This window comes from Papio anubis, chromosome 15 (genome assembly GCF_008728515.1).
Source record: "Papio anubis isolate 15944 chromosome 15, Panubis1.0, whole genome shotgun sequence".
Taxonomy (NCBI): domain Eukaryota; kingdom Metazoa; phylum Chordata; class Mammalia; order Primates; family Cercopithecidae; genus Papio; species Papio anubis.
The window spans coordinates 29,833,455-29,955,350 of NC_044990.1; the positions used below are offsets into that span (position 1 = coordinate 29,833,455).

The 121,896-nt window shown below is 44.1% G+C and overlaps 1 protein-coding gene and 1 long non-coding RNA gene across 3 annotated transcripts; one reads left to right on the top strand and one right to left on the bottom strand.

The window, feature by feature from the left end:
• Positions 1 to 32,208: 32,208 nt before the first annotated feature.
• Positions 32,209 to 93,520, top strand: FAM124A (family with sequence similarity 124 member A). Its single transcript, XM_003913899.3, has 4 exons — positions 32,209 to 32,449; positions 41,275 to 41,306; positions 61,436 to 62,169; positions 89,710 to 93,520. The coding sequence occupies exons 1-4, from the start codon at positions 32,382 to 32,384 to the stop codon at positions 90,514 to 90,516; spliced, it is 1,641 nt and encodes a 546-aa protein (XP_003913948.1). The 5' UTR covers positions 32,209 to 32,381; the 3' UTR covers positions 90,517 to 93,520.
• Positions 65,293 to 113,252, bottom strand: LOC108582888. Of its 2 annotated transcripts, none has more exons than XR_002518373.2 (5): positions 112,439 to 113,252; positions 111,201 to 111,410; positions 107,413 to 107,509; positions 66,593 to 66,737; positions 65,293 to 66,504 (listed from the first exon to the last, which is right to left on the bottom strand). It is a non-coding gene; the product is annotated as an uncharacterized LOC108582888 (long non-coding RNA). The 2 variants fall into 2 exon arrangements; XR_002518372.2 differs by having other exon boundaries at positions 107,413 to 107,587.
• Positions 113,253 to 121,896: the final 8,644 nt, after the last annotated feature.

The following is a 121,896-nucleotide window of genomic DNA, read 5'->3' on the forward strand; positions in this document are numbered from 1 at the left end:
ATTGCTGTACCCCTTCAAAATAGTACCTGTGACTATTTCTTGCCTTTAAATAACTATAACTTATATTCATATCTGACAGCTCTTGATGCCTATATTATAAACTATCTTTTGTTTTTTTTAGAATAGCTACCATGTAATTCAAAGATTTGCTCCATCCCCTTACAAAAGAATGAATCATAGAAATACTGAGATTTGCTGACTCTCTTTTCGGACTCAGCCCGCCTGCACCCAGGTGATTAAAAAGCTTTATTGCTCACACAAAGCCTGTTTGGTGGTCTCTTCATACGGACACGCATGACATTTTGCTGCTGTGACTCGGATCGGGGGACCTCCCTTGGGAGATCAATCCCCTGTCCTTCTGCTCTTTGCTCCATGAGAAAGATCCACCTACGACCTCGGGTCCTCAGACCCACCAGCCCAAGGAACATCTCGCAAACATCTCACCAATTTTAAATTGGGTGAGCGGCCTGTTTTTACTCTCGTCAACCTCCCTCTCTCACTATCCCTCAACCTCTTTCTCCTCAAGAACTTAAAACCTCTTCAACTCACACCTGACCTAAAACCTAAATGCCTTATTTTCTTCTACAATGGCACTTGACCCCAATACAAACTCAACAGTAGTTCCAAATAGCCAGAAAACGGCACTTTCAATTTTTCCATCCTACAAGATCTAAAAATAATTGTCGTAAAACGGGCAAACGGTCTGAGGTGCCTGACGTCCAAGCATTCTTTTACACATCGGTCCCTCCCTAGTCTCTGTTCCCAATGCAACTCGTCCCAAATCTTCCTTCTTTCCCTCCTGCCTGTCCCCTCAGTCCCAACCCCAAGCGTCGCTGAGTCTTTCTAATCTTCCTTTTCTACAGACCCATCTGACCTTTCCCCTCCTCACCAGGCTGAGCTAGGTCCCAACTTTTCCTCAGACTCCGCTCCCCTACCCTGTAATCCTTTTATCACCTCCCCTCCTCACACCCGGTCTGGCTTACAGTTTCGTTCCTCGACTAGCCCTCCCCCACCTGCCCAGCAATTTCCTCTTTAAAAAGTGGCTAGAGAGCTAAAGGCATAGTCAAGGTTAATGCTCCTTTTTCTTTATCCAACCTCTCCCAAATCAGTTAGTGTTAAGGCTTTTTCATCAAATATGAAAAACCCAGCCCAGTTCATGGCCCATTTAGCAGCAACCCTGAGATACTTTACAGCCGTAGACCCTGAAAGGTCAGAAGGCCGTCTTATTCTCAATATGCATTGTATTTTATTACCCAATCTGCTCCCGACATTTAATAAAACCTCCAACAATTAAATTCCGGCCCTCAAACCCCACAACAGGACTTAATGAACCTCACCTTCAAGGTGTACAATAATAGAGTAGAGGCAGCCAAGTAGCAACTTATTTCTAAGTTGCAATTCCTTGCCTCCACTGTGAGACGAACCCCAGCCACATCTCCAGCACACAAGAACTTCCAAATGCCCGAACCACAGCTGCCAGGGGTTCCTCCAGAACCTCCTCCCCCAGGAGCTTGCTACAAGTGCCAGAAATCTGGCCACTGGGCCAAGGAATGCCCGCAGCCCGGGATTCCTCCTAAGCCATGTCCCATCTGTGCGGGACCCCACTGGAAACTGGACTGTCCAACTCGCCCACTCCCAGAACCCCTGGAGCTCTGGTCCAAGGCTCTCTGACTCCTTCCCAGACCTTCTCGGCTTAGCGGCTGAAGACTGATACTACCCCATTGCCTCAGAAGCTTCCCAGGCCATCACAGACGCTTTGGGTAACTCTTACAGTGGAGGGTAAGTCCGTCCCCTTCTTAATCAATACGGAGGCTACCCACTCCACATTACCTTCTTTTCAAGAGCCTGTTTCCCTTGCCGCCATAACTGTTGTAGGTCTTGACAGCCAGGCTTCTAAACCTCTTAAAACTCCCCAACGCTGGTGCCAATTTGGATGACATTCTTTTATACACTCCTTTTTAATTATCCCCACCTGCCCAGCTCCCTTATTAGGTCGAGACATTTTAACTAAATTATCTGCTTCCCTGACTATTCCTAGGCTACAGCCGCACCTCATTGCCACCTTTTCCCCATTTCAAAGCCTCCTTTGCATCTTCTTTTGATATTCCCCCACCTTAACCCACAAGTATGGGACATCTCTACTCCCTACCATCCCATTAAAACCTAATCACCCTTACCCCGATCAATGCCAATATCCCATCCCACAGCACGCTTTAAAAGGGTTAAAGCCTGTTATCACTCGCCTGCTACAGCATGGCCTTTTAAAGCCTGTAAACTCCCCTGACAATTCCCCCATTTTTACCTGTCCTAAAACCAGACAAGGCTTACAGGTTAGTTCAATATCTGCACCTCATCAACCAAATTGTTTGCCTATCCACCCTGTGGTGTCAAACCCATATCCTCTCCTATCCTCAATACCTCCCTCCACAACCCGTTATTCTGTTCTGGATCTCAAACATACTTTCTTTACTATTCCTTTGCACCCTTCATCCCAGCCTCTCTTCGCTTTCACTTGGACTGACCCTGACACCCATCAGGCTCAGCAAATTACCTGGACTCTACTGCCGCAAGGCTTCACAGACAGCCCCCATTATTTCAATCAAGCCCAAATTTTCTCCCCATCTGTTATCTATCTCGGCATAATTCTCATAAAAATACACGTGCTCTCCCTGCTGATCGTGTCCGGCTAATCTCCCAAACCCCAATCCCTTCTACAAAACAACAACTCCTTTCCTTCCTCGGCATGGTTAGTGCGGTCAGAATTCTTACACAAAAGCCAGGACTGCATCCTGTAGCCTTTCTGTCCGAACAACTTGACCTTACTCTTTTAGCCTAGCCCTCCTGTCTGCGTGCAGCAGCTGCCACTGCTTTAATACTGTTAGAGGCCCTAAAAATCGCAAATTATGCTCAACTCTCTACAGTTCTCATAACTTCCAAAATCTATATTCTTCCCCCAACCATCACTCAAGACAACGCTTATGCTGATAAGTTAGCGAAAAAAGCAGCTAGCGTTCCAACTTCTATCCCTCAACTTCTATCCCTCATGGCAGTTTTCCTCCTTCACATCGGCCACTCCCACCTACTCCCCCGCTGAAACTTTCACCTATCAATCTCTTCCCACACAAGGCAAATGGTTCTTCGACCAAGGAAAATATCTCCTTCCAGCCTCATAGGCCCATTCTATTCTGTCATCGTTTCATAACCTCTTCCATCTAGGTTACTTACAGGCTGCTAGCCCACCTCTTAGAACCTCTCATTTCCTTTCCATCATGGAAAACTATCCTCAAGATCACTTCTCAGTGTTCCATCTGCTATTCTACTATTCCTCAGGAATTTCTCAGGCCCCCTCCCTTCCCTACACATCAAACTCGAGGTTTTTGCCCCCACCCAGGATGGGCAAATTGACTTTACTCACATGCCTCCAGTCCGGAAACTAAAATACCTCTTGGTCTGGGTAGACACTTTCACTGGATAAGCAGAGGCCTTTCCCACAAGGTCTGAGAAGGCCACCATGGTCTTTTCTTCCCTGCTATCAGACATAATTCCTCGGTTTGGCCTTCCCACCTCTATACAGTCTGATAATGGACCAGCCTTTACTAGTCAAATCACCCAAGCAGTTTCTCAGGCTCTTGGTATTCAGTGAAATTTTTATATCCTTTACCGTCCTCAATCTTCAGGAAAGGTAGAACGGACTAATGGTCTTTTAAAAACACACCTCACCAAGCTCAGTCACCAACTTAAAAAGGACTGGACAATACTTTTACCACTTTCCCTTCTCAGAATTCGGGCCTGTCCTCAGAATGCTACAGGTTCCAGCCCATTTGAGCTCCTGCGTGGACACTCCTTTTTATTAGGTCCCAGTCTCATTCCAGACACCAGACCAACTTGGACTGCACCCCAAAAAACTTGTCATCCCTACTATCTTCTGTCTAGTCATACTCCTATTCACCGTTCTCAACTACTCATAAATGCCCTGCTCATGTTCACACTGCCGGTTTACACTGTTTCTCCAAGCCATCACAGCTCATATCTCCTGGTGCTATCCCAAACCGCCACTCTCAATTCCCTCTTAAAATAAATAAATAATCTTTGCTGGCAGGGCTATGCTGAACCTCCTTGGGCACTCTCTAATGAGATGTCCTAGGTCCTCCCAATTCTTAGTCCTTTAATACCTGTTTTTTCTCCTTCTTTTATTTGGACCTTGTATCTTCCATTTAGTTTCTCAATTCATCCAAAACCATATCCAGGCCATCACCAATCATTCTATACGACAAATGTTTCTTCTAACAACCCCACAATATCACCCCTTACCACAAGATCTCCCTTCAACTTAATCTCTCCCACTCTAGGTTCCCACACCACCCCTAATCCCGCTTGAAGCAGCCCTGAGAAACATCGCCCATTCTCTCTCCATGCCACCCCCCAAAAATGTTTACCGCCCCAGCACTTCACCACTATTTTGTTTTATTTTTCTTATTAATATAAGAAGGCAGGAATATCAGGCCTCTGAGCCCAAACCAAGCCATCACATCCCCTGTGACTTGCAGGTATACACCCAGATGGCCTGAAGTAACTGAAGAATCACAAAAGAAGTGAAAATGCTCTGCCCTGCCTTAACTGATGACATTCCACCACAAAAGAAGTGAAAATGGCCGGTCCTTGCCTTAAGTGATGACATTACCTTGTGAAAGTCCTTTTCCTGGCTCATCCTGGCTCAAAAACTCTCCCACTGAGCACCTTGTGACCCCCACTCCTGCCCACCAGAGAACAACCCCCCTTTGACTGTAATTTTCCTTTACCTACCCAAATCCTATAAAACAGCCCCACCCTTATCTCCCCTTCGCTGACTCTCTTTTCGGACTCAGCCCGCCTGCACCCAGGTGATTGAAAAGCTTTATTGCTCACAAAAAAAAAAAAAGAAATACTGAGATTTGCTTTACATTCTCCAAATTTTAGATAATGCCTAACTTTAGATAAATGTGTTTCAGTGACTATGAAATTCTTTTTTCGAGTTAAAGAAATACACTCTTGGCCGGGCGCGGTGGCTCAAGCCTGTAATCCCAGCACTTTGGGAGGCCGAGGCGGGTGGATCACGAGGTCAGGAGATCGAGACTATCCTGGCTAACATGGTGAAACCCCGTCTCTACTAAAAATACAAAAAACTAGCCGGGCGTGGTGGCGGGCGCCTGTAGTCTCAGCTACTTGGGAGGCTGAGGCGGGAGAATGGCGTGAACCCGGGAGGCGGAGCTTGCAGTGAGCCGAGATCACGCCACTGCACTCTCAGCCTGGGAGACACAGCGAGACTCCGTCTCAAAAAAAAAAAAAAAGAAATACACTCTTGCTCAATCACAATTATTGGTACAATAACAGTCTAAAAATTGACAGAAGACCTTTTTAGTAAATCATTCAGAAATAGCTGGATATCCGTAGGGAAAAAAATTAACTTGTCCCCACTTCACAAACATATACAAAAATCAATTTTATATCTAAATATGAAAATTAAACTATAGAACTCTAGTAGATAATACTAGATAATTTTTCCATGATCTCGGACATGTCAAGGAAAAAAATGGGTAAATTGGAGTCCATTGAAATTACAAGCTTCAGTTCATAGAAGACACCATGAAGAGAATGAAAAAGGAAGCTATAGAATAGGAGAAGAAATTTACAATAAAAATAATTGACATAGGGCTTATTTACAGGCTAAATAACTTCCACAAAGCAGTGAGAAAAAACAATCCAATAGAAGAAGGGCAAATGACTTAAACAGGTACTTCACAATATGGGAAATGCAAATACTAAATAAATATATATATGTAAAGCGTACAACCTTATTAATAATCAGGTAAATGCAAATCAGGCATTAGATTCTCATGAGGCACACGTAACCTAGATCCCTCACAAATTAATTAATGCAAATTAATGCAAATTAAAACAACACCAAAGGCCTGGCACACTGGCTCACACCTGTAATCCCAGCACTTTGGGAGGCCAAGATGGGTGGATCACAAGGTCAGGAGATCGAGACCATCCTGGCTAACACAGTGAAACCCCGTCTCTACTAAAAATACAAAAATGTAGCCAGGCATGGCAGTGTGCGCTTGTAGTCCCAGCTGCTGGGGAGGCTGAGGCAGGAGAATGGTGTGAACCCGGGAGGTGGAACTTGCAGTAAGCCAAGATCGTGCCACTGCACTCCAGCCTGGGTGACAGAGCGAGACACCATCTCAAAAAAAAAAAAAAACAAACAAAAAAAAAACCACACCAAAATATTACTATATGAGCACCAGAACACATAAAACGTAAAAGACTGACAATAACAACTGTTGGCAAAGATGTGAAACAACAGGATCTTTCATACATTGCTAGTGGGAATGTAGCCTGGACAGCCACTTTCAAAAATAGTTTCAGATTAGCTACTAAAGTTGAAAATACCCATATCACAGCCAGAAAGGTATATATCCTGATACAAACATACATGCATACATATATACACATACACACACACACACACATATCCAAATGTTATGTGTCCAAGAGTAATGTATATACCAATAGATATATAAAAGAATGTTCAGAGTAGCACTATTAGAAGCAGCTAAAAAATGGGGACAACCCCCAAATCCTCAATATGCACCTGTTTGAAATAATTTTGATCTATTCATGCAATTTTATATTGCACAAACATAACATTGAATACAAGAAGTCAAACATAAAATACATACTATATGACGTCATTTTCTTACAGCTCAAAAAAACGGGCAACAGCAAACTTTATGCATAGGTGTAAAAAAAATAAAAAGAAAAGCGAGACAGTGATTATTCTAAAAGTTAGGAGGGTGGTTACCCTTGGGGAACATGGTAGACTTTCTGAGGAGGTGAATGCTTGTGCTTTGACCTGGTAAGTACTCACACTTAGACCACGAGTTGCTACATTTCTGTTTACACTTTTCTGAATGTACCCTCTATTTCACGACACAAATGGATTGTGTTGGGTGTGGTGACTTAATGCCTATAATCTCAGCACTTTGGGAGGCTGAGGCGGGCGGATCACCTGAGGTTGGGAGTTTGAGACCAGCCTGACTAACATGGAAAACCCCGTATCTACTAAAAAATATATATATACACAAAAATTAGCCAGGCGTGGTGGCACATGACTGTAATCCCACGTACTGTGGAGGCTGAGGCAGGAGAATCACTTGAACCCAGGAGGCAGAGGTTGTGGTGAGCCAAGATTGCGCCATTGCACTCCAACCTGGGCAACAAGAGTGAAACTCCGTCTCCAAAAAAAAAAAAAAAAAAAAAAAGTCAAAGTTCAAAGTCCTTTTAAAAAGTCTTGTGTATATTATCTAACTTCTCTGAACTTCAGTTTCACTATCATCTTTAAAATAATATCTGTGGTATTATATACAATAATATAATATCTGTGGTATTATAAGAGCTAAAGATTCAGAATATCATGATACCTCAATACAAAGTTTCTTTGTTTCCCCCCAACATCCAAACAGCCGACTCTCCCACATGAGCAGTAGGGGTAGATTTCTTGAGGGGCTCACAAGAGCAAAAGATTTTGGGCACCATCTTTCCCCTACTTGCCTGGGCCCTGGTGACCATTGGTTGAAGGGAAGAATATTTTTTCTCTCTCTCTCAAGTAGAGACCTATGCCCACCTCTACTCCTGTTCTCTGAGGCCCTCAGGCATGTGGAGCTAGTTAGTGGCAGACTGAGAGAGTGTAGGAGAAGAAAACAAACAGAACAAATGCCCAAACCCTAAGTTCTTGAAACAAAGGAATGTTTCAGACAGAAAACATGGTAGACAGTGTGAGATGGAGCAGACAAGTCTCAGGCAGACTGCAAGAGCCAATTTACTCCCACGTGATGGAAGAAGCAACAAGTGAAGGAAGGGTCAGCAGGAGCATAGGAATGTTACTTACCCAGTGCACTGTTGTGTCTGGAGTTGGTTCCTTCCAGTGGGTTCATGGTCTCACTGACTTCAAGAATGAAGCCGCTGACCTTTGCAGTGAGTGTTACAGCTCTTAAAGGTGGTATGAACCCAAAAAGTGAGCAACAGCAAGATTTATTGTGAAGAGCCAAAGAACAAAGCTTCCACAGCATGGAAGGGAATCCGAGTGGGTTGCCACTGCTGGCTAGGGTGGCCAGCTTTTATTCCCATATTTGTCCCCGCCCATGTCCTGCTGATTGGTCCATTTTACAGAGCTCTGATTGGTCCATTTTACAAACCTCTAGCTAGCTACAGAGCGCTGATTGGTGCATTTTACAAACCTCTTGCTAGCCACAGAGTGCTGATTGGTGCGTTTTTACAGAGGCTGATTGGTGCATTTTACAATCCTCTTCTAAGACAGAAAAGTTCTCCAAGTCCCCACTCGACCCAGGAAGTCCAGCTGGCTTCACCTCTCAATCCCCGCTCTAAACAGTACACCCTAACTGCTCTTTGGAACTGGGCAATGACCACTCTAGTTACTTCCTGATGGATAGGGGTGAAGAAGGGGCCCTGCAGTGGTAGTGTCCTCCAGAGAGGAACTCTCTAGGCCAGCCAGAGGACCAGAGGATTGATCAAAGGGTCCTCGGTAGAAGTTGAGTGTTGAGCTCATTTGGGGTTCCATTTGTAAGACCATCTGTAGCTTGATGGCCTTGATCCTGGAGGAAACAAATTTGACAAGGAGCTTAAAAATTCAGATCCCAAAGGTGAGTAATAGCAAGATGGCTGTCACGGGACCTATAAAGGGGAAAAGCTATGTCGTCCAGCTCCAGAGGTTGGTATAAGAGTTTGAAAGGCACTGTCAGATTTCAGAAACCTTTTCCCATAAACGTCGGGTAGCATTTCATACTATCCCTGACTGGTTAGTGTAAAAATAACACTCTTCCCCTAAGAAGGTGTAAAGTCCTGCTTTTTCAGTAGTGAGGAGGTCTAGGCCTCAGAGGTTTTGGAGAGTCACTGCTGCCAAAGAGTCTATTTGGGACTGTAGAGTAAGGATAGATTTTGTTATTTCTTGCAAACTGTCTGAGAAATTATTTGACAGTGTGTGGTAGTAGGATAATGAAGTAGATAAACCTGCTATTCCGGTTCCTGTAGCAGTGGCCATTCCTAAACCTATAAGAAGAGGTATTAGTTGTATGGTCCTGAGCTGACTGGACTTGAGCTTTGAGGGGCACTGATAGGATCTGATTTCCATAAGATTAGAAGTTAGGATAATACATGTTACACTGTTAACTTTTAGCAAACTTTACTTTTGTTGAAAACCTTGTAAGTTTGGGATTTCAATTATTCTTTGCTCTTAATAAGACCCCGTTCAGTCCATATTAACTTAGAATTGGTAGAGATAGCTCCTTCCTGATTCTGTAAGTACTTTAAGGTTTAGCTAAGTGCAAACAGCTAGCAAGTTTGAGCAGACAAATTATTAGGCAATTTTCCTAACTCTGCTTCTGCAAGAGTTTGCTTATCACTTACTGAATACCCATTTTGTCTTTTTCCCTTAATCACCCAGGAGGAGCCATCTATAGTTCTGTCCTGAAGGGAATTCCTCCTAGGTCTGGTTGGACCTTTGTATGGTAATTAAGATTTAGATCCCCTGTTAGGAAACCTGCTGGGTTAAGGATTTTTGATAGGAAGTCGATGGGTTGCCAGTGGCCTCAGTGCTGGCTGCGCCCTTGTTTACACTGACAACAAGGTGGTATTGGAGTGTTGCAGGGTCACACGGAGAAGACCTTCAATTGTCAATTATAGGTTTTAAATTTACCCTGGATTTTAAAGAAATAGGGTACATTGTTTTTTCTTTACTACTTTTACCTCTCTCTCTCCTTCTCTCTTTCCTTCTCTCTTTGACTTTCTCTTTCTCTCTCTGACTGTCTCTCTGTCTCTTCCTCTCTGTCCTTCTCTCTGACTTTCTGTCTGTGTGACTCAGACAGAGGTTCTTGGTTCTCACCTCTGCCTCCACCAGAAGCCCCACCTGTAACAGGTAGGAGCAAAGGTTTACCCTCCCACCCCCAGAGGACCAACCTAAGAGAGAGGTACAAATGAACTCCAGTTCTATTATGGGTTAAGGGATCTCGTGGTAGAAACTAACTACTGTGTTTAACATGATTTATAAGGAAAATACTTTCCAACCTCCAAACATGCAGGACTAATTTGTAAATTCCTCTATGCACTTATTTATTTAAAATTAATATAATTTATGATTATGCCTTCTGAAAATATCTGGAGCTCTTAACTAAAACCCAAGTAAAGAGGTAAAGCATACTCATTAAAAACAACCAGAAAAACAATAATTTTAAGAGACTGTAGTAAAGGTTATCAGGCAACTAGGAAAAATTGATTACTGTCGTTGAGGACAAGATCTACTACCAAGACTCCTGGCAGTTCAGTGTGGTGAAACAAATGTCCTCTATGGTTTCCCTGCAGGACGGTGACCCAAGGACTGACTGGGAAGAGGGAGCTTGCTGCTAAAGAATCCAGGGCATATGCAGCTGCTTTAACATCGCTGGGCCTGTTTCTCTCCTCTGTAAAAATGATGGGATTCACCAGATGACATTTAAGGTCATTTTTAGTTCTAGAAAGTTGTGATTCATTCTTGATTCATTGATCAATATTTTTAAATGTCCCAGTTCATTCTGAGAAGCAATTTATTTTTCCTGGTATTAATTTGTAGGGGAAATGTGTCACAAGCGTTCTTGATATCAGGTGCACTGAATCACCCAACTAACAATGTGCTCACTACAGTTTTGCAAAGAATACAGAACTGCACATTTAGAAAGATTTTCTTGTATCTTCCCTTTTAAAACTTGAGGACAAAAAATATAGATGAGCTCAGTGCTTCCTAAAGTTTGTTCCATTGGTACTGCGAGACACAATTTGAAAATTTTAAATGAAAATAAGGAGCAAAATTCATAATGAGTATTAGCTTATCAAGGTGCATAAAGATAGGTAGGAAAGACTTTTTTAAACCCAAGGTTTCTCAAAACTTCATTTGCATTAAACCAATTTAATACCTAATATAGCTCACATTCTGAAGAACTCACTTTAGAAAATGTTAACATTCCATTTCTCTTTACTTGCTCCCAGCAAAAATGTTCAAGACATTTGACCAGGAATGTTGCCTCAAGCTCTTCCTCTCCCACTCCAATGGAGCTTTCCGTTTTTCCACTCTGGTGAAATGACTCTGAATAATGTCAATGAAAACCCTCATGCTCTCAATCCCATAGGCTCGTGCCTGTACCACCTTCCACAGCCCACTAGCTGAATTCAACTGATGGCTGCTCCTACATTCTAGAAGCAGTCTCTTCTCTTGGCATTTGTCTGGCTGTACGTTCTGTTTCCTCTTCCATCACTGCCCTCCTTCCCAGCCTCCTCTTTGAAGTCTGTTTGGCCAGACTTCAAAGTAGGGCTGTTCCTCCATGTGCTGGGTCTTCTCATTTCTGCCTCATCTATCTACACCCTTCCTCTGGGTCATCTTTTCCTTCCCTGCAATGTTAAATGCCATATTTGTGCTTACAGCTCCACAATTTGGTCTCCAGCCCAACCCTCTTTGTCATATTTTGTTCCCCCTTTCTCACTATGCCCCTAGAAGACGCGTTACAGTTTTCTGCGTTGGGGCTTCAGATGCTGTCTCCTGTTCCTGAGACACTCAGCTTGTGGCTTTTCCTGTTTCTTCTTTTGTCATCTTAAATGTCACTTTTTCAGAAAGGCTTTATCTCTGAGTTTTCCTTATCTAAAACAAGCACTCTGCCAATCATTCTCCATCACATATCCTATTTGTTTTCTTTTTAACATTTGTTCAAGCTATCAATGCTTTGTTTATTTGTGACTTTTTTGATTACTTGTCGAACAGGTTCCAAGAGTGCTGAACTATGTCTGTTTTCCCAAGTGCCTAGCACACTGCCAGATGCATTGTAGATCCCTGATAAATTTTTGTTGAATAACTAAATGAATATGGTTCTTCTGATTTCTTAAGCTAACAGAGTCCTCCTCATGCTGTTTTCTGGTGATGTAGGTATACAGCCTAAAACAGAGCGCTTAGATATCTCTCCAAAGTATCAAAGCTTCAAGGGAGGTGATATAGTTTGGATACTTGTCCCGTCCAAACCTCATGTGGAAAATCGATCCTCAGTGTTGGAGATAGGGCCTAGTAGGAGGCATTTGGGTCATGGGGGTGGATACCTCATGAATGACTTGGTGCCTTTTTTGCTGCAGTAATGAGTGACTTCTCACTCTACTACTTACAGTGAGAGCTGGTTGTTAAAAAAAGAGCCTCCAGGCCAGGCGTGGTGGCTCACGCCTGTAATCCCAGGACTTTGGTAGGCCGAGGTGGGTGGATCATGAGGTCAGGAGTTCAAGACCAGCCTGGCCAATATGGCGAAACCCTGTCTCTACTAAAAATACAAAAATTAGCAGCGCATGGTGGCAGGTGTCTGGAATCCCAGCTACTCAGGAGGCTGAGGCAGGAGAATTGCTTGAACCTGGGAGGTGGAGGTTGCAGTGAGCCAAGGTCGTGCCATTGCACTCCAGCCTGGGTGACAAGAGCAAGACTCCGTCTCAGGGAAAAAAAACAAAAAACAAAAAACAAAAACCTGCCTCCCCCTCTCTCTTTAGCTCCCTCTCTCACCATGTGCCATGCTTCTTGTACAGCCTGCAAAACCATGAGCAAAATACACCTCTTTTCTTTACAAATTACCCAGCCTCAGGTATTTCTTTATAGCAATGCAAAACAGACTAACACAAAAAGTTTGAGGAAGAGGTGGATGATAGACAATTCCTGGTCTACTTCTATGAAGAGTTCCCTAAATGCCAATTCTGGGACATTATATTTTCCTAAGATGGCCACAAACATGCCTCCCAGCCCACATAATCTTCTTTAAAATATGACTTTGACATTCCTCCTGTTGATTGGTAGGGTCTATATTCCTATATGGAATCTAGGCAAGTTTATAACTTTAGCAGAAATGATACTGTGTCTTTCAATTTCCCTTGAACAAAGACACAAACAAACAAGAAACAAGGCTACATCATAAAAGGCAATACAGCCTCCACCTGGTCCTCTAGGGATGCTTTCTCTTGAAACCTAGCTACCACCCCAGGAGAATGTCCAAGCTGCTACATGCAGAGGCCGTGTGTAGGTGTTCTGGACAATAGCCTCAGCTGTGGTTACAGATGAAAGCCAGTATCAATACCAGATATGTGAGTGAGGAAACCTTCTAGATGATCCCAGTCCCCCAGTTAGCAAGTAACCCCAGCCTTTGAGTGTCCTGGTTGGAGACTCTAACATGTAGCAGAAATAAGCCATCCTTAGACGTCCACTGTCCAAATTCCTGACCCACAAAATCCATGAGCATAAGACAGTTTTGGGGGGCCATTTTGTTTTGGGGTTTGTTGCAGCAGTAAATACCAATATACTTTGTTATTAGTTATAGAAAAATGTCTAACCTCCCAATATCAACTGGACAGCATTGAAAATTTGCAAGCAGGGACTGTGTTTGGAGAGATGAACAGTTCTTTCAGCTCTATATAAAAGTAACGTGCAGTGGTGCACTAGAGATAGCCCAGACTGGCATGTGAGAGCCAGTTGTGTGCAACTCTCCCCAGCTGGTCATGGTGGGAGTATTTACACCTTGAAAACTGGCATTCAGGGCTTTATTTTTTTCCCAGTGAATTGGTTTACCAGCATACCACTGGAAATTGCAGCTTCACTTCTTGATCTATTATTGAATGTCTGCTTTATTGCGAAACAAAACAAAAAGAAAAAATATTGGCTTTGTTGCCAGTTTTTCCACTAAGGCTGCTTTAAGGCTGGTCTGCAGTGTTCCAAGAGCTGCTCATGAGCCTAAGACTTGTAGGTTGGCTTCCTGTGTTCTAGTGTTCTCTGTAAGTGCTTCCACATGGGCTGTCCCATTCCTGCAGCATCCTTGACATACAGTGATAGGCAGAGGTAGAGCAGGCTCGAATGTTCTGGAATGGGCCAAATGGCCCCATGATTCCCTAGAAACAAGGGATTTTCCTCTCTTCACATAGTATGCGTCCATGAAAAGCTCTCCTGCTGGCCACAGCTAGGCTACCAAAGGCTTGGCCAGCAGGCTCAGCACAACTGCAGTTTTAGATGGTGAGGCATAGCAGGCAACTTCCATACTCCTCTCTGTTGTGGCTGAGGACCACATATGGGACTGAGATGTGCACAAAAAAATGAATCAGGCCGGCAGGGCACAGTAGCTCAAGCCTGTAATCCCAGCACCTTGGGAGGCTGAGACGGGAGGATCACCTGAGGTCAGGAGTTCGAAACCAGCCTGGCCAACATGGTGAAACCCAGTCTCTACTAAAAATACAAAAGAATTAGCCAGGCATGGTGGCAGGCACCTGTAGTCCCAGCTACTCGGGAGGCTGAGGCAGGAGAATTGCCTGAACCCAGGAGGTGGAGGTTGCAGTGAGTAGAGATCGTGCCATTGCACTCCAGCCTGGGCAACAAAAGTGAAACTCCATCTCAAAAAAAAAAAAAAAAAAAGAAAAAGAAAAGAAAAGAAAAAAGAAAGAAAGAATCAGGCCCACGAGTTGAGCCTTTAATAAAGGCTTAAGGAATTGAATTATTAAGTCAATCTCCCAGTGCATAAGTGGTACTTTCCGCTGCCACTTTAATAAATTACATCTCCAGTGTATTATTTGCATAGCTATTAAATATCTTCATTATTAGAATAGGAAATTGGGCAGCAAGAGATGAAGTATCAAGCCCTGTGTTAGTCTAACACAGTGGGAATACTAAGAGTGAAAACCAAGTTTTCCATTTATTCAAACTACAGTTTGAGGAAGAAATACTTTAAACTATTTTAAGCATTTCCATTAACAATTTATCTTACAAATGTATTTACACATGGACAAGTTAACAAAGAGGTATTATAAGGATGTTGATCAAGGCATTGTTTGAATTCATAGTAACTTACTAGTTTAAAACATGATACTCTATGCAATAAAATATAAAAGGAAAAACTTTTTCTTTTTTTTTTTTTTTTTTTTTTGAGACGGAGTCTCGCTCTGTCGCCCAGGCTGGAGTGCAGTAGCCGGATCTCAGCTCACTGCAAGCTCTGCCTCCCGGGTTCACGCCATTCTCCGGCCTCAGCCTCCCGAGTAGCTGGGACTACAGGCGCCCGCCACCTCGCCCGGCTAGTTTTTTGTATTTCTTAATAGAAACGGGGTTTCACCGTGTTAGCCAGGATGGTCTCGATCTCCTGACCTCGTGATCCGCCCGTCTCGGCCTCCCAAAGTGCTGGGATTACAGGCTTGAGCCACCGCGCCCGGCCGGAAAAACTTTTTCAAAAGGAGGTAGATGTGTATGTATTCATATAGGAACATCTCTAAAATATATTAAGTGAAAAAATAAAGTCAAAGCATAGTCTGTTTGTAATATTGCAAGTTGGTGAAAGATAATACATTCATATATGTGAGTACATGCATGGAAAATGTCTGGAAGGAAGCAGAAAAATCTTGGAGAGAATTAGGCAAATGGGACAAGACATTTTGGGTAGAAAATACCTTGTTTTTCACTGTGTTAGGCTTTATACTGTTTGAAATTTTTACCATTTGCACGTATTTTTAAGCTTAAGAAATCACATCCCTAACTCAATAATGACTTAGTATTTAATAGAGTAATTTTTGTTAAGATACTCGAAATATTCTATGGTTTGAATGTATTTCCCAAAAGTTCATGCGTTGGCTGAAAATTTTGTTCCCAATGCAGTAGTATTGAGAGTTGGAACATTTGGGAGCTGTTTGGGTCTTAAAGGTTCTGTCCTCATGAATGAGCTAATCCACTCATGAATTAATGGATTATCAAGGGAGTGGGTTAGTTATCACAAGAGTGGGCCTGTTATAAAAGCCAGTTTGGCCAACTCTCATGAGCCCCCTCACCACGTGATGACCTACGCCACCTCAACACTCTGCAGAGCGTCCCCACCAGCAAAAAGGCCCTCACCAGATACGGCCCCTAAATCTTGGATGTCCCAGCCTCCAGAACTAAAAGATACCAGTTATTTTCTTTGTAAAATTCCCAGTCTCAAGTACTCGGTTATAGCAAAAGGAAGCGGACTGAGATAAAATCCTTTTAGACAATTTTTTCCTCTTCATGTCTATTGTGTCTGAGACCCCTCAGTTTTCATCTTTGGTTACATGGACACACCCTTGGAAATTTGCTGCTACCTCAAGCAGCTCACAGAGGCATTTGTCTGCAAATACATTGTCTGTTTCGTTTATCACTGTATCTCCAGCACCTAGAACAGCACCTGGTGCACAGTAGGAGCAAATCATTAAAATAGATAGCATGTCGGATGGTGGCTAGTGCGATGAAGAAAATAAAGCAGAGCCGAGAAGGGTGAGGTATAATTTTTAAAAGCTGATCAGGGAAAGTTTCCTTGGTAAGTTGATAATTGAGTAAAGACTTAAAGAATTTCATAAAGCAAGGCACAAGGCTATCAGGTGGAAGAAATTTCGGGCAAAAGAGTACCAAGTGCAAAGGCCCTGAGGTGGGATATGCTTGATCAAACAGTAAGCTGAATTCTTTTAAACTTTACATTTCAAATACATACAGATCACTTGTGAACTTACAATGAGACATTAATACAGTAGATTTGGTCTACTTCATCATTTATTTTATTCCTAGGGTTAAAGACATTAACCAAGTAAACCATTTTACTATCTCAAGCAAATGGGGATTACTGCTTTAACTGCAGCCAACAGGCTGCAGCTACTAGCCCAAGAAAACAGAGGTGACTCTCCAAGAAAGCCAGGGTGATTCGTCTAAGAATCAAAGTTGCTTATTAACTAGTTATTTGGGGCAATTTTGCCAATGACCCTGAGCAAGAAGATGTGAGCTTCCTTCTGTAGACATCATCCCAATAAGGACGCCCCGTGCACTTCTGCCCAGTGGAGTTGCCTTTCAGCCGGTATACCTGGATTCAGGTTCATGTTGACTAATCCTCAGATCTGATTTGAATCTGCAACCACCTTGACTGGAATCAATAAACCTCTCTGTCACCCAATTCTCAGCATCTCTAACTAGGAGCCACAGCATCCCCAGTCATTGTGATGACATCTTGTTTCACTTTTCCAGCAAGCCTTTCTGACTCTCACTGACTTCTTAAATGGCGATGTACCCAAGGTCTGTTTTGACTTTTTTTCTCTCTCTCCCTCTGGCACTGGCTCCCACTTGCATGCTTATAACACCCTGTCTGTGCTGACCCACAAGGAGAAGCGAGACCATTTCCACCTTTACCCCATACCATCTATCACCATTGTAGCTTATAAATAATGTCACCTGCTGGGTTCTCAACAGAAACACAATGACATGGTAGATAATGTGAATCATATATAGAAGGAAGCAAAGAGAGTGTGCATAAATACAAAACATGCAATTCGTGTTAGCCCAAAGCCAGTCAAGCTAGCTTGCTGGTAGCTTCATCGTCGAGAGGCACAATTAGAGTGGAATTTTTAAATAAGAAAGCTGAAATCTGGCCGGGCGCGGTGGCTCAAGCCTGTAATCCCAGCACTTTGGGAGGCCGAGACGGGCGGATCACGAGGTCAGGAGATCGAGACCATCCTGGCGAACACGGTGAAACCCCGTCTCTACTAAAAAATACAAAAAAACTAGCCGGGCGAGGTGGCGGGCGCCTGTAGTCCCAGCTACTCCGGCGGCTGAGGCAGGAGAATGGCGTGAACCCGGGAGGCGGAGCTTGCAGTGAGCTGAGATCCGGCCACTGTACTCCAGCCTGGGCGACAGAGCCAGACTCCATCTCAAAAAAAAAAAAAAAAAAAAAAAGAAAGCTGAAATCTGAGCAATTGTATTTTGATCTTTTAGAAGAAAGATTTGAATGGAAGATTGTGGTCAGCAGGTAGCTAGGGAAAGAACCACAAGACAGTGCAACTCTGTCCAAGTGTCTATTGCACAGATCAGAGGAGAGGGAGTCCCTGTGGACTGACCCGAGAGCTCGTTTCCCCCGTGGTTTGCCTGAAGTAAGCAGTCTGGAGCCAGGGCACTTAAGAAAGCGAGGCATTTGGGGGGATTTATGTGAGTAAGGAAGAAAAAAACAGAAAAAGCACCAATGTCCCAGCCCAATCCCCAACCCAGGTCTTCTGTACCCTTCCATGGGTGCAGACATATGTCTCCTCAAGCGACTGTGGCTTACCACAGACATTGTGTTATTATCTCCTCCGGGACTATTGACCATTGACTTGGGTCATTTCCAGGGAGAGCAAAAGGAAGAGATCATGTTCTTGAGATGGTGAACTCAGGAATCGAATCACCTGGGTTGAATGTCTTGACTGTATGCTTTAGCAAGTTACCTGCCTCATTGTGCCCATTTTCTTATCTGCAAACTGGGTAAATATACCATCTAACTCACAGGGCTTGGAGAATGCAAAGAGTTAATATATTTAAAGGGTGAAGAATAGTGTCTGGCTCAGAGTCAAATTCTCAATATTATGCTAATGAGGACAGGAGGAATACCACAAAACTCAGCAGTTGTGAGCTTAGAACTTTTATTGCGCTTCTCCCAACTTCTGCTCATCAGAGCAGAGCTTGTGTCTCACTGATTCTTTTCCCCCAAGGCAATTATATCAGAAGCATGGTGCTTATCCTTCTTTAGTGATTTTTTCCTAAGACCTAAGCAGAAGAGAGAAATCAAATGACTATTTGCTAAACTGCTCTATCAGCCTCAAGGCAAAAAGTTTAATAAATTAAAACATGCTTCCAGCTGGTTCCTGTTGAGAGTGCAAAGTTACCCTTTGACTTATGATATATTTGGAACCAAAACGAGGACAGGAGGAATACCACAAAACTAGTATTTCTAAATACTAAACATTTTCATACCCTTGTGTTTTTCTTTTGTTAATTGTTTGCTGTCTTGTTCTGTTTTTATAAGGGACAAAAACCATTGTAGAAAAGAAATTTCTCATATATTTGTAAAAACTGCTTTACAGTTTTGTTTTTGTGTGTGTGTGCTGGTTTTTGTTTTTGTTTTCTGTTGTTTGTTGTTTGATACGGAGTCTGACTCCGTCGCCCACGCTGGAATGCGATGGCACAATCTCAGCTCACTGCAACCTCCACCTCCCAGGTTCAAGCAATTCTCCTGCTTCAACCTCCAAAGTAGCCGGGATTACAGGCACCCACCACTACACCCAGCTAATTTTTGTATTTTTAGTAGAGTTGGGATGCTTTACAGTTTTTGTCTCAATCTCAAATTTTGCTAAGCACAAACAACATTAAGACACAGTCTTGACAGGGGCTAGAACATGTACATAAATATGCTGGACCCACAATTCAATAAGAATAACTTCTCTCACTTCCCTAGCTTGGAGTCTATGCTCACCAAGAAGCCTTCTGATTATAATTTGTCTTACAATAATTTGTCTTTAGGCAGCAAATATATTGAGCCACTGTTTGTCTTCGGTAGTTGTATTTCTTACTATGAATTAATAAATTGACATGTTAATTGTACATCAATCTTTTGTGAGTTTTGTGTTATGAACAGACCCTAAAAGACTGGTTAATTCTGGAAGCTCTAGAAAGTGAGAGTGTCCTATTCTCTAAAGTCTCTGTAATACTGTAACTACAGCCAGGTATGATTGCCAATATGAGGTTATGACTTGGGGACCTCCTAGCTTACCTTTACAACATCTCTAGTTGGTTCTTAGTTACTACAACTACTGCATTTATATATCCTATGATAACCTCTATACGCAAATGCCCAGTGGACTTTAACTTAATGTCTACCTGAAGCTCAACATTTCTAAAACATAATTTGTAGTATTGCCCTGCAAGCCCATTCTTCCTGCTACTTCTAGAGGTGTCAGGAGACCAAAGAAAGAAAGGCCTTAAGCAGAATAGAAACAAGATCTGGTTTGCATTTCTGTAAGAGTTCTCTACCTGGTATAGAAAATAGATTGTCGGAGGGCAGAAGTGGATACAAGATGGCCAAGTAGGATACTGCAAGTTATCTATGTCTACAATGACATTGACCTGGACTGAGAAGGTGACACAGGAGATGAAAAGAATTGGACAATTCAAGAGACATTTATGAGGTGTATCTGTGATGGGTGGATATGAAAGGTGGCAGAGGCAGGGTGTGGTAACTCATGCCTGTAATCCCAGCATTTTGGGAGGCCGAGACAGGCAGATCACCTGAGGTAAGAAGTTCAAGACCAGCTTGGCCAACACAACGAAATCCTGTCTCTACTAAAAATACAAAAATTAGCCAGGTGTGGTGGTGGGTGCCTGTAATCCCAGTTACTGGGGAGACTGAGGCAGGAGAATTGCTTGAACCTGAGAGATGGAGGTTGCAGTGAGCCGAAATGGTGCCACTGCACTCCACTGTGGGGGACAGAGCGAGACTCCATCTCAAATAGAAAAAAAAAAAAAGGTCGAAGAGATAGAGGTATCAAAGATGGCTCCCTGATATCAGGTGGGTCATTTACTCAGAAACATGGAGGAAAAGCAGCAGGTTTGGGGAGGAAAACCATAGTCACTGTTTTGGACGTGCTGAATCTGGTATATCTCTGAGCCATCCAAGTAAAAATGCTATGTAGAGGATTAGACTTAGGGTTGAAGCTCAGCTGGGGGAAATGGGCCAAAGACATAAACTTAGAAGTCATCTGCATATTAATAGTGCTTATATTCATGAGAATGCACAGGATCTCCAAGGAAATGAGTGGAGAATGAGAAGACAAAGCGGAGTGCAATGGACTGGAATAGAGATTCCAATGCTCCAGTACTAGAAGCCAGACTGATCTCTAGGACCTAGCAAAGGAATCAGAGAACCAGTGTCCAGAGAGGTGGGAGATAAACCAGAAAGAGTGATGGCTTGGATGCCAAGGAGAGGAAGTGCTCCAGGGAACGGGCATGGCCGCCTGTGTGGGCTGTGGCTGAGACATCAAATTGAAGTTTCTACAATCTTTCTCCTAGGAAAAATCCTGTAATAGTATCAGAAAATGTTTATTGAAAAAAAACCCTCTGCATATGCAATGTAAATCCCAGTTCCGTTTAATAAAACAACTTTTCAAAAATTATTTATGTAGCACCAAATTAAAGAATTTTAGAAAATATATAATTGTTCATCCAGAAAGTTGTCATTGCAATGCCAGACATTTGAATGTTTTCAGATATCTCAGTGTTTGGCATCTTGTAAACCAAACGGGCAGATGTTCGGCAGTCTTTTTTCTCCCCATGAATCATCCTGATATTCAGCACCATGTATAAAACAACCCAAAACTTCCCACAGCTAGCTGACCCCACATTCCCACCTATCTCACTAAAATCCAGTGGCTGCACCTTGATCTCTTTGGTTTATGCACTACTGGCTTCTTAACTCACTTAGAACACCATTTGTCAGTATTCTCAGATTCACAGATAAAATATTACATGCATTCCCTCCCACCATGAAGTCAAATCCAGATAAATTTTGATTCAGTAGCATAAGCCCTCTGAGATCCCCATATAGGGCTTTGCTTGTTTCCAAGGTGACGAAACCCTGCAGCTAGTTACTATTCCAAAGCACACAGCCAGATTCCCATCACTATGCTATATTCCATTTTCTATTCAATTTCACCCCCAGGAGAAAACTCAGGGGTTATATGGAATTGCACATTTAGACTTGCCCTTCTGTCAAACATCAATAGAATCATGGAATCATAAGGCAGAGGGAGACCTGGGGAACTCATGGACTCAATCTCCTCCCCTCAGCAGGTGGATGTTTAACCTAACTCCAAGGAACTGAGGACCCTCCTATTTAAAAGATAGCCCCTTTATCCTCCAAAGGCAAAGATTCTACAACCTGCAACAAACAATTCCTAGTGCTTAGCAGCCTCTACCCTGTGAGTACCCTGAGGTAGCACAGCATCCACAGCTATCACAGTTGGGGATTGCCAGTCAAAGACAGACTGGGAAGAAAATGACCTACTGTACCTAGAGATGATTCACATAGAGTACTTTTAATTTTGGAAAACATTATGAAGAAGCAAAAGCATCAAAGCACAGCCAGTTCATAGTATAATGTTTTTCAGATTAGATTACTCAGCTTGGAAACGTCCAGAGGTCACCCACCATTCACTTGGGTTGCTTCTTGAGGGGTTGTGGGAATTAACCATTGTCACTCAGTGTACTCTGTTTTCATGCCTCTTCCAGTAAGTAAATCTCCCAGTGGGAGGAAACCTAGTTATGTGAACTGTGTCAGCTCTCCCACATATTCTGCTTTGCCCATGATGAACACTTGAATAAAATTTGAAGTCTTTTTTAGAAAGAGAGTGAACATCTTTGGAAATTCCTCTAGTTTCCTCTATGGGATTAGAAGAGGCATCAGAACATTCCCAGCCCATGTGCTCAGTCACTTTTTGGCGACATTTGCAGAATGCCTACTGTGTGCTAGGCTGGACGTTCAGTGCTAGGTATGGAAGCGTTTCTTGTAATAACACTTACCACGTGGCAGGCACTATGTTAGACGGTGAAGGTACAGTGATAAGCAGGATAGTCTGGTCTTCATGGAGCTTATAATTTAGAGGTGGGAAAGAGGAAATAAAGAATCACATGAAGAAATACAAAATGATTTTGTTAAGGTCCTCTGAATGCGTAAAAGAGGGGTGCCAATCTAGTCAGGAAGGAAATAATGACTGAAAGGTCATCTAATGACTAAATAGGAGTTAACCAGATGAAGATGGGCCAAGAAGAGTATTCCAGGTAGAGTACCTGGCATACGCAAAGACTCTGTGCCTGGACGTGGGAAGCCAGTCCTGTGAAGAGACTAATGTGTTAAGCTAGGCTAGAGAGAAAGGAAGAATGGAATTAAGATGGTAGCAACGAAATTGAAGACGAGGAAAAAATTTCAGGGCACTTCTAGCGGCAGAAATGACTAGGCTCAGTGGTGAACTGATAAGTAGTTAAGGCAAAGGGAATTTTCAAGGATGACAGCTAGAAAAAGGCTTGTATAGTAGAGAGATGATGGTACCACACACTGAGATAAGGAACAGGGAATCATGGCAGGGGCGACTGTGTGGGTGAGGGACTATGGGTGGTAATTATGAGTTTAGTTTTACATAACCATAATTGGAAGCACCCTCAAGACATGCAAGGAAAGATGTCAAGGACATAGTGGGATCAACAGGGCTGAGGCACAGAGGAGATGCTGGAGCTAAAGATTCACATTTGGAGTCATATGCACGTCAGATGAAATTATGGGCCCAGGGAGAAAGTGCTAATAAAAGCAGAGAGCTGAAGAACAAGCTTTGGGGACTACAGTCCATAAAGACTGAGTAGACGAGGTGGCATAGGAGGCAAACCAGACAGGACCAGAGGGGCAGGATGAAAACCAGGGGCCCTTGTACCTTACAAAACAGGAGAAGAGACCATTTCAAGAAGGAAGGAGGGATCGACGTGTCTAAGAACACTGCAACCTACCTGTAATGGAAGGGAAATGGAGATAACAAATATGGACAATGGTTTCAGACAATCTGCTGTGTGAAGGAGTAGCACATGCTGAAAGGGGATGCGGAGTTAATTTTTTTTTCTTTATTAACATGAAAAAGTTAAGTGTATGTAATGCTAACGGGAGAGACCGCATAGAAGGCTGAAGATGCTACAGAGAGAAGGAGCAAGCAATAGCGTAACATTTCTGAGAGGGGTGGAGAGGATCTAGGTGGATTGACTATTTGTAAAGTAGTCATTGTGAAAGGGATGACCCGGTCAGGTTCTCGGACTGTATTAAAAACAACCACACAACTAACTGCAGGAGCAAGCAGCATCATTGCCAGCACCAGGGAACCCCAAAGAAACTGTCAGTTGTGCTTCTTGTTGCCACCCTGAGGACAGCCAAGCTAGTCAGGCAGCTGCCTACTGGTCGACCCCCAGAGTGGTTGTCTGTGCCTGAGACTTTGCTCAAGCCCACCCAGTGAGGCAACCTCTTTCTTCATTCAGTGGCCCATGATACTTATGAAGCTACAACTCAGAAAAAGGGCTCTGGACCCACAGGCACGGTACTGCCAAAAAGCAAGCAAACGAGCTGAGTGCACCAACGGATATTGTGATAAAAGTTATGATAAAAGGTCCAGGGACCTATTATGGGGGGTAAAGAGGATTCCCTCAGCCTAACTTGGAATTTGAGAAAAATTATCACATTGTTTTCAAACTGTCAAGCTACTTTTCACCCCTGGAATATAGCTGGCAGCTGCTAGGGGCAAGGATTGTGCCCTTTTTATCTGTGTCCCCAGTGCCTAATGTGGTCCCTGAAACAGAGTAATCGATGAGCCAGGAGGACAGGGTCCATCACAAGGAAGGTAGAGAGAAATGGGGCTGAAAGATGAACCAAGGTGTATGCCTGTATTTGGTATTCTGTGAGATGGTAGCAATGAAAGTACTTTTCCTTTTCTTTTCTTTTCTTTTTTTTTTTTTTTTTTTGAGACAGGGTTATATTCTGCTGTCCAGGCTGGAGTGCAATGGTGTGATTCTAGCTCACTGCAGTCTCCAACTCCTGGGCTCAGGCAATCCTCCCACCTCAGCCTCCTGAGTAGCTGAGACTACAGGCATGTACCACTATGCCCAGCCAATTTTTAAAAAATTTTTGTAGAGACAGGGTCTTGAAATGCTGCCCAGGCTGGTTTTGAACTCCTGGGATCAAGTGATCCTCCCTCCTCAGTTTACCGTGGTGCTGGGATTATAGGTGTGAGCCACTGTGCCCAGTCACAATGAAAGTTCTTAAAGCTGTGCTGTAGGCCAACAAAGCAGTAGGTATGTCCAAAGACCTTTAGGGTAGCTCAATTGAGATACCTAAGTAGTTTTTATGAGGCTAAGGAATAGGTAGGAAGATAGAAATGAGGGTAGGAAGGACTAGAACAAGTGGTCATAAATTTGTATCTTGCAGTTTCAGATTGCAGGGTTAGAGCTGGTACAAAACAAAGATAAAAATTTAGGTAGACAGGATGATTCTGAGCCAAATGCCAAGGTCCTCACTGGGCCAGGGGGAGGTGCCAGGATGTCTGTAATAACAACACCAGCAGCCACGAGGAGTGGGGCTGGAGGAATGGTTTGTGCCCTTCTCCTCTTCGTCTCTTTGCTGAATTCTACTCTTTAAAACTCAACTTACAAGATCTATTCTCTGAAACCTGTGCTTATCACTTCCTCCCCTTTTCCTCTTTTCCCTGACCCCCTCCCTTTCCATTCTTCTGAGGATGTGTCATTTTCTCCCTTTCATGGGCTCTAACAGCATCTTGCACAGCTTTCTTTCCTTTTTTTTTTTTTTTTTTTTGAGACAGGGTCTCCCTCTGTCACCCAGGCTGGAGTGCAGTGGTGCAATTTCAGCTCACTGAAATCTCCGCCTCCAGGTTCAAATAATTCTCTTGCCTCAGCCCCCCAAGTAGCTGGAATTACAGGCGACTGCCACCACATCCAGCTAATTTTTTTTTTTTTTTTCTGAGACGGAGTCTCGCTCTGTCGCCCAGGCTGGAGTGCAGCGGCATGATCTCAGCTCACTGCAAGCTCCGCCTCCCGGGTTCATGCCATTCTCCTGCCTCAGCCTTCCGAGTAGCTGGGACTACAGGCACTTGCCACCAGGCCGGCTAATTTTTTGTATTTTTAGTAGAGATGAGGTTTCACCGTGTTAGCCAGGATGGTCTTGATCTCCTGACCTCGTGAGCCGCCCGCCTCGGCCTCCCAAAGTGCTGGGATTACAGGCATGCCATTGTGCCCAGCCTAATTTTTTTTTTTTTAGTAGAGATGGCATTTCACCATTGCACAGCTTTCTGAACTGAATTGCATATGCCACTGTCATAGCATTAATTACATTGTATTGAGATTTGAGATTTACTTGCTTGGATCTCCCACTAATGATTGTCAGGGTCCAAGGGCAGGATCTCTATCTTATTTGGACCAGATCCAAAAGGATAGTCGGGTTAGTATAATTTGGAAGAGTGAGTGCACGAATGCATGACATTCCTGTGGACAGGGACAAGAGCACTGGGACAGTCAGAAGCAGAACCAGAAAGAGGTCATGAAGAAAGATTTAGATATGGAAGCTGACCGCAGAGTAAAATGATAATACCAAATACTTCCTATGTGCCAGGCATTATCTCAGCACTCTCTGTGTGACAACATCTCTGTCCTCATAAAGACCTTAGTAGCCTGTGATACAAACAACTGAGTCCCGGCAAGGTTAAGTAACTTGCCCCAGTTCACAAGCCTAGCAGGTGATAGAGGGAGAGGGAAGACTTGGGCTTGTGCACTGCGGCTGGAGAGAAACTCAGTCTTACCCATGATAAGATCCTGCCTCCCACATGATACGGCTTCAAAGGCAGTGTTATGAGTCGAATTGTGTCCCCCAAAATTCATGTGGTAATATCCTAATCCCCAGTACCTCAGAAGGCAACTGTATTTGGAGACAGGGTCTTTAAAGAAGTGATTCAGGGCCGGGCGTGGTGGCTCATGCCTGTAATCCCAGCACTTTGGGAGACCAAGGTGGGCAGATCACAAGGTCAAGAGATCATGACCATCCTGGCCAACATGGTGAAACCCCATGTCTACTAAAAATACAAAAATTATCTGGGTGTGGTGGTGTGCACCTGTAGTCCTGGCTACTCGGGAGGCTGACACAGGAGAATTACTTGAACCTGGAAGGTGGAGGTTGCAGTGAGCCGAGATTGTGCCACTGCACTCCACCCTGGTGACAGAGTGAGACTCCGAGAAGAAAGAAAGAAGGAAAGAAGGAAAGAAAGAGAGAGAGAGAGAGAAAGGAAGGAAGGAAAGAAAGAAAGGAAAGAAAGGAAAGAAAGGAAGAAAGGAAGAAAGAAAGAAAGAAAGAAAGAAAGAAAGAAAGAAAGAAAGAAAGAAAGAAAGAAAGAAAAGAAAGAAAGAAAAGAAAGAAAAGAAAGAAAGAAAGGAAGGAAGGAAGGAAGGAAGGAAGGAAGGAAGGAAGGAAGGAAGGAAGGAAAGAAGGAAGGAAGGAAAGAAGGAAGGAAAGAAGAAAGGAAAGAAGGAAAGAAAGAAAGAGCTTCAGTTACAAAGAGGCCATTAGAGTTGGCCTTCATCTAATCTGATTGTTTTCTTTACAAGAAGAGGAAATTTGGACACACAAAGAGACCCAAGGATGCACACAGATAGAAGAAAGATACAGTGAGAAGGTGGCCATCTGCCAGCCAAGGAGAGGCCTCCAAAGAAACCCATCCCACTGACACCATGATCTTTCACTTCCAGCCTCCAGAACTGTGAGGAAATCAACTTCTATTGTTGAAGCCTTGCTGTCTGTGGTACTTTGTAATGGCAACCCAAGCCGACCAACAGGTCCTTGGAGCTGGGGAGGACTGAGTCCCTGAAGGAAAGTGTCAGGATGAAAGCAGATGGAAGGCCAAAGTTTTCCAAGCCTAGGTTATTAGTAGGACCATAAATGAGTGACTTAGCCACAGTTCCCAGGAGGCGTGTCTATCCTTACGGGGAACTGGAGGGCAATGCTCTGAGTCTAGGGTTCCCTTTGATTCTTAAATTTCCACAGCACGTTTCCAGAAGCCAGCCTTTCACATTCCCATCTCATTTTACGCCCACCCACCCACCAGTTGTTGGGAGTCACAGTGGGTGGGTGGTCTGATGTCTGGCTTGGACTCCAGATCCTGTCCGGGTATAAACTGCAGGCTGAGAATTCTTGGGAAGCCTCCAAGGCAGGACCACTATCTGTGCTCTCCCTTATCAAAGCGGAGTCATTTATATTTTAATGAGATTATTTCCCAACACAACAGTTTATCTTTCGTTTCATTTATCCCTTTGCCATCTGGTCCCCTTATGCTTGCATGTAGGGCTAGTGGCTTCCTTTGTCTAAGTAGATTTGTCAATAGTTTATAAATTTTCTTCTCATGATCATAATATTTATTTTTCACATTAGACAGACTCTTCTGGAGACTTGGAAGAAAGAGATTTCTTTTTTTAAATTTTAATGTCATTCCTTAACCTGTAATTTTTGTTTCTGGGAAATGTGTTTTCAAAAATTAATTAATTAAAGTGAATGAGCAAAAGTTTCCAGACCAATATATTTTCTGGTTCTGTTTGCTACTGTATAACCCAAACAAATATTTTACTTAAGGGACTAGATCAAGCTCGCCTAATAGCAAATGCTGCCGATGCAATGAAAGTGGCCTAGCTTCCCTCTAAATCGAAACCCACATCTGGGCAAATCCTATGTTCTGCAGATTTTTATTTTTATCTGTTTTCAGTCTCTTGCTTTAAAGTTCTTATCTTAAAGCTACTTAGCTCCTCTTTTTTTGGCCCCCTCCCAATTACTCTTGGCCTTCTTAATCACAAATCCAGCTCTTTCATCAGCATAGTTGATGGACTCTATTTACCATCCGATTAGCTTAAGTTTTTTCCTCCAAGACAGGGCTTTGGCATTGCAGTCCTATTCTAATGGCTGATGGCACTACATACCTCTCAGGTGCCTGGTGGGAAGGCCAGCCATGCCCATTGGCCATGGAACATGGTAAACTGCCCTCTCTTGACCCAAAAAGCTCCATTAGGCCAGAAAATAGCTCTGGCCTACTCCTCAACGTATTCTCTGCACCAGCCACTGCCTAGTACACACTGAGTGTTCAATAAATAAATGAATGAACTGCCTTGTTTTCTAACGCACCAACACATGCAATAATATAAACAGAGACTAAAACATGCTTTATAGGTGAAATACAACATAAGATTGATGTTCAGACCTTTCTGAGAAAAAGTGATTAAAACATCAGCAATATATTTTATTCATATACTTCATAGTTTCTAAGGGGCTTTGAATCTCCTGTGAGATTTATATCAACAACCCCATTTTAAGGACAAAGGAAACCTCACAAGGTTTTTGTGAGAATTAAATAAATCATGTATGTAAATCCTTATCACAATGCCTGACATGTAGTAGAAACTTTAGAAACAGTTGATGGGCTACCCTTTTTCTCTATCGAGAGTTTAAACCACTAGTACATGAAGGATTCCGATCCAGAAGTCAGGTTTCATGTTTCCTGGCCTGTTACACTTCCTGCGATACCTCAGTATTCCCCCAACGCTGTTCTCAGGCTCTGATAGGAATATCTTTAGGGCAGCATTCAAGATACCCTAAGCAGACCAGTGACACTTTTCTGAACCCATCTTAAAGGGGTGAAGAACGAGAGCATTGTACCCTCACAATTAGAGAGATTGACATTAAAAAGCTGGACTGTGGAGTGTGGGAACCATGTAATTTTAGGGGTTACATACCCTGCAGTGTTCACTTCAAGGTTCTTGTGCTGGTTACCTGCCAACAACTCTTATACCCACCCTCCCCCCTGCAAAAAAATTGGGCCAGGTGCAATGGCTCATGCCTATAATTCCAGCACTTTGAGAGGCCGAGGCAGGAGGATCACTTGAGGCCAGGAGTTTGAGACCAGCCTGGGCAACATATTTTTCTCTACAAAAAAATTAAAAATCAGCTGGGCATGGTGGTATGCCTGTAGTCCCAGCTACTCAGGAGGCTGGGAGGATTACTTGAATCAGGGAGGTTGAGGCTATAGTGAGCTGTGATTGTGCCACTGCACTCTAGCCTGGTCAACAGAGCAAGACCCCGTCTCAAAACAAACAAGCAAAAAATGAAGTGAGGCTATTAAAACCTGGCAACTGAAGCAGAAAGCCATGCATCACTGGAATACAGTGATACTGTTCAAGCTTCTCTTCCATATAATAAATGCATCACTGAGTTGCCATTAGACTGCTATGCCAATGATGAATGATAACACTGTATCCCCTGTGGGCAAGGGGAACCTGAATCAATGCATCATTTTGAGATGTGGCTCGAGGTTTTGGTCTGGCGTGCCCTTTCTCTGGATATTTAAGGCAGAAATCACTTAAATAGCATCTCATTTTCCAAAGCCCATCTTCTAAAAGTCATGCTGATTTCACCCTTTCTTCCCTGGCCTTTTTCTTAGTACCATCTTCCTGAAGATACAACTGGCCCACTCATCAGCCTTCTAGGTAAATGGCACGGGCTCCAGCCACCTTAAGTGGACTACCTGGCTTCCCTGCTCACTGATAGGGTGTCCTGGGACAAGGCACTGGAACTCAGTAGGGTTTAGTTTCCTTGACAGTAAAATAGAAAAGTAAGCCTATTTCACAGCACTTCCCTGAGGATCAAATGAGGTACAGTTTGAATTGTTCCCACATAGAGTAAACAAAGGTAGGTTCCCTCGTGGCTGCAAGAAAAAAAATGGCAGAATGTTCATTATACTTACCTACTTGGCCACTTGTATCACTCCTTTTAGTTTGGATTCATTGACAGTCTTTTTCTATTTTCCAAATACAGGTAATGATCTACTGGTGACTTCCCGGAGGTGTCACACTTAGGTCAAATGTCTTGCTACCTACCGTCTTTGCAATTTCACATAGCTCCAGTCACCCAACTTGCCATCACTTCCCCTCTAACTAAACGCTCAGTGCCACAACCTGCCTCACACTTGGAGGTCTCTCTTCCTGGAGCACCTCCTCACCTCACAACCTGCACTGGGCTGCTTCCCTGTCATTCACTCGACACACACGCATTGCTCCAGGGGCTGTTCCAGGTGCTGGGGACACACCAAGAACAAAAAACACTGTGTCCCTGCTCTCATGGAGCTGACCTTAGGGGTATGGGTAGGGAGGAAAGAGCAGCTGGCCAGTAAATAAATCTATTATCTGCCAGCTCCTAGTACAGTGCTAAGAAATAGAGTTGGGTAAGGGGATACTGTGATGTAGGATTAGTCAGTGAGGCCTCCGTTATGAGGGGCCATGTGAAGCCAGAACAGAAGGAAATGTGGGGGGAGTCTTGCAGAAAATCTGGGAGAAAATATCTCAAAAAGAAGGAACAGAAAGTGCAAACGCCCTGAGGCAGAAGAGGGCTCAGGTATCCCTCCCTGAGAGAGCTTTCCCTGCTCTCTCACAATTTGAATTATGTTCTCTCTTTCTTGTGCACACTATTCTTTTCCTTCATAGTGGTTTATCTCCATTTTGTTACACATATATAATAATAATATATATACACACACACACATACACACAGAATTTGTTTAATTGTCTCCCCTCTGGATTGTAAGTGCCATGAAGGCAAGGATCATACCTGTTGCTATTTTCTCTCATTTGTATATGCAGAGTTCACCCTCCTGTTTGGCATTTAGTTATTGAATGAATCAGTACATTAAAAATGATCATTAATGACATTGTGCAATGCATCACTCACAATGTTTCTCCCCCTACTTGAGAATTTTCTTTTAGAGATCAGTGCACAGGCAGGGGAATCTCCCCTGAAGAACTGGCACGCTCCTTTCTTTCAGCTAATGAGCACCAATATGTCCGTTGCTGCTTGGGGTGCAAGGAATTTTAGGCTCAGTAAGGACAATTCCTCCCAATGGTTTGGATAGGACTGTCAGAACTAAATTCAGGTTGTTCAGATTCTCCTTCCCACCGCCCTGCCAACTTGCCTCCCTCTTCACCCTCCTAATAGGAGGTGAGCCCCTCCAATAGTGATCATTAACTCACCCTGAGGTTATCCCCTTGCTGCAACAATCCGTGAATTGCAGGTTCATTCAATGCTCTAAATTATTTTTAAAGGCTTTTTTTTTTTTAAGTAGCAAAAGAATGCATGACACCTATTGTAAACTGGCAAGTTGGGGGGTGGGATGCCACTCAGATGTGTACTGAGAAAGGTGATAATGAATTTTGCGTCAGCAATTCTTCAGAAACTATAAGAAAACACCCAGGTATTCGCATTGTTCCCAAAAGGGAAACATCCTTCTCAGCTTTCACGATGCGCTGAGGTTGGTTTCCTCAGTGCTCCTCCCGGATCAGGAGCTGGGGAACCTCGTGGCAAGCCCTGGGGCTCGGGATTCCCGGACTGTGGGCCTGGGAGAGAGGGGCGGCTCTTCTGTGCACACCTCACCCCGCCCCCACAACACATACGCGGTCACGCACCACAGATGGGCACACGCGCTCAGCACAGCCACAGTCGCGTGCAACCAGGAGTGCACACGGCACCCACATCACACCGCATCCACAGACGCACGGGACCTCACACGCCTCGGCCACTCACGCGCACACGCCCCCCACGCGCTCACGCACTCGCTCGCGCGCACTCCCCGCGCACCGCCGCGCGCACACGCGGGTCCCGCCGGACGGCGAGGGGCGGGGCGGGCGCGGCCGCGGGTGCCCCGCCGGGCGCGGCCGGGAGAGGGCGCGGCGCGGGGTTCGCGGCTGGCGCTCGAGTTGTTTGCCGGCTCCAGGGCGGCCAGACGCTCGCGGGGAGCCCGGCCGGCTCGGACTGGAGGGAGCGGCCGGGAAGGAGCGCGTCCCGGGTCACGACGGCGCCCGCGAGCCGAGCGCGGCCGGGACGCGCATCATGGACCCGAAGGCGAGCGGCGGCGGCGAGGAGGACGACTGCGTGGACTCGGGCGCCGAGACCGGAGGGTGAGCCGCGCCGGGCCGGACCGCGGGCGGGGGGCGCTCTCCGAGTTGCGCGGCGGCTTCTCCCTGGCTGGGGACCCTCCTGATCCCCGCAATGGGACAGGGGCGCGGGGCTTCTCCTGCCGGATCCTCCGCTGCCTCCCAGGCGGGCCGAGCGATCCGTGGCTGCCCTCGGCAGGGCGGGCCCCACCCGGGGGAAGGAAAGTGGAAGGGCTCAAGGTTCAGTGCAAGCCCACCCATCCGGTGAGGCGATGCAGAGCGCCAGGCGGATGCAAAGACCCCTTGTCAGCATCGCTAGAGACAGGAGATGCTCTTGCACTTGTTTCCTCCTTCCTCGGGGACTTTCCTCCTGTAGCTCCGGAGCACCCTGGAGTCCGGCCCTGGAGATGGGGAGAGGAGGAAAAGCAGGGTGGGACACCCGCACCTAAAGTCTTTCCGAAGTCGGCTAGGAGGATGGCATTTCTCGTTATATGGCTTCATCGTGGGACTTTAATCTGTGCTGCGGAGTCCCCTTCCTCGACTCCTCCAGTCCCGCCGAACTTCGTCACCTCTAAGTGCACCTGTCCCAGCCGGAACCGTTGGCCTGTTGTACCGGCGGGATGGAGATGGTGTTAAGATTAGGATCTAGCCCTGCCTTTTTTTTTTTTTTTTTTTTTTTTTTAATATTCTCTTCGCTTCAGCGGACTCAAACAATGAGCTCAAGCCTTTGGAGACTAATTAGTTAGTCTCCAAACACTGTTTTCCTGAGCGGAACAAAAGACAAAATGCCTTTTAGGAGATGAATGTCATTATAAAGGCTTCCAGGCAGCCCCTATATCTAAAGGACTTTCCTGTGCAAAGTCAGCACCACATCCAGGCCACGGGTACTGACCCAGGAGGAAAGGATGTCTTTTCCTATCTGGAGTAATCCTGGGGGAGGGCGGGAGCTGCCCAGACTGCAGAAAGCCTCATTCCTGAAAGGTCGGAGAGGTTTTAGACTAATCTCAGGATTTGGCAACCCTTTGAGGGCAGGTAGAGAATCTAGGCCCACAATCGACCCAGAGTTCTAACCCAACCCCGGCAAAGCTCCCAACACAGCCCCTCCTGCCCCACCACTCCTAGCCCAAATGTGGGACTTTACTCCCTAGGGCATTCACCCAGCAATGGGCTTTCTCTGTTATCTAAACTCATTCATAGCTCTCTACAGCACCCAATTATAATCTGGTGGAGTAACCTGATGCTAAATGCTAAACTCCCTTTCTTCTTCCCACTCTTTGTATAAGTGGCATGTATCAACTTTAATTGAAGATTATTGGCTTTTTTTTTTTCTGCCACTAGTTAGCTGGACTATGAATAGAAGAAACAAAGCAAAATTAACCAGCTTATTTGTAGCTGCGTTAAATAAAGCGTTCACTAGTCTATTCATTTTCAATTTGCAGAGCTCACCTAAAACTGATGTTGTTTTCAAGGGCTCTGTCTTAGAGAAGGGAGAGGAAGTCCTGACCCAGGGGGTGATATCGCCCCAGGATCTGGACATCAGCATGACAGCTGCCAGGCCTCCTGGGAGGGGCTCGCCACTCCTGCTGACACCAGAGCTTCTGTTCTCAGCCTCTGTCACTAAAATGTGTAGTTGTAACAGGACAGAATTGTTTAAAGAATTCTTGGCCGGGCGCCATGGCTCACGCCTGTAATCCCAGCACATTGGAAGGCTGAGGTGGGCAGATCACCTGAGGTCGGGAGTTCGAGACCAGCCTGGCCAACATGGAGAACTCTCGTCTCTACTAAAAAAAAATACAGAATTAGTCGGGCGTGGTGGCACGTGCCTGTAATTCCAGCTATTCGGGAGGCTGAGGCAGGAGAATCGCTTGAACCCAGGAGGCAGAGGTTGCCATGAGCCGAGATCACACCATTGCACTCCAGCTTGGGCAACAAGAACGAAACTCCATCTCAAAAAAAACAGAAATTCTTACTGTATCACTAGCATCCTTAAACTAAAGGTAAAATAGCATGCGTTTCAATGTATGCTTATTAGTTTTGTGTTTTCCGTATATTCATAGAGCCCTTGAATTTCAGTTATCAAAAAGCTGTTCATCATTTCCCTACTTTTCTGGAGCTTGCCCCCACCCCTGACCCTATCCAGTTTTCACAGAGATTGTGTAGAAAGCACATAGAAAACAATAAGTGTTTGCTATCATTAGTATTTTTAAAATGCAAATCTGATCATGTCTCTCCTTTTCAAACTTTTATGGCTCTGTTATCTACAAATGCAAGGAATTTAACGTGGTCTATATGCCCTGGCTCCTGTTATGGAGTCCCTTCTTCCCTCCCTGGCCTTGTTTCTCAGCAGGTCCTTCTGTGCGCCTTGTATCTAGCCACATCTGACAGGTTTTTCTGTTTCCTCGCCTTTGTCAGGCTGCCCTCTTTGCCAGCTCTGCCCTTCCCACCTGACATGCCTGTCTGCCAGGTGAAACTCTACTCTTCTTTCAGGACTCAGCTCAAGTGACACATCAGCTAAGGCAGTGATCCTTAATTTGGGGTCCATGAATTGCTTCAAGTTGTATGCAAATGATGTGCTTCATGAATTTGTATGAGAAGAAACTTATTTTTTTAAATCAGATTCTCAAAGTAGCTGGTGATCTCTTCCAAACCAAGTTTGGGCAAGGTCTGAGACATTTCATTTTCAACACACTGTGTCTGAAGTGTTGCGAGACATCCAAGTAAAGATGATGAATCAGCAGTTGGGTATATCTGTCTGGAACTCAGTAGGGAGGTCCGCATGATGACGTTGCAGTTGGGAACTATTTACCTAAAAATGGCAGTGGAAGCCCTGGGAGAGACGAAATCAACTGAAGGTAACAGCAAGCACTTTCTTAGCATTTAGTATGTGCCACCTACAGTTCTAAGCCTTTATGTATTTCATGGACTCCTTGAATCCTTCAACAACTCTGTGCAGCAGCTGCTCTTTAAGACCAGCCTTGAGAAACTACATTTAAATGCCCAGTCAATGAGAATGAGCTGATAAAGGAGCCTGAGAAACAGTAGACATGAGGTCAAAGAAGGAAGAATATGAATCATTGAAGCCAAGGGAGGTTTGAGTTTTTGAGAAAGGAAGGAGAGATCAACTCTGCTACTGAGAAACTGATGAAGATGAGGAAAGCTAAATGTCTTTTTTAAATGGAGATGATGAAGTGAAGGAAGAATGGTATTTCACAGTGGGATGGTGGAGATAGGAGCCAGATTAGAGTGGCTCTAGAAGGTAGTAGAAGGTGAAGAAGAGGAGGCAGGTGAATTCCTTTGTCTGGAAAAAGGAGAAGCAAAAAGAGGCAGTATATAAAAGGGAGACTGGGGTGAAGAAAGATTTCCTAAACATAGGCGCTAATTGAGCAATCAGTGTGATAGAAAGGATTCTATAGAAAGGGAAAGGAGAAGGAGGAGAAAAGATGATCATCTGTAATGTTGGCTTGCTTGCTTGCTTTTTTTTTTTTTTTTTTTTTAACAGACAGGGTCTCTCTGTCACCAGGCTGGCGTGCATTGGTGGAATCATGGCTCACTGCAACCTCAAACTCCAAGGCTCAAGTGATCCTCCCGCCTCTGCCTCCTGAGTAGCTGGGATTACAGGCCTGCACCACTGACACCATGCCCAGCTAATTTTTTTTTTTTTAATTTTTATAAACACAAGGTCCTGCTATGTTGCTCAGAAACTGTCTTAAACTCCTGGCCTCAAGCAATCCTTCTACCTTGGCCTCCCAAAGCACTAAGATTATAGATGTGAGCCACTGCTTCTGGTCCTGTAGTGTCAGCATTCTGAAAAAGTGGAGGCAGATGGACTTCAGACCACAGGGGAATGGATGGCTTTAGGTAGGAGGCAGGACATCCCCTCCTGCAATTAAAAGGGCAGGCAAGATGGGGTTTCTCTTTGGTGTAAATACAGCCGTCCACCATCTGAGGAGAAAGGAGATTTGAATAGTTGTTTGGGGCAATGTTGAGCAGGTGCCCAGTTGAAATTTGCAATTACGTATTTATAGAGGTACAGGTTCCCCTAGTTATTTATTTTCTCGCAGCAATGCTCAACTACCTAGGGTCAGGCAGAGAGAGATAGTGGATAGTTAGGATCATCAAAATTTGGGGTAAGGGGGTGGGAACAAAACACAGAAACAAGAGCTGTCAGGGTATTGCTTAAGCTGATTATCCATCGTTTCAGCGGCATGATGGAAGAAACAGTTCTGAGAAACTTCATGCATCCCACTGCCAGTGGCTGTGTTGGCCACTTTGAAAGTTAGTCCCAAGAGCCAGCCTGCTCTTTCAAATTGTGGCTCCTCTACTTAGGGACTGTGAAACCTTGATCCAGTGACTTAACCTCTCTCTGCTCTCAGTTTCCTCTTCTGTACAATGGGGATGATGACAGTAGTACCTACCTCCTAGGGTTGGTGTGAGGATTAAATGAGCGTATATATTTAAAGCCCCTAGAACAGTGCCTGTTCAGTGCCTAGAATCCTAGTGCCTGTTCAGTGTCTAGAACCCTTAGGACATGATTATTTCTCATCATACTGTATTATTATTGTTATGAAGAACACTCCAAATTATAAACTTAGAGTTTTATATAATAAAAATGGTGAACTCAAGTCCATATGTTTTTCAAACTCATCACAATAGATCCTCTGTTGCTTTTAAATACCTTAAGTAATTTGATCATTCAGAACATCTGAGAGACTACAGGGCATGCCTCGGTATTCTAATAATTATATTTTACAGATGAGGAAATGGAGACTCAGAGGGCACATGGCTCGTTAGAGGCATGAATTGAAGTCTGGATCTCCAGTGCACTTCCCACCTAGTGAAGTTGCCTCTCCAGGAGCTGTTTGATCTGTAATTAATTCTTGTTTTCTGCTCAGACATTTTCTTTTGCTTGAAATGCTGCTGTTGCTGTCTCACCTACTTAATACAAGCCAAGACTAAAAGCAAACTAGTATTCTTCTGTAGCAATTGATGTCATTTTGAAACTCCCATTTTCCAAATCCACTTGAAAGAAGCCTTGTGCTCTTATGTACTTTTCGTTATAGCAAAAATTGGCAAGTCGACTGCTGATGGTGGTAAACTATCTTAAGAAACAGAATCCCTTAAATAGAAGGACAGCCAGTTCCTTGTAAACCCAAATAAAAGCCAATGCTTTATAATGACTGTTTCATTAGTGATGCCTTCAAGATTTGGCATGTAAGCCACTCTTTTGCATGTGATGGATTATTTTCATTCAATAGTTTGGTCTGGCATTAATGAACTTCCACTTCCATCTCAGCTGTTGCTGAGCTTCTGAACATGTAGGGCCATACCATGCCCTGTTTCTTTGGAGGACCTCCAACTGATACTTCGCTGTGACTTAAGACGTAACAAAAAATCAGGGGTCTAGACTTTAAATAGGTGGGTGGAAAAGAATAGGTGGGGTGAATTTTTAAATGGGACAGGTCTTTTAAAAAGATGAAAGGGGAAATGCTGTATAGAAGACCAGATCATTTGTTAGTACTTTGTTATCTTTGTATTTAAGGTAGAGCTAGTTAACACTAAATTTAATTCAGTGCAACGAGGGTTAACAGATGAGGTCCATGATGCGTTGAACTGATGTTTTACAGAAACATCAAGATCAATTTTACAGGAATGCCAAGATCAATTCTTATGCCATGATTTTCCGGAAAATAATTTAGGAAGGTATTCTATATGTATGTAGTATATCATTTGGTAGCTAGGCTGCTGTCTGATAGGGTAAACTGTTTTAAGTACAGAACCTCTATATAATCCCTACATGTAATAATGTAATTAATATAGTCAAGGGACTGCATCTAACTTTCTGTTCATTATTGGCACAAATACTAAATAACATTTGGAAATGTGTCTATATTTGTCAGGTGTGTGAATGTACATAATTCTTGTATTAGTCTGCTCTATATCGTGTATAAATTTTTCATTCTAAATTCACCTTTCATGCTTCATTCTGGCAGGGTTGAATGTCTTATGCATAGCCAGCTAACTAAATTCTTCTGATGTGAGACCAATAAACAGAAATCTCAAGGCAGGTACCCTACTGCTGTTCCTTCGTGCCTAAAAAAAACTGGGGGAGTACAGACTCGCCCAGAGAACCCTAATCAAATACCTGGTTATTCTCTGAAATGGTTTGAACCTATTTATTTTGTGCAAAATTGTTTCAAGCTTTGTAGTTTGTCTTTCCTGGCAGTATTTCTAGTAAATAAGCTTTTGAGGTTATTTGGAATATATTTTAAGAGCTATAAAAGTATTTTTACCTCAACTCAGTCTATATTTCCACCCATGATAATTTTTCTAAGGAAAAGAAAATAAATATAAAGCTATATTCATAAATACCTCATTACTGTGTGTTTTGTAAAGGTGAACAACCAGGAACGATCATTTAGCCAACAAAAGGGTTGAATAAATTATAGTATATTACTCAATTTAAAATGATAATTACAGGAAATGTGTAGCAGCATGTTATGATGGTATCAAGTGAAAAGAGCAATTCAAAATTGTGTCTCCGTCATTATGGCAACTGTGTACAAATTGCATATACTGAGGATCAGAGGCTGGAGAGCAGTGGGAGGCTGTAGGTGACTCTCTGTGTGTTTCTGTTGTGACAGTGGACTGGGGTGAAAGTTGGACTGCAGAGCCGGGCCATCCATCACAGAGAGAGGCGTTTGTGTTTTACACTAGTGAGCTTGAATTTCATCCAGAGAGAGACATGATCAGATTTATCCTTGGCAAAGATTGGCTGCTGTATGTGGAGGGAACTGGAGCAGGATCAGTGTGATTGTCAGAAGGCTGACCATTTGGCAGGCCCAACCCGGTGGTGCCCTTAGTCTAGAAATATGGAGGGACTCATAGAGGGGCATCAGTTATGCCAGCACCTGTCCTAAGACACTAAAATACTGTTGCACTTTAAGATTCTTGAACTATGTTTCAAGTGTAAATTTCATTCTACATACATATCCATCTGTATGCAGATCTTTAAAATGTATGCATATGTGAATCCCATCTGCTTCAAGAGAATTTGGAAAATCCTAGCTGAAAATACACATTTTAAAGAATAAAAGAAATAGAAATATCGCGCATTCTTATTGTGTGTTGTATTTGAATAGTCATGACATTTCTTTAAAGTCTGTCCATCTCAAGATGATTTTATTGTAATCGAGTTGCTTTTCTGTTGCATCTACCACAGTGGATGTTTGCTGAACAGTCACTCAGTTTATATATAATTACATTTCCAAGTATTGTTCAAAAGTTTATGCCCTGAATGGTTCCAGAAAGAATTTAATGCACCAGTACTGGGTTACAAATCCTGGGCTTCAGAACGTTGCTAATCCTTGACCCTCCCCTCTCTGTTGTCTCCCTTAGCCAGTATGTCACCATGTGCTAGCCAGTCAATCCATTCTGCCTTTGGACTCCTTCCTTTCCACCCACCCTGCACACTCACTTCAGTCACTAATCATTGCTCACCTCCTGGTCTCTGTACAGATAGTATCACTTTAATTTCCTAGTCAATAAAATAAAAAATTGAATTATATATCTCTCTCTCTATATATATATATATGAATGCAGTTTATAATATATAAAGGGATATGCAAATGTTGGTAGTTGTTATTCTTTCCAGTTTTAAAATTCATTGATTCCATGACTACTAAAGTATTTCATTTGCAAAAGTGAAAACCACATGTTGTTTTCTTCCATTTTGTTCCTCAACCAATAAATCAATGCAGCATTTTGAGTGATGTAGGTTATTTTAACCAGTAAGAGGCATGCTGCTTATGATTTTTAAAAAAAGTTTTGCATGTACTTTTTAAAATGTGGCAAGAAGTTCAGTGGAGTGAAAATTGGATGATTTAAGAAAGGCAACAGGAGACTAAGGAGATAAAAGAAATGTATATCTATAAAATTAAACATAATTAAGCAGTTTATTTGCATAACTACATCCCATAACTTCCATGGCAGAATAAATCCCTACGTGCTAAAGTGATTAATTTCCTACTGAGAATGACTTTGGGACACTAGGGGAAAAAAATAAATAGCTTCCATATCAAACTTGTTGCCAGAGAGGAAAGTCTTAACAGCTACAGAAGTAGGGCAGAAACTTACTAGAGATTAAGCAGATCCTTGGCTACAGCCTCACTGTTACAGAGGCTGAATGCCAGCAGCTGATTCCTCAGCGTAGAAACTGAAAGGGCGATTTCACTCCAGCCTTAGCCTGCCTTTTCCCTTTCCCTATCACAGCTCACATCCTGTTACTCTAATATCCAGCAGGCTTTCTTCTCAGATGGAACTGAAATCAGTGGAAATATCATTGTGCCTTTGTTTCCTGGTGGTCAGCCCCACCTTGAATGCGGAAACCTTCAAAGCTGAGGTTCCCTCTCTCCTCGCACTGGGATCCTCTGCTTAAGTCAACTAAGAACATTTCCCCATGGTGTGGTGCGAACATTTGAAGGGTGCTCATTTGCAGTAACCTTTTGAGGGAATCTGCGAGTGATGAGTCTGTTGAAAACTTTGGGACTTCTCCCCCGAAAAATAATCATTCAAAATTTTTGCTAAACCTTTAAATGGCTTCTTCTAAACCCCATCAGAGGAATTGGCAGAACTCATATGAGGGCCCCCAAAATTCTAAAGTTCCTTTAAAGTTTTGCTTTCAAATTCAAACATAACTTTGTTTTGCATAAAATGAGCCTTAGCACTACAGTTCTTAATTGGTGACGTTTCTTTACCAGTTAAATGCTACTTACCACTGACTGTTTAAAATTCTGGCTTGAATAAATCATTTGGATAAAGAATTCTACTAACACTGAGGTCTTGTGTTTCAGGTCCGACTACAGCCACCTGTCCTCCACCAGCAGTAAGTATCGTTTAAACATCCTTCAGCATTGTCTAACAGTCCCTGGAGAGGTCAGTACCATAGAGGCCATGTGTGTACATGGTTTTATAGTAGGTATGAATAACCAAAGGCATCCTTGCCAAAGAATGTGGTACAGAATGCTGTAACTCTGGAAGCGGAGGCTTTTCCCGGAGAATCTGATCATACAGAAATTCAGCCTTGAGGATGTAACCTGGGCTTTATCAGCTACTTGTGGATGCTTCTAGGAACATCATCTCTGAAGAATCTGAGGTAGCACTTTCATTGAACAAACATCTATCAGATACCTGCTACCCTCAGGCAAACAGAAAGCTCAGAGCACAATTCCTGGATCCCTGCGGTTGCTCCAGCTCATCTCTTGCAAAATCTCTTCCCTTGCATGTCTGCATCTGCAGGCAAATACCCTTCCCTCTCCAATGGAGGGAACATCTATCTCTGGCAAAATCCTGCAAAGTGTGTTAACAGTTGGAACAGTTATAGCTAAAGTGGAAAAGTGATAGCTAAATTCCCTAATTATAACGTACATTAGTTATACATGCCAATACATATGTACATCGATATACATATATATCAGTGTGTGTAACCGATGTAGGTTATAATTAGGGAATTTAGCTATCACTTTTCCACTTAAATGTGGCTAAAAGGAATACGGACATTTTTATTAATCCATCATCCTGTATTTGTAATTCCTGGCTTATAGGTGGTTATTATATGCGGCACAAAATGATCAGGAATATGTTTACAAAGACACTCTAGTTATTTAAAAGGTGCTTATATTTAATATTAAAGTCCAGGTAAATGTGCTGTGAGAAATTATGCCTCATAACTAGAAAGAATTGAGAGTGATTAAGATTACTACATAAATGACCAAAGCCATTCAGATTGATTGAATACTTATTTTAAATTAACAAAAGTAATTGTCTTATAATAAAAGCCCTGATTGTTTAAATCAGTAAATACTAAATTGTTTTGCCCTATCTCACTAGCCTGTTAAACTCTCAATTCTAAATAGTTCCCAAATGGAGAGACACTTAATTGGATTATTCTATTTATTGATGTTCTGGCTTAGTTTTCCTTTGCAATAACAGACTGAGCAGATAGTTTTATATCTGGATTTGTAATTTAGTGTCAAATTATATTTCATTATTACTATAACTGCAATGAGCAATTTCTGGTCAGTTCAGCCAATTGGAGACCAAATGTTGCCCCTTAGTTATTAAGAACCATTAGTAATAATGAGAATAATGCTTCAGAGATTTGCACTCATTCCCCAAAGCTCCTGCATTTGTAAAACCAGAGAAAGCTCAGTTGAACCCTCTCTCTCTGTGCCACCATTTTCATTCCACTCAGTTTTGCCCAGAGGCTACATCTGTTTTCAGAATGATTTTTCTAAAATACTTGTGTTAAGCCTTAGCTCAATTTGTAGCTCACAAATCAGTCCTCTGGGTCACACCACAACACCTCTGTAGTTATCAAAACTGGTAATTTGGTTTGAGATGTTTTCCTCTCCATTATTTTAATTGCAGTCTCTGAGTTGGAATTTCTATTAGTGCAGCTGGGATCAATACCCTGCTATTGCTCTTCTTTTCTACTTTAAATGTTTGGTGGTTCCTGCCTCACTCTTCAGTGTTGGGGCCTCTTCGTGAGTAAGTGTGTATATGTGTTTCAGTTAGGAAATGTATTTGACTACAAATAATGGTGGGAAATGATGGTTAAACAAGTAGGGATTAGTTTTCCTCTAACACTTAAGAAAAAGGAAAAAAAAAAAAAAGTCCAAGGAGGCAGTGTAGGTCTGGTGCAGAAGCTCCTTCTGTCATCTGACTACATGGTTCTCAGCTTTTGGCTTCCTTCCTCAGGCTTGTCATGTTGTAACATGGCTGCCTCCACCCCAGCCATCACATCCTTGTTCTGGGCAGGAAAAAGGAAAGGGGAAGGGCAGAAGGTACCTGCCAGCTGAGCCATCCCCACTTTTTAAGGAATTTTCTCAGAGACTTTACCCAGTAATTTTTATCTCTATTGGCCAGATCTTGGTCACATGTTTATCCCTAGTTACAAGGGAGTCTGAAAAATGTTATGTTTTCTTTGGTTACATTGTCACATGCTATGGTTCCATTAATAAGGAAGAAAGGGAGAGTGGATACCGGGGCGGGGCGGGTGGGGGGAAGCGGGGAGGGTTGACTGTCCCTGCCTCAGTACCAGCAGGGTGCCTGGCCTGCCTCTCCTCCCAGCCAGGAGCATAAATCCTGGCCCCACCCACTTTCAGGAGAAGGCTCCTAGAGCAGTCAGTGAAGAGTAACATGGTTGACTTTCTGAAAAGATTTGGAAACAATTTTAAAACCTAAAGTCTTAAATCCTTTAAAGTATCAATTTGACAATGCTACAATAAGAAAAAAATATATTTTCTAAGTAGATTTTTAAAATAATGTTTCCCCACAAACTACATAATCACAGGGGTCTGAGTGGAGAGAAGGGTAGTGACTTTGTTATTTATCCTGAATGATTTAGTTGCAGGGCCTCTCCCAGTCACAGTCGAGACTTGGGGTGGCACTTTCTGTGTCCAGAAGGGTCCCGGGCTGCCCCTGCCCTACAGCTGCATCGTCCCAGTCCCAGTGTGACATCCTGGGAGCAGCTCCTGCATCTCACTGTCACTCTGCCACAGCTGTCAGCCTCTCTCGACTCAGTGGCTTTTGAATGATTCCTGATTCCTGTTGGGAATTGAGAGTTAATTCTAATCATTCACTATTACAAAGTGGATTTTTCTGCGTCTGCAAGTGGTTCTTACTCACCATTCACATGATGCTTTTTTACCCGTTTTTTCCTGAGTTCACAGGCGCGGAAATGCTTCCTTGGGGTGAGCTAGCAGGAGCATCGACCTTGTGGCCTGTTTGTCCACAGCTGAGTTTTCATTACTAGGGATTGTAACGAGACCTCCCTCCAGAGAGCACCGTTTTGTTTAGTTGTTGTCTTTTTCCTCAAAATGCAGGGGGCTGCTTCCTCATGCCAGCTGCCACATGGGAGAAAAAGAAAAGTTATCACTAAGTGTAAAGTCTAAGAGTGGTGGCGTGGTTAGGTGTCCTGAGTTCTAGTCCCAGTTCCACCATGAATTAGCCACGGGCTCTTGGGTCATTCGCCCTCTCTGGGCCTTCGTTTCCTCCTCTGTAAATAAGATGATTGGGCTGGAAAGCCTTTAAGGGCCCTTCAAGAAGCTCTAGGAGGCTGAAATATGAATTTCCAAGAAACTACAAAGAGATGGAAGGAAGGAGGGGGAAAGAAAGAAGCAGGGAAGTACTGAGGCACTTACACCTTTTCTCTTTGCTCTCTTTTTGACCCAGAATAAAAATCTGGAGGCCTGGGCATCCTGTCTCGTGGCCTGTAGTGTAAATCCTAAAACAAGGGACGGCCAGAATCAACCCGAGCTTCTCTGAACTGTGAGCTGCCTGTAAGTTGGTCACAGGAGAGAGACTGTGGTGAAAGGCAGCAGCTGCTTTTTGCCTCCCTCCCCTCACAGAACTGCACAGGTCTAGGGTAGGGGCAGGCATGGGGACTGCTGGGCATCGCCCTCTTTTCCTCCACCTCACAGATCATGGAACTGCACTTCGCCGACTTATCCTCTATCCCTGTCCAGATCTGGGGGGCGAAACCGAGGGGCTTCTTTAATGGATGGTTTGGTTTTGTCTGGGTGAATTTTTTCCAGTTGCGACTGTATCATTTACCTTTTTCAGACTGACAAGGAAGGCAGGATTTTTATTTTATTTTATTTTATTTTTTTCAATGTTTTCCGAAAGGCTAAACACACTGTTGGCACTCAGGAGATCTCAAAAACTCATAATACTTGCTATGGAAGATTAATTTTTACTTCCAGAATCCTGTTTTTCCAGAAACCTGGTGAGACCATCAAGCCACTATGTACAATTTACATTCTTATGCGGGGTAAATAAAAGGGAGGAAATTATTTATAAATGAGAGAAAAGAAAAACAATAATTATGCCAGGAAAAAGAATCAACCCTGCCACGTAATGCTAATGAAATCTGTATCATGTGTGATTGAATATTTCCATTCAAATTAAGATTATAATCATACTTAGAGAATTACTCTTAGAAGATATTAGGAACTTAAAAATTATATTTTTAGGAAACTATGACATTTTTTGAGGATATCTAGCCCCATAATAAGCCGATAGGAAATAGTCAAAGAACTAACTAGTCCTATTTGAGGCTGTTCTGAAGGAACCTTCTCTATTTTCTCTCCTAATTTTACCTCTAAAACTGTTCCTCCTCAAAACTCAGGATAGTCATGAATTCTTTATCTGGCACCTTCAGGAAGTGCCAGCGATGGCAGGAATGCCTTGTAGACAGCAGAAAGCACAAATGGTAAAAGATTGGGTGAAGTGATAGAGGGCTTCTCCTAGCCCCTTGACAATTCCCTGAGGAATTCTCTGTGGCTGTGGAAGTCAGGGAGAAAAGGCCACGAACAGTGTGCTCTGCTGATCTGAGCCTGGGAACGTGTACGAAACTGTGCAAAAAGGCACGCATGATGGGTGGCTGTGAGGCACTGAAACTGTTTTTCAACCTACTGGGGCCTCAGATTCCTGCCCACTTCCATTTTGGACGTACCTTCTTTCTCCAGCTTCTTGCTCTGTCCCTCTAGTAACTCAGATAGCCTCTCTCCCTGCTGACATCCTCCCTGCTGCTTTCCTGGGGTTGCCGTGTCTGAACTGCCCTCAAAGCAGCCTCAACTAGGCGCAGCTGCTGCTCGGGGCCCCTGGATACACTCTTATTGAGGGAAAAGGGGTCAGGTGGATCACAGGTGCTTTTCAAATAGGCAAGTCCAGGTGTCTTGGTTAATTACAAGCCACTGTAGCTGGTCTAGAATCACCACCGGGGCTTGTCAGTTCTGCTTCACCGCTCTGTCTGGGAAGACATCTCATCCCTTCCTGAGACTGTCTTTTCTCACAGCTGTCTCTTTCCACATAAATGCTGCCTTCTCCCTCTAGTTTCTCAGTCATTTCAACATTTTCTTACAAGTTCAGGATACTGATGCAATAAATGTTTTGATTTTGGCCTTGGCCACGTTTTTGCAACCCCTCAGCATTTTGGAGGGAAAGATGAGCTCATTGTGATATAATTAAGCAATTATATTTGTGACAAGCCAATGTAGGAGCTTTGAAAGCAACACATGGAAAAGATATGATTACATACTGTAGAACTCCTCACCAATGGGGAATCCGTGAATACGTATGATCTGTGTCTCCATATTCCAAGAGCTAAATTCAGACTTGGGATAATGAAGTATTTATTATTTTCTTTCTGTTTTCATTAGAGAAGATGATAACTTATTGACAGATTTTGCTCATTTTAGAGCCAGTTTTTTTAATCACATCTCCAGAAAAGGAAGATCAATGTGTCAGAAGATATGCTAGTAGCCAATTTAACTTTTATCCATTGGTAAATGTTAGTCTTCATTTTTTCTTCTGTGTAAAATACTTTCCCTATAATTCTCAAAACAAATATTCTTTCAGAGTCTTATTCCATAAGATCTAAGCAAAACTCAAATCTGTTTAATTCTCATAAAGAACAATTTTAGCTATTGAACTTGCTTTATTTTGTGATTAGCATGAAGTTGGCGGTGTTCACAGGTCTGTGAAAAGACTCAAACATCCACCTCTTCCATCCCCAGCTTCACACCCTACTGCAGTAAAAGTGTCATAAAGAAAAGTCACCAGTATTCTCTGAATTAGAATGTAGTCGCTTAGAGTTAGTTGTATACCTTGAGTGTCTCAGTTCAGGTCTGCCCCTATTTTCATTAGTTTTTTACTTCCTTAGCTTCCAAAGGGCTTATTAGTAATACTAATGATTGTTTGATATACTGTAATAAACCCAGCAGTTGACATAAAACAACTGAAAGCACTGGGGAGATGGCGTACTTATTTCCAAGTGGGGGAAAATCATAGGGTTTTGAATTTCTACTCTACCATCCACAGAGCTGGAAGCACTTGAGTGTGCAACTTCCAGCCAACGAACCCCAAATAAGAACTATTTCCATTTTTATTACATTTAAGACCATGTCCTGGCACAACAGTCATGTTTATTCACAAAACTGTTCTCAAAGGAGATTCAGGGTGAGCTGTGGCACAGCTGGAATGAGTCTGCAGCCCTGGATCGGGTTCTCCATGAGGGGCTGAGTGTTGGTCGATGGTGTCAGTGATAACATGTTCCATCTTAGTGTGTGGTCATGGCTGTAGAAACAAGTGAGGAACCACTGAAATGCTGTACATCTGGACAGATCAATCTGATTTCCTTATCCAGTCTGTCTTCTTTTGTGGCTTTTCCTTCAAAGGGACTGCAGAATTAAAGCTTTTACTCAGTAGTGTCTGTTGCATTCCAGGAATGGGGCATCTGGTATGCTTATAGCTACTGTCTCTGTAGGTGTATGGCAGAGCAACCTTAAGGTTTCTTTTCCCTCACTCCAGCTTTCCCTAACTGTGGAGAGAGGGCCCTGCTGCTGGTGGCTCTTCCCACAACCCCAGGCACTGAAGTTTTCTGTGGAGGGGCTTTGGGATACTTGTCAGGTCCCTAGGCCCTCCTCCAAGGGCTGGGGCCATTTAGCATGTAGCTGGTAGGTGACACTAATAGGCCACAGGCCTGGGTGTGTCATTTATGGCAGGTCTGGGTTTTGCAGCCACTCAGGTGGTGGCTCAGCCATAGCCTCAGAGCCACAGAATGCCAGCTGTTGTGGGTCAGGGCATACTACTTGCTTCACATTTTGTCAGCTGCCCAGGGGAAGGTGTTAATGGCCTGGTGTAGCATATAGAATCACCAAATTGGAAAACTTGCTGCTTAGAGTGTGGTCCAGGGATCACCAGGAGCTTGTTAGAAATGCAGAATCCCAGGCCTCCCGAGGCCAGTAAGTTGTATGTACCAGAAGTTTGAGGAGCACTGAGCTAGCCCATGTCTTCGTTACGCAAGCTCGCTCTGAAGTCATCCCTGATACACATGGCTTATCCGAATCTCTTACTTTCGGGTTCTAATTTTTAAAACCTATAGGCTCTAGGATCCACCTAATATCTGGATGAAAAAGTTTTTCACTTGATATTTGCGTTTTTAAGTTGATAATTGAAAAGGAAAGATCATGTTTACCCACTGAGAGTGGTTTATTCTAAAACACAGGATATATCCCTTATGAAGAGGGTAGAGGTGTGTGTTTGGGGTTTCAGGTAGCAGCCTTACCTGTTGGACCATGAAAGTGGCAAATGAAACTTCTGAGATGAAGGAACTACTGAAGCTGAACGTGTGAGTCCATTAGATTGTTATTTCATGGTGTGGGGCCTGTATATTCAGAGTCCTCTGAATGGGGACCTGAAAAGCTAGGCAGTGTTAATTATCTGACAGTTGATAAGAAAAGAGCAATAACCAAAGATATGCATCAGAAAATCACAGGGTAAGGACAATACATGGCACAGATAACTCCTTTGATGCTTTGCTATGCTGGTATCCATTTCCAAAAAATTACGGTGTAGTCTTCTGGATTCAAAGGTAAGTTTTAGTTGAGTGAATTCACCTCCAAAGAGGGTGTTGGTTTCTATCCAGGATATGAAAGAAAAATGGAGGCAGACTTCTCATTACTACTTTTTTTACCTCCCTGAAAAGCTGAAGTGGTACTTCAGGGATATCTGGTCTACCAGAATTGTCAGGATTTCCCCCAAGAGAGGAAACAAAAGTGAATAACTGCCACTACTCCTTACCTTGATGTGCCTGGTGCTTTTCTTAATTTCAAAATAATTTTTTGCTACCCAAATAATACACAGTCATTGCAGAAAAATCAGAGAATACAGATTAGCAAAAAGAAGACGACCCAGAATCCTACCATCCAGAAACAACCATTATACATAATTTGGTGTCTGCCTTTATAGGATTTTTTTTTTTTGAGCATCCATATATTTCTGTAGATATATAAAATTTGGGGTAATAATTTACTAGAAAATGGCATTGTATATTTTGTTTTATAGACTAATTTTCTAACTATAGTGCAAACATCTTTATATGCCAGGAAACTCATTTCTATAGTAGTTTGATTATTCATACAGTATTCCCTTATATTTTTGCACTGCACTTTATTCACCAGTACCCTATTGTTGGTCCTATAGGTTTTATTTGCTTTTTCACTACTATAAACAGCATTGCCAAAAAACATCTTTGTAATAGGTCTTTGTGCATATCCTTCCTTATTAGAAGACACTCCTACAATCAGAATTGCTGGGGTAAAAAGTGTACTCTTTAAAGCTTTTGATCCCTATTGCTAGGGTATTCTCCAAAGGTGCCATTTCACTCTCCCACAGACATGGATGAGAGTGTCATAAAAATTGTCTTTATGGAAAATATGTTCCACTCCAGTAGAGTTTCTATCTTTATTCAACATCCATACTGCTGCCTTTAACCCCTGATAGAATAACAAGTTGGAAGTAGCTGAAAAATATGATGTAAAAAGTCAAGTCATATCTTTTCAAGGTTACAAAATAAGATGATCCCATCATTCTTCCTTCTTTCGAAACCTTCTCTCCTTCTTCCACATTTGTGAAACTTCTATTTTGTACATCACCTGATTCAGGAAGGGAAGGAATGTTCCACATGCTCTCACTCCCCTTTTTATTTTGACCTGACCCTGACATCTTCTGACGTTATTATTGGCACACAAAGGAAGCGAAACTGAGCAGTTCAGCCTGTGCTTAGAAGAATGATTTTCCTTTTCGTAACAAGAATAGTTACAAGAAGTCTTTCCTTTGTCAATTATGGAGATAACTGGGCTTTCTCTACAAGTCCATATTTAATATTTCATTGCCCCAGACTCAAGGAGAGTGAGGCTCAAACATGTAGGGCCACAGATAGCCTGAACTGGGAAGTTGGAGGTCTCTCTATTAGACAGTGTGATGAAGGGCTCGCCATCTGTTAGATTATAACACTTTCTGCTCTTCATTGAGAACTCCTATAAGAAGCTCCTATTATAAAGAGTATGAATTTTCCATCACCAACTCAGATATAAAAGCAGTACTGCTTTATTTCTCTATAATTGAGCTAAACTTCATCTTGAGCTGCCGCCCTCACCCCCTAATAAGTGAAGACACAGTCCTGCTCTTCTCAGGGATCCCAATGCCTGCAGGGCTCAGCCCAGGGGAGGTTCTATCCATGATCCTTTCTCAGAACCCTTCTGGCATACAGATTTTTGTCAGGTTCCTTCCAGTTGTCTTCCTCCCACCAGAAGCCCAGACTTGGCATCTGAGCTGGAAAAGCTGCCCTTGCAGCCCCACATGTTCTTCCGTCTTCCGGTTCACAGTGTGAACCCTCTGCTCTAGGTTTTCAGCCTTTTCTGGCTCAGAAAGCCTTTTCTGTCTCCAAAAGCCCGGCTCTTGCAATAGAGAGACTTGCCCTTCAAGACCATTTCCTCTGCTATGAGTTAAAACAAAATTTTCAGAAATTCAATTACTAAGTTTATCTGCTACCATCCTCCCTGAAGCAGTGAACAACCAGGACTCTGTAGCCGAAGGGCCCCAAGGCAATTAAGAAAACTGTGGGAGAGGGAAACTTGGTTATTATTTCTGCATTTCATTCTCCACATTATTTAGAATGTATCTTGTATTTTTGTTATGTTTGTCACATGTGAAGGTCTTGGCTTCTCAATAAGATTGTAAGCAGCCCAAAGGCAAGGACAAGCTATGTCTCCTCTTACTTGGAGTCCTTGGGGCCTTCAATGAGAGCAGGCACTTCAGGACTAGGTGCAGCTGAGATATAAAGGAGAAAGCCCTGAACTGGGAGTTGGGAGATGTTTGTTCTCTTTCTAGACCCACCATTGACAAGTGGCCTGACCTCAATTGTAAAATCAGGGGGCTGGACTGACTGTCCTACCCATCCTTAGTTTTCTAGTCATGTCCAGTAAGTTTGTTCTCCAAATGGGCCCAATGTACACATTTTCTAAGGAGACTTAGGAACAAGGACTGGAGACTTGTCAGTGTTATATTAAAATTTTCAAAATATTTGACTATTCCACTGAATTTTAGGCAAAAAAAAAAAAAAAAAAAAAAAAAAATGAGTCGCCAGGCTCCATCCACTTCCTACATTGCTCGTTTGATCATGAGCAAAGCCAATGCTGGATTTCATCACTGCTGCGTCTACTGCGTTCAGGATGTGTTTTATAAGCACATATACAGTGGCTTTTCTTAGAAGAGCTGCAACAGCTAATCATTGTCCATCTGATTTCTCAACATCCTGCCAGAATAAATCCCTTTTTAAAATAAATCTTAACTAATATAATTGTAAGGATTCCTCCCACGAGCTCTAATGTAAGACCGGGAGGCCTGGAGTTTCCTGATGAACAAATCCTTGAGATAGGCTTAGGCTAACTTTCTCTTTTGTCTTTTTTGTTTTGTTCTTTTTGGTAGATTTCTTTCATTTCCTAATACAAGATGAATATTAATTCTGTTCCTCTTGTTTCTTTTTTTTTTTTTTTTTTTTTTGAGACTGAGTCTGGCTCTGTCGCCCAGGCTGGAATGCAGTGGCCGGATCTCAGCTCACTGCAAGCTCCGCCTCCCGGGTTTACGCCATTCTCCTGCCTCAGCCTCCCGAGTAGCTGGGACCACAGGCGCCCGCCACTTCGCCCGGCTAGTTTTTTGTATTTTTTAGTAGAGACGGGGTTTCACCGTGTTAGCCAGGATGGTCTCGATCTCCTGACCTCGTGATCCACCCGTCTCGGCCTCCCAAAGTGCTGGGATTACAGGCTTGAGCCACCGCGCCCGGCCCTGTTCCTCTTGTTTCTAAGCCCTGCTCTGTCATCTCCGGATCTCCAATATTCATTGAGATCCTGACTTTCTCAGGAAGACTTTGCTACAAATGAAAATGACAAGCACATAATGTGGTTTACAGAGAATTAAAATTACTGAGTAGAAGAAAGGACTCTGTGTAGAATGCTATATAGTCTCTTCAGGCATTTTGAACTGTCAAATTTTTATGCAAGAGGAGTCTTACTACATCATTAAGCATGGTACATTGCTGTGTGTCAGACCTGCATTACCGTCTCATAAACTTTCAAAGTTCTTGCAGTACCAAGGACTTACACACGTGTGCTAGAGATGTTTAAGTGTTTCTAGCTGCAGTTACACCTCCTCAGACTAATTACATATCAACCTCCTGGTCTTCTCCCAGAATCTCTGTCAAGCTGTGTCAGAATTTAAAGTGTCTGTCATTCCTCTGGTTAGTGTCTGGCTTTTGCTCCCCCTCCTTTTCCCATCAGGAGTGTATGTTTCAGAATGATGGACCTGAATGAAGCTTAGAAATACATTTAAAGTAAGATGGATGTCCCATTTCCGAGTGGGGGGGGGGGGGGGGGGGGGAACAGCAGGGTGTCTAAAGTATCTGCCTTACTTTCTATATTTTTTTTTCTTAATAGTGTCCTGGTTTTAGAATGAGCTCAGGAATATGAATTAGACATCCACATCACTGACATTGTTTCTGCAGCAAATCATAAAAAAAAAAATGAGAGGGCAGTCGAATAACTGTTATAGCAAAGCCACCCTTCTTATAAAAGTGTGAGAGGGCCTATAGACCAGAAAGATCCCTTATTGTACTCCTCTGCCAAATGAAAATATAAGCTTTAGCTTAATCATTTCAGCCTAGGCTCAATTCTTCAATTACAGGACACTTCTGTGAAATCAGGCTGAGGAAGAACCTTATGATCTGTATTATAAATGCAGTTTGGATCTCCATGTTAAAAATCCTATATGTCACTTCACTGCCACCACAGGTCATTATTTCCAGCACTGCGACCAGCCTTGCCACTTTCACAGCCCAAAATTGCAGGCCAACAGGCCTTGTCAAAATTATAAAATTACTAAGAATTAACGAAGTCTGAGATTTTGTCGTAAATATTGGTAGAGTAAAGGAGTTGCTTACGTATTTTTAATTAGTTCAGAGTTTCAAAGAACTGGCTTCTGAAACTATGAAAAAAAGAGATGAAGACAGGTTATTCATTACATTCCGGATGAATAGCGTCTCCCAGGAAGGAATTTGGAGGCCCATTTCTGAAGGCATTTGTTTCTGGCGTTCTGGGGAATGCCTCAATGTGGGGAGGCCAGCCCTCTGCGAGTTTTGTGTTCGTCGTCGCCCAGAGCCTTTTTCCCTCCTGGTTTCAGATCTGTTTTTGTTGTTGTGGTGGTTGTTTGTTTTTGAGATGGAGTTTTGCCCTTGTTGCCCAGGCTGGAGTGTAATGGCGTGATCTCGGCTCACTACAACCTCTGCCTCCGGGGTTCAAATGATTCTCCTGCCACAGCCTCCTGAGTGTCTGGGATTACAGATGCCTGCCACCACGCCTGGCTAATTTTTTTGTATTTTTATTAGAGACGGGGTTTCACCATGTTGACCAGGCTGGTCTTGAACTCCTGACCTCAGGTGATCCACCTGCCTCGACCTCCCAAAATGCTGGGATTACAGGCATGAGCCACTGCGCCCAGCCCAGATCTGGTCTTTATTCACGGTGTCAGCCGGTGCCCCGGATGTGTCTTTGTTGTGTGTGTGATGCACCGTCTCACCTGAGTTTTCTGCCACTGAATCATGTGGGTCTGGTTGGCAGACCAGTATCCCAGCTCCCCAGCCACTCAGTGCCATTGATGGGGGCTTTAGAAATGCAAATAAGGTGTTTATTCAACCTTATACAGGTCTCAAGCCAGGCTCCAGGGCCAGATTCCTAAACCAAACAGCCTGCAACAGCTGGAGGTGCCCTCGTTCACAGTCTGTTGGCCTCGTGGGGGATTACTGGGCACTGGGGAGTTGGCAGTAATTTTGGCACTGGAATGGTGCACGGCAGTTTATTCAGTCAATGGTAAATGGTTACAGCCGCTGCCTTGGAAACCACATTGAGCATGTGTGTGTTCAGTGAAGTGTCTGTAGGACTTAGCTACCCGGCTGCATCTTATATATTTGTTTATTGTCTGTCTCCTTCACTAGATTATAAGCTCTCTGAAGGCAGAGACTGTTTTATTCACCACTGTGTCCTCTAGTGCCTGGCACATGATGGGTGCTCAGTAAACATTCTTTGATTAAATAAATGATGCAACTAAATTGCAAATTGTGAGTGACAAATTATATCTAAAGTGACAATCATATTAATCGTTGCCCAAAAATTCTAGAAAGGGGTACCTGAGCTTGTCATATCCTGAGACTTGTCCAGGAATTTCCTTTGGAATGAGAGATACCTTCAACTAGACATGCCCACTGCTAGGGAGGGGTGCTCTGGGGACACACCCATTGGCCAGTTCTGGGAGGAGGGCTAGTCTGGCAGGCACCAGGCAGCAAGAGGCAGTGCAGGCACGGCTGATCTAAAGCCCAAGACTGCAGAGAGTGGTTGTGAGGGGCCCTGGCACAGGCAGCATTGAGGTAGGTCCAGCACCCGGAAGTCTGTCAACAGGCAGGACTTGAGTCTCCTGCCCTCTTCTTCTGAAGACTCCGGCTGAGGATGCCCACCCAGGCGAAACGGCCAGCCCATTCACAGCAGGCTCTCCCACCTAAGGTGGGTGAAGGAGCTAAGCCATGATTTCAGAGCCCCAGCCAATTTGGGGCAGAAAAACCAACACGATGACTCCAAGTGAAGTGGCGTCATTCGTCTGGAATAATACCCGAGATTTGTTGTCTCCCGCCAAGGAAATCAAGGATGTGGACACACAAGGATTGAGATTAAGAGCAGAGCTTTAATAAGCGAAAGAAAGAGAAAGGCTATCTCCTGCCAAGAGAGGGCTCCCAAGCGGGTTTCTGGTCTGCCACGAAATGCACAGGGTTGTATAGATGAGCTTGAGGAGGTGGTGTCTGATTTACATAGGGCACAAAAGATTGGTCGGAGCAGGTGTGCTATTTGCATAAGATGTAAAAAACTGGTTAGGACTAGGTGTGCCATTTGCACAGCTTGCGAAAATCTGGCCGTCCCCCACTGTAATCTTTTATTATGCAGATGGGTTCTCTACCTGGCAGGCGCCATGTTGCCTATTCCTTTACTGTACACATGGGGGACAAAGAACAGGGAAGTCGGAGCCTCCATGTTGAACATACCTGGCCTTCAGGTAGCCCTTTTCTATTGGCGCAGCTGCTGGCATTCATCCGTGCAAGCTTCCAGCTTGCTTATCTATGTCTACAGCTCGAATTTTCAGGCTGCTCTTTGTTAGAAAAGAAATGATTTGGGGGCTGCTTTTTTGTTAAAATTCTGCCAAGGACTCTTTTACACTCACTATATGCCTAAATAATTTCTTTCCATCTCCTGTATCAAAGGGATTGTGCCCTTGAGAGGTGAGAGGATGTACTGGTGAGGAGCACAGATCCAAGCCAAATGGTCTTGAGCAGGTCCGTTAGTGGTTCATCTATCATAGTGTTGCTTTAAAGATTAAATGAGATAGTATACATAAAGCTTGTAGGACAATGTCTGGCAAATAATAAGAGCATAATAAATGGTTGCTATTGTCTAAATGAATTTTCTGTTAAATTTAAATGGCCAAAAACAGGATACACAGGAGAGGTAAAATGTTGGAAAATATATATATAACAAATGCCCAGGCTAATAGTACACTTTCTGCATCATAGAAGGCCTGAGCTTGTGCACTGCTTTCTTTAACACTGTTTTCATTTTATGTTATCAAAGGAAAGCCTAATTGTCTATAATCAAATGAAAAAGAATCTCCCTTCTCCTTAGGGAAACACAAACTAATTTAAAAGCCTTGTTAATGGTGTGCTAGCAGCTCCCATCCTCCCACCAGCCTTGGGGCAGTCTGTGCCACTGCTCTGTTTGGTTCTGGTCTGTGTTTTACCCTAATTCAACAGGTGCTCGCTAGGTCCTTTGAGAAGACGTGTAATAGATATGATAAAGTCAGAGCCCATCCCACAGTGATGTCGTCTGTGCTTCTCCAGGGAGGCACAGAGACTTTTCATGGCAATTAATTATTCACATTTTCTGTCCTTCCCCTCAAATACTTGGTTTCCTCTCCAGCTCCACAGAGGCACATTTCTCTGGGGGGTGTGTAACTCTAACACTTGATGACAGCTTGAAGCTGCGTTCTGTGTTCTTTGCTGTGTGTTTTCAGGTCACGTGCAGCGGGTACATGCTAGTGATGGCCGGAGCATGCTAATGCTGCTGCTCATTCTCCTTAGCTCCTCTGGGGTAGAGTCTTAGCCACTTACATGTCCCTGGTTCACGCAGTGCAGAGGGGGCTCTCGGGGTTGGGTCTTCATCATCCTGGCTCGCCCGCTCTTGGCTGCCTCCCAAACTGCCAGGCGAGCTGGTACTTGGTGGAATGCCTTTCAGCTCACCCCCCTGCTCTGAGGCCGGGCATTTCGCCCTACTGCAGAGCTGTAAACATTCACTCATCCATGCAGACTTCAGCGTGGTCTTTGTTACTGCTCTCAGGGAAACCCTTGTGTAACTGATAGAGATGGCACAGGACTGAGCGCCCTGACAACTCCACTGGGGAGTCTCAGAAGCCACCTTCTCCTGGGCCTCTTCACACCCAAGCCGCTCACGCCATGCTTTAGGCTTTCTTGGGTCACTGTTGTGCATTCCTTTCACTTGTGCACCCACCTGTGGTGCTGGCCTGTTTGAGTTGCCCTTGAGGGCACTGCTGAGATGTGAAGACCTGGGCATGTGCCAACAGGGAGGGCAGTTTCTAGCTTATTCTTCCTCCAAGTCCTGGGGCCAGAGGAAAGAAACATAAGTGGGTGTCCAAGAAATGGAGCTGTTGGCTGGTGGCCGGGAATGAAGCCAGTGAGAATGAGGTGGGAGAGCCGTGCAGAGGGGCCAGATGGGAGCCACTGTGGCCACACATGGATGGAGAATGGCAGCTGGCCACTCTCCTGTGAAACGGATACAGTGGAGAGGCGAGCACACTTCTTTGCAGAGCCTGGGCTAATGGTGCACACGGAACTCGGAAGCTGGAGTTAGTGCTCCTACTCTGTGTGACCTTGGCAGACTACTTCACCTCCTGTGCCTCAATTTCCTGTTCTCTAAAATGGGGACAATCATAGCACCTCCCCTTTCTATAGTGGTTGTAAGGATTAAACGAGTTCATACATGTAGAACATGGAGAAAGCACCCATGTTAGCTAACATGTCACCCTGTGTATCTGGCCACATGCACACCTGGGGGTGGGATCAGGACCTTGAAGGGACTGCCTGGTGGCCCTGGCAGCTTCTTTTCCCAGATGTTCCTTTACTTTGCATGGTGTTTTCCCCCCGTCATTGAAATCATCTGTAATTTTTTCAGGTAAAATTCTTGATCCCCAGATTGTTCAAAGCCTTTCTGTCCTTTTCCATTTACATGGAGCATTCACTGATGTTTAGCAAAGTCGCATGTATCCACTGTTGGGAGTTCAAGGCCACAGAGAAAAGTGAAATCCATTTAGATGAAGTGGTGTTTTCTCCTAATTTTAGTGGAGTTAGTGACTGGCAGGAAATCTCATTGCAGCGTTACTACTTTTGCGTCAACTGTACTTCTACCGATAGCGTCATGAATGTTCAACCAAACGGAAATAAACCAGGCAGGCAGAAAGGGCAAGCAAAGAAAAGGGCCAGAATTGTCTCTGAATTCTGATTGTTTTCCTAGCCATCATGATGAGTTTTCATGATTCAAGTCTATATGGGGGCACACACTTAGCAGATAACTGCATAAAAATGAGAATATGATCTGAAAGTAACTGGCCCATCCTTAAATTCAGCCCTTCACCTACACAACACAAAATTCCAGTTGCCAAAGGACATCTCTCCTCGAAGTCATTTGGATATCTCAAGCCAAGTAGCCAAGGTGCAACTTTCTGTCTTTTCCCACAAATCTGCCCTTCTTCCTCTATTTCCTATTTCAGCTAAACCACATCAGATCACTTGTTCAAGCTGGAAACATTAAGGTATTCTCCTCTCCAACTTTTCCTACACCCCACTCACCAGGCCTGTGGACTCCCTGGCCTGCCATTTGCATCCTTATAACCTGTGAATCCATGCCTCTTCTATTCACCCACTTGACTGTCTGTCCTGGATCTGTAAGTACTGCTGGGTAATAGCCACCTCCAGTCTCAGTGGCTTGAAACAACAGTCATTATTATTTCCCATTTGTCTTGGGTCAGCTGATCTAGACCATGCTCACCTGAGTGGCTCTTGCCCTGTGTCTTTGGGTGTGAAGGTTGGCTGATCTAGGGCGGGCTCAGCTAGAGTGCGTCTGTTCCATGTGTTTCATCCCCTTACCAGGACCGGTGGGCTTACCCAAGCATGTTCTTCTCATGGAAAGGTTGGGAGCACAGGGAGGCAAGCCAAAACACATGCCACTGCTGTCTTTTTCTCCTGGCCAAAGCTAGGCATATGGTCTCATCCTAAATCAAAGGGTGGGGAAATACGCCACCCATTTAGTGGGAGGAACTACACAGTCACATGGCAGAAAGTAAGGGTACACAGTAGGATAAGGAATTGAGGCCACTAATGTAATCTCCTACACTGCCAAGTCCTTGTCATCTCTTGTCTGGACTCTTCACTAGTCTTCTAACTCCTTATTTTGCCTATAGCCAGCTTTCCCCCAACTTGATCCCAATACCCCTTCATTAAACCTTCCCTTGCCTCTTATCGACTACTGAATTGAGCTGAGGCCCCATACAGCTTGGTTCTAATCCATTTTTCCAGCTGCATCTGTTGCCGTGTCTCAGAATTACCCATGGCCCCCTTCCAAATGTGCTTGTTTTTTGCACAGTTCTATACCTTCATAAACACTTCCGAATCTCCTCAGCATCTAAAGGCATCATGAGCAAGAGGATGTGCTCTCTGCCTTTACCCTTCAAGACCCAGTTCATATGGTACCTCTTCGAGGAAGCCTTCTTCTGTAGAGCCCTCCTTCCTTTGTCAAGTGTAGTAAGTTGGAATTGCTTTATGCTCATATTTAACTCATATAAATTTGGGAAAACATGCTCAGCCAGCAGGAAGGAAAGAGAGGGAAGACAATTGAAAGGATTCCACTTGCCATTCTACTCCATGATTGTGGAGAGCTGAAACTTGACTCTGCTCTTACCTGAGTCATCCTTAAGTTCCAGAAGCCTCTCAGGTTGCCAAAAGCCTCTTGTAGAGTGAAGGGCAGGGTTTGATGAGTAAGGGTTTAGTGTTTAAAGAAACAGACTATTCTCTTGTACATGACCCTGCAGCAAAATGGTCATTTTATGTGGTGTTCAACTAAAGAAACATCTGTCTGGCCATCTTGTCTTGTTACAAGTTAGTGCTTTATTGGAAATTTGGGAGACTTTCAGTGTTAATAGTGTCTATAGATAACCTTTTCTTCACAGTGACTTTAGAATCTAGCCCCCACCCCAAGTTACTATTCCATTGTCTTCCTTTTAGGCATATATCAGATTTAATTTTAATTTATCAGATTTAATTTTAATTTTTGATGTTTGTGTTTCCCAACTCAATCACAAAGTTCTCATCTTATGGGCTTATGGGTCTTCAGAGGGCTGCCGCCTATGGTTGTGCAGGTTGTGCACTGCACAATTCTCAGGGAGCATATCATGCCAGAGTATGTGTAAATGTACCCGATAGTGCCTGGGCATACATAATTAGTGCCAGCTTCTTTGTGTCCCCAGTGCCTGGTACAAACTGATTGCTTAACAGATGTGCAAATGAATGCATGAATGAGAGAGAAGACCACAAGCTGGACTGTTTTCAAGTGAGACACTTAATAGAGTTGGGATGAAAATTCAGACAGGTTTTGATCCGATTAAACTAAAACCATGTTATTGCAGCTGCACATAGTGAAATGAACTTGTAAGCCCACTTGGAATGTCTACCTACCACAAAAAAATTTTCATCCTGTGACTTGATCAAGGTTATGATTCTGAAAAGCACACCACATTGATAGAACACAATTGACCACATGATCACTCTATGCCTGACACCCCTAGTGGATACTGTGAGGCATGTGTTGTAAAGACAGATTTAGATTCTGGGTGAATCTAGCCCCCTAAATCACAATTGGCCTAAAGATGTCTCAATTCCCTTAAATGAGACCGAAAACTTATATAAATGCAAATAGAACCATCTTTTAAAAGGGCAAGCCTTTTATCAGATATAGTTATATGATTTAGAAATATGCCAAGTCTGGCCAAAAAAACTGTCACCCCATGGGAAAGTGTTGCCAAGTTAAACAGTCAACTTCATGCTTGGAATTCAATACTTTCAGGTGTTTTGCCAGAGATCACAGGGAGGGTAACCGACCCATTCAAGATGTGTGGGCTTCTGGGTGGACATGGCCCAGCAAGGGGCACAAAAGGTGTCATTTCATGGGCAATCATGGTCTCACCCTGCTTTCCTTCCACCCTAACCTCCGCCCCAGTAAGCTCCAACAGCAAGCAAACACTGCACTTGGCTCCAATGGTCATCCTTCCTTGTGTTTCCAGCATCAACATGACACTGTGCACAACAGGGGACACTGTGGGCAGGACTCATCACCAGCCAGGGCATGACCTGTCTGTAGAGTAAGCCCCAGGGGGCAAGCACAGGTCTCTCTTGTCCTCCATCGTTTGCCTTGTGCCTCACTCCCAGTGAGGCAGGTAGGAAGGAGCCCATTGAGTGTGTGTTAACAAAATAAACAAATGAAATAAGCAAACCAGAGGAGTGCATTTGTGTAGGGAACATGTACGGGGCAAGGCCCTGCAGTTATTTCAGGAAATACTAAATGGTGTCCACAAGATGCTATGGCATCTTTTCTAATGGGCCTGTTGTTCCTTCTAAGACACCAGACTTGACTTTCCATTTGTCTGATACATAAATATAAAGTCAAATGTTCTCTATACCGATCAACCTGATGAAATACAGGACCAAGGTTCTCCTCACCCTGTCCAGCTTGGAAACTATTCACGTAGCAACACCCCTTTCATCTTTGGCTGCTAGGGTGCTGACATAGTAGTTTTTGTAGGTAAACTTGGGATCAGAACATCACAGGTTATGGAGTCAGTTCAGTTAGAATTTGACTTCTCTTCCTGCCAAGCCTGTACACGTCATCACTGGACACTTTAATGAAATAATCATAATTGTATTCATTCATCCATTCGTTTTTTGCGTGCCCCTAGGTGAGCTTTCCGTTGAAGAGGCGCAGGACCCTTTCCTGGTCAGCATCCACATAATCGCAGACCCAGGGGAGTCCCAGCCCCTGCAGGAGGCCATCGACAAGGTCCTGGCGTGGATCCACCCGGACCTCCCGCTGTTCAGGGTGTCCGAGAGGCGGGCATGCAGGCGGCGGCGGAAGCCCCCCAAGGGCGCTCAGCCGGCGCTGGCGGTGGTGCTGTTCCTGCAGGAGGAGTACGGCGAAGAGCAGATCCTGCAGCTGCACCGCACACTGCAGCAGCCGCCCTGGCGCCACCACCATACCGAGCGTGTGCACGGCCGGTTCCTGCCCTACCTGCCCTGCAGCCAGGACTTCTTCACACTGGCCCCTGGGACGCCGCTGTGGGCCATCCGGCCAGTGCACTATGGCAAGGAAATCGTGCGCTTCACTGTCTACTGTCGCCACGACAACTACGCCGACAGCCTCAGGTTCTACGAGCTGATTCTCCGGAGGAGCCCCAGCCAGAAGAAAGCGGACTTCTGCATCTTCCCTATTTTCTCCAATCTGGATGTGGACATCCAGTTCTCCCTGAAAAGATTGCCCTGTGACCAGAGCCCGGTGCCCACCGACTCGTCCGTGCTGGAGTTCCGAGTGAGGGACATCGGCGAGCTCGTGCCTCTCCTGCCCAACCCTTGCAGCCCCATCAGCGAGGGGCGCTGGCAGACAGAGGACCACGATGGGAACAAGATCCTCCTACAGGTACTGGGGGGACACCTGTCTGTCTGTTTAGGGGACCCGAGAAACAGTTAGCTCTGCCTCAAACCCTATAGTACCAGTCACAGAGCAATGGTCAAGGAAGGAGAGATCAGTGACCGTCTGCCCAGCTCCTAGTCGAAGTCAAAGTGGCCATACTGGATCCCAACAAAAGAGGGGGCATGAAAGACTCTTCCCATTGGTTCTTTTCATTTCGCTGTCAGCAAACGTGTTCCCAGTTCTTCCAGGTTCCCATTCTGTCCTCCCCTATTGGGCATCCACTAAACACCCATGACTCCTGGGGATTTCAAATGAGCTTATTAGCTGAGGAGTTTGCGATTAAAGATTCCTGAATCTATGCCCCTGTACTTAGAAGTTTTTACCACTGGATTCTTCCCTCTCACAAAGGAACTTCAGGAAAGCCCATCTATCTGGAAATTTTAAAATATATATTGATGTTCCTAGAGGAGATAGCTGTTCTCTTCCTTCGGGTGCCTCCTCCATCTTCTACTATTGCACCCTTCTGCTGGGCAGCAGGTTGTTGAAATCCTGTGATCACTTGGAAAAGGATGTTCCGTTAAACATTTTAAGGAGAAAGCGATGCGTTGGGAGCTTCTGGTTTCACTAAGCTTGGAAGGGGTGAGCGAATTCATTTTAAGTAGGCTGCCCTAGTCCTTCTGCGGTGAACTCTTTAGCTTCATTACCAGCCCCCTTTCTCCTCTCATCCTTCCAGTGGTTGACTCATTAGAGATAATTAGTTATACTCAATTCAAAATTCAGCATGTATATTACAGAACATCCTACATCTGGTCCTACCTGATAAATGCTTTCCAGACCCAGGCTTTCTTGATTTAACAAGCAAATTAGTTCCAGGAGAATAGGGCTTTATTTTTCTGAAAAGCCTCTACCTCTGATGTCTCAATTTTCACACTTGGCTACCCGAAAAGGGAAAGTTGATAGTGAATTGGAGGACATTGCCTTACGAGGCAGGGATTGTGGTTACTTGAATTGCAGGTAAAGTTTCATCGTTTTTGTTGGTTTTGGCTTTAAGCACCAGAACTATAATCCACATATCATGAAATGAAGTCAGAATTTGGCACATGTCAGACAACTGGTTTAGACTACAGCCAGGCCTCATTTCTCATCAGAAAGGTCACCTTGAGATACTTACTATTTATAGGAACTAGATAATTTTCAGTCTTCCTTTTGAACTATGCAGATAAGGAACTAAGTAATGTTTTATTATTCAATATGCTAGCATTTACTCTATAATCCCTTTTGAAATGTGAGAAAAATTGTCTTCTGTGTTTGAAGAATGCCAAATCTTTATGCAAAATATAATACAGTCACACCAAGTAAAAGTTAATGAAATGCAAAGGATATTGTTTATACTAAAAGACCAAAAAGAACGTGACTGTTTCTGAAGTGACTTCTTCCTTTTTGCAGTAATTAGAGCACTTTTTTCTCCTGATCCTTCTAATAAGATAAATAAGAGAATGCAGTATGAAAGCTTGGCCTGGACTCTACTCAAAGGAACCATGGAAAGAATATTTCAAAGAAGATCCACACATTTAAATGGCTATAAAATCCATATAGGTGCAGGCTTTTGAAGTTAGAGCAACAGAGTATGAAAGAGTAGAAAAAAGATTTGTATCTTGTGACTCCGGAATGCAGGCCCTTGTTCAAATAGTAATATGTTGAGGAATTAAATTAATGTGGGCAGAAAGGACACATAACCTCCTCCCCCAAGATTCTTGGTAATGTCAGGCAGGTTCCTGTTCATCTGCATCAGTGCAGATAGCTAGCATGAGATCCACACCTGCCCATCTCTGTCAGTTACTTTCCAAAGTAAAAATTTATATTTCAGTCTTCAGCAAAATTAAGGTAGTTAGGTCTTGGCGGGAGGAGCAGTTGAGAGTGAACCTTTCTGTCCACATTCTCTTTAGCAATGTATCTTCCCTGAGTGCCATTTTGAACTGTAATGTTTAAGATACATTTTTTTGTTTAATTGAATGGAGCTATGTATTGAAGAAAATCTCGATTGGGTAGTTTTTAGTTGCTTTCTTAAAATATAGTTTTTTGTTCAGAAAGATTGCATTTATTTCCTCATCCTACACCACTGACTTAACGTTCCATATTTCGGGGACTTCCTCCTCCCATTTTAATTCCTCCAGAGAAGAAAAGTTGAGATTTTTTTTTTTTTTCTGGGATCAACTCAGCCCCTTGTAAGAATTTGGAAATTTTTTTTACTGAGATCAGATAAAATGCAAAGAAAGCTGTCCTCCTCCTGAAACGTATCTTCCCCTCATTCTTGGCATTGCCTGATTCATAGTGGGAGGGCAGGGAGGTAGATGGGGAGTTACTAGCATCAGGTATGGCTGAAGATTCCTCTGGAAAATGCAGAGGGGGCATGAAAGAGTCTTCCCATTGGTTATTTTCACTTCACTGTCAGCAAACATGCTCCCAGTTCTTCCTGGTGCTCCCTGGAAGAATTTTGTAGAAATTTGCACTGATGCCTGATGATACTAAACTATGGCTTTGTGGAGTCAAGGACTGCTTTATGAATCTTTCCGGACCCCCCATAGAACTAAACTGACATTCCACTTTGAACACAGTAGGTTCTCCTTATATGTTTTTGTTTACTTTCCATTGAAGAATATTATTAATTATGTATATACCAAAAAGTTCGCATTGTAAATATACAGCTCAGTGAATTTTCACAAATTTAATGTTTGTATAAGCAGCACAGATGAAAAAAAAGAACAGAGACAGAAACCAAAGAAAAGATTCTTCCTCCCCCACCCTGGGACTCCCTCCACTTAAATGAACATCTTAACTACTCTATATTACATGAAAGGGGGAGGGAGAAGAAATTTCTAGTCCAAAAAATTGGGCATATGGCTATGTTATCCTTTTTTTAATATTTATAAGTGGATCTCACATTTAAAAAACTATGTTTAAGTAGTCCCAGCTACTCGGGAGGCTGAGGCAGGAGAATGGCGTGAACCCGGGAGGCGGAGCTTGCAGTGAGCTGAGATCCGGCCACCGCACTCCAGCCTGGGCGACAGAGCAAGACTCCGCCTCAAAAAAAAAAAAAAAAAAAAAAAAAAAAAAAAAACTATGTTTAAGATGGCTGGCAAAGATATATATACCATGAAAGAAGATTAGTGATAACAATTAGATACAAAGGGATTTCAAGTAGAAGGCAAATACTGATAGAAAAATTAGCTAAACCGAGTGTGACATTCAAAATGCATGTCATTTCCTATATACTTTCTAGAGCCATACTGTTCAATGATAGCCACTACTACATAGTTAATGTCACCATTAAAATTTAAATTTAAATTTCATTCCTCATTGGCACTAGACACATGTGGCTAGTGGCTACTGTACTGGATAGCACTGTTGCAAAATTTTCCTTATCGCAGAAAGTTCTATCAGCCAGCACTGTTCCAGAAATAAGCCCCAAAGTTGACTTTGAGTTCTTGTAGCAGCAAAAGCAAAATGGAAAATCATCAATGATATGATTCAGAGTTCACGAAGGAAAAATCAACCATGCTTTAGATGCACAAGTAGTCCCAGTTCAGAATCCTGGAAGCAGAGATCCCCCAGCATCTCACATGCTCAGTGGTGGCAACAGCCTGTGCTCAGCCATACCTCTCGAATAACACAGCAGGGGACTCGCAAGGCTTTCTTACCTGATGCCTGCAGTGAGGCCAGGTATGCCCAGCCAGATGTAGTTCAGAAAAGCTGCTGTACAGGGGGAGGCTGGGCAAGCAGAGTAGCCCCCACTCACACCTCCTGGTGGCTTTGCTTAATCTCAGAGGGAAGAATGCACCTTCAGATACTCTCCCACCATTTGTTTCTCTCAGCCAGGCTTTCAGTAGCTAGTGTCAGTGAGTTTGCCTTTTTTATTCCCAGCCAGGTTCCTGGAGCCTGTTCTCTATGTGATGGGTAAAGGATAGGCTCATGTGTCCTACAACTCGGCCATGCAGGGTTGTGCACTATTCCTTTCTCAGGGAGCTCCAAGCAGCCTGGTAGGAACACAGGCCTGAATGGAAGGCCACCTGCCTCTTTTGGAGGCCTGCTACAGGAGTGCTGTGAGCAGGGCCAGAGTTCTCCTTAAGAAGTGACTTGGGGCCCCCTAAAATACACAGACAGAAGCACAGTCCGAGGACCCAAAGCTCAATTCTACAGTGGGATTGTGGCTGTACTTTTGGGCTGGAAAATGGTGAGAGCAGGTAGTTCCGTGTCTTCAGAGTGGCAAGATAATTTAACAATGGTCTCCAAGTCTATGGAAAAGTTCCTCTGTAGAAGATGCTCACCACTATCCCTTGGGTCCTTAGAAGGTAGAAAGAGAAAAGAGCTTCAACTAAAGGTTTTTAATAAGACTTAAAAGGCAGGAAAACCTGACATAGAGAATTATTACCGGTTGAAATGAGTTGCCAGGCAGAGGCCTGGGATTGTCGTCACCAGAGAGCTTTTCAGATCTCATCCACACCAGCTGGTATTGCTTATCTTCTTCATGCAACAAGGAGATTGACTGGGCCATCATTTCTGGAATACTGGGGACACTGGTTTTGTGAGGACAGAGAGACAGATGCCACTGAGGATGTGATGAGGGACTGTTGTGGGCTCTAGAGAATTATTTTTTAATTGTTAATTGTGGTAAAATACACATAAAATTTACCATTTTGGCCATTTTAAGCATACAGTTCAGTGGCTTTATACATTCACATTCTTGCGCAACCATCACCACCATCCATCTCTCCAACTTTTTCATCCTGCCAAACTGAAAGTCTGTACCTGCTGACCACTTCCCATCCCTCCTCCCCGAGGCCCTGGCAACCTCCATTCTGCTATCTGTTTCTGTGAGTCTGACTGCCCTAAGTACCTCATATAAGTGGGATCGTATAGTATTTGTCTTTCTGTTATTGGCTTATTTCACTTGGCGTAATGTCCTCAAGGTTCATCCATGTTGTGGAATGTATCAGAACTCCCTTCCCTTTAAAGCTGAATAATAGTCCACTGCAGGAATATGATAGATTTTGCATGTCCATTCAGGATGGACACCTGAGTTGCCTCCATCTTTTGGCTATTGTGAATAACACTGCTATGAATGTGGGTGTATAAATACCTCTTCAAGACCCCGCTTTCAGTTCTTTTGTGTGTATACCCAGAAGTGGAATTGCTGGATTGTACAGTAATTGTGTGTAATTTTTTGAGGAAAGGAACCACGACACTGTTTTCCATAGCAGCTGTGTCATTTTACATTCCCAGCGAGACTGCACAAGGCAGAAACTTGTTTTTCAGGGAAGCAGAGAAAAGCCTGCTCTTTGTGGGGTGAAGCACATGGTTTTCTGCACTAGGAGGTGCAGAAAGTGACAGTGGATGGAAAAACTGGAGCTGACCCTGAGATGGGTCTCGTTTTGTCTTCACCCTGCACACTCCAGATCTAGACCATTTGTGTGCATGTGCTTATGTGCGTCATCATAAAAGATGCATCAGATCATGTCTCTTTCAAGATTCAGAGTTTCCAAGGGCTTCCCATGGCCCTTGCAATCCCTTCAGATCTTCACCAAGGCCTATGGCTTTCCAACAGCTGGTCGCCGCTTACCTCTCTGGCTTTATTTATCTCTCATTTCCCCTCCTTCTTGCTCACTCTCCTCAGATGCAGCAAACTCATTTCTGCCTCAGGACCTTTAAACCTGCTGTTCTCTCTCCCTGGAATGATCTCCTCCATGATTTCCTTCCCATTGTCCAAGTTTCAGAGGGGCCTTCTCTGCCTCCCTCATCTACAGTAGTTCCCTTTCCCCAACCCTCAGCACTCTGTTTGGTTTTTCTTCTCACACACTTAATCACTTTTCTAAGTTACTCTCTTGGTTTTAACATAGTACCACAAACTGGGTGGTTTAAACAACGTAAATGTATTGTTTCAGAGTTCTGGAGGCTAGAAGTCCAAAATCAAGGCATCAGCAGGGTTGGTTCCTCCAAAGGCTGTGAGAAAGAATCTGTTCCATGCCTCTCCCCAGCCTGCTGTTGCACTGGCCTTCTTGGCCTTCGTTGGTGTGTGGAAGCACCAGCTTGGTCTCTGTTTTCACGTTCACACGGCATTCTCCCTGTGTGTGTCATCTCCAAATTCTCCCTTTATGTAAGGACACCAGTTCTATTGGATTAGGAGCTCACCTTTCTCCAGCATGACCTCATCCAAATTAAGTTCATTCCATCTCCAACAACTCATTATTTCCAAATAAGGTCATATTCTGACGTTACTAGGAGATGGGACTTCAACATATGAATTTTGAGGGGACACAGTTCAACCCATAACAACTATCTTGTATATATGTTTACTTGTATCTTATCTGTCTCAGTTATTATATTATCAAAAAATGAATGAGTGTGAGCTGGGGATAGAGGAGTGAGGGCCGTCTGGGATCTCTCATGGGTCCCCAAACCCTCGTTAGACTCTAATGTCTGGGTTATTGGGCAGCCCCTTATGCCAGGCTTCACCTTTCAGAGCAATGGAGATAGCAGACATGCAAACCAAGAAAGCTAGCAAAGCATTCCAGTGCTGTGGCTTCAAAACTCATCTAGGGCAGCACGTGGCATGGGCTTCAGAGTCTCAACTCCTGTACTCCTGTGGAGTGGCTAGGGGCATGTTCCACTGTGGTGGGAACCTTCATTTCCAAATCTGAAAGCGCAGGATGGTAATTCTTCCCTAGCAGGGTCACTGAGACCTGTCGGAAGAATGCCTCTGGCGTGCCCTGGGTCAGCACCCATGACCCGGGAATGGCAGCTGTTACCACACAGAGGGTAGATGGGTTCGCGTGGCCAGGGTAGGAAGATGCCACGAGAGGCTGCTCAGAAGAACCTATGCCTGAGCAGAGCTGGGGCAGATGTTGTTCCGGGGAGACTGGGGAGCCCCAGGGAGCAGAAGGCACAATGGCCTGGTCAGGATGGGGCCGGGGCAGTCGTCAGGGTTCCGAGCTACATATTCCCTGGGCCAGAGACGTCTGGTAAGAAACTAACTCAGGAACAGGCAAACCATGCTCCAGTTCCAAAGCCCAAACCAGCGGAGTCATCCCTGAGTCCTTTCTCAGGAGACCACTTGCTCTACCTCAGGACGCTTGCAGAACCCGGCCACTTCCTCCACTTCTGCTGCCTCCTTCTCTAAATGCCACTGGCATTTCCTCTTGTTTCTGCCCTGGGCTCCCGCAGCCACTTCTCCACTGGAAGGCCGAGGGATCCTTTCACAATGCAAATCAGATCATGTGACTCCTGCCCAGACCCCTCCAGCGGCTGGGCATCCACAGAGTAAAGCCCAGTCCCTCCCAGGGCCTCCTGCCTTCGCCTCCCGCTGACTTCCTGCCTCTCCTTTCATCTCCCCATGACCCTGTGTCACTTGGGGTCCTTCAGAATGCAGGTTTCCTCCCATGCTCGCCTCCCCTGCGCCCACCGCCTGATCCCCTCCCCAGATAAACACACACTGGCTGCCTCACCCCCGCAGGTCTCCCCTCCCCGGAGGCTCACTGAGGTCTGTGGGAAGAATGGTCGGTCTTCCCGCTCTGAAAGGCAGTTGCCCCTCTCTCGTTCTCAGACACAGATGCCCCAGCCCGTCCCGCTCACCTCGCTGTGTTCCTCCCCGTAGCACTGTCAGCTGCCAGTGCATGGCAGCTGCCCACATCACAGGCTTGGCCACCTCCCCACCAGGGACAAGCAGCTTGAGGGCAGGGACTTGGTCTTGTTTGCCCACTGCTGTCACCCTAGCGCCTCTAACAGTGTCTGGCACGTGTTAGACACCCAGTGTTTGTGGAATGAATAAAAGAAGGAAAGGGAGGAAAGGTGGTGAGGATGGCGACCTTGGGCTGGTGGGGGTGTGTGCAGGAGGCTGAGGGAGCAATGGAGAGCCTCAGCAGAGGGGGCGGTTCAGAGGCAGTTCCTGAGTGTGTGCGGAGTGAGGAGGACCCCGCAATAGGACACAGGAGGAAGCTGTGTAAGGAGGTGTCTGGGAGGAGGGCTCCTGGGGCCATGGTGTCTGCTGGCTGGTTGTGAGCAGGAACCTCCAGCCACTGAAAGCAGGGACAGAGAGTAACGCAGGCTATGAGGTAGCCATCCTGGGCCCTGTCCCTGCCCCTCATGCCAAGCCTGAGGCCTGTGGGCCAGCTTCCCTTCCACACACAAAAAATGGTGGCTGTGCTGATGGAGTCCTCCGTCCCCAGGCCAGCCATGTGGCTGTGAGAGAGCCCCCCTTATCGCAGGGGAGGGCTCAGCCAGTGTCCCTGGGAAGGCCAGAGACACACACTGCCACGGTCCCCCCTCCTGGCATGACACCTCTGCTTCTTGCTGCCAGAAGTGGTGACAGACTATCCCCAACTGGTCTTGCCTGGGAATGAGCTCATGCAGGAAAGCCTTTACCCTAGAGATAATAATGTGATAACTAATGTTAATTGCACACTTAATAGGTTCCACACTTTGGGCTAAGTGTGATCTAATATCTTACTTAACCCTCAGCATTTCTACCAGCCGGAGACCATTCTTATCTCCGTTTTGCAGATGCATACACTGATACTTAGGTCAGGAAACTGCCTACTTTCCAGTACTACAGATGGTAAGTGGTAGGACTGGAGTGGATGGAGGCACAGCCGACTCATGGACCCAGTAGAGACCTGGCATTTCCAGTGCTGGCATCATCTCCAACTTTAGAAGGCATAAAAGCCTGGAAGGCTTGTCAGACAGACTTTTGGCCTCCACCTCCAGAGGGTCTGGTCCAGCAGATGTGGGCTGAAGCTGAAGTTCTGCCTCTCTGACCAGCTCCAGAAACTGGCCAGTAGCGCCCTCCTAGACATTTGCCAGGCACAGCGTACTCTAGGGCAGGATAGCCCAGCTGCTGCTTCAGGTTTGATTACCGCCACCTAAGACACGGCCACTTTTTGAAATATTTGTAGTTTTAATTAATAACAGGCTCAGTAAGACCATCAAGAATACAAGTCTCAAGAGGTATCTGGAGAGTGAACAAACCTTCCTCAAACTGATTTTATCCCATTAGCACCTGATGTCTGATACACAGCAGCTACTCAGTAAGCAGTAGCTTGCCTTATTACCCCCGCCTGGGCTCTGGTATTTTCTGGGCAGGGGTGCAGTGACCTGAGGGGCAGGAGATCCACATGTGGGGGCAGGAAGACACCTGCGAACAGCAGTGGGGCACGGGGCTAGTGCAGAGGGTCCCCGGACCTGGGGAAGTGATACTCATGTGCCAACCGTGGGCTTGCCCCTCGGCCAAGACTTTGAAGGAAATCGCTATTTCAGCCAACTGCATTGCCTGCACAGGGCCATTTTATCTGTGCCGGCTACCCAGAGTGCTTGAAAGTCACCCCAGAAAATCATTTCTCAGAGCATTGTCTGGGTTTGATTCCTGCGGCAGGTATAAGTGACATCATCGCCTTTTCAGTCGTGAGAGGAAGAGTAATTTTCTTGTAGGAAAAAAGAAGCAAACTGATTACAGGCAGATCTTTGAGGTAGAGGAAGGAAATGAGGAGTTTTCAGCAATGTTTTCTACCCTCAGTTTGGAACAGCTTTCCCTCTTGGCCTTCCTTTCTCACTTAGCTTATTTAGTGTGGTGTGTTCAGGGTTCCATTTCCTAAGGGAGGTTTGATAGGAGATCTGGAGAAAGTGCTGCTGCTTCTGCATGTAGCAAGTGGTGCCCAGCAGGCAGGGCCCCTCCCTGGGGACACAAGACTGCAAGCCAGCTGCTCTGTGCCTGTGAGTAAACCACACCAAAAATGGCCAGTCCAGCACTTCCAGGAGCTGCTCGGGTCAGCAAACTCTTTGAACAGCTCCTTTCAGCCAAGTACAGTACTGCAGGGGGACAAAGATGAACCAGAGGGTCCCTGTGCCCCAAGTTCACAGCTGGTTCCGATTGTTCTGTGGCGTGGCTCATGAGAGCCATGGCACAGGGAAGTGGGGTGTGGCTTTGGAGGGACACCCTCCTGGGCCAGGAAAACAGGAAGGCATGGCCAATGCCTGCTGGGAGGCAGCAGTTAGAAGTCCAGGCTCTAGATCTCACAAAGCAGAGACCAAATCCTGTCTGTCCTGCGACCCGCCAGCTTCGTCAGGTTGGCCTGTTCTTCAAACACCAGACCAAAAACCTACTTTAATCTCCACTGAATTTTCCCTCGTGTTAGTAGTTATTTTTTTGTTAGCTTCTATTTATCCTTCTTTTGATGTTTTCATACTTTTAATTATAATTTTATTAGAAAGTAGTAAAACTAAATCACCCAAAAAAATTTTTGGAAGTTGCACAATATTTTTAAAAATCACTCATGATACAGCCACCATCACAGAGCATTTTGGTACATTTTCATCCACATCATTTTTGTCATGTGAGCTACATGCCAATATTTTTCTTTAAATTCTTTAATTTTTTTTTTCTTTTTCTTCCTCACTTATCCCCCAAAATGTAGGAGAAGAACCTTTTCCTAAATGGGTTTCAGACCTTTGGGTTAGTTGTCTCTTTTCTGCTGCCAACCTCTTTCCCATTCAAACGGAAGGTCAAACATTACGTTCACTTTAAGGAACTTTCCTCCTGGTTCTTGGCTTCATGCTGAGAGATTGAGCCCCTGAGCCCTGGGACTTTATGTGAAGGGAATCCCTGCTTTGCTACCAAAGAATCTAGGTTCTACTAGTTTGGATTTTTGTTATCTCAAAGAAGTCACTTTCTTCCCAAGGTGGTCTGGAAGCGGACATGGGTGAGAATCCAGTTACTATTTACCCAGGCAACTAGCTCAGCACCTGCTCACAGCAGCTCTCAGTAAGCTTTAAAAAGTTAGTGTCACATGACCAGCATCAACTGGCCTCAGACGTCTGCAAGCACCCATCCAAGCCACAGGGTCAGGCAGAGGGCTCCTGGGCCCACTGTAGCCCCTGCTGGGTCAGTGTAGCTGGAAGGCTGCGGGTCCTTAGTGGGGAGCCACAGCCTTTCCCACTAGGGGGCCTCTCACTCTGACATCTCCTGTGGTGTTTGGACCAAGGGTGGGAGGGAGACACGCTGGCCCTAAAGGGAGGTGGTAAGGAGTGAAGACCTCCAGGCCCAGCCCACAGGGGCTTCGTCCATCTGCTCCTGAAAAGCCCACGCTGGCCTGCCTGCCATAATGCCAGCCCTGCCCCAAGAGACTGGGTTACTCTTGGCCAGGCAGAGAGCCTGCTTTTCCCAGCATGGGATGGAAAAAGGGCCTGAATGGTCCTTGGTCCCTTTGCCAACCTTTCTGTTCCCCTGGACCTCACCACATCCCTGAAGACGCCTTTTCTCCCCCTGCATCCTCACCCTTCCAGGGACAAGAGCATTGCACAGCCCTGGCTGGAGAGTGATGGGATTAACAAGAGATGGAACCCCCACATGCCTCTCAGGGGGACCCTCACTTGGCCGAGCTCTGGCTACATGAGCTTCAGACTCAGGGCTTTGTAAGTAGGTGGAAAACAAGCACAGCACCCCGCCTGGGCACACGAAGCCCTCCAATCCCCTCTGAGAAGGAAGCAAGTCAACAGTGTCTCTTCACTGTGCTTCTGCTTATTGGGAATTTCCTATAATCCTGTTTAGTTTGAGTTTTTATTTCTTCAGTACTTCTTAGTGTCTGTATTTGGTATTTATAAATTATATACTGCCATCTTAAAAAATTTCAGTAAATATATACATAGCAGGATAGTTGTCCTACGACATCAGAAAGTAAATATAGCAAGGGCAGAGAAAGGAATTGAGGATTAAGTGCTCAGCTTCCTGGAAGCCAAATCAGAAAGAAAAATGAAATTTTCATTAATTGATTAAAACGAAAATCCAGATCTGAAAACAAATTTTTCTGGGTGCTGAATCTCATTAGGTCCTTTTAGGAGAATCATTCAAAGTAACAGTAAATGGCCTTCCATTATGACTTTTTGAAGGTGCATAAATGTTTTTCAGGTGGCCAAGAACAAAGTCAAGGGTGACTGATGCCTTTAGTAGCTATACCCATTGGTACTCTGCGCCAGTGGTGCTGTCTTGCTTGCTCTGGAATGGTTTTAATGCCCACAATTGCTATTTGTCCAACTTTGGAAAAGGAAATAAGAATTGGCTTTAAATAAAACCTTATAGTCACTGGATGAAAGCAGCCACTTGGGTTGACCCCCAAGGCACCCCCTCTCCCTGCCAGTTGTCCATATTTCCATTATCCTATAGGATTCCTCAAAACCTGACCTTTCACCCTCTACATCCTCAGAAACTCAAGCCCTGCCTGTATGTCAGCCCCTCTGCATCAGTCCCTCCTCAGTGGCCTGTGCTTTGAGATATCTCTTAACTGAAACTTAAGACAGCTTCAAAGTTGCATACACCTGCCAGATGTAGTGGCATATGCCTGTAGTCCCAGTAACTTGGGAGGCTGAGGCAGGAAGATCACTCGCACCCCAGAGTTCCAGGCTGCAGTGCTCTATGATCACGTCTGTGAATAGCCACTGCACTCCAGCCTGGACAACATAGCATGACCCTGTCTCTTTACAAAAAAAAAAAAAAAAATTGCATACACTGTTTATCTTCCACAGCAGTGGCTTCCATTTATTTATTTGAAATTTTAGTTCATGCATTTTATGGATTCATAATAGCTGTACATATTTTCACAGTACTTGTGGCCATCTGATACACTCATATAACCAAATCAGAGTAGCTGAGATGTCCATCACATTTATTAAGTGTATATTTGCACCTGTCATGGTTCAGACATTGTGTATATAACATCTTCAAGCCTTGATACTAAGAATCATTTTTCCTGTTTTGTGCATTAGTAAAACAATGATCTGAAGACTGGTCTCTGAGCCAGGGTTTGCGTTTATATCCTATTTCTTCCAAATGCTAGCTCTACAACCCTGGGCAAGTTACTTTCCTTCTCTGTGCCTCTATTTCTTTATCTGTAAAAAGGAGGTATTATGAGTAAGCACCTCATAGGAGGACTGTACCAGTGAGGGCGCACTCAGAGGCTTAGGAGTGATCTAGCCTAAGGATGGCACACAGTCAGGGGAGCTGGTGGAGAAGGAGACTCCTGGTGTTGGGGCTCAGATCTTCCCAGGTCAGCTTGGCCACCAGATGGGAAAGAAGGCTGGGGGGAAGTCGGGGAGATCCGGGATGTGCTGGAACCCACATCTGTCACCACCTCAAATTCTGTGACATGGTGACCTGAGGAGGAGCTGGTACCCTTTGCCATGGTCCTAAAACACACCTGCCCAGGGCCAGGTGAAGCTGAAAATGGAGATCTAGTGAGAGCTGGGGAGCTGCAGGCCTGGGAGCACTGAGCCAGCTGGCTGGGGACAGCCCTACTCTAACCTTCAGAGCATGAAGAAATGGCCATTTCTGCATTTCCACCTCACACCCAACCCTATACAATGTGGCAGGGAAGGGACTTCTGGGTGGTTCTTGTGTGCCTAAGTCAACACAGTCAAGGCCACATGGTTATGGGATGAAATGAACAAAATACAGGGAAAGAATTTAGCATGGTAAATCCCGGCACGCGGTAAGGACTATTAAGAATTAGCTGCTGTTATTACCATTATCACCGCCACCACCACCATCATCATCAGAGCCCATAAAACACTAAGGATTGAAATGCACAGAGGTGGCTCCACCATTAGCTGAATTTGATGGCTGCCCAGGGCCTTCCCAACAGCAAGGGCCTCTTTTCAGACCACAAAATATATCACCTTCCTGACTGAGATGGGAATTCAAGATGCTTGATTGGTCGATGGGAATATGTGCCCATCTCAGTCACATTTGTGGGATTTATATAAATTATTCTAGAAGATGCCACAAATTACTTTCAAGTGGCTCACCAAAAAACTATACAGATTATATTACATATATACTCATACATATATGTATCCATATATAGATAATATATGTACATATGTAGATTTTTAAAATAAGACAACTTCATCTAAGTGGTGGGTATAGGGGTGTTGTTCTTTAACACTTTTGGATGTTTGAAAGTTTTATAATAAACATTGGAGAAAAGTGCACATATTTTCAGCCATTTTTAGGGGATAGTTTTGGGGGCCTTTCACCAGTGGAGGCCACTGAATAAACATTGCCAGATTTTTATTTAGAATATATAAAAGCTGTCATCTGCCAGGTAAAACATAAGACAAACACAGTGTCTCTGTCCTCCTAAAGGAGGTATCTAAGTTATACTCTTTTCCTTTTTTGTTTTTTTCTTCAAAACCACCTTTGTAAAATAAAATTGTACTTTTTATGTGCATTAGTGACCAGGAATCTACTGTTCCAGCCCCAAAGCCGGTTCAGTTAGCAGGGACTCAGTAATGCTCTGAGGATGCATCTGCAGGTGTTTCTTTATGGCAGAACTTGACAACTAGATTTTAGAAGGTGATGGGGCCCATTATGAGCCATGGAGACTGATGACTTACCAGTAACAATGCAAGTTTATAGCAATTGTAAAAATATCTGTAAGTCAGAATGGAAGTGGCAAGGGCAGGAAAGCTTGAGTACTATCATCCTGAAAGATAAGGCCACCTACTTGAGAAGGGGGGCCTGCTTCCTGCATAGCCACGTTCCTTGGCCTCTGCTCACACAGAGCCCATGGGCTTCCACCATGCACCGCTGCCCTCATAGTGACACTCGGGAAAAAGAAAAGTCCTGCCACAGCATCTGCTACTGTAGTTAATCCTTATGGCAGTTGTTGGCATCAACACAGACCTGTAATCTTTAGGTCAGGAGGAATTTATGTCATGCCTAAATTTAACCAGTTGTCCATTCAGCCAGTTTATAGAGTGCCTGCTCTGTACCAGGCTCTGTGAGCTCAGAATACATCAGTAAACAACACAGACAGAAGTCCCTGCCCCAGTGAAATTATATTCTAGCAGGGGCAGGCAGATAATAAACAATAGCTGTAATAAAAATTATGTACTGTATTAGGAAAGTTGATGGGGGAAATGGGTTCAACCTGCTTTTTAAAACTTGTAATAGGAGGCTGATTCTGTTGCTCAAATCACTGTTCACTAAACCTCCAAAGCATAAGGATTTTTAGTTACTTGAATCAAGCCATTATTGTCCTCACACATGCTAAGATCCACTAGTAATCCAAACCAAAAACTTCTGGAAGCATGCAGATAAACCTCCTGTGGAAGAAATGACCACATTTGTTTTCAAATATATTCCCTTGTGTTTACATAATATATATTTTACAAAATATATAGGATTTTGAAATTTTTTAAATGTATATCATTTTAGTTTGATCCTAGTATCTAATTGCTTATCTGAAATACTTGTAGGAAATTGCAAATAGATTTTTCTGGACCTCAAAAGAGAAGAATAACTTCCTGAAATTGAGAAGCAAAGAAAATGCCTAGAACCGCTGGGTTGAAGTCAGACCTAAATCTTTAGGCTATGGCTGTCTGCTCATTTCCTATAAATTTCCAAGGAATTCGGTTTTATAGATTTCTTGTCACATAGTTTTCATGTAAATAAGATTTTTTTCTAAAAGCGTTCTCCTTTTCTGATTCATTTCGAACAATGTAAATGAGAAATGTAATCTTAGCTGTTTTAAGAGAAACAGCTACTACTGAGCCACCTAAGCGACGATCTGAGTGTAAGGGTTCAGCTGCCCCCTCCTAATATTCAGACCGGAAGTGTTTCTTTTCAGTACTCTTCCTGAGAACCTCCTACCCTATTCACACAGAAGTGCCGTGTCAGAATAACCCAGTCCCGCCTCCCTAGCTGTAGTCAGTGTGTCAAGACTATCTGTGCACCAGATGTCACGAGGCATTGGGGATTGGAATTGGGAAAGAAAAGTTGGCTTTTCCATGTAAAGTTTGGGGAGTGGTCAGCAGCTGTGTTTCCCACCAGGGAGAGAAAGCCACCCCGCCTTGAGTGAGAGGAAGGGTGCTGACCTGCAGAGAGAAGGCCAAAGAAGAGAAAGAACAGGACTTATTGCATCTGAACCCTTAGCTCCACTTATCCTGTCGCCCAGCTGCATTCCTGCAGTTGTGGACATCCCCCAGTTCATTAAATCTCTTTTCTTAATAGTGTGAGTTGGGTTTCTGTCCTTGACAAACAAAAGAGTTAAACAGTCTTAGGGGACAAATTCAGTTCTGACATCTTTCCTTTGAAAGGGCAATGGAAAGGAGCAATGAGAACGGCTGAAGAAATAACAGGACCAAGGAGGAAGTTTCCAGAACTTGGTCAGTTCTGAATCTGTTACAGAAACCACAAAAGAGGCTGCTGTGTGTCCCTCCTTGTTGGGACACCCCCTGGCCAGAATTGCTGTCTGTGTGCAACCTCAGTCAGCTAGAAAAGCAACACCAAACTGTTGGAAATGATATAATTACCTCCTTAATGGACACTTAATCCCAGAAAAATTTAGAATAGAAATAATACAGTAAAAATACATTATATTAACATATTTTGTGGTAGCTGAGAAACAATTTGGTCATGTTTGGTATTTTAAGAATTTGTTGTGTTTTAGAGAATTTGACCTATTAAGACAAGAGGTCAACCTTGTGATTCCAATTTAAAATGTAGTTTAGAATTGATTTAGATTTGTACTTTTAAGTTAAGGGATATGAGAGCAAAGTTTTAGTAAATTTGTAACATTGGAACAGTTAAGAGGATCTAACTGTCACCATGTTTGTATGTTGAATTGATTAGATTTACAAGAGTTACTTAAATACTTTAAAGATTTTGTTTATTAATGAGACCACTGAACTACTTAAAAAGAAAATCAAAACATTGAATGTATAAATGAAGTTTAAGACATTAAAGGAAATTAAGCTACATAGCCCTTTTAAAAACAATTGTTAATTGTTAACATTTGCTAGACTTAGTAATAGAATAAGATTTGTGAGTTGAACTCAATCAATTTAAGGGAAAATTGAGTTTGAAATTGGTAACTTTAATTAATTGAATGTTAATTTTTAAAAGTATTGTTTTGATTCTTTTTCTGTACCCAAAAGCAGATCAGAAAACCTACCTTGATATTCCAGAATTTTATCTGATTATGTAAACCCCCACCCTAGGTAACTTGTGGAGGGTTAGTTTAATCCCAGCCAGGACTATTTCAGGTACAGCCGGGATCCCAGGACCCAACTACTGTCCTGGGTGAGTTTAGAATCAGGGAGACAGTTCTGGGGGCCACTTCTCACCCACAGTGCTCCTGGAGATGTCCTGTTTACTCTGGGCTCTTCCAGATCCTGTGGACATGGGGTTCTGGCCTGTCTCTTTGAAGACCCTTTGCAACTCTAGGGTGGGCCCAGCCTGAATCAGAGACCCCAGACCCAGATCATCCTCTAGCCTTAAGGGTCCCCAGCAGGTTAAGAGGCTGGTACTTCTTCAGGCAAATAGCCCACTGACTACGTACAAGGTTGCTGCCGTATCTGAAAATGCAAACTTGAGATAACTCATTACTTACAATGTACTTGCATCCCATCTTGTCTCTGGAGAAGATGCTTAGTTACTTGATATATTCTTTGAACATGTATCAGGTTGTCCTGTCTTTAGGTCCTTTTGTTTCTGCATTTGTGTCTTAAATACTATGCACTTCAAAGATGGGAATTTTTTTAAATTTATAATGTTCTTACTTGCTTTTTACCACTCAAGAAAGCCCACACAGAATTCTGGCTGGGAGAGCACCTAAGGACTGCTGCTTTGCAGATAATAGAATAGCCACAGTGAGTTTTTGACCTATTCTTGGCATGAATCTTACTAACCCACAAAACTTTGAGGTGTCCTAAATTCTATTTGCTGAAAAGAGGCATTGTTAGTACAGGGCTAATCTCAGCAATCAGCGTTTTCCCCCCTTAGGCAGATTTATGGAAAAGATTAGATCTATAGTTACTCTTTAAAATCTACAATGGCCATGACGTCCATGTATTCTGAGGAAGGCTGGATGGGCCGTTTGTTCAGCCTGAGTCTTTGTCCTGTGGGTGGTTAGTTGATCTCTTCTGATGTAGGCAGCCTGTGTTTTTGGCATAAGCATTACAAATATATCCAATAGTTCTCTGTTTTAAGTGAGCTAACAGATAATACTGCAAAAGCAAACTTATATAAGCCATAGAGATGGGTGGAACTGATGAGGATTCAAGGCTAAAAAGCAAGTTTTGTTATTTAAACAGATCTGCAGATAAGAACAAAATAAAAATTTATTGAGAGGGAAATGTGGCAGTGGAAATTCATTCTCTGGAATTTCCATTATCCATATCATTTTCCAGACAGAGGTTAATTGAAAGGACAAGTTCAGCCTACTTTAGCCAAGATAATTGCGTACAAAGAGGGGGAAATGTGAATGCTAAAGGAATTAAGATAGTAGGGATAAGACAGAAGGGGACAGAACGCTCCTGTGTGCTGGGCCGCCTCTCCCACTAGCTTTCTCACTGCACATTAGACAGGCCACGGTTTTTCTAGGTCTCCATTTTTATAGCTTTCCACAATCACAGATTTTTGGATTTGGGAGGTTGCAGGAGTTTAGTTCACAGAGAGTAACAAAGGGCATTTTTAAGTTTTGAAGAGTATATAGTCATGAAAATATAAGGTCATTCAGAATAAAATAATTTCAGTAGCCATAAAAGTAGATACGGGCCCCAGAGCAAGAGAAGTAAAGCCAGCTAGGCAGAAGGGAAAATCAGAAAGTTGGCCCTTGTCTGGCTGCACATTCATTCAGATCACCTGGGGAGCCTTTCAACTGATGCCTGGGACCCACCCCCGCGATTCTGTTTCAGTTGCTGTGGAGCGTTTTTTGTTGTTGTTGTTGTCTTTTAAAGCTTCCTGGGTGATTCTTATGTGCAACCAGGATTGCATAGTACTGACCCACATAATACAATAAATTCTGCTCTCATTTCTGTTCCTCTTGGCATGATTTCATGACAATCTCAGTCTTGAGGATGCTGCCAGTATCGTTCCTGGCAAATACGTGTATTCACTGATTCTAGTGATGGTGTGGGTGGCCAGAGTGGAGAATGGTTAGGTGGGGACTGTGACGCCCAGCTGCAGTCTGGGCAGTAATATAACCTCGCCAAGTCCAGTGGAAGGTCTTGAGAGTGTTAAGGAGACCTGACTCACTGGTGTTACCACAGTTTAGGCGTGGATCCTTTTCTGACGTGGTCAGCTAGCTCAGCCTTGCCGTAGCACTGCTTTTGAGTTTTCGTAATCCATTTTTATTATGTCAAGTAGTGGGGGCTCACTTTTCTCTGAATTAGTGATTGGAGTCCAGGCCAAAAAGCAAAAACAGTGATAAGTATCTCACACTTAAAGTTCAGAGAATCTCCAGCTGTGAGACCAGCCACTTCCCTCTTCAAAGCAGGCTGGGTGGCCCAGTTCAGCAAAACCAGAATATCCTTTTCCCTTACCTTCTTACAAGGAAGTTGGGGTCACATGAGGTCAGTAGGTTGGCTTTGGGGGCACACCTCCCCTCTGCTCCCTACCAAATCAAGAGTCCCCAAACCACATTCCCCTCCTGCCCTGATTGTCTCTTGTCTTTATCATTCAGAGCCACTGAATGGCCAAAACTTGATGCTGCAGGCCTGGGCCCTAAGAAAGCAGCAGGAGGGAGATGGCCGGGCTAAATGGGAAATAGACAGTGTCTATGCCTAGATGAAAGAGTGGGAAAATTGGTTTAGAAGTTTGTACAGAAAGCAATTGACAGGAGTCAACAAATTAAAGACCACAGGCCAAATCTGGCCCAGCACCTATTTTTGTAAATAAAGCTTTATACACACACACACACACACACACACACACACACCAGTTGAACCCCCAGATCAGCTACCTCTTCCCCTTCCCATCAGAAGGCCAAAGCTTACACTCTGGAAAGATGGACCAGGGACCTAGACCACAGGACACCAAGCACAGTCAGGAGTGGGAGTGCCATACTGGGTCCAGGAGGAAGAAGTGCAATTCTGTATTGCACTTCTGGGATTGCCAGGTTCCTAACAGCTGCCCAGGCAGGAGGCTGAGGGAGTCCCCTCTGGGGAGAACTGGCAGGCTAGTGGCTGCCAAATCAGACAGCACAGATATTGAACATTTACATCATTGCACAGAGTTCTATAGACAGCACTGCTAAGAAATAAGACCTGGATAAGGGTAAATCTCTTTTTTTCCCCCATTATAAGCTTTGTAGAATGAATGTATACTTTGTTTTTAAAACTCTGTTTACATATCAGTTTATAAAAATAAAAATTTAATTCAAAAAATGATAGGGAGGCCTTCCTGCAGAACTTAGACCCCCAGGTTTATGCAAGGGCATTATATTTTCATAATACAAAAGCTTAGCAGCAACTCTCACCTGGGGGCACTTGGCATCTCTTCTCCACCACGGGACATTTGGCAGTGTCCCGAGGCAGTTTTGATTGTCACAACTGGGAGGTAGTGAGGGTGCTATTGGTATCTAGTGGATAGAGGTCAGGGATGCCGTTAAACGTCCTCACAGGACAGCTCTCCCAACAAGGAGCTATCTAGCCAAAAATGTCAATTGTGCTGAGCTAGAGAAAACTGGGATTAAACTGAATCTCCAAGATTCCAGGCAGGCTCCCAAATAGATATGTATGCATGTAATTTTTCTTTTAATGAGACAGGGGCTTGCTATGTTGCCCAGGCTGGTCTCAAACTCCTGAGCTTAAGCGATCCTTCCACCTCAGCCTCATGAATAGCTGAGACTACAGGCATGTAACACTGCGTTGGCTTAATTTTTTTTTTTTAAAACTTGAATCCTTTGGGCTAGAATGCAGTAGTTAGCTAAACTTCAGTCCCACAAGCTAGCATTATACCCTCAGTGCAATCGAAAATTAAATTGGAGAATTGAACAAATTATCTGGATAATTCAAAAACAAAATACTCTATCTCTTGTTGTTCAAATAAAGTAAGAATGGGATTTTTAACCTAAGTTATTGTTAATCATTTCTGTCAACTCCTCCTGGTCATTGAACTATATCACAGGATATTTCTTTCTTGAAATTTCTTAAAATCAATGATGCTTAATGAAACTCTGATGATCCTTTGTTAATATAAAAATCAGTTCTGTCTACTCCTGTGTTTTACAGCCAATGGGCAGGGTAATTCACAAATTACACCAAAAGTAAATTATATGGGGAAAGATGCAGAACTTATACAAAGAGAAAGCTTGCACCCGGGCATGATATTCTTTCAAGTTTTACAGATTCTATCATTAGATTTGTTGGTACCAGCTCCGGGTCCTCAGCTGTCACTTTGATTTTCTGTTGTTCCTCCTTAAGTGAATAGCTTTTTAATATACATCAGATCAATATCCAGGTTGTTTCCTAGAACTTCTAGGTGCCCAGCCCTTTTCTGTTTATTAATAGTATCTCCTGTGATCCTTGCCACATTTTCCCCAGAGTCGCTGCTGACACGGGTTGAGTGTCCCTTCTCTGAAATGCTTGGGATCAGAAGTGATTAAGATTTCAGATTTTTTTGGATTTTGGAGTATTTACATTATACTTATCACTTGAGCATTGGAAATCCAAAATCCAAAATGCTTCAGTGAGCATTCCTTTGAGCATCATGTCAGCACTCAAAAGGCTTCAGATTTTGAAGCATTTTGGATTTTGGATTTTGGATTAGGAATACTCAACCAGTATTAAACAAAGCTAGTTCCTGAGGCAACTACTCAGATTTTTTTATTTGAAAAGTTGCTCTTTATCATTAGATGTGGCTACTGCTTTTCCCGAAAATATCAGAGTCCTCATAACTTTTTTCTGTTAAAATCAAATAATATTTATTGGTATTTATGACTTATGATATATAGGTATATGCTTACACATGTATAAGTACCTTAAAATTACCTTAAGTTATTTTAGAAGATATGTATTTGTATCTCACATGTGTTTTTGTATTTATTCATTCAGGAATGTATTGAGTGCTTGCTATGTACAAAACTGAACATTTGTTTAAACACATAATTGCAGGGTCAGACATCAAGCAACCCAGTTTCTAAAAGCCTCACAGAACTAAGTGAAGATATAACAATTAACCCAGTTCCTCTAGATATATCAATGTCTTTTATTTGTTGAGGTAATTTGTAAGCTCAGGTTCAGCTGAGAATGACAGGGACCTAAAGAATCGTGGCTTAATCAAGAGTGGCTTATTTTCTCTCCTACTTGTGGTCATCCACAGTACTCAGGAATCCTGGTTCACAATGGCTACTGGATGCAGTAGCAAAAAGTTTTTAAAATAGAGCAAGGGGCCAGGCATGATGGCTCATGCCTGAAATCCCAGTGCTTTGGGAGGCCAAGGCAAGAGGATCACCTGAGGCCAGGAATTCAACACCGGTCTGGGAAACATAGCCAGACCCTGTATCTACCAGAAAAAAGAAAAAAAAAAAATTGGCTGAGCATAGTATCACATGCCTTTAGCTCTAGCTACTCAGGCAGCTGCGGCAGGAGGATCACATGAGCCCAGGAGTTTGAGGCTGCAATAAGCTATGATCGTGCCACTGCACTCCAGCCTGGGTAATAGAAGGAGGCCCTATCTCTAAAGAAATAAAGAAATAAACCAGAGCACAATAAGTACCAGCCTTAAAGGAAAAAAGATAAATGACTTTAAAAAGAACTTCTGTTCATGAAAAGACAGCAATAAGAGAACAAAAAGGTAAGCCATAAACTGGCTGATATTTTTTTGCAATGCATATATCTAAGAAAGGTGTTAAATCCAGAATATGCATAAAGAGCAGGCATGTCTCAAAACAGAATGCCTAAATAGCCCATAAACATCTCATAAGATGCTCAATATCATCACTCATCAGGGAAATGCAAATTAACAACATGATGAAATGCCATTACCCATCAGAATGGCTAAAATTAAAAAGAATTACAATGCCAAATGCTGGTGAGGATGTGGAGCAACTGGAATACTTATACATTCCTGGTAGAATTCTGTATCGATGCAACCAATTTGGGAAACTAACAGTATCTATTAAAGCTGCAAACATGCTCTGTGGCCCAGTATTTCCACTCCTAGGAATATGCCCAAGAGAAATGAGTGCATGCTGTTCACCAAATGAGGGCAAGTGGCCACATGAGGCTTCACAGCAGCACCTTGAATTTTGTCTCTGAAGATGGCAGGTGTTCTCTAAGTGCACAGACACTGGGAGCACCATGTAAAGTCGTGGAGATATAGACGAGCATGAGGTGTTTGGGAGCATGGTAGTTGTAAACTGCTGGAGCACATGGGTTAGGATTCTAGAAAGACACAAGGCTGAAGGGGTAGGCTGGGTCTTGTAGAATTTGCCAAGGAGTGGGTTTTGCCAAGGGACTTGTTCAGGTTTGGCTTTCAGAAAGATCACTCAAGAGGTGTGCGGGGTGAAGCTAGGGAGGCTAAGTAACTCTTGGCAGGAAGCCTTTGGGGGTACTAAGTATCACTTTGCTGCCATTTTACTGATTTCAGGGAATACGTACTTTCACTTTACCCGAAATTATACTACCTGCCATTCTGTGCGGAGAATGGAGTTGGTATGTTGCTGTAACTGATGATTTTCCAGAAAGCCTTCTATTTCCATAATGGCGACAGGAAAAGGAAGGTAGACAGATGACAGTCCAGCAAGCATTTGCTCAACCGCCATCCTGTCTAGCTGAGCATCTCTTTGACAACTTTCAAACTTTCTGCCTAAAACATCACTGATTTTACAAAACATGTGCAGGCTTTGTCCATTCTTAGAGTGAACTTTTCCCTTTTCGTCCAAATCCTCTTCCTGTACCGACCATTCCAAAAAGAAAACACAGGCTTTGCCCATGGCCAGCATCCTTAGTGAGTATATGAAAACCACCCAAAGGAGAAGGAAAGGAAAAGCAAAACACGGTGTTTTTCTTTAGAGCAAGACTCTGATTTCTCAATGTGAACCCATTGCCCAATTTTCTTGAGACAGCCCCAAATTTGTGTTAGTCCCTGTGTTAAAATGACCATTGTGGGCTCATTACACAGCAGACATTGTCACACTGCTCATGTTTCTGCCAAGGGAAAAACAAGAGAAAATGATCTTACTGGGAAAGAGGAGGTGCAAGGCTGAGGGTAAAGTCCCTGACCGTGAACAAATCATGAGACTCTGCCAGGGTTCCTGGGGGAGGGGCAGAATCACCTTTACTAGTGATTTAAGAAGAAAAGATTCTTATCAAAAAGATACCTGCACTCAGATGTTTATCACAGCACTATCCACAGTAGGAAAGATGTGGAATCAACCTAAGTATCCATCAGTGGATGACTGGGAAAAAAAAAGTGGTATATATAGCATGGAATACTCCTTAACTATAAAAAGGAATGAAATCACATCTTTTACAGCCATATGGTTAGAACTGGAGGTCATTATCTTAAGTGAAATAACTCAGAAACAGAAAGTCAAATACCACATGTTCTCATTTAGAAGTGAGACCTAAACAATGGGTACACATGGACATACAGAGTAGAGTAAGAGACACTGGAGCCTCCACAGGGTGGGATGGTGGGAGGGTAAGCGGGGGTGAGGGCTGAAAATTACCTGTTGGGTGCGCTGTTCACTATTTGGGTGATGGGTACACTAAAAGCCCAGACCTCATCACTATGCAGTATTTGCACATTAGAAATCTGCACTTGTACTAAATCTAAAAAAGTAAACAAAGAGAAAGAATTGGCCAGGCATGGTGGCTCACACCTGTAATCCCAGCACTTTGGGAGGCCGAGGCAGGCAGATCATGAGATCAGGAGATGGAGACCATCCTGGCTAACACGGTGAAACCCGGTTTCTACTAAAAACACAAAAAATTAGACAGGCATGGTAGCGGGCACCTGTAGTCCCAGCTACTCAGGAGGCTGAGGCAGGAGAATCACTTGAACCCAGGAGGTGGAGGTTGCAGTGAGCCGAGATTGTGCCACTGCACTCCAGCCTGGGCGACAGAGCAAGACTCCATCTCAAAAAAAAAAAAAAAAAGAGAAAGAGAGAAAGGATTCTATCCATGTGGCAGGGAATGAGCCTCTTGACACCCAGATCCTTGAAAAGGATGCTTTGGCTCAGTGGTCCACTGCAGACCCCTTTGCTTCCCCAACTGCAAACTGCACTCAAAGGTGCAGGAAAAACTTTTGGATCAGTTACTGAATTCCAATCTTTTGGTGACTTTAGGGACATAACCAAATTTCCCGGGCTGGTTGCCTTCAGCACATTAATTTATGTGACACTATTCTGTTCCTTAAATGTCCTTAAATAGAAAGAAGGGAGCTTCTGAATTCCAGGGAGGCAGCTAGCCTGTACTGCTTCGAAGAGAAAGAAAGGAACCAGTACATCGCTGCTGTCACTTGGAGCAGCTCAGGAGGGCAGCCCCTAAGAGCTGAAAGCCAGGGGGAGGCTTCCATGTGAGGAGGATTCAGGTTCCTGTTTCACTCTAAAAAGGTCCACTGAGGAGGAGTCTCTGGAAACATCTAAAGTAACTCCCTCTTAGCCTCTGGTGCTTCTGGTCAGCAGGCAAGCACACAAGAGAGGCCAGAGATGGAACCACCACCAGGGGAACCGCACTTAAAGGAGCTCCAACCTTCACAGGTGTGAGTTCTCTTTAAATCCAACAAGACCCCACTTTTAGAAACTGACCCCTCTGCCACTGGACAGAGCCAGGGAATAGCACCAGATCTGCCCAGCAAACCCTGCATGCACATTAGCTCCAGGCCTCAGGAGGGATATGGAGGCTCCTCAGCCACCTGCCTCCTGCTGCCGCCCAGGAGTCCTGCTGTTATTCACAGTGCCGTGCCAGCCTCAAATTCCGCCCACCCAGCAGGCAGCTCCACTGCGCACGTGGGCACCCTCCAGTGAAAAAGACCAGGTACCATCTCTCTTCAAAGCAGCAGAATGTAAGGTTTGTCTGGATTCCTACCTTCATCATGTGGTAAAAATAAGAGAGTACAGATAGATTTCTGTTAAACAAGCACAGTCATGAAAATCTCTGCAAAACTGCACAATGTTCATCCTCCATCACTTGTGCCTGATTTTAAGCCAAATTGAACAGTCCCCTCTTCCCTGACAGTGGGAAGATTTAGACGTCCCCTGGCATTCCTTGCATGGGAACCTTGACCTTTTGCTCCTTATAAAGCAATAACCACAAAGGCTTCCTTTCTCAGGCAGATTCAGACTGCAAAATTTTTCACCAAGTGCATGTTCTCAAATAAGACTTTGAAGACAGAAGTTACAAGGTGATGCATACTTATCAAGAAAGAAAATGACATCAGGGCACCCAAGGGAATTGGCTTTTGGAAAAAATAAGATAGACATTTGAATTAATCAACATTATCCCCCCTCCCCCGGAAACAACCTCTGTACCTAAGGACTTCTTTCCCTAGCCTCATGACTTATTTTCTCTTTTATTCAGCCAATTCAGATGATTAAGAAAATAGGTTTGTTTCCCCAGCTGCCACCCAGCTGTGACACCTCTCAGGCCTTTTGGGGCTGCTCCTTACCCCATCCCAAAGGGGTGACTCTTCATTCCTGCTGGATGCCAGGAGAGAGCCCTTGTAGTAAACCCCAGTTAGAACTCTTTTCTTATTTCAGGGATTTGTAAATCAGATACTATTAATATATACTAAGTCAAGCCAGACCGACTGTCCTGAAACCCATTATTTAATTGAAACCTTGGATGCATAGTAAGGCTGGCCTTGGGTTCTGGCCTGTAGGCCTGGACACAGACCAGAGAGAGAACCTGAGAGAAGTAGACCCTGGTGCAAACGCGCATTGGAAGAGAGGGCTCCAGTTCTGCGCAACAGAAACAGGTTACTGGTGAGCTGCAGTGAGGGCCGGGGAGGGCTGCTGGACCAGAAGGAAGGCTAGGATATGACAGGGCAAAGCTTCTCATCCAACCCCTGCAGGATCCGCAGGATCACTCAGCAGGTGGCAGCTCCCTTTACATGATTCCTGAAAGGCATCGTATATAGAGAAATCAGTAGTTACAGCAACAAGTAGATAAATGCTAACCCCAATAGCCCCTCACTCATGGAGGATTTACTGTCTGGAACCATGGACCACCCTACCCTAAGATTGTGTCCTGGCTGTCTGTCATGCATGTACTAGAATCACATCCCATGTGGATCTGGTCTGAAATTGTCTGTGCATAGCGCATCCTGATCACTTCTGTCTTCTATTTCCAAACAGTGTCTATCAATCAGGTGGGCACATTGTGATTCTTTGGTTGGAAAGAAACAAACCTTGCAGGCTTTCTTTTTGCATTTTGTGATAATTCTTATCTCTGTTATCCTGCTCAGCCAGGCCCGTGTTCTTTTTGCCAATTTGTTGAGCACAATGGGCATGTGTGCTTTAAAAAGTATTCCGTATTGTGATAAGGAGCTGAATCTCCTCCTAGCCTCGGAGATGGCTCCTCAGACTGAAAAGTCTGTCTGGTGCTCCTCAAAGCTCTGCTACCTCTGTCTTTGCTCTGGAGATTGCAGAGCTGGTAATGCTGGTAATGCTTTATTGCCATGACATTGCCAGGAGCTTCCAATGACTGGTAACTGTGTTTCCTGATGCATTTAGCAATTCCCATCCTGCACTAATGTGATCTGCCTTCCCCACACAGGCACACAGGGTGCATAAGAAGTTTCCTAAACCTGGCAGAGCGCATCATTCCTCCCAGAAGAAACGTCATTCCACTCCTTTGCCGAGCACTGCTGTACCAACCCATACACCTGGCAGCAGCCAGCAATCCCCGCTCAACAGTCCTCACCCGGGGCCCATCCGGACAGGCCTGCCTCCTGGGCACCAGCAGGAATTTGCCGGACGAGCCAACAGCACCCCCAACCCTCCCTGGTCTTTCCAGAGAAGCAAGTCCTTGTTTTGTTTGCCCACGGGAGGCCCCTCCCCGGCCTCCTCAGCTGAACCACAGTGGTTTTCAAACACAGGTGCCCCAGGGCACAGGGCATCAGAGTGGAGGCATGGCCACCTCCTCTCCATCGATGACCTAGAGGGGGCCCAGGAGACAGATGTGGACACAGGCCTGCGGCTCTCCTCCTCGGACCTGTCTGTGGTCTCTGCATATTCTGCGCCCAGTAGGTTCTGCAGCACAGTGGAGACACCCCTCCCCTCCGAAAGATGCAGCAGCCACTGGGCAGCTCACAAGGATTCCAGGGAGGGACCACTGCCCGCTGTCAGCAGGGTGACCACAGAGACCTCCTGGGCTTCCCTCCCTTTCTTCACCAAAAGGTCTTCCAGCTCCTCAGCGTCAGCTGGTTCTGCTCCCCCAGCTCCCAGCACTTCCACCCTCACAGACTCCTCCCCACAGCTCCCATGCGATACCCCCAAAGTCAAGCAGACTGATGGAGATGTGCCACCACCCCCAGGGTCGGCTGGCCCCGGGGATAATGACATGGAGGAATTCTACATCTGAATGCCCTCTGCTCTTGTTCTCAAAACACACAAACTCAGACACACAGACTCAGGCCACACTGCCCCTCTGGCTGCTGAGCGCACCGCATTCTTCATGATCCATTTCCCAGGAGCTGTAGCACATTTGCCTACCACCCACTTTTATCTGGGGGGTGGTGTATCTCTAGGGACACAGCAGAAAAATACTGGCATTTTGATGCAAATAAATTCTCAACAAACTTGTCATAAAATATATTTTTTGAATATTCAGCATTTGAAATATGGTTTAGAGGGTTTATACAATTTAAATGGCTTATATAATTATTTGAAATGAAAAGAAAACCTAGTCAGCCAGAACCAATTTGGCCATTTTTCCATGGTATGAAGGAAAATCAATTAAGGCCAAAATATTGAATGTGGGAGAGATACTAAGTGACTTGTATGAGGGATTACTGCATAATAACGTAACGCACACCTTACTGGATTCTCCATATATATTTACATTACCAGAGAACAGTGGCCCTAGGGATGTTTAAGCACTGCTTATAGTGGAAAAAGTCAGCTTGAGAAGTAAACATGTATCAGACTACAGGTAATTCCTCACCTTGAAGCTGTGCAGCGCCTAAAACTCTGGATTTATACAAAAGTTGCTAATGTGTTTTATAAAGATTTAGCATGAGTAACAGACTCTCGGTGCATTTAAAATATGTGAATTCCAGAAAGTAGATATGCATACACCTTTTCAACAGCACATTTCACTGGAATGGATGAAGGGCTTCAGAAGACCGCTCCACTACCTGAATTTATTTGGATCACTGAGGAAGAGCATTTGTTGGGATTACAGAATTACAGGCCATTAGACATCATGGGCAGGTAGGCTTAAGATTCTTCAACTTTCAAAAACCACAGTCTAAGGGCTGTATTCAAATGACAGAGCCGCACCGTCTACTGCTTTCTACAGTGACCATGCTGGGTCACACATCCTATGTTTCTCGTTTTTCAGTGATTCGGAACATTTTAGCCAGCATTTTGATTGCACAGATTAATAATACTGTTCTCCCCCAAACGGGAAACTGTACATGAAACGCTCTCCTGAACAAACACCAGTGCATTGCCAGCCTCACATGACTGCATGGGAGCTTTAATTAACACTAGAGCTGGAGCCCAACGACCTTGGCTTTTCCTGCCTGTTATCTGCTACTGTCACAGTGCGAATGGCATTTGAATCTCACCTCCCTCTCACCCCAGTAAGGGTATGTTTGTTTACAGCTCCAACCTCAGCAATGCCAAAGGCTGGCATCGGGGGCAGTGCCAAGCTGTCCCTGGATACTATTTTACCTTTGAGGAAGAAGAGCATGGGTTTGCCAAGCTCAATTCCCAGGCTGGTGCTCCTTGAATTAATCATGGCACAGTGTTCATCTCTCTGGAAATGCCCACGCCAGCCCAGACACAGCCTCAGAGTCCTTTCCAACACAACCCTCCAGGCAGCAGTTACCAACCATCAGCCTTCAGCTGAAGCTTCAAGTCTTTGCCATCCTTGTAATGAGAGCCTTAGGTCTTGCCCCAAGCATTCTGGATTCTCCAACACTCAGAATTGTAATATTGTGCTTTAATTCAAATTTTTGAAAATATATAGTCTACTAATTCAGGACAAGGGGTAAGCAAACTTTTTCTGAAAAGGACTAGATAATAAGTATTTTAGGCTTTGCCAGTCATATGGTCTCTGTTGAAGCTATTCATCTCTGCCACTGTAGTTTGAAAGCAGCTATGGGTAATATGTTATTGAACGGGAGTGACTGAGTTCCAATAAAGTTTTATTATTTATTTATTTATTTTGAGACGGGGTCTTGCTCTGTTGCCCATGCTGGAGTGCAATGGCACAATCTCAGCTCACTGCAACCTCTGCCTACTGAGTTCAAGCAATTCTCCTGCCTCAGCCTCCCAAGTAGCTGCGAGTACAGGTGCACACCACCATGCCCTGCTAATTTTTTGTATTTTTAGTAGAGATGGAATTTCACCATGTTGGCCAGGCTGGTCTCGAACTCCTGACTTCGTGATCCGCCCATCTTGGCCTCCCAAAGTACTGGGATTACAGGCATGAGCCACTGTTCCCAGCCAATAAAACTTTATTTACAAGAACAGCTGGTGGGCCAGATTTGGCCCAAGGGTCATAGCTTATTATCCCTTGAGCCAGTCTGCTGCCTGAGGTTGATTCAACATTCCCAGCTCCTGTCAACAACAAAAATTCTAAGTCTCCCGCCCACTGCTGCTGTGGTGTGTCATGCCAAGAAAATGGGCTACTCAGGTCAGACCAATGACTACAGAACCACAGGGCTCAGAACAGGAAAGAGCTTCTTTCTGCAGAGCTGATTCCTGGAAAGCCACCAGCACTCCACCTCCTGCCCAGAAATGTGATTCAGTCAATAGCTGATGATGAAAAGCAACCTGCAAACAACATTAGGGAGAAGGAGAAAAATAATTCAGAGGTGATGATACTGCCTCCCATGAACAGGGAAGCAAGTTCATCAGTAGCAAAAGTCAGTGAGGCAAAAAAAAAAAAAAAAAGGGCTAACGGCCGAGGGCTAGCTCCTTCTCCCTAATCAGTGTCCTTATTTCAGTATGCTCACATGCTCACCTAGGACTGCTTTAGAGTGCAACTCTGGCCCCACCCTTTCCCAATGACCTGCCCTCATCACAGTCCAATCTACCAAACTGAGTGACCCCAAAGGACATCATAGACAGCATTTGAAAGCAAGAAATGCAGAATGTTCCCACAGCATCAGGTGAGCAGGGAGAGGACACCTACTGCAGACTGCATGGAAAGGGCAGTCCCTCCACGGAGAGGGACTCACAGGAACACATTTACCAAAGCCTTCCCTTCCATTTCTGGCCGTTCCAATAGCATCTTTCTCGTCCGGAAGGGCTCCCAATACTCTCTGGAGGATCCTGACTCATTTGGAGTATTATCCTTGTAAAAGATGCTGGCACATTGTAGGTGCTCAATAAATGTGTTCAATTGAAAGATACTGAGGTTGTCTCCTAAATTACTCCTCTCTGTATGTATTAGGCTCTGTAGTGTAAGAAGTCTGGATTGTAGCCCTGGTTTTTTTTTTTTTTTTATCACTTAATGAAACCCTGTCTTTTATTTCCTTGGCCATGCACTTCCTCCAGCATTACCAGGGAAGGGGGCATGTTGGTAAGTGCTCTGGTTGAGTTATATCCCATCCCTCATTTGCCTCTTTTCCAAGTAAGATCCCCTCACCCCTAAATAACTGCTCACAGTCCCACTTTGGCCTACACTAACCACCACCTAGTGTCTGCTTTAAAGAGCAAATCTGTCTCTGTCTGTCCCCAACTGACCTGGCAAGTCCTACAGAAATCCACCTTGGGTCACATCAACTGGTTAAAAGGAGCATAAGAGGAACTGGTAGAAGCAGTGGGTGAAGCCACTGCAGAGACTTTTGTGACATGGGAGGGTTGACGTGTGCTTCAATAAATCGGGTTTTAGTACCGGCTGCTCCTTGAGCCCCTGGGTCTGAGGGCAGGGGGACAGTCACAGCAGAGTGTATTAGACTGCACCACCCAGTGCATTCCCAGGTGAGACCACATGTTTACTTAGAATGAGCTCCTGGTCACAAATAAATCAGGAGAAATGCAGGTATCTTCCCATCTCCTTATTTTCTTTTCCTTTTTTTTTTTTTTTTTTTTTTAAGACAGGGTATCACTGTCACCCAGGCTTAGTGCGGTGGCACAATCATGGCTCACTGCAGCCTCAACCTCCCAGGCTCAAGTGATCCTCCCACCTCAGTCTTCTGAGTAGCTGGGACTACAGATGCACAACTATGCCCCACTCATTTTTTATTTTTTGTAGAGACAGAGTCTCACTATGTTGCCCAGGCTGGTCTCAGACACCTAAACTCTAACCATCGTCCCGCTGCAGCCTCCCAAAGTTCTGGGATTACAGGCATGAGACACAGTGCCCAGCCTATCTTTCTACTTTCTGTAGATGAACTAGTTCTCCAAACGGTCAACCAAGAGGCACCTGAATAGATACATGGAATTCCTGTAAGATTTTTAAGGGCAATAAAACCAACTGTGGACAGCTTCTCCCTCCTTATACCCTCAGACCAGTATCAGCGACCAGTAATGACCAGTGCCGGGGTCTGAATTTCAGGAGAGCTGTAGGAATAGCTGAATAGTCACCCTCTCCTCCGCCCCAGGCCACACGGCTCCACATGCTCATCATTTGTAGGGTGCTGCTTCCCTTGCATTCCTGAGAAATACAATTGATCAGATACTGCAGAGCCTTCAGAAAATAGCATGAGAAGCTGACATGAATAAATTGGGTTCTCAAGTGAAACACCTTTTGACACACTATTATTATAACAAATGGAACCATGAAGGGTCAGAAACCCGAATTGAAAGATTATATATAAGTACATTCTTCCACCTTTTACTGAAGGCTTTTTCTAGTCTTGGGCGCAGAGGTCTATTTACAAAGTGGCTTTAAAAGATCTGATTTCCCTGAGTGAATAATGGAGGCGAACATGAATGGTAATGTCAGCAGGCTTGGGTCTTTTTAACAATTTCCATCTTAGAGGGGTGAGGACTGGTGTCCAGTGATGTTCCCACTATGAGGAGCAACACACTCATTTCAGACTGAAGTCACTAGAACACGTGGTAAAGGCACAAAGACCCCTTCTGGGTCCCACTGACAACCTCCACAAACTGTTTGTGATGAGGGTGTTGCCTCCTGTTATCTGGGATGGTGGCGTAGAAAAATGGAGCTGTAGGCCAGGCACAGTGGCTCACACCTGTAATCCTAACACTTTGGGAGGCCGAGGTGGGTGAATCACTTGAGGTCAGGAGTTCAAGCTCAGCCTGGCCAACATGGTGAAACCCCGTCTCTACTAAAAATACAGAAATTAGCTGGGCGTGGTGGCGCACACCTGTAATCCTAGCTACTTGGGAGGCTGAGGCAGGACAATCGCTTGAACCCAGGAGGCAAAGGTTGCAGTGAGCTGAGATCACGCCACTGCACTCCAGACTGAGTGACAAAGCAAGACTTCATCTCAAAAAAAAAGAAAGAAGGAAGGAAGGGAGGGAGGGAGGGAGGGAGGGAGGAAGGAAAGAAAAGAAAAGAAAAAAGAAAAGAAAAGAAAAGAAAAGAAAAAAGAAAAGAAAAAGAAAAGAAGAAAAAAGATGGCGCTGCTTCACTGTGCCCCACTGCCCTGTTCTGGCTGGGAGTGGTCCGTTGGAGACATTTGAAATATTGATCTTACCAGTTGAGCACCTGAAAGAAGCTGCCTGACTCCCTTAGGTCAGTCTTGCCCAGTCTCTAAAACTAAACTCAGAGCATTTTGGATTGGAGTCACTCTGAATGTGTGTGGCACAGTCTAAGAAATGGCCAGCCGGCTGAACAGAAACGCTTTCAAGCCAAAATCACATCCCTGAAGGTGGCTGTGGGGAAGCTTTGGTGCCACCTGGTGGCTGCTGTGCCCAGGAGGGTCGGTGAGTACCCTTTTCGTTGAAGAAGCCTCCACCTGGATGAAGGGGAGGGAAGCACTTTACTTTATTATCCTGCATTTAATTTTCTATGCTGTTTATGTCTACAAAGGATTAAGGCAATTGAAGTTCCAAATGAAACAAGACAATGCAAATAGAAAAGCAGGCCCCCAAAAAGGAGCCTACAAATATGTCCACCATAAAGAAAAATGTAACTGCTGTAGGTAGATGAATTTCCTGGAAGCCAGAGAGAAAAGGGAAAGATGAGTAGCTGTCTAGTTCTCATTTACGATTAAAGAATCTAGAAACACTGTCTTCTTTCATTGTAATTTAAGTTGCCTCAACACAGTTCCTCAGAAGAAAACAAGGTTTTCTTAGCACAGATTTCTAAAATCTCTTTCTCACCAGGGGATTTTCATTAGGGATTTTCTCTGTAGGGTTATAATTTGGTCCAAGTCTTGGGCTTTCGTGCTGGGGGAATGGAATCAGCAACACCTGGAGGAGACAGCGCACCCACAGCTTGTGGGTGAGGCTCCCTAGACATCCTTCTCCTTCCTGCCGCACTATGCAGCAAGGTGGGAATTTCTCTCTCAGCAGAAAGCCTGGAGGGCTGGGCTTCTCCATTGCTCTTGAGGCCGTATCTGCCAAGTTTAGAAACAGAAGGGCCATTAATAAGGTTCCGCTTTCCAAAGCTAACCTTGCCCCTATTCAACCAAGGCCAGAAGCGTCTATTACCTCCTCAGGTTTCCTCATCACATAAGATGTGTCACATCCTAATGAAGTAAGAAGCAAGAGGAGACTAAAAAGTAGGCTGGATCTACTGCCAGGGGCATAGCTCTTAGCAGTGGTCTGAAGACTGAAAATGCAGTCTGTTAGAACAGAGGAAACTGAGGCGCAGCGGGAGACTCCTCAACCTATTTCTACTCCAAGAGTTATGTTCCACTTCCTGCAAAATGAGCCTCCTGTGCCCGATATGAGCTAAATCACCTCATGCCAGGGCCTCTGAAATTCTCCTTGGCCATAAAGCTCCGTGGCTGTCTGGGCCTGTGTTCATCACCCGAGCTGGTTCTGCACTCCTGCAGTGACCTCTTTGGTCCTTTGGTCATTTCAGATCTCACTGCCCCCCACCCCCACAATGGCTTCCCAGGAGTGTTCCCTCTGGCCAGCTTTGCCCTTGCTTGAAACAGTGAACTGGCTGCAGCTGTGGAGGTGAGCACCCAGGCATCTGGCAGCAGGCTCAGGACTGTGACCCAACCACGTGTGGCCCTCCCAAGGAACTCTGCATGGCCACATTCTGTTCTGAGTCTAACCTCACCTTTGCTCCCAAATTCAGTACACACTGGAGCTTTCCATTTGGTGGACACTGGCTTTCCTTTCCCATCCTGCATGGGCCTGGCCTCTCTTACACATTCAGCCACACTTTCCTGGGTGCTAGAGCTGAATGTTCAGCTTCCTGCAATATACCCGTGACTTGGGGTTTTCCCGTGGCGCCAAATCCACACCAAACCGCCACACAAATCTACACCAATAAGGATGTCGTCGACATCCTCTTCCTCCCCCTCCCCCTTCTCCTCCTCCTCTCCCTCCTCCCCCTCCTCCTCTCCCTCCTCCCCCTCCTCCTTCTCCTCCTCCAACTCCTCCTCCCTTTTCTATCTCATCATTCACATTCGAAAATGAAGAGTGAAGCACCAAGACAGCCCAGGGGAGAGAAGCAGGGCTTTGGAGTCACACGTATTGGACTTTGAATCCCACTGAGACTTGCTAGCTGTGTGACCCTAATCAAGCTATTCCATTTCTCACTCTTAGGTTCCCCATTTGCAAAGTGGGAGGAGTAGGGTGAGGTAAGTGAGGTACTCGCCTCAGGGGCAAAACTTAAGACAGTTCCCAAAACCTCATTCATTAAGATTAATATTATTTTTGAGCTCATAGAAGTAAGAAGTAAAACAGAGGATACTAGAGGCTGGGAAGGGCAGGGGGAAAGGAGGGATGGGAGAGATTTGTTAAAGGATACAAAATTACGACTAGACAGGAGGAATAAATTCTCGTGTCCTGTATCACTGCAGGATGACTCCAGATAACAATATTACATAGTTTCAAACCACTGGGAGGGGGATATTGAATGATAAATGTTTGAGATGATAGATATGTTAATTACTCTGATCACTATAGATTATAGGGTTCCAAACATCACTACATACACTATGATATGTACAATTATTTGTCAATTTAAAAATAAAAAACTAAAAAAAGAGATTATTAATAATAACATTTTAAGGAATGAAGCCTTCTTCATAGGGCCATTCTGAAGAATAAATGAGATCCAGAGGCAAAGCCTGGCACAATGAGCTGTCATTTCCACCTTCATAGTAGCAAAGGTTTTGAAGCTAATGCTCCATGATGTTTATTCATGGTTTTTGGCATGGGAAAGAAGTGTAGCAATAGATATATCAGTAGCCTTAAAAATGCTTATGTCAGGTAGGGTGTGGTGGCTCACGCCTGTAATCCCAGCCTTTTGGAAGGCTGAGGCCAGCCAATCACTTGAGCCCAGGAGTTTGAGACCAGCCTGGGCAACATGGTGAGAATTCATCTCTACTAAAAATTTTTTTAAAAAAGGTAGCCAGGCGTGATGGTGCATGCCTGTGGTCCCAGCTACTCGGAAGGCTGAGGTGAGAGGATCACCTGAGCCCCAGGAGGTCCAGGCTACAGTGAACCTTGATCATGCCACTGCACTCCAGCCTGGGCAACAGAGTAAAACCCTATCTTTAAAAAACAAAAACAAAAACAAAAAGCTTATGTCTGGTAATTGAGTTTCTGGGAGACTATCCCAAGGAAGTTATCCAAAGCAGAGGTAAATACTTGTACACTTGTTTGTCACAGTACATTTATAATAGCAAGCCACTGGGGATCAACCTGAATGTGCAGTACATTCATAAGAAAGAAAAGTAAATGAAGTGCCCAGGAAATGGAATATTATACAAGCATGACAAATAATGCTTCAAAGCATGTTTTATAACAAAGGGAAAGCTTGACATAACTTTAAGCTTTGACACATCGGGATAGAATGTTAAATGTAATAAAATGCCCTTGACCATGTAAGATACTGTAGAAAAAATAGATTGTAAAGAAGTATGTCAAAGGAAGATGGCTTTTGCTTCTGGGTGGTAGAAGCATGGATGGTATCTCTTCTTTTTCATTTTCCTTTTTGAACTTGACATTTTATATGATAAACATTTATTAATTTTATAATTAAAAGGTAAAGATAGTAAAACTGGGCTGGGCACTGTGGCTTATGTCTATAATCCGAGCACTTAGGGAGGCTGAGGTGGGAGGAGTTTGAGACCAGCCTGGGCAACAGAGTGAGACCCATTTCTACAAAAACTATTTAAAAACTGGCCAGGCATGGCGATGCACGCCTGTAGTCCCAGCTACTTGAGAGACTGAGGTAGGAGGATCACTTGAGCCCAGGAGTTTGAAGCTGCAGTAAGCTGTGATGGTACCACTACACTGCAGCCTGGGTGACAGAGTGAAACCCTGTCTAAAACAAAAACGAAAACCTGGAGAAACCCAGCCCCCTTTGAGTATTCTGTACCTTCACATCACATCACATCTGTCCCCTCCAGCTTGTTGGTCCTCTCCAGGTTTTGTGTGTTGTGTGTTTCTGCTCCCTCCTTCCCCTCCCACCCTAGTTACACAGGTGGGATAAACTAGTGGTTAGAGCAAGAGTCTTCTAATCCTTAACCTGAACAAGTTCCTTAACCTTCTGTGACTCAGTCTCCTCATCTGTAAAGTGAGGACACTCTAATATTCCACATCTCGGCGTATTTGTCTTTGTGGTACAGAAACTGCCCTTGTGGGCCACTGTGGGCTGGGATGGTAAGGATGTTGGCAGTAGCACCACAAGAGACCAGAGGCCCATCCCCATCATCGCCTACCACATACTCCTTATAGAGTCTGCTGTGTCCCTATGCAGAGGAAGGGGTCCCTAGTTATGATTACAATGGAATTTTTCAATGACACACAGGATGATAGCTTCAAGTCAGAATTAATTTGGTTTAAAGAAAATGCAGAAGTATTTTTTGCACCCCTGATTTTGTTGCCTGAGAGTCATGTCCTGTACCCATTGTCATGATGAGCTGGGTTACCACTTTCCAAGGTTGTGGCCATAGACTCCGAACTGTCTCCTGGCCCCGGCATCAATCCACTCCTGTCCATCTGCACACAAATACCAATTATTTTTTAAAAGATCTTTGCACATCCTTCTGCTCAAGACCATCCTATGTCTCCCTCTTGCCAAGTAAAAAAGCCCTTTTCCCAGACACTCTCTCAAGGCCTTTGCTGCCTGGTCCCATCACCTTTGCTATCTCGGCACTCACTATTCCATGCTCCAGCCAAACGGGCTCTTAACTCTCCACCAAACATACCTTGGGCTCTCCCACCTTTGGGCCAAAGCTCAGGTTACTCCTGTAACTCACAGTCTGCCCATCAAACTCCTGCTGTCTAGCAAAGCCCAGTGCAAACACTGTCTCTTTCCGAAAGCCTGCCCAGCTATCCCTGCCAGAGCACACGTCCTCCTGCTAAAATTCATGAGGTCGTCCTTGACTCAGGACAAATCACAGGTTATTTAGACTTGTAGTGATTTAGGCATACGGCTTATCTACCCAGGCCAATTATAAACTAGTCCTTGGTCCAAAATAGGACCTGGATAAATACGATTTGAAGGAATGCATGTGTGAGTGGTTTATGTGCACAGGGCGGCCTCTCTGCTGCCTAGCAGATGTGTTTTTCATGATAAACCCCATTATCACATTCCTGTGTCAAGGTCCCTGCCCTGATCAGGCTGCTTATTTCATGATATTCAAATGTCCTGGAGGGTCAACAGGGAGAGATTATGCGCACAGAGGAAAACACATGAGGCCATTACTGAGCCTGTTTGTGTCTACCTTAACCTCAGCCATTTGCTTTGTGTTTTGGTCCTGATCCTATTTGTCTTCATCCTTCCAGGCTGAAGAGTCCTGTCTTTTCAAGCCTGTCCATATGGAAATTTTCTCTCCCCCTTCCTCCCTTACCTCTTTTTAAATTTTAATTATTTTTTCCAGGCCTTCAAATGCCCTCATGATGTATTTCTGAGTCACTCTATCCACACTCTCGTATGGATCCAGTTGTGTCTTGGTTCGGACCGAGACTGGGGCAAGGTTTGATCTCTGAAATGTTTCTTGTCTTTGCTGACATTAAGGCTAAAGACTGAGGGCATTTGCTTACAGAACCTTTTCCCAAACTAGAATTTACCCTCATTCCCCTACAGACATCCTATGTGTACATAGTTATTTTTAAACTTTTTACCCACAAAACTCTTGGCAAAAACACAAACTGAGTAGATTCCAAACCCAACTGGCTTGGAGCCACAGGTTTGAAAAGGAGCATTAGAATTGCTTGACTGCACATGCTTGCTCTGTGTTTGAAGGTGAGAATTATAGCACTTCAAGATAGGGCTGGGAGTTCAGGTATTTGACCTGTTTTTTTGCCTCAGACTGGAAATCGTTTTCATTGTCACTTTCCAATTTTTTTCTCAGGATCGGTCTTCTGTACCTCTAAAGCCACATGTAGAACATAAACCAACAAATGGGGTCCTCCAGGAGTGGGGCTGGGGCTGGGGCTGTGCACCGAGATTCTCTCTGAGAGTGGGAAGCTCCCTGGAGCTGCAGTTTCAGACTTTGTTATTTGCTTTGCATTTTCACCATATCTGTGCCCTCACTGTGCAATTGTTTACTTCCTTTTAAAATCAAATGGAAACCAGCAGACTCCCCCACACTAGGTTTCCTGGGAAGTACGGTGCAATGCCCAGCATTTGGGAGCCAAAGGCTAACTGAAGCGGAGGGCGGTGGCCGGCCAGGTTCAAGGTGCGCGGCTACCTCTCTGTGCTCAAAGCCCTGGCCTTTCTTCTCAGTACCTCCACCGCTTTGAGGCCACCTTCCTTGGAGGCTGGTCAGACCTCAGGGAGATAGGCATGCCCCAATCTGTCCCAGGGCAAGAGGCACCATGGGACCACCTGAAAGTATTCAGTGAAGAGCCTCCCTACAAGACAGTTGCTGCAGGGGCTCGCCGGGCAGCCACAGCCCAGTAGGAAAACATATAAGTAAAGAAACAAAGGGAGGAGAGAAGGTGACAGAATCTGTGAATTGGATCATGCCGCTATCCTGCTTAAAGTCCTTCAGCGGCTTACCATTGGCCTTGAACTAAAAATACAAATGTCTGTGCAGAGGCCACAAAGCCCTACATGACCCAGCCATTCCATCTACAGCCAGCCTTGTCTCCTTGTCCCTCGCCCCCTCTGCTTTGTTCTCTATCTCCTGGTATCACCAAACTTCTTGCATTTCAGCAAACACTCTGCAAGACCTTTCCATGTGCAGTTCCCTCAGCCAGGGATGCCCTTCTCCTTTCTTTGCCCATAGCCACTTCTTACTCCTCCTGTCTCTGTTTCAGTGCCATGTCTTCTAAAAGGCCTTCACTGACCATCTATCTTTATCTGCGTACCTATCCATCTGCCTACCCACAAGCATCCCTTCCCTCTATTCTTTTTTTTTTTTTTTTTTTTTTTTTGAAAGGGAGTTTTGCTCTTGGCAACTCCAGCCCAGGCTGGAGTGCAGTGGTGTGATCTTGGCTCACAGCAACCTCCGCCTCCCGGATTCAAGTGATTCTCCTGCCTCAGGCTCCCGAGTAGCTGGGATTACATGCACCACCACGCCTGGTTAATTTTGTATTTTTAAGAGAGATGGGGTTTCTCCATATTGGTCAGGCTGGTCTCGAACTCCCCACCTCAGGTGATCCACCAGCTTCAGCTTCCCAAAGTGCTGGGATTACAGGTGTGAGCCACTGTACCTGGCCTTTTTTTTTTCTTTTCTTTTTTTTGACACAGTCTCACTCTGTCATGCAGTGGCGCAATCTTGACTCACTGCAACCTCCACTCCCAGGTTCAAGTGATTCTCCTGCCTCAGCCTCTCGAGTAGCTGGGATTAAAGGCACACACCACAATACCCAGTTAATTTTTCATCTTCTTAGTAAAGACAGGGTTTCACCATGTTGCCCAGGCTGGTCTCAAACTCCTGAGCTCAGGCAATCCACCTGCCTTGGCCTCCCAAAGTGCTAGGATTACAACCATGAACCACTATGCCCCTTCCCTCCATTCTTTTTATTCTCCAGCTCAGCCTCTACTCTTTTTTCCTTTGTGATTATAATCTATAAATGTATATATTTGTATCTGGCATTATTTTTTATCTGACATCCTGACTACAATACTTTTCATGACAGCAGAGGTTACCTCTAACTTACACACCGTTGTCTTTCAGGGCCAGGCATCCAGCTAATGCTTAATAGACATTCGCTGAAGGGATGAATGAAATGAATGAATGAATGACTACATGAATGATAAGCATTGATCAGGTGTTTGTATAACTTTAGGCCACAACGTTAGGGTACATGATATATCAGATTCCTTTGTTTCTATGGGAATATAAACATATAAACATATATAGAGAGATCACATGTTACCTCCCAAAGCACCTGCCTGCCATTCCCATAAAGAATCTGATCCTAGCCCTCACTGAGGCTCCCATACTCTCTCCAGGGATCACATAATAACATGGGCTTATGAGGTCCTGGGAAATCGAGGAAGGGGCTGGCTGCTCCCCGGTGGCAGCCATCAGGGCCACTGGAGTAGAACCCTGGTCCTGTGTGTGACAGGCTCTGTGCCCGAAGCAGGCTCAAAAAAGGCCTCATAGCTGTCTGTCCCTCTGCTGCCAAAATTCTAGTACAACACAGAAATGGAAAAATTATCAAAGGCAGATCCATGCCTTTTAATGGTTCACACTCTACCAGTAAAAACAAATCTTTAAACATATACCTGCTCTCTAATAAGGTAGTTGCAATAGTGCAAATAAGAACAATCCTGCAAGAGGGGAGGCAAGGAACTCTTAATGGACACTAGGGAAAGCTTCCCGACAGAGGCACTTGTTTGCACTTGGTCTGGGAAAATCAGTGCAGGATACCAGAGGAGAGGAATATAGAGGAGCTTTGGTGAAGTTGGAAAAGTTGGAGGCCACAAAGGGGAGAAATGCTGTATCCAGCTCTGACTTTGCAAAAAGACTGCCCAGTGAGAGAAACTGCCTCCCATCATCATCAATAGATATTGACCAAATCTACTTTGGGTGTTGACCTGAAAGTCACAGAGTGATTGCAAAGGCCTCTGCTTGGTATGGGGAAATGAATGCAGAAAGAAATAGGCATCAATTTAACCTTCCTTGGAGAGTCCTTGTAAAACAGCAGAGTACCAAAAATACCCACCAAAGCCATGCTGTGTCACAGGGAGACTAGCACAATATGAGTTCACTTGAGAGTGGACACAGTTATCTGGGCTATAGATCAAATTTATGATAAGGTTGAGTTGTATTTTTATGTGCTGAATGCAGAGTACATGAGACCCTTCTGGAAACTGCCTGTTATTGTATATAGAACTTGAAGCATTATTTTACCAGTTGAAATTACTCTCGCTTTATAGCTGTTACTTTGCTTTTATGGGATACTGTTGATCATATCTATTCATCATTTACCACTGCACCCTTGGTCAGCAAAGAAACCACCCTACCTCAATGTAACTGCTGAAAAATACATTCCATGTTAGTAATGATAGAATAAACAGCTAACATGTATTAAGAACTCAGTGTGCCAGGCCTTTTGCCAAGTACTTCATATACATGATCTCATTCCATCTTAAATGTAGGAGATTGTAGTTGATCTCCATTTTACACATGAGCAAACAGACAGAGACAGGATAAGAAATTATCCAGGATCACACAACTAGCCAAGAGTAGACTATCATCATCTATTCATTCATTCCTTTAAATAAACGTACTGAGTCTTGTAAATTGCATCAGAACGTATGAGTTGTACAGAACATGAACTTTCCCCTAAGGAGTTCAGGATATAACAGGTGAGGTAAAACTTAGAAGAGTGAGGTATGTGACAAATGATTGAGCACTTTATGCTTATAAAGAAGTGAGGACTCAATTCTGAAAAGGCAAGTAACAACTGAGCTAGGTTTTGAAGGGGGTAAAATTGTTAGAATAAGCGGTGAGAAAGTTCTTCCAAGCAGAAATATTTCTTAAGTCAAGCTCCTCTAAAACAAGAATAATAAAACCAGGCCGGGCACGGTGGCTCAAGCCTGTAATCCCGGCACTTTGGGAGGCTGAGACGGGTGGATCACGAGGTCAGGAGATCGAGACCATCCTGGCTAATCCGGTGAAACCCCGTCTCTACTAAAAATACAAAAAAATCTAACCGGGCGAGGTGGCGGGCGCCTGTAGTCCCAGCTACTCGGGAGGCTGAGGCAGGAGAATGAGATCCAACCACTGCACTCCAGCCTGGGTGACAGAGCAAGACTCCGTCTCAAAAAAAAAAAAAAAAAAAAAAGAAGAAGAAGAATAAAACCAGCACATCAGGTATAATCTATTTTATTACTATTTATTATTTTGTTAATAAAATATTAATGTCTTATTTCTTCACATATTTAACTGTAAGCCCAAGTCACAATCCCGTTCTTCTCAGAGGTGGCAGTTGAATCTGATGGTAAAAATCTGGCAGGAACAGCCTGTAGTCACTGGGGACACAGGTTTCAGAAGTCCTAAACAGATTAAGCAAAACTCTATCCTTATGACTTAGTTATGGTCATTAACGAGACTAACTGTGGATTGTCTTCTTTTCAATGGGAAGGTCCTGCCTGAAGCAGAACTGTGCTGAGTTTGAGTCTGCACTCTGCCTTTGAAAAGCGGGCAGGAAAATATCCATGTATGACATATGAAAGATCTGCTTTATGAAAGTTATATAAACATAATTTCAGGCCCCATCCATGGTCAGTTAGTGCACTTAGGGCCACATATTCTCATTGGAAGTGTCCTTGTCACACTTGTGGTTTGACAGGGAGACCAGCTTCTTCCCTCTGCATCCAGGGGGCCAGGGCAAGGGAACTCGGGGGGCTCTTCGCCTTCCTGGTTTGGGGTGAGAGGAGGAAGAAATGAGAATGAGTCTCTAGCTTCCTGTCACTCCCAATCAAGAGCTGAATTCTTCCACCACTTTGATGTTTGCAGCAAAAAGAGAGAGGAGAGGGAAATAAGTAGAGGGTAAGAAGGACAGATAGAAGGATGGGAGGAATCAAATGGTCCCCCAGAGGGGCCAAAGAGACACACCCCTCTCTGCTTCTCCTCACCGCTGTGGTCCGAGAGTGGGGGTGAAGGTTTGGTGGGGTTCCCCTGCATTTCTGAGAGGTCTTGACTCCCCTGCATTTCTGAAAGGTCTTTAATGGTGCCTTTAGCATCACTAAAGCACTGCATACCCACTTTGGATTAAAGCGGGGAGGATTGATGTCTCCACAATACCCCATGGCGGACACCAAAGATGGGTATTTTAAAATTCTCCTCACAAATAAGGATAATTCAGCACAGAAAGGAATAGTAATCCAGCCAAGATCAGAGAGTTTATCAAATCAGATCTTTGACATTTCTAACTCAGTTGAAGGATGTCATCAATTCTCAAAACAAAATTCACATCGATTTGCTCTATTTGGTAAGTTATAACGTTCATCTGGAATTAGGGAGGGATGAAGGGTAGGAGTGGAGTCGAGGGAAGGAAGGATGAAGCTGAGTCCCGCTATGGTCAGAAGAAACAAATGATGAGGATGAAGCTTCAGGAAAACGCAGTGAAATGAGCCCCTGGTCCCACACATGGACTTCACTCTTGCAGAGAGGCCCTTTGCGCCGGTCAGCATTTGCCACAGAGCCCCTCAAGCCGAGAGTTTGGCCAGCTTTTCCTCTTCTAAGTACAATCACTTTGGGAATCTGAGCATTTGATTTGCTATAACCAACATAGGGTCTTCAAAGCAGCTGCCCTGATCAACTGGATTTTTGTCTGTTTATTTAATTACACTGTCTGAGATCCCTCCTGCAATGCATCACCTCTAGACAGCAGAAAGATGGCACCATAGGTGAGACGGGCCTGCTAAATTGCAAATGTCTCCCAGGCATTTAACAGCTCACTCCCACCACAGAGCTCTAGCAGGGCCCCGGAACCAACATGCTCTGAACAGCTGAAGCAGAAATAACCGAAGAGGATTCACCAAATGGAGGAGTCCAGGATGAAAGCTGAGGAAAAGTGTGTGATGAAGGAACAGAGACATATGCATTAATAGAAGCTGTTCTTATAATGAATACAATTATATATTTGCAAAAGCTTTGCTGAAGTCATGCCTGATACTAATGTTTATAGTCTTCTACTCCTGATCCATCCCAATTACTATCTGCAGGGTCTTAATAGCGTTAACCTAAGTCGAGTCAGTGACAAAACCAATGTCCAGTGCAGAAAGACTCACCCAACATTCTAGAAAGACAGTGGTTGGCCTCACCACATTGTTGGCTTCCAGAGGATTCCAGATGTCCCATGGAGTAGGACAGGTGGGAAAACCACCTCTACGAGAGACAGAAAGAGGAGCTTTTACCTCCAGCCATTTCCAATCCTTCATTTTGCATCTTTATCACAGAAAAATTCTAAAATGATAAATAAGAGAATTATGCACACCTCACTGGAATAGCTACACTTTTATTCACTGATTGTCAACTATATGCCAAGCATTGTGCTAACTGCTTTGCATTTTCTTTTGAATCCTGAGAAAAACCCAGTGTGATAGGTTTTAGTTACTTATTTTATCAATGAGAGAAGAGAGACTTGGTGAGATTAAGTAAGATATCCAATGGTATATAGCTAATTACTAGCTGGCTCAAATTTCAAACCCAGATCTGTCAGATTGCAAAAACCATCCTCTAAATCATGACGCGGTCCTGTCTACCCACCACTTGGTTTGAAGTAGTTCTTAGCTGTAAACAACAGAATCCAGTCTCCTCGTTGAACGTAGAAAGAAATTTGTGAAAGGGTGCCAGACAGATCCCAGAGTCTGTGAAGGGGCAGAGACCCAGCTTGAATGCCACACTGCAGGAATAAGGAAAGAAGGAGACCAAACTGCTCTTTGGAATGTTTCTAGCAGACAAGCCACTGCTGCTGTGACACTGGTCCTGATTATGCCTGGAACTGGGCATCAGATTCTCCACTAAAATTGCCCCAGAAAAGCCAGAAGCCTCTGCCACCACATTTACCAGGAGATCAGTCTCCCTGCATTGCCTACCATTGTTCAGTTTCCATTCCTGTCTTGCATGTGTGCTTCTGACTAAATCACATGGCTGTATCCAGTTGCAAGGGATTCTGGGAGATGTAGTTTGGGAGTGTTTATCTCAGGAAGGTGAGACTTGCGATACAGAAGCCATGAAAGAAAAAAGAGGGGTTAAAGAGATTTTGATCCACTAAAAATAGTAAGATCAAGCATTTCTTGAGGGGCTACTATGCACAGAACATGGAACTAGACTCGGATTCCACATATGAGGAAATACGATCTGAGACCTGGTCCTTGGAGGTGTGAAATCTGACTGTGTAAAGTAAGTGGTTACCCACCCAAGGCAGCCCTTATGAGGGCCAAGTAAGCAGTCAGAGAAGAGATGAGACTGCAGTTCAGAGCCATGTGCCACCTCAGTGAGCTGGGGCATCAGATGGGATGGATGAAGACATAGGACCAGATGCTTTGTCCCTGAAAGGCACAGACGCCATCTACAAAGCAGAGGAGACATGGATGGAGATGGTGGCCCTCCCCTAGCCTGGCTCAGGGTGTGTGGGGTCAGGAAGAAGGATCACAACCCGAGGGTAGGGTCTAGGGTTCCACTCCAGCCACATATAGAGGGCCCGAGTGTGCAGGAACGTACTTACCATGGAGTGGTGTTTCTTTAAGGATCAGCGAGGGGAGAGGGATGATGTGGGATGGGGAGAGAACACACACACAGAGTTGTGACCATGAGCGTGTGGGAGAGGACAGGAGCCCAAAGTGGCCTGTGTTTCAGACAGCGGCATAAGGAGGACAGGTTGTAAGACTGTGCCAGGCAGAATTATGAATCATAAACAAGACCCCTCTAGCTGTTTAAGCAGCAAGGATTTGTTGTTTTTTTTTTTTTTTTAAAAAAAAGGAGTTACTTTTGGATCCCTGGAAGAGCCAAAGAGTCAGTTTGGAGTCTGTGCAACCAGGACCCATGCCCAGAACCCGAGCCTCTGTTGCTGTTGCTGTTGCTGCTGCTGCAAGACAACCTTGCAGCCCAGAAAGTGGAGTCTGGAAGGTGCTGTGGTCCTTCCTCCCATCGCTCTGTATGGGAACACTTCTTTGTGGGTGCCTTTGTCAAAGCCCATGTTCCAGCTCCCAGGGAAGCCTGACCAAATGAGTTCTGCCTTCTCCCATGGGGAAGCAGGACAAATATTGTGGGAAAAGGTTGTTCAAGGATCCAGGTACCCACTTTCATAATAAATGTCCTCCACAGAGGCACAGTGTGAGCTGGCTCTTGTGCCTGACTAGGGAACAGTGACATTAGATTTGGCTTCATATGCCCTGACCAGGAAGCAGCACCTCCTACAGCCACGGAGAGCCTCCAGGGTCCCGGACACCCAGGTGTGGGGCTTCTGGGCAATTGAACCTGTAGAAAAACTGATCTCTGAAAATATGAAAAGTTCACTCATCCCAAGATATGAAAATGACTGACAATGCCACAGTGGCTCACGCCTGTAATCCCAGCACTTTGGGAGGCTGAGGTGGGCAGATCACCTGAGGTCGGGAGTTTGAGACCAGCCTGGCCAACATGGAAAAACTCCATCTCTACTAAAAACACAAAAATTAGCCAGATATGGTGGCGCATGTCTGTAATCTCAGCTACTCAGGAGGCGGAGACATGAGAATCACTTGAACCCAAGAGGTGGAGGTTGCATTGAGCCAAGATCACGCCACTGCACTCCAGCCAGGACAACAGAGTGAGACTCCATCTCAAAAAAAAAAAAAAAGACTGACCATGCTTATAGTGCTTATAGGCTACCTTCCCAGAGGTACTGCAATTCAATAGAAAACAATGCTTTAAGTAAAAGGGATAAGTTACTACTAATTGGCCCATTTTGGGTATCAGGCAGCCAGTGGAACAAATATTTGCTAGTTGGTGGGAGGAGAAGCTGTGGCGAACACCTCAGATTGCCCGCCCAACACCTGGTCTTCCTTACTTCACTATTGACAGTATTCCAATTTGGTAGGAGGGGAACAGCAATGTACTGTTTAAAAATAGTCACTCCCTTGCAGCCCAGGTGGTCAGGTGACCCAGTTTTGGCTTTTGGAGTATAAGCAAAAGTCTACTGGAATGGATCTCTATGGAAGCTATTATTTTGTTGATGAAAAGGGGCAGACTCAACTGGCCCATTACTTTTCTTAATACTTTTTAGAGCAGTTTTAGATTCATAGCAAAATTGAGCAGAAGGTGCAGAGACTTCCATTATATCCCCTGTCCCCACATATATACAACCTCTTCCACTCTCAGCATCCCCTACCACAGTGGAACGTCTGTCACAGTCAATGAACCTACATGGACATGTCATTATCACCCAGATTCCACAGTATTTACATTAGGGTTCACTCACAGTGTTGTTTTTTTCCATGGGCTTGGACAAATGTGTGACACATATGCACCACAGTAGTACCTTACAGAAGAGTTTCACTGCCTATATCAGTCAGTTTTCCTTGCTATAAAGGAATCCCTGAAGCTGGGTAATTTATAAAGAAAACAGGTTTACTTTGGTTCACAGTTCCACAGGCTGTACAGGAAGCACAGAGCTGGCCTCTGCTTCTGGTGAGGGCCTCAGGAAACTTCCACTCATGATGGACAGTGAAAGGGAGCGAGGGAGTTAACATGGTGAGAATGAGCAAGAGGGAGAGAAGGGAGAGGTCCCATACTCCTTTAAACAACTAGATCTCTGTGAACTGAGCAAGAACTCACTTATCACCAAGGGGCTGCTGCTAAACCATTCACAGGGGATGCACCCCCATGATTCAATCACTCCCACCAGGCCTCACCTCCAACATTGGTAATCACATTTCAACATGAGATTTAGAAGGGACAAACATCCAACCATATCACTGCCTGAAAAATCCTCTGTGTTCCGCCTATTCATCCATCTCTCTCTCCCCCAACTCCTGGTAACCACTGATGTTTCTACTGACTCCACAGTTACTCCTTTTACGGAATGTCATCATACCGTTGGAATCATAGCCTTTTCAGATCGGCTTCTTTCATGTAGCAATATGCACTTGTTTCCTTCATCTTTTCATGGCTTAACATCTCATTCCTTTTTAGCACTGAATAATATTCCACAGTCTGGTTGAAGCACAGTTTATCCACTCACTTACTGATAGACATCTTGGTTGCTTCCAACTTTTGGCGATTGTATTAGTCTGTTCTCACGCTGCTGATAAAGACATACCAAAAACTGCGTAATTTATAAAGGAAAGGAGTTTAATGGACTCACAGTTCCACATGACCAGGGAGGCCTCTCAATCATGGCAGAAGGCAAAGGAGAAGCAAAGTCACACCTCACATGGCAGCGGGCAAGAGAGCTTATGCAGGGGAACTGCCCTTTATAAAACCACCAGATCTCGTGAGAATTATTTGCTACCACGAGAACAGTATGGTGGAAACTGCCCTCATGATTCAATTTTCTCCACCTGGCCCCACCCTTAACATGTGGGGATTATTACAATTCAAGGTGAGATTTGGGTGGGGACACAGCCAAACCATATCAGCAATTATGAATTAAGCTGCTATAAATATCTGTGACCGGTGTCTGTGTGGACAGAAGTCTTCATCTCATAGGGTGAGCACCAAGGAGTGCAATTGCTGGATCATGGTTCATCAATTGCGCATTTTGCCTATTGCCCTTCCTCCTGCCTGCAACTCGGGGGCAATGCCCAGAGGAGGAGAAGCCATCCTGCCACCTCAGGCAGAGGCACCCCAAGCTAAGGAAGGAGGAACTGGAAGTCAGAGAGGACATGGTCCACGGTGGCTTCCTTGAGCAACTGCACCAGTCCTCAAACTGTCTGCACCAGACTTTTTGTTACACTCAAAAACCAGATTCCTTTTGGGTTATGCTACTGTGGTTTGGTTTTTGTCTCATCCAAGCTTAGTCCTAACTGGTATGGAAACCCTCTTGATGTTCCTAAAATCGCTTCACATTGGCACCTTGTGGGCAACAGGCTTGGTTCTTAAAATATTGTCAACCTAGGAATGACTGTGGAGGTACCCCCTTTTTTAAATTCTTGATTTGAATTCATCTGAATCTTGAATCTTTTGCCTTTCATTTAAAATAGACATCCCCTCTTCCCCAAGTGAATCTCAAAGAAAAGAGAAAATGCATTGCCAGTGTTTGAGAGCTAGACCCCTTCCTCCCTCATTAAATCCCCAGTTGGGAATGTAAAAGCACCATCTGCATTTCAGTACCTGCTGGGCAGAAGATGTGCATTCCGAGCAGAGAATCCATTTGCTTTTATGAGAGAGGTTTTTTTTTTTTCTCCTTCCTGTGAAAGTCCTATTATAAAAACAATTAGTCTCCTTGAAGGATTTTGTTCTGCAAAAGAACTAATTCTCTGCACAGCTGCTCATCCTTAGAAACGGCCTAAGTACCAGAGGGAGGGGCTCCTGCCACTTCCACGGAATCTGCTTCCAAAGCCAACACCAGCTCTCTGCCAAAGCAGAAGCCCTTGGGTCCCCCTACACCTCCAGAGTGGGAAGAGCTGTCAGCCACCATGTGTTAATCTGCCCTCCCTGCCAGGCCATTTGGAGGACCCTCAGGAGCCTGGGGAGGCAGGAGACAGACAAGGCTTTTAACCCATCAGCGCTGCTCTGTGGTCAAGAGGTCACAGTGGCTCAAATCCAAAGGTGAGAAAGGGCTCAAGGATCATGTTGGGAAACAATTCTTTGGGACCCCCAATACTTCATAGTGTGTTCAGCAGCAGCAGCTCTTGAAAAAAAGGGCCCTTTTCAACATCTTCAGTTTCGTTGAGGTATGCAGTTTGATTGAGGAGGTTCAATTTAGGAAAGATAGACATGAAACAGATTATTCTTCCACTATGCCATCATGCTTTGCCACGTTCAACTTTGTTGCTGGGTACCAGGCTTCCTTAAGAAGACTTCAGTCCCATTTAATAGCTTTTCAATAATTTTCTGTTATTTAGATAGTAAATAACTGTCTGGGCACACTGGCTCATTTCTGTAATCCCAACAGTTTAGGAGGCCAAGGTGGGAGGGCCACTTGAGCCCAAGAATTCATGACCAGTCTGGGCAAAAGAGAAAGATCCTGTGTCTCTACAAAAAAGAATACTAGAAATAAAAAGAATTAGTTGGGTGTGGTGGGATATGCCTGTAGTCCAAGCTACTCAGGAGGCTGAGGCAGGAGGATCACTTGAAGTCAGGAGGTTGAGGCTGTAGGGAGCTGTGATTGTACAACTGCACTCCAACCTGGGCAACGCAGTGAGACCCTATCTCAAAAAAAAAACAAAAAAACAAACAAAAAAAAAAAAACAAAAAAAAAGAGCGTGAGAGAGTGAGATTAAGTCTTTGTCTTATCCATTTTTAAATCTAAATCCTATTTGACTCACGCTTCCCCACCACCCATCTCAACTTAGAGGTAGCAAGTGGAAAAAGCACCAATTGGTATATTTTGCTGATTCTTGTGGTTAAATCTTACCCCTACAGTGGGTTTCCAAAGGTGATGTCGCTCAACACAGATTTGGGAAGGAAGAGATGGGCACAATGAGCTCCTGCCAGCTGATAACAGTAGAACAGCACCGTGTGAAGGGCATGGAGGGACATGGCCCCCTTCCCCATGCCCTTCCCTGGACCTGCTCTTCTGGTGTTGGGGCAGGGAGTGTCAGAGGCGTATGAACCAGAGCAACTCCATCTTGAATAGGAGCTGGGTAAAATGAGGCTGAAACCTACTGGGCTGCATTCCCAGATGGTTAAGTCATTCTAAGTCACAGGATGAGACAGGAGTTCGGCACAAAATACAGGTCATAAAGACTTTGCTGATAAAACAGGTTGCAGTAAAGAATCCAGCTAAAACCCACCAAGACCAAGATGGCCACAAGAGTGACCGCTGGTCATCCTCACTACTACACTCCCATCAGTGCCATGACAGTTTACAAATGCCTTGGCAACATCCGGAAGTTACCCTATATGGTCTAAAAGTGGGAGGTGTGAATAATCCACCCATTGTTTAACATATCACCAAGAAATAACCATAAAAATGGGCAATCAGTAGGCCTCGGGGCTGCTCTGCCTATGGAGGAGCCATTCTTTATCCTTTTACTTTCTTAAAAAACTTGCTTTCACTTGACTCTATGGACTCACCCTGAATTCTTTCTTGAGTGAGATCTAAGGGGGTCTGGATCAAGGCCCCTTTTCTGTAACAGGAGGACAATAAGAAGGCCAAAGAAATTTCCAGATTGAGCAATTACATGATAGTGGGACTGCTCGTACCAGCAGTTCCAAACCACCACCCTTTGATTCAGCCAGAGTGTCACCGTAGCTCATTAGTGACCATGCAATTATTTGACATGTTATTGCATTCTGCCTTTATTTAAAAGAAAAGAAAAGAAAACTACTGGAAAGTAAGAATTAAAAAGTCTTCTATGGAAGATCATTTCCACAGAATGATCTTCCAAATGATCTTCACCAATATTGATGCTGGGGGCTTTTTCTTGGCCATCATTCAGCCATTTTTTTTCCCTCTCCTCCCCTGTGATAACATCCCTCTCCCTGAGCAATGTGCATGCCTCTCACCCACTGGATGGGGAGGCAAGCAGGGAGCAAGGAGTAATGCTTCAAAGACATTCTCGTGGATCTGTGGCCATAGGAAGCACATGTATCGTAAGTTTCATGTGCTTGAAAGATGTGACATGCCAAAACTGGTGAATGAAGATTCACTTCAAATCAGATGTCTTAAACACTTAATCAGATACACAGCAAGGCTGTGTATTTTGTCAATGTTTATTATTGATATAAACTCTTAAGGAAAGCGATGTGTACTTCTTTAAGAAAATGTAATGACTCGCTCTCTCTGCTCAGCCCTAGGCCAGCTTAATGAGGAAATACTAGGAACATTCCCATGTAGGTCAGAAACAAAATGTCAAGACTGTCTACCTCCGCCCCTTTCAATTATTTAACATCATTCTGGGATACTAGCCAATGCAATCAACTGGTGGAAAGAAACTGAAGAATAAAAATTGAACAGAAGAAGATACAATTATAATTCTTTGAATTATAAGATTGGTTCACATGAAAAAACTAAGAGAGCCAAGTGAAAAACTATTATAAACAAAAAGAATTCAGTAAGGGAGTTGGCTACAATTTTAACAGATAGAAATTAATAGCCTTTATGTATACAACCAACCAATAATTAGAAGGAAAAACAAAAGAAATGACCCTATTTACAATGGCAATAATAAAAAATCCCTAGGAATAAGCTTAACCAAAAATTTACAAGCTATGTTTAAATTGCCATTTAAATCACCAACAATTCAAAGAATTTATCCTATAGGCACGGTCACATATGAGAAATAACACCTACATTGAAGACTTGTTTATAATAGGAAAATTCAAGACAGGAAAAAGAACTTGGAGAAAATGAAAAGCCTACTATGTTCTTGATAGGAAGTCTCTGTGTCATAAAGATATCATCAGTTCTCCTTAAGTTAGTCAACACATTTAACATGGTTCCAAGTAAATTCCAATTGGAACTTTTTTTTCCTTTCTTTTCTTTTCTTTTTTTTTCTTTTTTTTTTTTTTTTGAGACGGAGTCTAGCTCTGTCGCCCAGGCTGGAGTGCAATGGCACGATCTCGGCTCACTGGAAGCTCCATCTCCCAGGTTCACGTCATTCTCCCACCTCAGCCTCTCGAGTAGGTCGGACTACAGGCATCCCCCACCATGCCCGGCTAATTTTTTGTATTTTTAGTAGAGACGGGTTTCACCATGTTAGCCAGGATTGTCTCGATCTCCTGACCTCAAGATCCACCTGCCTCAGCCTCCCAAAGTGCTGGGATTACAGGCGTGAGCCGCCGCGCCCGGCCACCAGTTGGAACTTTTTAAGTGAACAAGTTGATTCTAAAGTTTCTATGGAAAAACAAATAAGAATAGCCAGGAAAATAATGAAGTGGAACTGTCCCTACCAGGTATTTAAACATAAAGCTACTAAACAGTATGATTCTAATACATAAACAACAGACCAAAGACACTGAACTGAAATAAAACCAGATACATGGAGGAAATTATTATATAATGATAAAGATAGAATTTTAAATCAATGTGGAAAAGATAATGTTGGATTAACTGAGAGGTCATCTGAAAAAAAAAAAATAGAGCCAAACATCATATCTTACACCAGAATAAGCTACAAGTGGCACAAATATGTAAATGTAAAATTTTAAATGAAACCATAAAGGCAGAAGAAATCACAGGAGAAGTCTTTTCACCCAAGGCAAGGAAGGCCCAAGTATGACACAAAAACCCAAAACCAAGAAGAAAAAGCAGATTAATTCTATGATATAAAATTTAAGATTTTAGTATTTTCAAGACAAGAATCATCACAAGCAAAGTCAAATCCACATGACAACTTTGGGAGAGGGGCAATGGGGGAGCACATGTAATTCTTGATCTGCAATCAAATGCTCTACCCCGAGCTATACCCCCAGGCCCAAGCACATGTAATTCATATCTCAAACAAACAAGTCATTTTTCTAATATACAAAGAACTCCTACAAATCAATAACAAAAAATGATAGAGCAAAAGAAAAATAGGCAGCCCACGGATAAGCAAAACAATGAAACATGAAAAGGTGCCCAACTGCAAATGAAATGAATGTTGCTAATCGGCTCACCGTAAAATTGCCCAGAGCGATCAGAAGTGTCCTTAAAAGTGGCAGAAGCGGGGAGAAGAGAGTGAGAGATGTGGCAACGAAAGCAGAGTCAGAGAGATGCATTTATAATGAAAACAGTGCCCATGAAAAACCACACTTAGATGCCATTTTTTATCTTTCAGACTGGAAAAGATCAGAAGGGCTTTTTTTTTTTTTTTTTTTTTGAGACGGAGTTTCGTTCAGGTTGCATGGCTCACTCCTGTAATCCTAACACTTTGGGAGGCCAAGACAGGTGGATCACCTGAGGTCAGGAATTCAAGGCCAGCCTGGCAAACATGGCGAAACCCCGTCTCTACTAAAAATACAAAAAATTAGCCAGGCGTGGTGGCAGGTGCCTGTAATCCCAGCTACTCGGGAGGCTGAGGCAGGAGAATCGCTTGAACCCAAGAGGCAGAGGTTGCGGTGAGATCAAAAGTTCTAAGACAGACTTTGTTGGTAAGGATGTAAGGAAAGAAGCACTGTCACACACTGCAGGTCAAAATGTACTAGTACAACCTCCGTGGATGCCAGCTTAGCAATACCTAGTAAAAGTCACAAGTACCCTTTATGTATCAATTCTAATTCAAGGAATTTACTCCACAGGCATACTTGTACATAGGAGAAATAATGCATGCATTTAAGCATTATTTACACAAAGAAAAATCACATATGGACCAAATGTCCATTAATAGGCTACTAGCTATATGCAGCTGTAAAAAAAAAACAATTTCTTGCATTTTTAAGGGAAAAAAGCCCATAACACACATGCATATATAGTAAAAAATTTAAATGTAATATGAATATAATCATGTATATCCATAGTTGTTTGCATGAAGAGAACTGAAACACAAGAAACCAGTACTCTTGGTTGCCTTGGGGTACTAGAACTAGGTGTTGAGGACAGAGCTTTGACAGAGAGTCTTTTCAATATATGTTACTTTGTGCCTTTCAAATTTTGCAACCTTATGAATACCTTTTCTAAAAATAAATTTTAAATTGCGCCTAAAAGAGAATAACTATTTGGGATTTTGCTATTTTGAGCCCTCTAAAATCAGAGCACCTCCTCTGCCCATAGTTCTAAGTCTGCTCTTTCATTTTCTCACACTCAACCTTTTAGCAAGTTTTCAGGAACATTTTATATGAAGAGGGAACAGCCTGCACATCAGTGTTGCAGACGTTAGTCTCTTTTCAAAATACAGACATCTCCCCCTTACATGGAGCGATTTCCCGTGGATCTTCACTAGAGGTGGATTTACTGAGAAAGATCTCTCACATGCACAGACTTTTTCTTGTGGTCAGGTACTTTGGTAAATTTGCAAAGGTAAGATATTTTAACCATGAGTTGTTAACACTCATGTCTCTTTTAATTCCCCTTCATTCCCTTCCCCTTAGTGGAATGCAGTGAGTCTGCAAGCCTTTTAGGGATCCCACTAAGCGGGAGTTAAGCTGAGGCTTCTCGTAATTTGAGACTAAGAGACACACTTCTGCATCCTTTTGTAGTCTTTTCCGTGCAGAGTTAAATTGTGGTTGGGGGTCACGGTGCTAAGAATGGCTTCCAGGAGAGCCCATCAGGCCTCGCACTCGGCCTCCCCTGTTAAGATGCAGCGCAGGGGAGTCACACTGGCATCAGGGAGTATCCTCTGGCACCATTACCGGGCATCGCAAACACTTGAGTGGTGGAAGAGAAAGAAGGTTCGAAATGTCTAAGACCAGAAGCTTGTCTGGGGAAAATCCTTCCAATCCTAACACATGTAAAACTGTGAGCAGATTCAGTTCTGTTAAAGACAAATAAAAGCCCACATTTGAGATATACCCCGAGTCCAATGGCCCATAACCACACAACCAAAACATAAGTCATTCCGATTTCCTTGAAACGCTAATTCTAATCATAAACACAACATGTAAGTTTTACATCCTTGTCAATATGTTTCAATGAAATTAAACTAAACAGCTATGGACAAATCAGTTTAAACAGCTCTGTTTGCCCTAAATAAAGGTAATATATAACAGCAAATCATTTAAAAAAGGTCAAAATACATCCTCCCTATGCTTTACAAACTGTAATGTAACTGTTGTAAGGCAGGCTTCTTTTTTGTTGTTTTTTGCTGTTGTTGTTTGTTTGTTTTGAGACAGAGTCTTGCCCTGTTGCCCAGGCTGGAGTGTAGTGGCACAATGTCGGCTCGCTGAAACCTCCGCTTCTTGGGTTCAAGAGATTTTCCTGCCGCAGCCTCCCGAGTGGCTGAGATTACAGGCATGTGCCACCATACCTGGCTAATTTTTGTATATTTATTAGAGATAGGTTTCACCATGTTGGCCAGGCTGGTCTCGAACTCCTGACCTCAGGTGATCCGCCTGCCTCGGCCTCCCAAAGCACCAGGATTACAAGCATGAGCCACCGCGTCCCACCACGGCAAACTTCTTACTACTTGGTTTGAAGTCTCCCGGATCAAGATCTATACTTTTTGTATGACAATAAACTTTAACATTTTTTCTAACTTAATCTGATTTTATTTTAGACAGTTCTCCACAGATGCCGAGTAAAATAGAAGTTCTCTCATTAGGAATATACTCAGTATTAAAATATATACAAATATAAACGTACCATGCATTTTTTTTCCTATGGGAATTACATGGAAGATAATTCATTAGAATTCCTTTGTCTGTAACACATAAACCTATAGCTAATAATACAAATAGTTTGTACTTCAGTAGATGAAGTCACATGGTTTATACATCCTGACTGTCAATTAAAAATTTTTTTGGTCAACCTTGCTAGAGGAAAGTCTGAATTATCTTTCTAATCTCTCTACAGAAAAGGATATTACAAAATTATCATTACAAAAAATGGATAACGGCTGGGTGCAGTGGCTCACACCTGTAATCCCAGCACTTTGGGAGGTCAAGGTGGGTGGATCACTGGAGGTCAGGAGTTTGAGACCAATAGCGAAACCCCATCTCTACCAAAAATACAAAAAAAAATTAGCCAGGTGTGGTGGTTCACACCTGTAGTCCCAGCTACTTGGGGAGGCTGAGGCAGGAGAATCACTTGAACCCAGGATGCAGAGGTTGCAGTGAGTCGAGATCATGCCATTACACTTCAGCCTGGGGGACAGAGCAAGACTCCATCTCAAAAAAAAAAAAAAAGAAAAGAAAAGAAAGAAAATAAAATTTAAATTTAAAATGGATAACAAGTATGCAGCCAAAAAATTGAAGCTAAAAGTATTAGGGAAGCGTGTCAGGTACTTAGCTTATTAACATAGGTTTTCCTGGATTTTGTATATCATGCTACTTGTCAGATATTTCCAATCTGTAATTTGTTGTGATTTCTTTTCTCATTCTAAGTATTTATTTTCTTATCTAATTTATTTTAATATTTTCTATTCTTTTTTCTATAAAGTACACCCCAAATTATTTAAACTTCAGGCCCCACAAAACTTGGACCCATACCAGGTATTCACTATCAATTTAAAATTTGAACTTGTCAATCTCCCACATAAAGATTAGAACTAGTAGAGCAGGGTGATTTTTATAGTATACAGGGTTTTTTACACTAAAGACACGACATCCAGATCAGCCCAGTAACCTGAGCTAATGAAAACTCTGGAAACAAAGCCCTGTCTCTAAATCCCCCATTAACTCCCTTTTAAACCTTTGTCTCTTTGGGGAATGGAAAACAAAAATAGGTTTTTCCCCAAAATCTTCCTAAGCCTCAGTCTGCTAATCCTCAAGTGCTGTCATTCTCCCAACATGCTCAAGGCCTCAGTGAACTTCTCATTTTACATCTTAAAAGTGGAGAATTAATTATAAGACTTCATTCACTCAGTGATGGAACCTCTGCTGAGTGACACACTTTGCAGTCTCATTTGGAGGGCTTGAAATTAACCCAGCATGTGCCACACAGCTCCTGAATTCTCAGGCTGCACAGCTGCTGTGCTGCTTTGGGTTTCATTACATGGGAGGCTTTTCCACCTGCTGGCTATGTCGCAAAACCCAATCTGTCCTAGCAAGGCTTTTTTTGTTCAGTTATTGAAAGTTTGGTTTTTAGCTGTAAGCCGAAATCTATATGAAAACCTCAACAGACGAGGGGGGAGGGATTGCATTGGGAGTTATACCTGATGTAAATGACGAGTTGATGGGTGCTGACGAGTTGATGGGAGCAGCACACCAACATGGCACAAGTATACATATGTAACAAACCTGCACGTTATGCACATGTACCCTAGAACTTAAAGTATAATTAAAAAAAAAAAGAAAGAAAGAAAACCTCAACAGACAATAATAGCAGAGGTTGGCCAGGCACAGTGGCTCATGCCTGTAATCCCAGCACTTTGGGAGGCTGAGGCGGGTGGATCACCTGAGGTCAGGAGTTTGAGACCAGCCTGACCAATATGGTGAAACCCCATCTCTACTAAAAATACAAAAATTAGCCCGGCATGGTGGCATGTGCCTGTAATCCCAGCTACTCAGGAGGCTAAGACAGGAGAATCGCTTGAACCAGGGAGGCGGAAGTTGCAGTGAGCTGAGATTGCACCACTGCATTCCAGCCTGGGCGACAGAGTGGGACTCTGTCTCAAAAAAATAAAAAATTATAGTAGAGGTGGTTGTTGTTCTTCTTTGCATTTGGAGAAAAAAAGTTCCCCTTATATTCCTGGCAACTACGGGAACGCATGGTTCAACTCTCCCTTGCAGAGAGAACTTGTTGCAGGGAGTATAGCTGGCTGTCAGCTGCTGCTCCTTCAGGATGCAAAGCAACTCACACAAGGCCATGCTCTCCCTGGGCTGTTCCCAGACAATGACTGGGCACAGTGGGATTTTAGAGCTAGGACATTCCTGCCCAATGCAGGATCCTCTAACAAGCAGTCTTTGCTCTGGGGTTCCCCATTGCTAGCCTAGACTTTCTCACAGTTGCAAACTCTCAAGCTCTTCCTACCCAATCTTTTCTCCTTCCCTTTCTCCTCTCCCAGGTGTCAGGCCAGTACTACAGTCTGATGACTCTCTGCACCTCC

What these genes read in the sequence shown, in the direction of transcription:
- FAM124A (XM_003913899.3), top strand. Translation starts at nt 32,382, where the DNA reads ATGGACCCGAAGGCGAGCGGCGGCGGCGAGGAGGACGACTGCGTGGAC. An exon ending in TCGGGCGCCGAGACCGGAGG is followed by an intron (nt 32,450 to 41,274) that starts GTGAGCCGCGCC and finishes CTTGTGTTTCAG; the next exon opens with GTCCGACTACAGCCACCTGT. An exon ending in CCACCTGTCCTCCACCAGCA is followed by an intron (nt 41,307 to 61,435) that starts GTAAGTATCGTT and finishes GCGTGCCCCTAG; the next exon opens with GTGAGCTTTCCGTTGAAGAG.